Source organism: Drosophila persimilis, unplaced genomic scaffold, assembly GCF_003286085.1.
Source record: "Drosophila persimilis strain 14011-0111.01,24,50 unplaced genomic scaffold, DperRS2 tig00003933-arrow-pilon, whole genome shotgun sequence".
Lineage (NCBI taxonomy): Eukaryota > Metazoa > Arthropoda > Insecta > Diptera > Drosophilidae > Drosophila > Drosophila persimilis.
Window position 1 is genome coordinate 1,263,823 of NW_020825706.1, and position 144,179 is coordinate 1,408,001.

Genomic DNA, 144,179 nt, shown 5'->3' on the forward strand with positions numbered 1-144,179 from the left:
TGTTTCTCTCTATTAAATAATACCCCCTTTTAACAGTCCCTAAACAGTTCTCTTTTGATATTTTAAAGGTATTTAAGGTTTAATCCTGATTCGCAGTAGCTTTAAAATATTTTTTCCCTTCCCAAAAAATACTACCCTTTACAGACCACAGATCTCCTAAATACGAAGCATATATCCTCGTCCTGTAAACAAAACTCGTCTTAAAACATCCATAAATCTACACTCCTTTTCTCGGCACTTTTTCAACATTTCTCCCCCCGAACTATGCCCCCCTTTTGCCTACACCACTGCCCTTACAGGGGGTAATCATCATCATCGTCGTTATTCCCATTTGGAGCACAAAGAGCTGGTCATTTATTTAAGTGGCGGCTTTTTGGCTTTATTGTTTAACAGCTCGCTTGATTCATCGATTTCTTGCCGCAGCCATAAATCAATTTATTTATATCCCTATTTCCTTTCTCTCTCTTTTTTGCAGGAGACAAATCGAACAAAAATCGAAGCCAACCAATTGGAACCGAAATCTTGAAATCAGCGTCCATTGCGGTTCCGCCAATTAATATTGATGGTGCGTTGATTTTTTTATGTACTTCATATTTTAACTTGAATTTTTCTACTTGAATTTTTTTTGTTTAATTTTTTTTCCAAATATCTCTGGCTGTTTTTTTCCGTAGTGGCTTTTAATGAACTTTCATTTCAATAAATTGAATTTTATTTGGTCATAAAATTCAATTATATTTTTATCAGGTTTAAAAAATGTCAATCCAATGAAAAATAAAGAATTCGTTTGTGGAAATTCTTTAAAAGAATTTCTGGATTTAAAACAAGTATTTAACTGCTCAATTTTAGAATTTTACTCAAAAAAACAGGGAGAAATAAAAGTGGCTTCCAATAAATATTTAAAGGAATGTGCAAGAATTTTTTTTTAGTTAAATAAAAGATAAATATGCATACATATCCCACATTTATTGCAGTATGGATATGGAAATGGATTTTGCTGTGTGCCGATAAAATCTAATAATTCATGATAATTCGATGAAATATTTGTGGGCCGCTTTATGGGGAGATTTGTGGCTATAACTCATTGGAAAGAGTCTGCCAATGAACATTATTAGAAAACTGTGGGCTTATGGGATATTTTGTCAATTTTTGTGGACCAAACCCATATTTCGAAAGTCTTTAATGCTACGAATATTAACAGAAATTAACAGAGTGCCCAACTGTTATGTGAACAGCTGTCAAAAACAGCTGTTAGCCAGCGAGAAGCGAGTGTTTTTATAACGAGAAGTTTTTCTGAAAGTGCTCAAAAAGTGTAAAATTTTTTCGAAAGTGCAGTGTTGAGAAACACAGTTCACTAGTATGAAACAGTGTTGGGAAAAACATCTGAAGGACGCTAATAGGACAATGTGTTGAGAAACCCAGTTAAAGGAGGCTAGTAGTAAGAAAAAGGGTTAGGAAACATAGCTGAAGTACTCTTGTAGAAAACAGTGTTGGGAAACACAGTTAAAGAACACTTGTAGGAAACAGAGTTAGGAAGCACAACTGAAGGACGCTAGGAGGAAACAGTGTTGGGAAACATAGTTAAAAGAGGCTAGTAGGAAACAATGTTGGAAAACACAGATAAAGAAGGCTAGTAGGAAACAGTGTGGGGAAAAACAGCTGAAGGACACTAATATGAAACAGTGTTGGGAAACACAGTTAAAGAACACTAGTAGGAAACAGTGTTAGCAAACACACTTAAAGCAGGAAACAGTGCTAGGAAACACAGTTAAAGATCACTAGTAGGAAACAGTGTTGGGCCACACCGTTAGGGAACACTGTTAAATTGTATCTGTAATTCCACTGTTAACCATCAATGATTTAAAGAACTTTTATCTTTTTTTCAAGCATTAAATATTTCATTGAAGTTTATCCAATTTTTTGTTTAAATATAAATATGAAATTAAATAATAAAAGCTTTATGCTTTTAATCTCCCACATTTTAAAGCCTTTTCTATGCTGCCATTGTGTCTCGCTTCTGGCAGAATTATTTCAAGCTTTAAGTCAACATTTTCCCTCAATTCTGAATCGATAAAAGAGCAATGCTTAAAAATGGCCAGTCCTGAGTGCCCCTTCCCTATACATATATGCACTGTAGTGTGCGTGTGTGTGTGTGTGTATTTGTTCCATTTTAAATGCAGTTTGTTGAACTTTCTTTCGATGTGCAATTTGTATTACTAATGCGGAGGGCAAACAAAGATGAGCCGGAGGGAAAAAAGGTTCTCTGGGAGAAACTAGAGAGAAAAATGGGAGAAAAAAAGAAGAAATTGGGAAAGCAGCAGCAGCAGCAGCAGAAAAAGAAGTAGGAAAATGGCAATGGCCAATGAGTCGAATGATTCGGGCAATTGGAATTCCAAAGGAGCAAACAGGACCCACACTCTCAGTCCTGCCACCCCCTCTCCCTCTCTCTGGGTGGGTGTGTGCTAGATTGCCTTTCGGTTTGAGGCAAGGAAACGAAAGATGCCCCGTAATAATTCACTTCTCTCTGGCCCTGGAAGGCGAAGCAGGAAAAAAGGATTAAATATTCAACACAAGTCGGAGACCAGGAAGACATTTCAAGAGTCATATGGCCTGGGGCGGGAGGAGGGCGGCAGGAAGGACCACTAGTGGCTGTGGGGCAGCAGCTGAAAAGTTTAGTTTAAGTGCAACACCAACAACATCGACGACGTTGGACGACGTCAGAACTTGCCTCAAATGCGCTCATGTGCAAAAATGCCATTGTTTTGGATTTGGTCGTAAACAAAGCGTTGAATGAAAGCAAAGCAAAGCAAAAAGAAAAACTAAAGGCAAGAATTTCCCTTTACCTTTTCCTAGGCGAAAAAGGTAGGATTACAAATACAAGTGAAAAGAAACAAAACGGAAGCCAGAGACTAGTACAGCAAATAAGTGAAAAAGGTTTCAACAAACACACAGAAAAAAATAGGGTACTAAATACGAGACAAGGGGTATACTGTAGATGGGATGATGGAAAGGTCTTGGCAAGAGTTTAAAGCCAGGAATTATTTTAAAAAACAACATAAAAATAGGGTACTAAAACATTACACAAGGGGTATACGGAAAGGCATTTGGTAGAGTTTAAAGCCAGGAATTATCTAGGAATTATCCAGGAATTATATAGGAATTATCTAGGAATTATATAGGAATTATCCAGCAATTATCTAGGAATTATCCAGGATTTATCCACGAATTATCTAGGAAATATCCAGGAATTATTCAAGAATTATCAAGGAATTATCCACGAATTTTCAGGAATTATCTAGGAATTGTCAGAAAGTCTCCTGAAATTTTCAGGAATTATCCTGGAATTATCCACGACTTTTCAGGAATTATCCAGTAACTATTCAGGAATTATCCACGAATTATTCACGAATTTTTAGAAATGATCCAGGAATTATTCAGGAACTATCCAGAAATTATAGAGGAATTATCCACGAATTTTGCGGAATTACCCAGGAGTTATCCAGAAATTATTTAAAAAAAAAAAATTGGGTGGAAAAATGTTATACAAAGGGTATACTTTATATGGATTGAAGGAAGATTTGGTAGAGTTTGAAACCAGGATTTTATACGATTTTTATATGAAGAAAGTTATTTCTGGAGGACCTTTTTTAAATAGCTTTTTCCCTTTATACTAGGCCTGAGAAATCATATTTCTTTGTAGCTTTTAACACCTCAGATCTATGCTTTTATGGCCTAAAGTATTGCTCAAGTATTTAAGAGCTTAAAGTGGAGTTTATTCTTTTTGCAGATGTAGACTTATATTTTTCAAAGACTTTTCCACCTACCTGTAGATTTTTTCGTCTTTCCTTAATAAATACTCTTCCAGCCTTGAAAGGAGGTCACCAAATTTCAAAGATTAAAGTCTTTCCCAAGGGAAAACCATGGCGTGTCTTATGTACAAGGACTGATGCATTTTTAAAGATTTTACAGGCGTAGAAACTGAAAAGTGGTGAACATTTATTTCATACCAAACATCCTTCATTTGTGCCTTTAAACGAGGTACATATATTCCATAAAAACTCCTGTGTTTCCAACAAGGAATTGTTAATCCCAACTCTTAAACAGTTTCTTGCCTCAAATTGTGGTGCTTTTCCCTTGACTTTCTTTGACCTACTACAAACTTTCATTTAAAACTTTGTTAGAAACAGTCCGAACTGCCACTAAGAACCTGCTTAAACACTGTCCTAACTCTCTGTAGGAATCTCAAGGCTTAATCCTAGTCTTAAACTTGTTTTAAGACTTAGATATGCCCCATTTTACAGGGTATGCATTCAGGCAACAATGGCAGCAGCAACAATGGCCGTTCAGTACTTGAGAAAACCTCCCACAGGCCCCTCTCTATCTCTTCTCCTACCTTCCATACACCCCTGTGTCTCTTCTCCCACCTTCCATACACCCCTTTCTGCCTCCTTTCTCCTGGCACTCCCCTCTCTGCCCAGAGAGATGGACTTTCAAAAGGGGGGAAAGGACTTTCGAATGTTGGAAAGGCGATGGGAGGTAGGATAGTGTGAGGTGCGTGGGCGGGGGCGGCAGGACTTTTGGTTGAGAATTCTACATCCTTTTTAGTTTTTCGCTCTCCTGCCGTCTCGTTCTCCTTGAGGATGTGCAAAAAAGAGTCCTCGTATTGGGTTTTTTGAGGGGGGGGCTGCTTGTGCGTGGAGCTTCTTCTGAGGGGGGGAAAAGGACTGTGTTGGACCATGCCACAAATGGCGTCACATGCTAAAAACCCAAATAGCAACAGCCACAACAACAACAACAACAACAACAGCAACAATGTTGAAAATGTGGGGCTTGCAATGCCGTTGCAAAACTTTTGAAATGCCAGCAACCAAGAGGGAGAGGGGGAGATGCTCCCTTCCTTCGGAAGGACCTACACAAGTCATAAAATACACAGAACCCAACAGGGCAAACACCAGAAAGGACAATACACGCAGCAGCAGCAGACACATTCAAGTCTTTTGCGGTACAGTTGAGTGCACACAATGTCCCTCTCTCACCCGCCTGCCCCCCACCCCCCGCCGAAAATTGAAAGGATGGTGTTTTGTTGTGGCTGTAGTTTTCTCGGCTGCTCGTTTCCGGTTTCATTGCAGTCACATTTTTTGGCATATGTCACCACACACCGCTCTCTCTCTGTCTCTCTCTCACTCTCTCTCGATGCAATTACAGGGCACACACACAAATTGTTACTTTGGAAAACATTTTAACCAGAATTGAATTTACTCGAAACTCTCGAATGAGGGGGGGACTGAATGGTGGAAGGGAGAACCCCAGAAGGGAGGTAGAAGCGAACCCCAGGAAGGAGGTACAGCTGAATCCCTGGAAGGAGGTAGCACCGAACCCCAGGAAGGAGATAGATCCAGGGCGGAGGTTGATCTCCCCCTGAGCTCAGCCTGAACTGAAGCACATAACCACCCAAAAATAGTGGGAACAATGCCCAGCCATTAAATATTTCTCAATTGTCCAGTGCCAACAAATTGACCATTCGATAAAGCCCTGCTACCATGTGTGGCAGGCAGGCAGGCACGAGAGAGAGAGCTGTGTGTGTGTGCAACAGTGCCGTAAAAATGGCTTATAAATTATTATATGCCACACAAAAGAAGTAAAAGTATTTTGTTCGCTCACTTTCGCAGAACAGAGTTTATAAATTGACCATAAAAACCAGAAGGAGACGTTGGCGTTGGACAAAAAAACTTTGCAACAAATTGGGAGGAAAAAAAGAATAGCGCATATAGAGGGGGTTTGATGGAATAAATGATGCCCTTGGAAATTTTGGCAGGCATTTAAGTGGAGACTAAATGGGGGGGACTATCTTAATGGATCGCTTGAAGTAGTCTGATGTTTGATGCATAGATAATCCTAATGTTTGTATGGAAAATCAATGATTCATTTTGTACACTATTTTTGGGAGATATGTTGTCTCACAAATGTATATCCATGTATTCCATTAGATTTTCATATTTATTATCTTAAATCTTTTTTTAGGGCTAAAACCAAAAAAAAAAATAGAAAGTATTAGAAAATACTCTAGAATACTAGATAAAAGAGTCAAAAATACTAGAAAAATAAAAAAAACAAAGAATACTACCCAAAAGAATTATAAATACTAAAATAATACGAGCAAATACATAGATAACAATATTATATAAACTAAAAAATTCTATAAAAATACTACTTAAAACAATTAGAAATATTAGAATAATACCGGAAAAAGATTCGAAAATGGTATAAAAATACTAGAAAATACTGAGAAAAAATTATAAAATACTAGTATATACTAAAACACACACGAAGAAGTCTATAAATAAAACTAGAAAAATTACCGAAAATGAATGAAAATAAATCAAAAATATTAGAAAATATAAAGATACTAGAAAATACAGCACAAAATACTAGAAAAATATTACAATATACTACTTTTGAAAACAACCCTTTAAATGATATTCGCTCTCGCCTAATCTACTTGTACTCTTCTATATCCTTATCAAGTCATTCTATTTCTACTATAATTGATTCCTAGTTAGATCAAAGGGTACTGAAACGATCATAGAAACTAGAAACTTTATACCACAACATTTCTAACAAATACTTATGCTTAAAGAAGGAGCTTCAAATGTCTTTAGCACTCTACTATAATTACCATTAAAACCCCCTTCCCTTTAGAAACAAACAAACCTCATAGCCCTATACACCCTATCGCCACGATTAAAACCAATGAGTACTCAATAATGTGGTAAAAGTTTATCCACCAATTGTTGGCGGTTGGCTCTGTTCCTCCACAATCCTCCAGTTTATTTGTTTGAAATAGATTTTGTCTAAATATTTATGCTTTTAGCTTTTGAAATTCACTTCCATGCAGGAATTTCACTCCATTGGGCTGCCTCCTTTATCGCGGAGGGGCTTTTGTTTGGCTTTCATTTTGGCAAATTGATTTGTCCATTTTGCCTACACAAAGACTGTATATTCTATATATATAAATATGTATCTGTGAGTGTCCTGGATGTGGAAGACGCTTTACAATGGCCATTTCCATTAGGTTGATTAATTGTCAATCAGAAACAATGTTGGCCGTGGAAACCCTTTTGGACTTTATTGACATTTTTGTCCATAAGCTAAAACGATGGTAGTTAGAATTTCGAAATATTTCTATTGTATATTGCGTTGATCTTTGCTTTCTGTATTTCTCTCTCCATTACTCTTGCTCCTATCTCTCTCTCGCTCTCTCTGACAGCTGGCATTCACGGCTGTGCCTTCACATTGGAAATAAATATTTGATGGCACATTTTGTAGGCTCCACATCTCTCTTTCTCGCTCTCGCCAAACACAATATGGTGGCTGCCGCCATTTTGGCATTTCACTAGTTTGCCATTTTTGCCATTCCGCCATATTTCATTTCCGTTTTCTCATGTATGTGTTGTTGCTGTATTTGCTCCTGGTTTCCTTTGTTTGTTTGCCATGTCGCTCGGGCACTGCCACTGCCACCGCCACTGCCACTGCCACTGCCACTGCTGCCATGGCGCATTTTCCGAAAAACTCAATTATTTATGCATGTCACGTTATTTTCTGGCAAAAGAGCAAAAAAAAAGAACGAAAAGAAAAGAAAACTGGCAAAGAATGAAAGAAAACCCCCCCAAAAAATCATGAGATGGGTTGAACAACACTCCGCGCAGAACCACAACAAAAAATTGAGAAATTTTCGCTAAAATGGCCAAAAATTCAAATGTCACCGTCTCACAAACCAGGGGGGGGAAGGAGGAGATGGAATCGCAGCTGCCTTTGCTCTTTGTGGTGTACTGTACTTGCTGTACGGCTCTCTGTTCTCTGTTCTCTTTGTCTTGTTACCTTTACTCTCTATCAATCGCTTTGCTCTAACTCTACCTTGGAATATGTCTTTTGGAATTCCGCTGACAGCAGGAAGGACATGAAGGAACAGTTGGTGTGGCATTTGTGCCTTTGTCTCGTTGGTATTTCTCCAGTCTTTCGATTCTACTACTTTTAATCTACTTCTAGTTCTTTGATCTCTTTCTGTTGTTTCTCTCTACGGGATCTTTCGTTACAGGTTTTCTATACTGACCACTACTCCTATATATGCTAGAGTTCCTCTATACTTGCTCTTATAACTCTCTCTGCTACGACTCTCGTTACTACCTTTGTCTAATCCCCATTTTCCGTATGCTGTACCCCTCGACTACTACCCTCGACTAAACATCTCGGTACTGTACCTCTACATACTACACTACTCGCTACTTTACCGTTGGGGAAAAGTTACACCTCTCGTTACATCAGCTATAAGCTTCAAGTAGTTTTTTTCCAGGTAGTACCCATAGTTTTTTTGTATTTGATTTCCCCTTTAGGTTTTTTTTTTACTTTTCCTCTCTCTACTACTCCTCTCGCACATCGTACACATCTCGTTATTATTCCTCTCGCTACTATTAATTTCGTTACTACTCCTCTCGCTATTACTTATTTCGTTACTACTACACTCGCTACAACAAATTTCGTTACTACTCTACTCGCTAATACTCTACTCGCTTCTACTCATTTCGTTACTACTCCATTCGCTACTGTTCCTCTCGCTACTACTCCTATCGCTACTACTCATTTCGTTACTATTACACTTCTCTCTACCACACCTTCCATTGTTACACGACTCCTTCTACTACACATCCACGTCACCCCCTCCCTCCCTGCTGCTCCTCGCTTTCTACTACACATTTCACACTTCCTACTTCTGCCATTCACAACTTAACATTCGTTAGGTGGCAAGCTGATTATTAGATTTGGCTACCATGTATATGTTTCTCTTTGTGAATGTCTTTCCTTTTACTCGTATTGTGTAACGCCTTTTGGGAGAACTTTCCTCCGAATCTGAGCGAGCAAACAAAGGCAAAGAGGGAGCTCTGTGGCACCCAGGACCAGAATACAACACATGCCGTTGAAGGCAATTGAATTGTAATTCGATTCAATGAAAAATTTCTGTATTTGCAGACGAAATAATTTTTCACTGCCAGCACAAACCCAAAGATACATACGAGTATATCCCATATTACATATATGTAGGTATATAAAACCGATTTCTTAATGAGAAATGAGCTCCAGAGGCAGGGCAGTGAGAATATTGACAGCCACTCAAGAATCAAAAGTCCGGCTCATTGATTTCACTCCCGGGTACATCCAACCATCCAACAATCGATCCATCAATCAATCAATTTCCACAGCCACTGCAGTGTCATATTAAAAATTGACGTGACGCCTGGCTGGGCATTATTTAATATATACGATATATACCTACCATATATGTACAATATATATTGGTTCAAGTTTTTCGCTCGAACTTTTGTGTTGAACAACAATTAAATCATATTTTTATGTGCGTGCTGCCTGTCAACAGCAACAGGCAGTCAGAAGTAAATTTAATCAATTGAATTAAGTTTAAAGAATCTCACAAAAAACACAGATACATTTTTAAAAAGAAAAAGTAGATCGAAATAAAGCCACAGAAAAAATAAAAATAAAAAACGGAAATACCCCCAATCGAGTTGGTGTGCATTGGGGCGATAAATTGAATTGTTGTCGCCACAATTTACAATGCCACGCCCCGATTGCGATGCTCTGTGGCGCCTCCTTTTGCCCCATTCATTGTGGGTTTTGTGTGTACTTTTTTCTTACTTTTCGGTTGGCTTTTCTCTATCTTATACAGGGTCACTGTCAGGTTTCAATATATGAAATATTTTAATATTTTTAATATTTAATTTACCAATTTATTTATTTAATTTATAATTTTTAAAAAATGTATTTGTTTATAATTTTTATTTATTTATATATAATTTTGGTACATATATATTTTTTTTATCTATAATTTTTGATTATTATACATTTTTGATATATTGTTTTATTTAATTCAATTGAAAAATTTTCTAAACTAATTTTATTTATTATTTTTACTGTCCATGGATTGTTAAATCTTTTCTCAATTTTTTGTTTTCATACATTTTCCATTTAAATTAGTTTCTAGAAAATTCTTTACCTTTAAATTGGTATTAATAATTTATTTATTTACTCCATGAAGGAATCTTCAACAAAATTGTATCCCTTATTCTTCCACCACTTTGCTATATATTTGTTGCTCTTCTATATTTTAAATATAAGCCACTCTTCTCTTAAATCTTTCCCTGATTTCCATATAATTTCCACTCTTCTTCCCTCTATTCATGCCCCCTCCAAGCCCCCCTAACGTTGTGATTGTTACATTATCGGCTCGGCTTTTCTTCTGCCATAATAAGACATTATTTGCCATTTGCCTTCAACCAAAACTTGTCCGCGCATTTCCTCTACTTTTCAGACTGGTTTCCTTGGCCCTCCCCTCCCCCCAGCGTCAACAGGGGGGCCTGTGTATGGGGATGCGTATTGTAATCAAGTCATAAATTTGCTCGAAATGCGAATTGGTCTAAAGCGTTGCCACGGCAGTCCGCCTAACGACACACATCCCCCTCCACCATTCGATACTGCCAACTCGTTTTCAGAGGCCGCACGTGCCGTCTCGCAAACACACACACGAGGGAGTGGAGGAAAGGGTTATAAGCATAAAGATTTATCTTTGGAGGAAGAAGGACAGGGCAGAATTCTGTTTTCAATAAGAAAGGATTAGGTTGAAGAAAAGAAAACTACATAAACGATGGGAAGAGAACGGAGGGGATGGGAATCTTTTCCTTTAAAGTCATCATCGTTTTCTTTTTGGTTTTCTCTTCTCCCTTTCTGTCTCTAGCTATTCCCTGTACTAGCTCTTTGACTGGTTTACTCCTTGGATTCCTTTCCTTCTGTTCCCCCACACACCCCATGAAAGCCAATAAAAAGCAAAGATCGCATATCTATAAACCCAACTTTTATACAGGCCCCCCCCACCCCTGCCCCATGTCCCATTTCTTGCCTCCTCGTGGCACCCTTTCAAGCCCCGTTTCTTGCCTCCGCCGGGCACCCTTTCTTGGCCCACTGCCACTCGCTTATGGGGCGATAAGTGTTATTTTCAACTGTCGGCTGTGATTCCAAAAAGAACGAAAAAAAAAACGAGTAGAAAGTTTCATGTTACCAAACGCTGGGCTGACGCCTCTTTTTCCTCTGCTGTGGCTCGGTTTCAAGAGAGTCTCTATGTGGCTGTGTCACTTATAAATTTCGCTTATCACTGGGATATCTGCCACATTAAATTTGTCTTGAAATCTCCAAGACTTGTGCCCAAAAAAAGTCTGCTCTAATAAACAGACAGAGCGCCAGAAAAGGGAAATTCAAAGGAAAGAAAAATTTTCAGATTCCGATTCAAATTCAGACCCCGAGGACAAGGAAAATATGTGCCTTCTCCTTTTTCTTTTTTTCGTTTGGGGAAAGGCAACAAATTATGAACAGCTTGCACCATATGAGAGAGAGAGAGAGTGCCCCCGTGCCCCGTGCCCCTGCCTCCTGCTGTTGAAACCAAAAACGTTTGCGCCACTTGACTTTTGGCACTTACCTCGAGAGAGAGGAAACGGGAGGGAGACGAAGATAAAGGAGCAGCATGGGCTCAGAGTTTACGGCTTTGGCTTCATTTAATTTTTCATAAGGCCAAATGGAAATGTTCATTCTTCATTTTTCAGTCTTCAGTCTTCAAGTGGCTTTCGACCTCCAGCGAAGCAAAACAGTTTGGTGCCTGCCTGATGAATCAAAGGGAATGCGAGTTTCCCTCAATTTGTGGGCTGCAGCTTGAGAGCGTACCATAAAAATTGATTAGGCCACTTTGGTCATTAAGCTTTTGCTCAGTACTGTAACACTGAGAGAAATTTTGGGTACAAGGTGTAGAAGAAGGCGTCGAAAAGGGGGGGAACAAATATTTGCAAGGGAAATAACTAAATTTTTGGAAAACTACAGAAACGTGGGGAAAAAGGTAGATTAAATTTTAGAATCAAGAAAATCTTTTTGGAATACATTTTGGAATTTAAAAATAATTACAATTTGTAGGAGGAAGAAATAGTTTTCGAATTTCTAAGAATTCTTAGAATTTTTCTGCATTTTTTCTTCAATAATGAATTTTTTATATAAAACCATTTGATGTTTTTTTTATTATATTATATTTATTATAAAAAAATTGATTTTTTTTTTTAACTTTACATAATATCCGTTTTTAGTAGTTTGAGTAGTTTTTATTTTAATGTCGAGCATATTTCCAATCAATTTTTTTTTTCATATTATTATTATTTTTTTTTTCTTATCTTCTTATTTTTATTTATTATTTTTTTAAAATTTTATTTGTGTTTCTTATTTTATTTTGATTGTTTCCTAGCGAATTAAAACCTTTTTTAAAGGACTTTTTACAAAATTCTATTCAACTTAAATCTAAATAATATTTAGGATTTATTAATCCAATAAATATAGCATGTTAGTTTTTTATATATGTAATTTTTTATAAATGCAATTTTTAATTTTTTATAAATGCAATTTTTAATTTTTTATGTCTTCCCAGTTATTTCTTCAAATTTATTAATAAATGTTTTTAAAATTTATTTGGTTCTAAGTTCTCATATGCAAATTCTATTAATTTTTTCTCTCTGTGTATCTCTCTTGAAGTGTATCTCTAAGCATATCCCAGATGAACATCTGGCCAATGCTAATAAGTATCTTGCATCTAAAAGTTACTCCAAACTTTTCAATTGAGATCTAGCTAAAGTTTTCTTCGTTCATGGAAAATATGCCAAGAATCACCAATAATTATGTGGAACGAACAAAAAATAAAAGATATTTATGTGCATTGGATTTATGAAGAATTTGTGCTGTTTGGGAAAAAAAACTTGTGCTTTCTATCTATCTTTTTTTTTCTTTCAATATATAATAATATGTAAAACTAATTTGAAGTTGCGGGAAGTTTTCCAGCCCCACCAAGCCCCTCCCACTGCCGCCCTACCGCTTATCCCATGCCTGAGTTTTGTGCAAATTCCTTTTAGAATTTCAATTAAACTTTGCGTCACTTTGTCGCAGCAGCGGCAGCGGCAGCTGTCAAGGCGCTGCCTCCCGCCTAATGGAGCTGCCCCATCAAAAGAAGGGTGCCGCGAGGGGCGGGTGGCTGCCACTGGAGGGGACTGCCGCGTTAGCTGTCAACATTTGTTCAACACAAAATTTCAGTTTAGCATTTTACGCTTGACGCTTTGACTAATGGCTGAAAGGAGGAGAGAAAGAGAAGGAGAGAGAGAGAGAGCTAGATGGGAGAGTGGATAAACCCAAAAGAGAGAGAGATAGCGAGGGGGGGGGGGGGGGGGGGGCGGGGGTAGGGTGTTCGCAGCCAGTAAATGAATAATGCATTGCATTTCTCTTTTTTCTATCCACAATTTAGCCAACTTTGATGGTGCACCTTTTCCTTTCCCCCTCCCTCCCCCACCCCCCTTTGGTGCAAAAAGTTGTATTTCCCCAGTCACTAACTAAGTCACCAACTAAATGGCATCTCCCCCCCGCCAACCCGCTTATCTCCCTCTTCTCCTTTAGTCTCCTGTTTCGTCCTTTCTTTCCCTCTTCTCATAACTTAATTGCATTCTGTGTTCTGCGACATTTTGCTCTTGCTTTGTTGTGATTGGTCTGGGGGATTGAGTTTCCTTCCTTAACTGCTACTCGATTTCAATGTAAATGGTCAATCGTTTAAGTTTTTTGCCCTTCGCTTTGGAGCTGTTCTTTCTGCTACGGCTCCTGGATGCTCCTGGTACTCTTCCTTCTTTCAGAGCAAAAAATCCCTAAGAATCGAATAGTTACACTGGGATGTAAATATTTACCAATATATCTTTGCACCTTTAGTGGAAATTGTCAAGAAAAGGGTTTTTTTCACTTATAATTTTTTAATTTTAATTTATTTTATTTTTTCTTTAAAAATGTTGGATCGTCGTCATATCAGCGTGAGCTTGCGAAGCGAGTGAGCCGGGGGGTTGGCGCACGAGGCACTGATTGGGCAGGGGTCTGGCCCTCTAGTATATTTTCATATTTTTACATAATTCTCTTATTTTTTATATTTATATTTTTATATATAAATATTTTTATATATATATTTTTGTGTTCTATGTTTATATTTATGTTTCTAATATATATTTTTTATATTTTTATTATTTTTATATATTTTTATATATATATTTTTTTTTTGCCCCATATTAAAAATAATTTTTAATTAATTTTCGTTTGGAACAAATTGAATTCTGTTTAATTTTGCAAAAGGTTTTGTTTAAAAACCGAAACTTAGTCTATAAATGGATGTGTTTCTTTTTACTCTGGCTTTTTTCTCTGAGTGTACAGCTTCCCCTTCCCCACTCGTGTTCATTGCACTGCTACTCTTAATTTTTCTACTGCTATTTCCCTCCGACTTTCTACTTTTATTCCCCCATTTTACAACTGCTATTCTTTACATTTTTTTCTAATATTTCCCTCCATTTTTCTACTGCTATTCCTTCATAGATTCTTCAATAAACTCCTCCCTTGCCAAGTCTTTTATCTCTCGTACTGCTATCCCCTTTTGGGCCCAGTTTAAATGCCAAACAACTTTGTTCATATGCATAAACTGCAATCAAAGGGAAAAGAAAAAACTTTGGAAAACTGCTCCTCCGCCTCCGCCTCCTCCTCCTGCCTTGGCAAATCCTTTGCTAGTAGAAAAATATTTTCAATTTTTAATAATCGTAGCTTATATGAACCTTATAGACTCTGTCAATGAAGGGTGGATGTGTCCTTTGCATCTTTATCTTCCTCGTACACACACACACACACACACACACACACACACACTCACACTGGTACACATGTGCGGCGGGGGGCTTAAAGCATCCTGGGAATAAATTTTTGTAATTCTGTTTGTTGTTGTCAGCAGTTTTTATGAGTTTTTTCTTCGTCAGGCATGAACTTCCACAATTTCCCCAATAAGTACCAGGGGACAGGACCCGCCTCTTATCCGGCTCTCTCCTCCGGCTGCTCTTCCTGTGGCATGTCGCAGTCGCCCCTGCTTCCGTGGCATGTTCACACAAGTTGATCAAGTTTTATGGTTGAATATTTTTGCAGAGAAATGGCATTGTAGTATTTTGGCTATGGATGGGATGCAAGTTGTAGATACTCTTGAGAGGGAGAGTCTTAAAGAAAAGACGCAGATGGATGGAAGATACTGAATGTGGATTGAAGATAGATGGATACAGGATAGTTGTATCAAAGATAGATAGAGAGATCAAAGATAGATAGATACAAAATGGATATATACAAGACGGATAGCTGCAAGATGGATAGATACAAGATAGATTGAGAGATAAAAGATAGATATACACAAGATAGATAAAGAGATACAAGATAGATATATACATGATGGATAGATACAAGATAGATAGATACAAGATAGGTAAATACAAGATAGATTGATGGATACAAGATAGATAGATTCATGATAGATAGATAGGTAAACGATAGATAGAGACAAGATAGATAGATACAAGATATATAGATGAAATATGGATAGATACAAGATAGGTAGATAAAAGATAGATAGACACAAAAGAGATAGATACAAGATAGACAGATACAATATAGATAGATACTTGATAGATTGAGAGGGTAAAAATGTAGATAGATAGATACAAGATATTTAGATACAAGATATATACAGAGTTAAAAGATAGATAGATACAAGATAGGGAGATAAAAGATAGATAGATAAAAGATGAACAGAGAGATAGATATATAGATCAAATAAAGATAGATGAAAGATATAGATAAAAGATAGACAGCGAGGAGATCGATAAAAAGAGATATAAAAGATGGATAGATGAAATATGGAAATTTAAGGTTTGGTTAATAAGGATAAATATATTCAAGATAAAAAGATACAAAGACAAAGAGAGACCTCATAAAAATATAAAGCATCAAAAGATACAAAACCTAAGATGGAAAAAAATGCACAGGATGAAAAGATAAAAGATTTAATTGTACCCCCAAAAAACATACAAAATCCAAAGCATCAGAAAAAGATACAGAATATAATCGTAGGTATTCTTCAATATTTTTGTATATACTCGAAAAAATCTTTAAGGACAATTCCTTGAGAATTCATGGCATCAATAAACTTTCTATCAGGAAATCCTCATAAGAGGGAAATGTCACAGAGAGAGAGAGAGAGAGAGGGGGAGAGAGCGAGGGAGAGAGACTGTTGCTGCATGTATTTCCGTTGAGCAATTTCCGCTTTTCTCACTTTACAAAGATTTCCATTTGGAAAATCGCATTTCAGATGCGATTGCAATGCCACATGGGCTGTGGCATGCCAGAGAGAGAGAGAGAGAGAGTGAGCGTGTAAGAGAGTGCATCAATGGTTCGTGATGTACCGCCAACAGAAGACGAGTGCAAGCCCATTTTTAATGTCCATGTTTGAGTTTGCTCTGGCATTTCTTTCCTTTCCTTTAATATTCCTCAAGCCAGTGATTGCTCCTTCTTACCAGTGATGGCTCCTTGCTCCTCCTCCTCCTTCAGCCAGTGGCTGCTGCCTGCACCTCCCTCCAGCTGCAGTTTTCATCCTTGCAGCGAGTTTTATGCAAATATGCGAAAATGTGTTCATTGCTTGAAAGTTTTTCCAACCTCAAAGCCCCCTCTCTCTTTCTCTCTCTCGCTCTCTCCGACTGCTTGTGGCATTCTCGTGTCATAATCTCTGACAACTATCGGCATTCATGTGGCAGGCTTGGTTGGCTTCTCCTACTGCCACTCCTAATCCTGCCCCAGAACGCACTCGGCATCTGGATTCCATTTGATTTGCTGACTTTAGGTTTTTCTTCCTTTAGAAGGAGGTGCCGTGGTGGGGCAGCAGCTGCCATTTGTGGCCTGCATTTTTATCCTTTTGTGTTGTCCCCCCCCGGCACATCCTCCTGCCTGTTGGCACAACAACTTTGTTGCCTTTTTGCCTTTTGAATTGTGACCAGTGACCAGTGACCAGTGACTTCTCCTGCCATTCAGTGGGGCATTCTCCCTCCAGTCCTGCAACCACATTCGACTCCTCGCAATCCTCAATCCTTGAGACTTCTCAGGCCACCAGCTCCTTTTTTTCCCCCTGTGGTTTTGATATTAAGTGAAATTGAAACCTTCTTCTTTCTCCTCGACTGATTGCTCTTTTGTTTCTGTCTCAATTTTTGCAGCCATGTGTGGCATGTGGCATGTGCAATTTTTAATAGCTTTCAAGCTTGAGGTCGATTCTGCTGCCACTTCTGGCTGGCTGGCTGCTGCTGCTACTTGATCCTTTATCGGCCTGCGGTTTTGTCCTTTAGTTTCTTCTTTCTGCCTCGAACAAAATACTTTCGTCTCACATTTCCCCCCCCGCAAAGATGGATTGATGCATTCCTCTCTGTTCTTTTCTCTCGAGAAATAATTGACAATGTCATATAAATAAATCCCGAAAACATTTTGCCATTGTTGGCTGTGGTTTTTTGGCCAAAAACACTTGAAATTGCTCTCAATTTATTGGATTTTATGGCTCTCTGACATCTGGCTGCAAAGTATTTCAGAAATGTAGCTGGTATCCTGTGCGGCTGGTTAATTTATTCAACAGCTTATTGATGGCTTTAGTGGAAATGCTTGTAGCAGATTTATCAATTTTCTTCTCACGCAAACACACAGAAAACAAAATCAATTAAAATACTTTTTGGCCCCGAAAGTCATGGCAGGACATTGATTTTCATTTGGAAAATGCAATCATTATGAAGCGCCAGGCAGCAGGCGGCAGGCGGCAGGCAGGACTCTCCCCCGTGTACTCCATTTTCCTTGTAGCTTTTCCCGGCGCATTGCTCTTTCTGTTTGTTTTCAACTCAAATGAAAAGCCCTGATGGCCCCATAGATCGGTCAGTCGGTTAGCCTCTGCTTTATTGCTGATGGCAACTAAAAAAAAAAGAGTCAATAGCAGAGAAACAGAAGAGAATGCCAGAGAAAACAGAGGGCTAGGACATAGTGATATAGAGTTCTACTTTTTCTTCAGACTTCGGACTTAATTAAAAAACCAATTTTCCTCGTTTGTATCTGCAACTGAAATTGAAAGGAAATTATTGTGAAGAAAGGGCCTGCAGGGACAAGCACAGACAGGCAGAGAGGCGGCCCACAAGGACTGAGGCCAATAGGGAGAGGCAGGCCACTGCTTAGAATCGAGCCCCGTTTGGGAATAGGGTCAAAGCAGGAGGGGGTTTTTTGTTTGGTCAAGAAATGGGCAAAGGCTACCCCAAAGTCTTGCTATAATCACAACCAAAATAAATATATACATATGTATACAAAAATATATACAAATAAAACGAAAGTAGAAAACAAAAAATGAATTGAATAAAGAAAATGTTTATTCAAGCAACGAATAATTAGATATCCTATGAGGATATCCTTAGCTGTATTTGATTTATATTTGTTAAAGTTTATTAATCTTTTAATCTAAAAGCGGCTTAAAATGTAAGCGTATATTTTATATAATTTATAATCAATTTACTTCAAGCTTAAAATAATAAATTAATTAATCATTTATAAAATGTTTAGCAATTTATTTACTCAACATTAACATTTGTCTTACAGTTTTAATAAAATATTACTAAAAAAGTTCTGTAATGTTCTTATGGTATTTATAATTTAACAGCATTGTACAAAATATTATATATATTTTTTAACTTACATTTTTTATAATTATAATTTTTTTTGTATGCTCATCATTATTTTTGTATATTTATATTTATATCTACATATATTGATTATTATTATTTTTTATATATTGCTATTATGATTTCTTCTTATATGTAATTATTATAAATGTTATATATGAATTTATTATTTTTTTTATAACTATTATATTATCTTATATTTCATACTATTTTTTTTTATATAATTTTATATTTGTATATATATTTTATATTTATATTTTATTATGTTTTATATTTATTTTGTGTTTTTTTAAATTTAATTACATTAGTTTTTATTTTTAAGATTATTATATTTTATATTTTTTTATCAATTTTTTTTATATTTTTGATTATTCTTTTTGTATATGTATTTATTATGTTTATTATAATTTTTTATTTATTTTTATTTATCAATTTTTGATGAATTCTCTTTAAGTCATGAAATTTATGAATATCTGTTACGTCTAGTACGTCATTATTTGTTTAATGATTCTAAAGAAGAGGGTTCTACTTATTTTCCGTCTCATTGTTCCCTTAAGGAATGTGTAAATGAAGTATAGATTTCTTACCAATTTTCTATATTACATAATTTCCCAATCGTTCCCCTAGTCGAGTATACCCTGTCCCGCACACATCTGAAAAAGTACGTAAGCCCTGTTAAATGTGTAGCTTTTCCCGCTGCTCAGCCTTTCGTGTGCATTTGATGAAAGCCGATGGTTTTTCTTTCGTCTACTGGTTTTCTGCCAAGTGCGCAGTTTCAACCTTTTTCCCTAGCCCCCGCCCCCTCCCCCAGTTTTCTTTCTCGCTTTCTGCGGGTATTTTCCCTTTTTTTCGTGCCCGCAAAAGTGGGCAACGCCGAACGACGAACGACTTGTTGGGGGCCTGGCTGGCTGCCTGCGGAAATGTCAAAACAAAATGCCGCTTAATGTGGCGTGTCCTGAACCATATACGAGAAATGGCGGTGCACCCTCCCGCGACCCCACCTGTACGTGTGGACCGTTAATGGAAGAGGGCAGGGAGGGCATGTTGTTGTTGAAGGATTCATCGATTTTCTTGAGCGGCAAAAAGTTGGTTTTTTTTTGTGCTTTGAATATTTTGTTTGAACCTGCCCAAAAACCACTCATGCAACAGCAACAAACAGCCACAATAACTACAACAGCAGCCGGCAAACGAGAATCGAACAACAGCAAACATAGAAAAATCAATTAATTAAGTAACGAAGCTTGGGATACCCTTTCCGACCACCAAAAGTGTTTCAAAGGGCCGGTTATGGCTCTTGATTGTGGCTTTAATCGATCTGAGTATTTAATTGCTTATATTTTATGGACTTATCTTCAAAAAGAAAGCTGTTTCTTCTGCTAAGAATGGTCTTTCGAGTGATTTTCCAAGAAAACTCTAAAGAATTGAATTAGATCGCCTTTGAAACGATGTATTTCATATTTGTCTCTATATAAGAGACCTTTTTGTATGCTAAAAACGTATAAGAGTGCCCAACTTTGATCCATATGCTATAGTAATCAGATCCAAACTTCAACTGAAAGAAGTTTCCTCAAGAATCATAGGATTTGCCACAAGGATTTTTATGGTTGACAAACCTCTCTTCAAAATAAATGATACCCTCTAGCAAGGGTATGCCCGCTGTGTTGTTTGTGTCGAGAGTAGAACTCTCGCCCCCTTCAAAAAAATCCACTCGAAAGCGATAAATTCCCCGGCATTTTTACGACCCGGAACACGTGAGGGGTTACAGGGCAAGCGGTTCAAATGCAGGCCTCTGAGGGGGTTGTTTCGACTGCATAGAGAGCCACCCCATACGCCTCCAGCTGTGGAGAAAGTAACGCAATTTAAGCGCTTTCCAAAAACATTGGTAACATCGCAGAAAGCGTTGGCATGCGGCTTGCCAACACCCCCCTGGGGCCTGCCAGTGTTGGTAAACCCACTCGATACGATAATTTATATGCAGACGCTGTGCGCTCCCCATTTTATGCGATTTTCATTCTAATTTCTATAGTTTATTATGTTTTATTTTAATTTTATTTGCCCGCTGGTCGCGCAATTTAATTGCCGTCATAAATTTTGTTATCCGGCCCTTTTATTATTGTTGGGATTTCTGGTTTGATTTTGGGGTTTACTGGCCCTGGTTGCCTGGTTTAGTAGCTTTCTGACCCAATTTTCCACTCGGCTTGCTCACTGGCATTAGTTTTTCCGCTTTTAATTATTTTTGTATATTTTCTTGGATTATAAATCAAAATAAATTGCCATTTTTTAGCCGGGGGATTATTTTGCGCCGCTGAAAAGTAGGCAACGTATTTTTTGCAGATGGCGCACGTTTTTTTCCACGCTTCGAAAGTTGAAATTGAAAAAAAATGTCACTGGATGGGGCAACACGTATTAACTCTGCACATGTGTAAATCCAATTCAAAACAAGCCACGTGCGACCTCGTGTAGACCCCCCTGCTCCCTCCAGCTCCCTCCTGGTACTTCCGCTGCTAAAACTTGCCCAAAAAAACTTTTTCCTGCCAGCCAATGCAGAAATAAATGCCTCTTCTCTGGTTGTACCCCTTAAATGGGGGGTATGACAGGCTAATGAGTCTTATGAGCGAAAAGTAGAGATGAAAACCTAGAACAGCGGATATCATTTCATCTTCGAAGCTCAAGGAGTTCTTTAAGAGATTTCAGCTATATCTGTAGTACCATAATTTTTGAGATATAGTTCGAAGCTTTGCGTCGATTTATGTCTTTAAATATGATCTAAAAATACTCTAAAATACCACAAGATTAGGAGAAACATTTTCCTGCAAGAGGCAGGACTTCACAAGCGCAGTTCTTCAAAAAAAAACCTTTCCAAAAGGACTTTTATGCCTGATATCTCTAGAATATGAACAACTTTCCCTTCCTAGAGCCTAGAGAAAAGCACAGAAGCTTTCAAAAAGCCTCTAAACCCAGCCAATACCCTCTACAGGATATCTCTGTGCCAAAACTCCCTCTCTATAAAGACTATAGCCCTCCCAGTTGCCATTTCTTGGTCTATTGTTGGGAACTTTTTGCTGAAAATACATTTAAAAAGTGAGTCACGATGCTGCAACAGAGGGTGGCGGGGAGGGGGGATGTTGTTGCACACATTTGTCACGCTCCCACTCCGAACAAAAGAAAGCAAAGAGCCAGCACAAATGGAAAACAAAATCAAAGAAAAGATGAAATCAAATGATGAAAATATGCAACATTTTGAGTCCTGCTGAATAAATATCTAAAGCATCTAAAATGAAAAGTGCATGCGGCATGCGTCATGCGGCATGGGGCAGCTGTGTTTGTGTTTGTGCAACTCTTTGCAAAAGCCTTTTGCTTTGGTCAGCACCAAATTTGAGAGAACGGAACCACAACAGGAATGTTTTTTTGTGGAAAACAAATGAAGTGGAAAGAAAGAAAGAAGCTGCCATATAAATTAGCTTGGAGTGTGGCAGCCACTTGAGCATGCCACAGGCATAATGTTAGAAAATGGGGGTCGCAGCAGGGTGCCAAGTGCCATTTAGCATATTTTGTCTTCTCTTTTCTTCTTTTTTCTTTTCTTTGTTTTTTTTTTGGGGGGCAATGTGGAGTGGCGTCTGCGAATGAGTCACAGAGAAGGTCGCCCCAGGATAGGGGCGTGTGGGGCGGGTGGCAGAACTATGTTAACCAAATAAATGCAGTTGAGTGAAGTTTTTAATTTGCATTAGCAGGCAGTGGGGCAGTGGGGGGAGTGGGGGGAGTGTGGGGAGAGCATTTTAATTTTACGCCATGACTCGCAAAAAGAAAATTCTAGGGAGACAACTGGATGCCATAAAGTGGCTGTTTCATTTGCGTAAAAGTCGTGCGAACGCGACAAATTGCCCCAAGGATATAAAGTCCTGGCTCTGAAAGACAAAGAAACAGCCAAAGGAGGGGAAAAAGAAATGTAAACATCTGCATTTATGACTTCTGCGGCCGGGCTAATCTGATGTTGAGTATGCGTCAAGGAAAAGGGAAGCAAATCCAGAAGGAAAGCCCATTAACCACCCTCCATTTCCCTTGGAGACACTGCCACATGGCCCTTGGATTCCAGGGGACTCGACTCTCGCACATGAAACAGAATGCCTCTGCAGGGGAGACAAACACAGTCTTGTGAAGATTGTAATTAACATAAAATTAATATCAACATGTGAGCCCCCAGCACGAGTACAGCAAACGGAACAGGTCTTAGCCGAATGTTCCCCCTCTGTGAGGGGGGCGGGGACTCCACTGATAGGATAAGGTCTTCCTGCTGTCTGGGGAAGTGCGTTCTACAATTCTGTTGATTGTTTCTGTGTCCCTGAATTTGGTAACAGTTTGTCGGCAGGACAAGTGTGTCTTGACAAGTGCCTGGCCTGTCGTCTTATGGCAGATGTCAGTGCACGAATTGACACCTCAACTGCTGGCAAAATTGTTCGCAATTTCCTTGCTGAAAGTTTTGGTGTGTAGAAAGCGACATGCACATCTACCAGTAATGCAATAAGACAAACGTTTTACTGCCTCGAAAGTATTTTTGGTCTTTAAAATGTTGAAAACTTATGAAAATTCGTCCCCAAAGCCACTCATTTTGCTTTGGAAGCGAATTGCATTGTGAGAAAGTATATATTCAGCTTTAATAAATCTTTGCAGAATTTATTGTGCAGAAATAACAGAGTTTTTCACTAATAATCGATTTGCAATGGATTTAACATCTTTCCAAGTGGTTTTAAAACATACAATATGTCTACAAATTTCAACTAAGTTTTCATAAGATTTTTAAATGATTCATTAATAAAGTATACAAAAGTGATCCGGCGGCTATAACCGATTCGTAACCGATTAATAACCGATTATTAATCGATTCTTGCTAGATTTACAGTGGAAACTGCAAAGTATATCGGGTTTAATCGCAACCATTTCGTAGCCGAGTCAGAATTGATTTAAACCCGAAACTACAAAGTATATCGGTTGCAGCCGATTCATAAACGATACGTAATCGATTAATGCCTGATTCCGAATTACTCGGAGCTCTTGGAGTATCTAAATAGAAAAATAGATGCTCCATAGGCTTAATTTTCTCCAAAACCATTACACCAATACACATTCATACCAAGCCCCATTATCCTCCCAAACTTCATATCACAATCATAAAAACCATCAGATATCCATGGCCTATCGATAAGTATCGTTTAAAGGATAAACCCTGTCCGATTCCGTGGCCATTTTGGCAAGTGCCGGGGGCCATTGACGTGGTATTTACATTCATTCCGTACAACAGCAATTATCAATTAAATCGTGTCAATTACTGGACCTAAAGGAGTACAAAGCGGCTGTAAAAAAGAGCATGGAGCATTGAGCATGGTTGCACATTTGTATAAAACTTTCTCCCTCTCCCTCTCTCTCTGGCTTTCTGTGTGCAACACTTTTTAATTACAAATACCGTAGAGGGACTCGAACAAATTGCAAACATTTTATTATTTTTGCATAACAAAAAGCAGAGAAGGAGGCGGAGGAGCGGCCGACCAAAGAGGCAAGAAAATTGCGTTTTCCCTTTGGGGCAACCTCCAACTCTCTCTCTCTCTCTCTTTCTCTCTCTCTTGCGGTGGTGTTGAACAAAACGCAACATTTTGTTGAAAGGCAGTCGCCGCTGCCGCTGCCGCATCAGTGTTAACGGTTCCGCTACACATGTTTTGTTGCAACACTGCAACACGCAAAGCTGCAAATAGTTTACCTGCCACACACTCACACGTACTCCTTTTCCGCTCTCTTTGTGTGCGTGTGTGTGTCTATGGCCTATAATTATGTTGCCTCCAATGTGGCAGAACTCGAGGCGAGTCGAGGCGAGGCGCAACGCATTAAACAAGGGCCCCAGACAAAGACCCACCTCCCTGGAGGCACCTCCTTTTCTGTCTGTCTGCCACTCCGCTCCCTCGAATCGCATTTGTGTCTGTCTGCCACTCGCGCGTTGCCTTAATTATGCGACAGCGCGGCAACACCCAAAAGCAACACTGCAACACCCCAGAGCCACCCAGCAACACCCCAAAGGCAACCCTGCAACAGCAACAGCAACAGTGACAACTCTGGCGACTCCTGTGTGCCAAATTGGTTTACAGACACCGCATGGCCGCCGTCCAGCTTCTACTTCCTGCACCACCCCCTGAGGATTGATTTATAGTTTTCATCCCCCCCATCGACAATCCCCAATCCTCTCATCCATTTGCCAGTTGTAATCTTGTTTAAATTGTTGCCAATTTGAGCGCGTCAATTTGGCCATTGGCCATTGGCCAGCCAGTCTCGGCCACAGTCTCTCTGCCACTCCATCGACTAATTAAAATACGGCTTGGATTTGCGCTCTTTCGCCATTTAAATAATTCATGTGTTTAAGTGTGTTGTTCAATTCTGATGAATTTTTAAAGCGCTTTACAAATTGATAATTGTCGTCTGCCTCCCTAAATATATAATCTAATATTTAACACAAACAGAGTGATATATTTATCGGTTTATAAGAGGATTTGTTTTAATTGTGCGATCTGATTATACCCTGTGATTGGTAGGTTCTGAAAGGGTGTATAGGGTCTATTAGGAGGTGTGGAATGAGTCACGATGAATGTGTGCCTAAGGAAGAGCCTGTAGTAGGCTGTTTAAGAATCCTCATTAAGGATGTTTCAAATAAAGAAAATTCGTTGCAAACACACAAAAATTACCCGGAAATTATCTCCATGCCTAATACGAATTTTTCTCATAAAAACCTCACCCTCACACTTGATGGGCTATGCTCTTTGCCTTGCAAGTCCATGCATGTCCATGACTTGGCAGCCGAAGGCGACGGCTGCGTTTCGGCTGCGCGTCGGCAGAGAAATATTCTTGTAGGCAGAATGCAGCTATTTAGTTGTTGTATTGCTCTCTCGTTCGCTCTGGCAGAACATTAAATAGCAGTGCAGTGACGTTCAGTGCGAGGGGAGGGGGAGATTGAAGGAATGGAAATAAAACTGAGATCGTGCGCTGCCCTAAAGAACGAAGAAGAGAGTTTACTCGGCTGTTATGTTTTTGAATGTTTCTATACATGCGTGTTGTTTCTATACACGTGGACTCCCTACTAAAAAAAACCCACTTTTTGCAACGAATCATAAAGGAAATATATTTGGATTACAGAATCGGTATATTCTGTGCCTTTGTGTTTGATGTGTGTAGTAGCTTTATCCCTTTTGCACCTGAAGTGAACATCGTTGGAGCGAGGCAGAGCGCACTAGTAGTGAGAGCACTTCTGCAAGTGAAAGGAGTACGAAGGGATAGTCCAAGTGTTGCGTGGTTTGCTGGGCCTCTGTTGCCTGGTACTGGTCTCTACAAGGATTATAAAGTTGAGAAGTTGCTGGACAGCTATTATGCGGAGATACTTACAGAAGGCCATGATGTTTCCAGAAATTTTGTCATTTATTGATAGCGTTGGCGAATTTACGTACTTACAGCTGTTTGTATGCCGGCTCAGCGCCTATCAAAAGAGATCTCAGCTATATGCTGAAGGGGAGCTGCGTTACCAGTTGCATTCTTCTGTACAATCAATGGAAGGCGGAGCTACTGGAAGTCCGGTGTACCAGCCTATACCATGCCTGGAACTGATACGTCTCCAGGCGAGCCGACTATCCAGAAACTATCCTTTCACTTCAGTTTTGAGCTCCGACTGACTATTTCCTAGTTAAATAATACTGACATGCCGAAAACACAATTCTCCAGGCCTACTTGATCTGCTCATTTGTTACAGTTCTGTCTCTCTCTTTATTTCATACAAATTTGACTCATATCGGCGCGTGCTAGTGAGCCGCTACGTGCTGTCGTTTCGGGTCTTTTTTTGCTTGGTACAAACCATGATGTAATTCTACATGTATAGTGTATGATTATGATGTATAATTACATCATGGTACAAACTTCGTTCTTCTCTCTCTCTCTCTCTCTCTCGTCAAAGCGTTCGCTCTCAATTGTGCTGAGCGTAAAATGAGAGCGGCAAGAGAGAAAGAGGAGCGGATAATATTTTATAATTTTAGCAGGCGGCTGCCACCCTATAGTCTTATCATGAAATAAATTGTTTCTTTATATTTGCCTTTCCTTACCAGTATAGGGTATCAATCTCTATTGTATGCTTATCCCACCTATCAATTGTTTTATTTGTTTGTGCGCCCACAACTAATTCTCTAATTCACACGTTTCCCCTGTTCTCTGTGTCGTTGCAGTCTTTGTCGTCGCATCATCAAATCAGCGACAATCAAGGCTAGAGGCGGCTGGAGGTGGAGTCTCCACAAATATGCGCCAGCAAACAGAATCGTCGGACGATGCTACTATAATGAGCCATATCAGCGAGCAAATATTATCCGCGACAACAGCCGACCGGGGAGTAGAAGTGGGAAAGGGGAAAAACAATGAGCAGCAGCTACAGCAGCAGCAGCAGCCGGGAAATCATCATCAGGGAAAGCAGCTCTTGAGTAAATAGAAAATCAACGAGCAAAATCAATACAAAATCAATACAAATACGAGAAGACCTCCTACCATAGAGGAGATAGACAGACAGTCAGCCAGAAATTGATTGTCAACATTATTTGTTGTCGCGTGGAAAGAGCCACAAAAACACAGCAACAACAACAACAACAACCGTAGGAATATACAACAAAAGAGTGTCATCGAAAGGAGTGAAAGACAAACAAAGGAAATCCTCTATAGAGCGAAAAAAAATGGGTGGAAAGCATCATCATGGTGCCGGCTCCGGGTCCAACGCTGGAGGAGGCAGCGGTGGAGGGGGCGGCGCTGGCAGCCTCAACTCGAGCATGTGCAACTCGGTGCTCACCAATGCCACCACAGCCACCAGCAGCAGCCTCACCCAGCAGCAGCAGCAGCTGCAGGCCAAGTACATCAAATCGAAGCGCCACCAGAGTCGCTACACCAATCTGCAGCATTCTGGTCACGACTCAGGCAGCTATCTGCATCTGAATTCGCTCTGGTCGATCTGGTACGGTGTCCTGCTCACCCTCTTCCAGGGATATCTGGCCATGCATGGAGCCTACAGGTTCTTGGGTGAGTAGTACACTAAATAAACTTTCCATCCTTTGTGTGGCAAGACACACGATTGCCACATTAGTTGCATCTGTGCATTTGTTATACAATAATAGTTTGTGGTTTAATATGTTTCTTCGTTGAAGATGGAATATTGTTTGATTTATTGGGGTTTTAATAGGAATTTAGGAGTTTAGGAGATCCTTGGATAGGGAATAATTTTATTGGGAACTTTAATTAATATTAAAATATTATTTGGAAAACTTTATTCAGTAAGATATCTGTTTTTCGTAGCCTTTAGTACAAGTTTCGAACTTTTGAAAGTACAAATTAGTTATATGAGAACATAAAGAGCCGCCAAACCATCTTAAGTCTATCGGAATGCTACCGAAACTAAGGATACCTTCATTGCAGGATTAAATATATGTTTTTCAGAACCTCTAGTATAGTTTTCGAACTTTTGAAAGTATAAATTAGTTATATTCGAACTTTAATAGGTTCCAAACCATCTTAAGTCTATCGGAATTCTGCACAAATGAAGGATACCTACATTTTATGTTATAACCTAGAAAACTTGAGGGAATTTTCTGAACTTTTCGGAGTTTTTAATGTTAAAATTATCCGATTATAATAATTTTGGGACTTTAGGTGTATTAACCCATTATATTTGATTTTAGAAAAAAAGGGCAGCCTATCTTTATAATTATAGGTGCTATGCAAAAAGTTTCCTTCTTTTCCGTTTTTTTTCTAACAATTTCCTCTCCTTTTTCCCTTAGGCTGCTCGTTGATACCCTGGAAAATTGAGCCCGTGGCGGAATTGAATCTACAGATAGTGCTCTCTGGCGTGGTATTCATACTGCTGCCAGTATTCTTCACTTCGGCGGTGTTTAAGGTGAGTTTTTTTTTTGTTTTGTTTGTTTCAAATGGTTTTAAACTGGGATCATGAGGCCCGACCCAGCAATAATTAACTCGGTACCCCTGTGGGGAGAGTCCTTTGTCCTTTGGCTGCATATTTGTGTGTGTGTGTGTGTGTGGCTGCACTCAATAATTAAATTTTTTTTGTTGTCTCTCCGGTGGTGCTCCATATTGCCGGTCCCCTAGCTCCTTTGTCTCTCTCTCGCTCTCTGTGAATTATTTTTAGTGGCATTATTCGTCGTTATTAAATTTATTTGCAAACAAAAACAGCATCAGCAGGAGCCAGAGGAGCCAGAGGAGCCGGAGGAGCAGCAGCATAGCATACGTTGCGGGTCCTTTGCATTGCAGCATTCACAAAATGGCTGACAGAGCACACAGCACACACACACACACAGACAGAGGACACACATGGACACTCGTAGTGTTGTCTGGCAACTGCGTTGGTTATCCTTTAGCCTGGCTGCACTCAGTGAGTGTCCTGTGTATGTCCTGTCCTGCCCCCTGCCCCCTGCCTCTCTCTCTCTCTCGCTCTCTCTTCTCTGCTCCGCTCCGCTCCGTTTGGCTGTTAGTGTCTCTGCTTTTATCAGCATAATAAATGCAATTATGGCTTTTTCTCTCTCATATCTACCCCTGCCCCCCCCTCTCGAACGTCTGATGACCAAACCTATACTTCCTGCAGATCCTTTCCTTTAACAATTTTATATATATGTATATGCATACATTTATCTGATGGCTGTGTTTGTGGTTTTTGTATAGTTTATTTATCATCCATCTATAAACTGTATGGCAGATGATGATGGGGCACAAAAGCTCGATAGAAAACAAACAAAAATACGATAGCCAACAAATGGCATTTACTCCTGTACATATGTACCGTACAGACACACACACACACACACGTCTTGTTGAAAGCCACTTAAAAAGAGGAAAAGATGGGACTCAGGACATGTCTCTCTCTCTCTCTCTCTCTCTCTGTGAAAGTTTTCACAAATAATTGGCTTGTTTTAAAAACAAGAGCCAAATGAAAGGAAAGACCACGTGTGTGTGCGTATGGGAGGATAAAGGATTGGGTCTGAGATTGGCTTTGGGTACCGCCATTGAATGTGACAGCCAACTACTGACCATAGACCATAGATCCTATCACAGGAAGAGTCTGGCAGGCCTCCCCCCTCCACCCCCTTCCTCTTGCCCAAATGCATAATTCCATTAAGTGTGTGTGTCCTGTACCGCCAAAAACAGTAGTTCATTATGGCTTTTAAGAGAGGGAGAGAGACACGGTTAGGGTATTTTTCGCATGTGCAAACAAGTTTTGAAGAGCCCTTGCCTGGAACATGTTTTGGTACAAAAAAGCAACAAGTTTTTAATGTGTGTCGACACGATCATTAATTTTGTGTGTTTTAACTCATTTAATAACGCTTAAAATGAAACCTATAGCAGACCATGAAATAGGCTTTTAAAAACCATTTTAGGGGTTGTTTTTGAACTAAAATGAGCCATATTTATAAGATATATCTCACTTACGACTCTAAATTCGAATGAATTATCATTTTTTAAAGGGGTTTCGGCTTTCTAATAAATTTCCAATAGAAAAAATGTGGCTATTCATTTGAAGATCTCAAAAACAACGTATTTTATGGCTCATATTTCCATTGGAAGAGGATTTAACACCTTTTAAAAGAAGGTTTCAACGTTTCCGAATAGTCTAACAAAAATCCATACCACAAAAGCCTCATTTATTCAACAATTTGCAATGGAAATGCACTTTCTGACGAGTTTACTCGTTTGACAGATCACGGAAATCTATTTGGCAAACTTTTTGAAACCACCAAAAAGGGTATACAAATTGTATGCAAATAGTGGCATGCAATTTTTCCCATTGGCCAAATAACCACAAAAGCGACAACGAACCAGGCAGGCAGGCAGCAGGCAGGAAGGACAAAAGTCGGTGAATAAACCGTCCAAAGGCTGGCGGCTATCAGTCAGCGACCAGACAGACCGCCACAGAGAAAGAGAGTGAGAGAGAGAGGGGGAAGGGGAATCCGCAGACCGCCAACGAGGGACAGAGATGGAGAGAGAGAGAGACGTTCATCACACGTCGGTGAACGTTTAATAAAAGACAGAAACAACATCATCGTCATCGTCATTTGCAATTGCAAAACTGAAATCCCAACATTGACCATTGAGGCGTGGCTATCGAGGCGAGACCAGACCAGACCAGACCAGACCAGACCCCCACGAAAGCCCCATGGAAACCCCAGACCCCAGACTCCAGACAAAAACAGCAGGAAACAGGAATGTATTGCATAGTTTTTGCTTAGTTTTTAGCAGTACAGACGCAATTACGTCCATGGTGTGGCAGTGGCAACCGATAAGGCAGAAACCATCACGGGGAGCCACAGAGGAGAAAGAGAATGGCTCCAATTGTCACACACAGCCCCCATGTACGAAAACTTTGCGACTTTTATATTTGCACAGCATTCGAAATTAAACGAATAAAGATAGAGAATAGGAATAGACTGGGGAAACGGTGAATGGGGAGTGCAGAGTGGAGAGTGGTGGGGTTGGGGGGGGGGGACATGTCTGGATAACCGCATTAAATGTCAGGGGAATAGACGTAACGAATCGGTTAACCCAACATTGGCTGGTGTGGTAGGTGCATCAAAGTGGAAAACTAGTATGTGGCACACAAGATATCATTTGCCACAGTGCGTTAGAGGAGGTTAGGAGAGAATTTGGGCGACTTTTGAAGAGAGTTTTTTAAAAGATGTTTTAATGTTCATAAAAGAAGGAGGTTCATCTTCAAGAAAAAGTGTATTTATAATCTTTTATTGCTTGCCATATAATTATTTGGATATTTGGGAATAATCTTCTGGATTATTTGTACAGTTTTGTATGTAGAAAAGATCCCAAATGCTGGAAAATTATATGCTTCAAGGGTTTATGAAAATTTGCATATAAAATATGACATTTTTTTTAAGTTTTAAAAATTTTTGGGACTTTTGAAAAGAGTTTTTTGTTCATGGTTCGAAAGAATATTTTATAGAAGATATTTTCATAAAAGAACGAATCTTTGAAAGGAATATCTTCAAGAAAATATTTATTTCTATTCTTTTTTTTCCACATACATTTTTGTAAATAAATAAATAATCTTTTATTGCATCATTTTTGTCACATAATTATTTTGATTTTTGGGAATAATCTTCTGGATTATTTCTACAGTTTTTTATGTAGAAGAACTCCCAAATGTTTAGGCTTAGAACTGTCTTTGAAAATTTGTATATAAAATTTGACATTTTTTTTAAATGTTTGTTGTATAAAAATATAAACTTTTGCCACATTTTTCTCCCTACAAAATATTCCCACAAATTCTCTAAGGTTTATAAATGTAGATGAATATTTGAAGCCGAATTTTATTTCGAAACAAAAGCTACCAGTAGTGTTTCTAGAATAAATATGCAAAATATTTTAGCATGTCGCTTAATTCCAGAATAAATGTTAGAAAAACTAAAGCCACCCTACCCCCCAAGGTGTACTGCCCTGAATAGGGGCTAATGAGGGGTTAGCCTCAGGCAGTCTCTGACATATGGAAAATGATGAGAGGGAGAGACAGATAGATAGGAGCTTCATTTGGGGGCCTGGTTGGAGGTTGAGTTCATTCGCCGTCAGTGAAAAAACCGCGAAATGCTCTGGCACATTTAAATGCATTATCTCGCTGGGTTTTTCCACTTACCCGCACTCCCTGCAGCTCCACCGCCCCCCTTTGTGCACCGCCACGCATGCACTTCAAATGCATTTTCCCTTTTTGCAAATTGCAATCATTGTTGCTGCACGAAACGAAGCGAAACCAAAAAAAGAAGAAGAAGAGAGCCAGAGCCATAGCCAGAGCCGGAGCCAAAAACCCGAGCAAGCCAAACAAAGTGAACCATTTGCAGCTGCCGATGCTCCTGGTCGGGGCTCCTGCTCCTCTGCTCCTCTACTCCTGGCACTCAACCGGCTCCGAATGTGGCTCCTTCATCATGCTGATGTCTGCTTGTTTTACCCGGTACTTGCTGGGATATTTAAAGGGTATATTCTATACGAAAGAAACTGGAAACATAAGGGGTACTTATGAGACGTCTAGATGAGCATCTCTCGGGCTAAGCACTCCTCGGGACACCTCTCTAAGCTCTTGGAAAATATTGGAAAAAATTACCAGCGTCCGTATGGGGTATTCCCATTGTCGATTCACTCGCCTGAGGCTTGGGTTCCCCCTTGTTTTTAATTTAAAAGCCCGACAGCTCGCATTTATTTATATATGTATGTTGCACGTGATTTTTATGTTCTATAGAGTGCGCAAGTGTATCCTCGACAGGATTTATATATGGGATATACGCTTGTATATATAAATATTTCATTTTGCCATTTGTCACGTGCAAAAGTATTCCCCGTTTTTGTGCTGTGTTGTTTATGCGCCAACGCGTCGTATGCGCAACGCCTTTGTGTGTCTTCCTCTATCAAATCGCGATGTGTTTGCCATTTTTTATGCTCATAAAAAATGCATTCAAAAAAACCACGTACTCTTTATATTTTTCAGGATTTTGTTGTTGTATAACTTTTATATTAATTGCCCCAGAGGCCAGAGGGGTCACCAACAAATCTGTGGTGTGGTCAGCCTCAATGGTTGAGAGATATCTCAACTCTTTGACAGGACTCTAGTGCTGTACTGCCTGTTGCTCATCTATGATTTATGCATTTTTGGGTGTAATTTATGCAACAAAATTCGAGTAGAACCTGCCATAAATGGCAGTAAAGGGGCAGTAATTTAAACCGATTGTATTGCCCAGAGAATGAAGATTGATTGGCTCACTAATTTACATTGATTCAAGCTGGAGGGTAAGATAATAATTATGCTAACAGTATTGATGAAAATCCTGTGTCTGTGCGATATCATTTGACTGCCCTGAAGTCGTTGGCAAACTAGGAATAATTGAGTAGTTTGTGGCTTTGGCTTTGGATTATTGATTCTTGGGAATAACCAAAGAGAGTTCCAGTTGGAGTAATCTACATATATTGCAGAATAAAGTAAAGCATTATTTTAATGTTGAGGATTGGCAACGAATGAGAATGTGTTTTCTTATCGAATATTGAATATTTGTTAGTTCTGCTGTTGATTTCATTCTGTTTTGTGGTCTTCCAAGTCTTTATAAAATTCTTATAGTTAAGGGCTTTCCAACTAAAGGTTGTCCCTATTTCTAGGGATGTTTTTCGTTCTTAAAATTTAAATTCTTCCAAGGAAGGGCAGTTCTTAGGTTTTTAAGGGATTCAAAATCTTTAAAGAGGCTCTCTAAACTTTCAAGGAATTCTTTTTTGTGTGGTATTCCAAGGCTTTTTACAATTCATATAGCTTAGAGGTTTCCAACTTAAGTTTGTCCCTATTTCTAGGGATGGTTTTCGTTCTTTAAATATAAATTCTTCTAAGGAAAGGCAGTTTTTGGTATTTTTAAGGGATTTAAAAGCTTAAAGGGGGAGGGAAAGTATTTTTTTTGTAACAAAATAGCCAGAAAAATATAGTCTCTTCGTCTCTCTATTAAAATATGCCCCTGGCCATGTCACCGCAAATGAAAATTGTGTCATTTCCGATTCACATGCAGCTTTGATTGTATTTCAAATACAATTTTTGTTAACTATTATTGAAAAAGTATTATTTATTCAATTAGAAAATTTTAAAAATAATTTATAAATTGAAACAAAAGCAACATATTCTGCATGTGCCAAAAGCATTCGGTAAAACCGCCAAAATAAATGAGAAAAATCCACCATTTAGTTGAAACAGAGAATAAATAATGAAAGCCCCATTGGATACCCACACACGTATTCAATAGGGCTTTCATGCCTAAAAGCGAAACTGTGATTAAAATCGAAAATTTCGGGAAAATAAATTGCATTGAAACTAAATTATTTGTTCATCTTTCCAACAACAAAATATACGGTTATTAAAGTCCCTCTGATAGAGCAATAAATAACATTTTTCCCGGAAGTAGAGCATACTCTTGAGAAAATTTCAATTTCCGCTCTTGGGGCTGGCCCAGCGATGGATCAAGGAAACGGCAGAGCAGGCTCCTTCCCCCCCCCTCCCCCCATGTGCATATCTTTTCCAGCTGGCAAATGAATATATGAACAGTTTTTTTGGCACACTCCAGTGAACAAACTATATTTTTCCATTTAATAATCCCCCAAAATTGTTTGGTTGACTTCTTGACAGGTTGGCAACTTGGCAAACGACGGCATTAAATTGGCCACTGGCGCCAGAGAGCGACGCTGCACTCTGGCCCCCCACGACGGACTCGAGGAGGAGTCACGCGGCGGCACGTTGCGTGCCCTGTGGACACACGGCGGACCGACGGCGGCCTTTGTCCATATCCTGATTGCTCTTTGTTTGCTGCTGCCGCGGCTGCTGCTCGAGGCACGCATCATCGAGAACGGACTGTTGCCGAAAGGTGAGTGAGCATAATTAATAGACCGACACCGAACCGAACCGAACCCGGCGCACAATACATTTGTTGTGTGGCAGCTCCTGGGGGGTATAAAGAAAAGTCACTCTCACAGAGGGGCATGCAACAGAAACGGAAATGTTTAAGTATGCAGCGAGAGGATGCCGCCACTGTTGTTGCATCTCCGGTACTTTTTTATGGCCGTCATTCCAAAAAGGACAAGAGGAAGTACTTATTGTATCTTTTTGGAGATGAGTATGACAGGCAGAGGGTTCTTTTTGTGGCACTGAAATTTGTAGAAGGAATAACCGAGGGAGCAGCATTATTTTAATGGTACTAATGAAAACCAACACGATCGGACATGCCTTGAATTTGCTGTGCACATTTATCTGTATTCTCCACTGTGCTAGCATTTTTGCATGTATTTTGCCTACAGTGCAGTCGAATTCGTCTTATCTCTTGATCTCTGCAGTGCTGCTAGCACGCAATAAAAACTCACTCTCTTGCAGTGGCTTCCATTCCATCGCTCTCTCGGCAACAACAGCTTTACAGTTTGTCAGCAATGAGGAAAAGAGAGACGCCTCGAAGCTTACATTGTTGCTTTATATTTATGCTTCTTCCTCGGACTGCATTGCGTCGCTGTTTCGTTATTGTTGCTGTTTCATTCTGTCACTGCTCTTTTTTGCGTCGATCCTCTCACGTTAGACACACTCCCTCGCAATTGCTTCCATTTCAGCACTCTCTCGGCAGCAAAAGTTCTGCTGTTTGTCGGTCACGAAAATTAGAGAGAGCTTCGCTGCTTGCATTGTTGTTGCTGTCTCACTGCACTGGTTCGATAATCGGCTGTCGATCTCGCAATTTCTGTATTATAATGCGCTCTCAGCAACAACAACAAAAACTCGCCATACACTCGGTTGAGTCTTCGTCTCTGTGGTTTACTCTCGCTCGCTCTGCGCATAAAAGAACGGCACCTTATTTTGCTGCCTACGGTTCTCTGTCTTTTTTTAACATCTATGAACACGTTTTATTTTGCAAACACAATCAGGCTCTATAAAACTACAAAAGACTTTAAATAAACCACAGCAGCAGGGTAACCCTATAGTCTCAATGCACGACTGCTTGCATTCTTGGTGAACTATTTTTATTGCATTTCGATTATGCACTTCCTGAGAGACAGAAAGAGGGAGCAGAAGAGCTCCACAGGGGATTGCAAGGAGGCGAATGGTAGATGGATGGAGCACAACTATAGGTAAAGTATTGTTGGGGAATGATGATTGCAGGTGGAGAGAGGGAGAGGGACAGAGGAGTGTTGGGTCGCATTGTTGCCTGGCGAGAGGATTGCAGTTATCCTCAGCTTCATTGTTGTGTCTGTCCTGCCATACGCCGCGTGGTACATTGTCATATTGATGATGGCGTTGATGGCCCCTCTCCCCCCCACCCCCACACACAATGACAATGATGACAACTATTAAACCGACCTACGACCCAACAACAGACTGCAGACTGCAGACTGCAGAATGATGCATGTGAAACAGAGGCCTGCCAGGGCCTGCAAAATCAATCATAATAATTTGCCTTTGTTGATGCAATCAATTTTGCTGTTACGTTTGCCATTCTGCATTTTAATTAAATTATTTGTGTGCCTGAAATGAACGAAAGCTTTGTGCTTTCAATTTAAATACATTTACTCTCCATATTCTCCATATGGCAGGGACACACGGCACTTACTGTTTAACCAAGATGTGTTTAGGATGCTCTGAAGGACGGTTAACAAAGTGAGCTTGTGGGAATATGTATGTGTGAGGGAGGGAGAAGAACAAAAAAAAAGTATATATAGCAGGTGGAGGAGGAGGAGCAGCAGCAGTAAGAGGCGCAGCAGAAGCAGCAGCAGAAGGCGGAGCACCAGCAGCAGCAGCACCAGCAGAAGGAGAAAGAGAAACAGCTTCAAAGGCAATCGCTGGGGAAATCTGCTAGCCAAACATCTACAATACATATTTGTGTGTGTGTGTGTGTGTGTGTGTGTGCGCAGTACGAGGTACTACGATATGGTATGCATGACCGCTCGACAAACAAAAACACAACCGAACGAGCGTGCACACAGGCTAACAACCGCAGGAGCAAACACCGAACGCAGAAGGACAAGGCAGAGGGCCAGAAACAGGACCAGCACCAGGACCAGGAACAGCAACCAGGTTGACAGGGAACGAGGTGCGGCCATTATGGCCAGCAATAAGCCATGTTATTAACAGAGGGCAAAGGCGGCAATATCCGTGGCAGCGGAAGGCACCCAAGCGACCCAAAACTCTATGCAAATGTTGGCCCGTAGGCAAGTGAGGCAGGACGCTACTCTACTGAGTCCTGTAACAGGAGGAGGCCTCTTTCGGTGCATACATATATCTCTGTCTGCCTCTGTGTGTGTGCTTTGTGTACACCCGGATCGACGTGTCTCACATGTGAGGCCAGAGGAGAGGGGAGTGACAGTAGCACAGTAAACTAATTCCACAGTTAATGGCAACCAGCAAACAGAACAGACTAGAAAAAAGAGAAACTAAACCAACTGGAAGGCAGCGGAAATTAGTTAAAATAACACGAATCCAGGGATGCCCTGCAAAAGCCAGCGAAAACCTAGAGAAAGAAGGGATCTTTAAGATATAAAATATAGAATTCCAAATGGTCTGCTAAGGGGAACATTCTATGGATCAGAAATCCCGAAAGCACCAAATATATTCCTTCAAGATAGTTTTTTCTCCAAAATAAAGAAGATAACTTCTTTTAGGACCTCTTTTAAGAATTCAGTAAATCAAATCTAAGAGGAATATTTTTCTTCTAAAAATTATTTGATTCATGGAAAGCTCTCAATGAGAAATCTCTATAAAATAATTCCCCCAGATACATTCTGAGTCCCACAAAAATACCAATCCCTTTCACAGTTTCTTTCAAAATCCTTTAGCTATAATGAAGAGTAAAAGAAGTCTTAAGATTTAATCCCAATTTCTGTTTAAATATTTCGGTATTTTGATTCAAGGGTTTTCCTCTTTCCATATGTTTTTCCTCCAAGTCGAATGCTTCCAGACGGCACCCAGTGTAAATGTTCTATGCTCTCCTCTGCAGCAAACATCCTTGGATACTACACATACCCCTAGAACCCTTTCGAACCCTTACGTATGCTAAATGCCCAGCGACTAGGGCACCAGTAGCTGTGGCAAGTGGCAACAACAAAACCAATGAAACAATGACGACCCACAGATGCAGGCAAACGGCAGCCAGAGGCAAATCAAAATTAACTACATTTAAAGTGAGTCAAAGTCCGGGCCCGGACCGGGATCCCGCAGTGCCAGGCCCAGATCCCAGATGTCGGGGGTTTATTGAACCAAAGAGAGGGATAGAGAGAGAGAGAGACAGCAGACAAAGGCAACATCGGTTCGCGGAGTAAATTAAAAATGTGGCCGAGAGACCAACATTGGAGTTGGACTCGACAGGACTCCCAAGCCCCACAGCCCGACAGGCTCCATCCGACATTCCACTTGCATTGGCATCATAAAAACCCATGACGAGATGAGTTGAAATCCTCGCTGAATCAATGATTGACTGGCTGACTGACTGACTGACCCCCGTCTGTGCCCCTCCCTCTGTCTGGGCTCTGTGATTTTTCAATTAATTTCGATGTTATTTTTGTTGTTTTGCCGCTGCTTTGGCCGCCTGCTGCCTGCCACAAAGTCAATCTCTTGTCGCTGCCAGACATTTCCACCCCCCCTCTCTCTCTCTCCCACCGAACTGGGGGAAATTGTTTTCGCACAACGTTTTGCAGCTGCAATCCCCATCGCTTTTCCCCTACTTAAATTAGAAAATCATTGGCACAAATAAAATCCTGCAGTCAAAGCCAAAGTTGCAGTTGATAGAAAAAAAAAGGGACAGAGAACCCAGCGAGAGATGTCCGAAGAAGTTAAAAGAGAAAGAGAGAGAGAGACACAGGGGGATGCCAAGGGGGGGGAGGGGAGCACAGCAGTTGGTCAAGCTAAGTGCAATGCCTTGTCGCGACTCGCGACTCCTTTGGCTCCATTTTCACGCTTGCCTGCACTCCCATCCGCTCTCCCCCTCCCCCCCCTCTCTGGGCAATTTGTCAACGAGGCTCTGACATCCTTAAAGACTTAAGCTCCTCCAAGATTGGCCTGTCAGACGGCCCTTCCTGATGCGCTTATGGCTGTAAGTTGCAGAATTATCATTTTCAGCAAGCAATTAGATGCATTTTCCACAACCCCTCCCCTCCCCTCCCCCTTTGATCGACAGGCCAATGATTAGTGTTTAGGCCAAGGCTAGGGTGGAGGTGGGGGGCTGGTCTATATTCCATAATTCACGCAACTTTTATATCAGCATAAAATCAGACTAAGAAGCGATGAAGAAATTAGGCGTCGCGGGCCAATCGTAAAACGAATGAAAGAAGAACGAGAAATGCTTTTAAAAACTTTCCACCAACTCGCATAAAAAGGACCCACCCAAAAAGGGGGCGTCGGAGGGGCACAACTGTAGCCACAAATGCATTTTATGATTATGTTGCATTAAATTCGCCAAATATTTGATGACTAAAAGGGATTTCCCTTGCCGAACAGGAAATGAGGGAGTGATAAATCAGTGGGCGAGGCAGAGGCGATAAGGAAATTAATGGATGCTCCTATAAAAGGAAGGAAAATTAAGGGAAAAACAGAGCACCTGCAAAAATGAGAAGGGGATAAAGAGCTTATTAAATTGGCAGCCGGTGTTTTTTTATATTTAAAAGCCAAAGTAGATATTTATACCCCTTTTTCCATCACCTCTAGGGTTTATAGTTAATGGATCTTTTGCTTAATAGAATAAACTTTAATGGATTACATTTTTTGATTCACTTTTTGTAGTTCCAATCCCTGAATACTCCACTCAAACCTTTTCTGTTTCCTAGCGAGAGTTCTCTAGAGTTTTCTCGAAACTCTGAGAGTTACAAAAAATAAATATATCCCCAAGGAAAAACTCAACTCCCCATCGAGCCATCAAATGCCGCTTTTATGCGCCTAACTTGAAAGTAAAAGAAAAACTTATTAAAATGCAAAAAAATCAACAAAAAGTAAGAGAAAACTTGGCAAAAGCCGGCAGCTGTTGTAAGACAATGAAAATGCGTTAAGAACGACGGAAGGATCCGCTGGAAGACCACAATTCCTTAATTAATTTCATTAATAGATGACACAAAAATCACTGTCCGAGACGGGATGGCAATTTTTATGAGGGGGAAAATCACTTATACGCCATGTTGCACTCATAAATAATTAATGCAGACATCTCTCTTCTTCAGTAGAAAAACAAATGAAAAATGTAATGGCCGTGGCAAGCGGGAGAAGGGGAAGGAAGGAAGGAGAGAGCCTGGACCTGCGCCATATTGAGCGCATAAAAGGCTGGCTAAACAGGCCCTCTCCGATTACGTTAAGGATGCTGGTCCTCCGGAAGTGGCTAAAGACGTTGAGCCCCGGCCTGTAGGTCGTCGGTTGTCGGTTGTCGGTCGCTGGTTCGTGGCTCGTCTCTGGCCCGAAGAAAACTTATCATTATTCATGCTAAAGACTTAACGAGCGCGCAGGCTTTGGGGTTGAAGGGAGAGAACAGCCCCCAGTCCCCCCTCCCCCACCCACAGTACGTTCGTCGTCTTATCGCAACTATTACCGCAGCGGGAAGTCCCTCCTTCACTGCCAGTGCCAGTGGGCGTTGCCCGACTTGGATTTGCGCATTTTCATTACTCTTATCCTTGGAGCTTCCTAGCTGTTCCTCCTTGTTCCTCCCTGTTTGGCCGCTCATTCTCGTTGGTGTTATTGTCATTGCCATAATCAAGGAGGTGGCAGAGTCAAGGCACCAAGAGGAGCAGAGCGTGGAGGCTGCCTCCGGGTTAATCTTGAGATTTTCGGTGTTGTCGGTTTTACGAGCCACTTGCCGCCGTCGCCGCCACCGCCGCCGCCCCTGCCAGGGAGACGACACCAACGGCAACGACATATTATTATGGCATCCATTGTTGTAATCCCGCTTCAGACTCAGTTTTCGTGTCTTTTGGGGGATCTTCCGGCATTGTCTTTAATATTTGTTCGGCAATTCCCATTTTGAGGACTTTCTTTTATTTCCCACGACCACCGACTGCCCGCTGGGCAAGAAACCCTCCCCCCGACCACCGACCCCCGACCGCACTAATAAATAATTTTATGAAAGTGTTAACTTGGCAAATTTCCCGCTGCTTTTGGTTGGTTCCTTTATTAACTAGGGCATCCTCCAAGTATCCTCGTAGGATAGGATATGCAATAACCGACATTATAAAGTAAACTAATTAGCGAGCTTTGGAAAGGACACACACCCCCCATCGAAGACAGCAGCCCAGGAGCTGCCAAAGACAAACAAATTGTGCGGCTCTGAAGTGGGGCTTTAATAAGGGATTAGACAAGAGCCAGGAGCCACAGCAGCGAAATGTCCAATTCCCAATATCCAGGGGCCGGGCAGCCTGTCAACAGGATTCCTTTATGCCCGATTGCCTTTCAATGAACAAAGTTGGGGCTTAAGAGCCTGTAAGCATTTCTGAATCTGTTCTTGGCTAATAGCTGACTAAAAGATTTTGTGTTTAGCATAAAATAGGGTTTCTAGGGGAAATTAATCAAGGTTTAGGGCAGAACTAGAAAGAGTTCCCTTTGGGTAGGGCATAAAACATGGATTTTAAAATGTGTGCAATCATTTTGTGGACAAAACTATGGCTTAGAAGAGGCTTGCTTAAAGAACTAACCAGAAACCAGTCGGAATGTTTGAGGGAGCTTCTGTGAAAACCCACCCTTAAGTGCTAAGCCACACTGGGAGAGAGCAAGACAAGCTTCCTATTGGTTATTTCGGTATCCCATAGAAATATGTTAATTGCTTAAGGAACAAACTAAAAACCAGTCGGAATTCTTGAGGAAAGCTCTGTGAAAGCGCACCCTTATGTGCTAAGCCACACTGGGAGAGAAGTATGGTAATAGTTTTACCTTTCATTGGTTGTAGACTTCTTTAACTGTCTCTAAAACTTAGTTTAAATTAAATAAAAAGAAAATCCATTTAAATTTTGCAACCGCTAATCCTCATTCCAAATGTTCCACCCAGAAAAACCAGATAATTTTCATATAAATCCCTTCAATATCTCCGAAATAAACCCAAGAAAATGTTCAGTTTAGTAGCCCCTAGAACTTAAACAATTTCCCCTGCGAGTAACTCAAGTATTTGCCAGAAAAGAAAACTAAATCTTCTCCTAATTGAAATACATAATTCCAGGCACTCGCTTGGATAGGATAACCGTTGATTCTGGCATGCATTACCGTAGATATTTGCAGATTTCAGCTTATCCTTCGTTTGCCTGATTGGATGCTCCAGGAAGCGCCAGGATGCCCCTCCCCCCCCAGAGCACACTCCTTGTCGAACGAATGCTTGACCGTAATAAACATCGATATTATTATGCTTATAGTTAAATGGAAGGAATCTGTAGATGGTGGTCGAACGATAGATGGATCCCAGAGACGGCTGCCACCATATGCTGCAAATGCGCGTTTAATTAGACCAGGGGGGCGGGGGCGTGGCTAATGGCTACAGCACAATCCTTGCTGTTGTTGGACCATTGTTTCGCTCCGGCATTCGAATGCGAACGGAAGTGGGATTTGTATGGGGAATAGTTTTCCACTCGCTTTCTCTCTTGGCTTTTCGTTTGGTTTTTTTTTGTGCTTGTTTTTGGCCTGGCCAAATCCTTTTGTGCGAACAATGGCTGCCACAATTTCTCCTTTGTGTTGTAGTCCAGGCAGCATACCATTTTGGGCAGTGCTGGCGAGATTTAGTCAACATTTAGGGCTCCGACCAGAGCAGAGCTCCACCAAAGGGATAGGTAGATACATTCAGGGGATTCGGAGATACATTTGCTGGGGCGATACATGTTTATTAATCAGTTGGGCGGGGACCAAGCCTCCCCAACGATGCCTCATTTAATTAACGATTGGTTTGGGGAGAGGGAAGGTGCTCCAGATCCTGGCGCAGGGGCTGTGGCTTGTGTTTATTTACTGCCCAGGCAGCATCCCTCTCTGTGTGTGTGTCCTTAACAGGTGCTTTACATGTAATCCTGCGTGATGTATTCCAATTAGAGATGCTCGAGCTCAAAGCAATTAATTCCATATACTTGAGCAGCCATCAATCAAGGCAGTGCCTTCTGGCTTCTCTCCAACACTCTCTCTCTCTCTCTCTCTCATCCTTTCCGGCTGTCTCTTCTTTGCAGAACAAATTTGGGCCACTGAAATGGACTTTGTTGTTATCAATCGACGCAATTTGATGGCCCTATCGGTGGTGGGACCTGCCACGGCCCTGCCAAAGCACTACCATCAACAGCTGCCGAACGAGCTGGATGAGGACCACTCACAGACTTTGAACATGACCGCAACCAGCAGCGGCAGTCAAGAGGAGGAGGACTACTACAACGACACCATGTTCACGGCCATTCGGGGACTGGGACCAGGACTGGGAGGCAATAACAACTTGTTCGACCTACGACCTCAACCAGATAAGGCAGCAAATGCTGGCGGCAGGAAGAAGTCTACGACGACGACGACGACGACGGCGGCGGCCAAGACAACGACAAAGACGGCGGCAAAGACGACACCCATATCCACAAAATTGAATGCGGGCAAATACTTTGAAGTGCCCGATTTAATTAATCAAGATATTGACGAGGAGGAGCGCCAGGAGCTGGAGGAGGCCATACACGACGACGAGGAGGACGTGGATCTCTCGGGGGAGGAGCAGGGCACGGTTATACTGCCAGACTTTGATGAGTTTGCTCCGAAAACCACAGGCAGGAGCAGCTCCACAGACGACAACGACGACAGCAGCAACAAGTTGAATATCGAGAATTGGCAGACATTGGGGACACTGGGGAAGGACTCGGGATCAACGACAACCGAGGCGCCAACAACAACAACCACAAGAAGAAGCACCACTACAACAACCACCACGACGACGACGACGACATCGACGACGACTCCTGCCACAACGACAAGGACAACCGCAGCGGCGGCAACAACCAAACAGCCACATCCTCATCACAGCAAAACCCGAAAGCATCACAAGCAGCACCACAAGAAACAGCAACAGCAACAGCAGCAGCAGCAGCAGCAGCCGCGTCGTCATCATGTGGCATCGCACGAGCAGGCAATGCTGGAGAGCTACCCTGGAGGGGAGCCGGAGGAGACCACCACGCGGGACAGCAACATCCACCGCGTGCGGCCCGAGGTCCTGCCAGAGATCATCATACCCTCGACGCCAGTGTCGAGCAACTCCAAGATCATAGCCATCAAGCCGAAGAACCAGAAGCGAAGGATCAGCAAGCGTTCGGCCAGCGCTGGCGTGGAGATCGAGCCGGAATATCAGCTGGGCGATGGCACTGGCAGCATCAGCTCGAGTGAATTTGTGGCCAAGTCCAACGAGGACGAGGTCGAAGAGAGCGAGGACTTTGATTTGGAGGAGGGAGACTTTCAGTCGGTGCCGGCCCTGACGCCAGCCACACCGGCACCGCCGACCACACCGCCCGGCAGCGACTACGTGCGGCTGGATGGCTTTGCCGGAATGCTGCAGCTGTTCTTTGGCATTGACAAGCCCATCGATGTGGCCATCTTTGCCCAGCCGCCGAGTGCCGAGTTCGTGAACCTCCTGTGCGCCCTGCTGGTGTGGACCGTGCGCTATCCGGCCGTGTTCTGGAACACCTCCAAGTCCTTTGCCTGTGTCTTCAGTCTGCAGATGATTGTGGCCGCGCTGGACATCGTGCTGGGCTACGTGGGCGTCTCGAATCTGTACAAGCTGCAGATCTATGCCGAGGCCATGCCCGTGCATCAGCCGGGACTCATACTGAACGGCGTCGTGACGCTGGCCCTGTATCTGCTGGCCACGGCCCTGGTGCTGGCCTCCTCGATGGTCATGTATCTGTACGGACATGGTCGCCTGGCCACCCGCATGCGGGATCGCTCGATCATCACTCTGAAGGCCAACGAGACCTGGATTTACTTTGCCCACTGCGCCTCGCTGTGCTTTGTCCTGGCCCTGGCAGTGGTCAAGGCACCGCTGCTCAACGATCTGAGTGCCACCTACAAGAACAATCTGCATTGCCCCACGTTTCTGGCAGGTGAGAATATGGCAAACCGATTAGTAATTGAATCGAGTGATTGTTTGGTTCAATTATTAATTGGACGGCACCAACAAGCAGGTCCAACCACGCCTTGAACCCCTTGTCTGTGGTCTGTGGCCCCTAATCCAATTAGCGGACATGGGGCTTGAAAACAAAAGACTATCGAGTGTCGCCTTTGTCCAATTAAACTGTCATTCGCTTGCCTTAATCTTAATATTGGATTTCCATTCTTTCTTCCTTTGTCTGTGGCCTGCCCTTGGATGCGGATTGGCAGCTCTCATTGGTGTCACGCATCTGTTGCTGTGGATTGTCGTCTGGCTCTGTCTGACGATCAAACGGCGCTGGCACTTCAAGCTGCCGCCGCTGGACAACACCTACGGGGGCCTGCTGAACAAGGCCAGTGCCCAGCCCCTGCTGATGTCCAGTGGCCAGCGGACGGGCAGCAACTCGAGCAGCGGCGGCAACTCCACCAGCACGACCATGAACGGCGGCAACGACTCCACCTCGAAGCCGGACATGATGAGCACGGCCACCAGCACGGAGCTGGGCATGGGCATGGGCATGGGCATGGGTCTGGCTGCCCAGGAGGATATCTACTGGCCGAAGCTGACGCCCAGCTCGCCCAAGCTGAAGGTCACCTTCAATGAAGTTACGAGTACGTCTGATGATGTCCTACTAATTGGTGACCAAGAACAAACTGATGGCAAGCGGTAAAAAATCGTTTTTTAGTTACAAAAACCAAAAAAAAAACCAACCAAAAGAGCAGATCGGCTCCCAATATTTGTCCGTTGTTTTTCTATTAACCTTTAGCATCTAGTTTCATTTAGTTTTTGTCCACACTGCACCTCCAAAAACACACCCACACCCACGCACACAGATAACCAAAACCATAATCCCGTACACACCCCAAGCTATTATCTGGAAAACCCATGCACAATTTTCAGGAATTTCCATTTTCTGTTTCATCTTCCATTCATTTATTTTTCGGCGTGTGCCAGTGTGTGTGTGTGTATCTGCACGTCTCATTAAAAACTAATTGCCCAACACTAGTTGTGATTTTGCAACACCAAATTTCGCTCACACATTTCCAAGCACTGTTTTGATTTGTATTTTTTCCTTTGTGTGATATTCGTGCGTGCATTTTGTCCTTTCTGTTGTTTGATTTGTCCATCAACCCCAAAACTAAAACTGATTGTTCATACTAAAACAGAATCATATATACGACATATATATGTAGATGTATTGTATGTCTAGAGGATGGAGGATGGAAGGAAGGAAGGCTGAAGGCTGAAGGATGTTTAATGATGAAGAGAAACTATTTTTGTTCCGCTTGTCGCCTGTTTTTTATATACTCGTCAAGAGATTCGTTTGTTGATTTTCATTTTTCGAATTGTTTAATAATTTCTAAACTAGAAACTTAATTACTACTAACTCTAGCTAATTGAGTGTGTGATGTGATGGCCGAAGTGTATTTCAATTAACAAAATACTAAAAACCAATCAATACTTTCGCACAATTTTGTATTGTGGTTGTTGCTGTTCGTTGTTGTTGTTGTTGCTATCGTTGTGTGTTTTGTAAATTGTTTAACTAACTGGAAAACGAAACCATTAAACTAACACAAAGCACAGGGAGAAGGGGGGTTTGTTCCGACCAAAACAGGGAGTCGAACTAATGGTTGGAGGAATTTGGAAAGGTATTTACACAGAAAAATAGTAGGGATTTCCAAACTGATAGTTTTTAAGGAATAAACAATCGAAACTACAGGGATTTCTATATATTTAAAGTGTAAATAAAGTAGAGAAATAGTTTGACAATTTTTAAGGAATAAACTACAGAGATCTACAGGGATTTTCATCTCTTTAAATCGTATATAAAGTAAAGAAATAGTCCGACCATTTTTAAAGAAGAAACACTAAAATCTAAAGAGATTTCCATCTCTTTAAAGTGTTTGTAAAGCAAAGAAATAGTCTGAAAATTTTTAAGGAATAAACACTCGAATCTACAGGGATTTCCATCTCTTTAAAGTGTTTGTGAAGTAAAGCAATAGTTACAAAATTTTTAAGGAACGAACTACAGGAATTTTAATCTTTTCAAAGTGTTTGTAAAGCACAGCAATATTTTATCTATTTTTAAGGAATAAACTACAGGCATCTACAGTGATTTCCATACTTTAAAGTATATACAAGGGAAAGAAATAGTCTGAAAATTGTTAAGGAACAAAATACAGGGATCTACCGGGATTTCCAGCTGTAAAAAAAGAGTCTGACAATTTTTAAACACAGGAATCGATAGGTTTGAATTAATTCCATCTATATAGTAATTGAGGTACTGAAATATTGGGATAATATTGTACAGGTAACCCAAACCGAAGCTTGTTACGCGGGGGCTAAGCAAAACCAACCGAGGGGTGCTGCTGCATCACCCGGAAACGTTTAATAGGAAAGGCAAGAGATCAGAGACTACTTAAAAGGGAGAATTTAGGACTAAAACGAATTAAATTAACTAAAACAAATAAGAATGAATAATTCAAGCTTAAATTCGGATAAGATTTCACCATAAAATTCCATTCCAGAGAGATTTATGAAAGATGTAGTAATTTTCTAAAGATTTAATCTTTAGTTCCATGCCCAAAAGTACAGAACAAGCCCTTGCGCTCCCCTCCTGCGATAACAACAACAACCAAACAATAGAGCAACAATACTCACCTTCTTGTACAACCTTTGGAACCCATCAATAACCCAACGATCGTTGATCTACTCCCCGATACAGCCATACGAGCCGTGGAGCCTCGATATGTTTTGCCAGTTCTGCGGGGGAAATTGACGACGGCGAGTACGCGACACTAAGGGCAGCCACTGCCGGCGCCGTTGTGGGCATCACCATGGGCAGCATGAAGAGTGGTCTGGGACTGGGTGCTGTCGGGGCTGGCACCGGGGCTGGAGGTGGAGGCAGCATTTCGTCATCGGTGGGCGTTAGTCTGCTCCACCTGTCGGAGTATGATGAGCTGCCACCGCCGCCGCCAACCACCAACCAGCACCATCAACAGCAGCAGCAGCAGCGACAACAGCAGCAGCAGCAGCACCACCACCAGCATCCACATCCTCAATTTGCCCATGGACATCCCCACGACTATGCGAACCTCAGCGGACTGGGCGGCATCAGCGACGACAACATCTCGGAGGAGGGCAAACTGTTGGCCTGCGTGCGAGACGATAGTATAACATATGCCTCGACCAGAGATCTTGAGCCGCCACAGCCAGCGGCAGCGGCACAGCCACCCCCACCGCCGCCGCCATTGCCCGTCAAGGGTGCACCCATGCCACAGCCACCGGCAGTGCTGCCCCATGCCCACGCCCACGCCCACGCCCACGCCCATGCCGGGCCGTACGGTCGTGCCCCCCAAGCCATGCCCGAGATAATGCAATTGTCGCCCGAGCACCATCACAAGTCGCATCTACAGCAGCATCTCCAGCAGCCGCTCCAGCCGCAGAAGCCGCCACATCATCCTCTCCAGCAACAGCAGCAGCAGCAGGGAAATCCAACGCATCAGCATCTAGTCAGCCCCTTGGCTCCCGTCACGGTTGCCGTACACACAAATGAGGCGCATGTAAGTGTGAAAGAAGAAGCGAGTGGAATGTGGAGAAATAATTCTTATAAACGATGGGGACAAGACAAATGTCCAAGGTAGGGGCTTCCAACAGCAGAAGAGCTACGAATTTCAGAGGAATAGGTGTTAGCTTAAGGTATTCTTATTGAAAATCCCAATTTAGGGTACAATTTATTAAAGATTTTGTCGATTGATTGATGCTAGTATCAAATTGATTGCCTCAAACGATAGTCCAAACATTCCAAGCACCCTTTTGGATGCCCTCTGCAAGAGGGTATTCCATTTTCGATGTAAAATCCAAGCACAGGATAATTTAATGTTTCGTGTAGGGGAGGCCAGGTCTGGGGACCACAGACGAGACGTGGCGAGGCGAGGCGCTGCGATGCGATGCGTGCCCCATGTTTTGGGGCGTGTACTATGTCACGCCCCTGGTGCAGAGGCAGAGTGCAGGCGAGCGTTGCAGGAGATTTATGTTTGCTGTTATGAGACAGCATAAATCAGTGCCAGGGCCACAGACAGAACAGGGGACATGGATCGGAGTGGGAATAGGGATTGGATAGAAGCCCGAATTAGTCTACGGGCCAGTGCACGGATTGATGGATGGCCCAGACTGCGGAAGGCTCCCGACAACGGACCCTGCCCGACTGACGCCTGATCTGATTTGATTTCATTTTCACTTGCAGACACGGCCCATCTGAAGCCACACCCACACCCCCAACCATCCTCATCAGTCATTACCCGATAGCCGATTCCTTAACCACTTTCACTGATTCCCGACTCTTTCTCTGTCTATCCCGCGTCCATCCAGATTGCCTCCAGTTCCACACCCCGTTGCCTGCGTCGCGCCGACTCGGGCGTACCCAACGAGGCCCTGACGCCACGCAGTGACACCACCTCGATCACGGAGAGCACCACCACCTCGCCGCCAGAGCGCGCCCCCTCCGAGTCCTCGAGCGGCGTGCACTCGGGCGAGGAGCGCGAGCTGGAAGTTATCATCAGGCCACGGACCAGCTGCAAGCCGCCGCCGCGTCCACCACAGCCGCCCATCCAGGAGGAGCCCTACGGCCGCTGCACCAACATGCGCATGTCCAGCTTCAATGCCGATCCTGCGGCCTCTCTCACCTCCTCCGCCGGAATGAACAGTGCCACCCTGCCGATGCAGCGCACCGCACCGGAGCAGAAGTTCGACTACACGGCCCACTGCAGCACGATGCCGTTGCCGGTGGGCTGCCACAGCCAGCAGCTTGCCGGCAACGCTGGCAACGGCGGCTATGCCTCCACCTCGGCCATGACCACCTCGATGGGTGGTGGGGCCATACCGCCGCCTCCCTCGCAGGTCACCAGCTTCAAGACGTCCGGCATTGGGATGCACTATGCCAACGCTGCAGTGGCCCTGGGCAACGGTCAGATGCAGGCGCCGCACACCACCCTACCGAACGGCGTCCGCTACTCGAATCCGCATTTCCTGCGCCGCCTGCCGCATGTGACCAAGGCAGCCGAGTCGCCGTACGGCCACTTGGGCTACGGGGCCGGACACCATGCCTTCGCCAAGCTGCCCCACGAGACGCATCCCACCATACCCGAGGACCGCGACTCGGCCAACTATTCGATGGCCTCCGATCAGGACTGCGGACTGTATGTGACGGCCCAGCTGCATTAGGCTTCAAGCTCAAGCTCAAGCTCATCCAACTATTTACTCAGTTTTTCGTAGTACTGTAGTACTGTAGCACCCTAATCGTATCCGTAACCCCGTACTCTTCTAAGTTAGCCTCTCGGTTTTTGTACAGCTCCGTGCCCAAGAGAAGCCACACCACTAATCCACTAATCTTCCAAAAACAATGCACTCGAGATCGGCTGGAGAACGAGTCCCAATTTGGGTATACATGAGTGTACGAGTATGTATTCATTAATTTTCGATTGCTTTGCCTAAAACAATGATCGACTACACACCTACACTCAAGCGAGTGCGATTATCAGTATGAATATGAGTATGTTGTAGCACAAACAACCCACACACACACAGACAGACACACACAGTCGTAGCTGATGATGACAAACGCCCACGCAAAGGAAACCTTAAAACTAACTATATCTTCATGCATCTAAATCTACATCCAAATCCAAATCTAAATCTATTTATATTTATATCTACATATATATATATATTTATACATGGCTATGCTCGTATACAATGTGTAAGATAATAAGCTAATCTAATGTGTTTAAGTAATCAATGTAAACTAAAGTTTATCATATCATATATGAATGGAATATCTATAGCTAACTGTAAGAGCCCTCCCCTCCCCAGCCCCCTATACTATCTACGCATTACTCGTAAACAGAAGGAAGAAATATCATAAACTTGATCATGTGCAAGCACTCAAAGTATTTTCCCCTAAGCAATTTTCACTAAACTAATTAACACACACCCGCGCACACTCGGAAGGAACAAAAGGCATACGAATTTAAGCAGCGATTGTATGGTTTTTATTGTAAGAATTAGTAATTGTAAAATGGTAACCAATTTAATGGCACTTAATAGCCGAAAACCATATGCTTCAGCTAGTCGGATATAGAGGATATAGACACCCCAGCAAGGCTTCTGCATACATACACCTATGTACGAGTATTTTCTATGGTCTCGCAGCGCTTAACGTTTAAGATGGATGTAAAATGTAATGTAACAAAGCGACAATATGAATACTATTATTTAATGTATGATACAAATGATATATGTACTATCCACGTCCCCCCCCGCATACATATCTCCACATAAACACACACTTAAGACTTTCCACTTTGGACTCCTGCACATTGCTTCAAAATGTCGTTTAGCCGCCGCATAGATTTTTTTATTTCTTGTCCATTTTCGATTGGCGATTGGTCTACTTTCACATTTTAAGGATTAGCGATAGCAGAACAATCATCCTATTTGGTTATCCTTGAACAGAGCTCGAGAACGATTGATCTTATAGAAAGTATGGCATATTTCAGGCTTCGCTGAGAATATAATGATCGAAATTTATGAAGTATCTTTTGTGTTTGGCTTTATTTATAAATTATGGCATCCTTCCAGGCTGTTTGGGGATATCGATGTCCTTTTTGCAGGTGCCAAAAGATTAGCAGGACCCTTCCTATCTCGAAAGGCCATTCCACGTCCAGATCGGCCGTGCTATAGCCGAGATATAGCGTAAAGAATCGATTAGTTAAATATCCTTGATAAAAATTCATCAAGGACTTTTTTTTGATCATTGTTAGCTATGGTATAACCACTAATAGCGTAGAAACAAAATATTCTTTGTTTGAGAAAATGTCCTTGATCCTTGAAAAGAACTTCATGAAATCAGGGACAGTTTTGTGATGATAGGAAGCCATCGCACGCCTAGATCGGGCCACAAATAGCCGAGAAAGCTGAATTTCTGTGGCTGGGGATGTTGGAGTCCTTGTGCAAGGATCAGGAATATTTTTCCGATCACAGGAAGCCATGGCACAACCTGATCGGCCTGCAAATAACCGAGAAAATAAAGTATGCCTAAGACTAGAGAAGATATCCTTTATCATTTATCCTTGATCCTTGGTAAGCACTCATTCAAATCAAGGATTTTATTCCGATTCCAAGAAGCCGTCGCACGCCCAGATCGGTTCACAAAAAACGGAGAAAACAACAAAAAATATCCGCCACCAGCGAAAATGTAGTTCAAAAAATCCCCGGCGACAAATGGGGGCGCCACTGCATAACAAAAAAAAAACAGCGACCTTCTGCTAATTTCTGTTCGCTTGGTATCCCAGATCTGAAATCGAAAAATCTCGGTTTTGCGAGCAAATTGAAAAAGGTTGAAAGTGGTTGAAAGTACTTGAAAGTGGCTGATAGTAAATTCAGCCGCTCAAATCAGAAATTTCGGTCTGGGATACAAGGCAAACATAAATCAGCAGAAGGTCGCTGGGTTTTAGCCCCCAAAAGTATGCTACAAGATCTGAAATCGAAAAATTTTGGTTTTGCGAGCAAATTGAAAGAGGTTGAAAGTGGTTGAAAGTAATTTATTGTTTATGTCATAACTCCGCTATTTCTTGTCCGATCGGCACATGCTGATGGAGTCCTTACCAAGTATCAAGGATAAAGGATAAAGGAAATTTTCTCTAATCATAAGCATCCTTTATTTTCTTCGGTATTTGAAGGCCGATCAAGTTGTGTCATGGCTTCCTGTGATCGGAAAACTATTCTTGATCCTTGGACAAGGATTCCAACATCGCCAGCCAAACAAATTCAGTTTTCTCGGCTATTTGTGGCCCGATCCAGGCGAGCGATGGCTTCCTACGATCGCAAAAATGTCCCCGATTTGATGAAGTCCTTTGCAAGGATCAAGGATATTTTCCCCAGTCTTACATATTTAGACTTCTCTGATTTCAGGGGTCCGAGGGGTTCCTGAGATCAAGGTAACATCGCCGATAGAGTCCTTGACAAGGATTAAGGGTATTTTTCCCAGTCCTACATACTTACTTTTCTCTGCCATTTATGATCCAATCTGGGCTTGCCCAGGCTTCTCGAGATCGCGAAAATACCTCCCAGCGTTTGCAGGGCAATAAGGATATTGCCTTTTTAACGTTATTTTAATAATTAAATCGCTATAGCTCCACTATTTCTCTACCGATTTGGGCATGCCACACCTTATTGTAATCGGGAGATTATTCCCAATCGCTTGGCATCAAGGACAATAAGGATATTGCCTTTTGAACGTTTAATCGCTATAACTCCGCCATTTCTCCTCATATCGAGACCATTCTGCTTGGTCCGCATGTTTTCGAGCAGATATACAAACATCCGATGTCCTTTGTCCTGACCAAGGACCTTTACTCGGCACCTTTGATCAACTACTTTCTTTTTGGCATTCAAACTTCGAGTGGTTATTAGTATAACGACATTCCTGGAAATCTTTTCAGGGAGGAGAGCTCGATTGTTCACAATTGTTAGAAAACAAGCGCGCACCATCGCTGTGGAGGATTCGAAAGACCAATCGTATTTATTTTCGTTATAAAGACTGATTAGTGTTATAAAACAATTTGAAATGCACTTACATACACCAGAACCTATACAAGAGACCCCCGAAAAAACTCTTTAGAAATCCTATGCATTGATACGATAGAGGATAGGCCGTAAAGATAGTTTAGTATGTCGTCTTTAACTTTGGTTCCTTTGAGAAACGCACTAAAATAAACGGGTTATCAACGTTTAAGCAAATGAGAAACTTTTGTAACATAATTTCATAATTCAATTAAAAATTAATTCAAATGAAATACCCAAATAAAAGTCAAAGTAAAAGTAAAAGTACTAAGTATGCCTACAGAAAAATTACACCAATTTAATTATTGCGTATATCATGGGTTAGATTTTTTGTATAAGCGAGCGAAACTTGTAAATGATAGTAAGGTTAAACCCAATCCAATACCCGTTATGGCACGGATAAACGCATCTAAATATATTTAATATGGTAAATCAATAAATGCATAAATGTTTAAATTATTTATACATTCTATACGTATATGGATTAAATGGTTTATCAATGGTAAATAAAGAAATACCACCGCTTTATGTGAAACCCCAAAAATCTTTGAGTTTTCCTGGGCGGAATGGGGGGTCCTGGGGAAATCAAAGGCCATTTTCTGCTTTATTAGAAAACAATTTTTAATGAATTTTCCTTTGTTTTGTTATTTAAATGTTGCTTTTCATTAAAGTTTCTCTTTAGTTTTTAGTTTTACACAATTCAAGTTTCTGTGTTCTTCAATATTAATAATGCCTTCTCTGCAAATCTTGTTAATAATATAATTTTAGTTTTTGTTTTTGTTTTGCTTTTGGTTTTGTTTTTGTTTTTTACATATTCTTTTCACAGTTTATTGTCGTTTCTCGACCTTCGATTGTTGTCGAGATATTAAAATACAATACAAGGTATCCAGAGCGCCCAGCGAGCGCTGGCCCCTGCCTCTTAATCAATTTTGTGTTCAACATTCGCAATAAATGATATATTCTTCTGTTGTTCTTGTGGTTGTTGTGTAGATAGCATTTTTGTTTTGTTTTTGTTTTTGTTTCTTGTTTCTTGGTTTTCGGCTGCCCTTGAAATAACTTGCCGTAATATATCATTTGTTTCTGTAACATTTTCTATATGCTTTGTCATTTGTGTGACTTAAATGTAACGAATTCTAGAGGAATTCTAATAAGAATCATCTTCTATGTCTCAACGGTGGAAATGCCCTTTCCGAAACTGTACTCGTTTCGCAGGAGGCGTCAAGTAATTCCATTCCAATGGTATGTAAACGGAAAGAGCACTTCAACTTCGGCCCTTGCCGCCGTTTGTTTCACATCCTGTCCATATTCTTTGCTGGTTTGCTGATTAATTAAAGCATTTTCGAATGTTTGCTGACGGAGAGCAGTGGAAACAATACAAAGATAGAGATAGAGAGAGAGAGAGTTTTATCATAGAAAAGTTCGTATGAAGTTCGTGGCTATCGGAGTGGAGTGTACAAATCGGATTAACTATCTATAATGTCTGTATGCTTTTATGTTGTATGTATCTCTGATTTATATATCGTATAATTAGTTGCTGGAAACCTCGCTGGTAGTTTTTTCTTTTCTCAAATATTTGAAGCGCCTTTTCTTCATCCTCATATCCTGACTTTTCTTCTAATGTGTGTTCTTGTTGTTGTGCTTTTCTTGTGGCAACATTTTGAATGCATTCTGCCTGTCGTGATTTGGCAATTCTTTACGTATCTCTGTAGTGGTCGTAGTTCTGATATAGGAAGCTGCAGCTTGGATGGATATGCACCTGTCAATATATATTTAACTTTATCTTGCGTTGTTGTGTGTTGAAAGCTGAATGAATGGACGGAAAGGTTCAAATCAATATCCGTAGCCATGAGTGAAAGCAAAATGAACTAACATTAAATAACTGGATAGGAACAATAGCTACGTTTCTCGTATATATCTGAATGTACATATTTCATTGCCCTATAGTCCTAATACGAGTATACTATTTATAAAAGTTAACTGCTCCCATCCATCACTGTATCTGTCTGTCCGACTGTCTGTCCCAGGCCTGTGATATGTTTCCTTAAAGTGAACCAATTGGGGAGTCCTCCTCCCTTCGGGAATGCATTGCAAAATGTTGCCCAAAAGAACGCCAATAGAATGTCTCTCAAACTAAAATGTAATGTCATTTGCAAACTATCTTTGGTTTTCCTCCTCCTTTCAGTTTTCCTATATTTCCATTTATGCTAATGTGTTACGACGCTATGTGTGTTTTAATGTAATGTATGTGTCTTTGGCAAGCAGGTAACGATTTTTACAGCTCACACTATTAACTTGAAGGTACTTGATGCGTTTGTTTTTCGAGGCAAGTTGATTGGAACCGAGCAAACGGCGCAAACGGATTCTATAGCGATTCTCTAGAAGCGTGAGAATGTGAAGCGCGGGTTAGCTACAACAAAATCGCGTTATACGTAGTATATAGTATGTGTCTATATATATAGAGAGATAGAGAGAGATAGAGTGTGTGTTCTCATTGCTCTAGTTTAAATTATATGATACATAGCTGTCGCTGTAGCTGTAGCTGTATACTGTGCCCATCGCTAGCCGGCAAAAACTCGCACATTTTGGGGTTGCTGTGGAGTTTTTGACGGAGCGCAGAGCAAAACAAATTTGTATAAAGCCTAAGATCTGGTAATCGGTAGACGACGACAATCGATAGTCCGGCTGTGGTGTGTGTGTGTGTGTGTGTGTGTGTGTGTGTGTATGTGTGATCCTATTTACAGCTTAAGTTGAGAATTTGTATTAAGTTAAACTTGCTCATCTCGCGCTTGGTAAATATTTGTTGTGGTTGTTGTTCGATTAATACGTACATATCTCATATATCTCTAGAAATAATCTCCCGTTTTGTAGTTACCCAAACCTTAAACCTAAACATTAACTTTAAGTTTAGGTTTAATCGTAAGTTAGGCTTATTTAAGTGTTAGTGGTTCTTTGCTTGCTTAGACTGTAAATATATTTATATATAGATTTATATTAATTTATATATGTATATATACTTAAATAACTGCCATCGCATCATCTGAAAATCTATAACTTTCATGTACAGATTTTCGATTTAGATTTAGCTAATTATTTTATTAAACATTTTATATCCCCTTTCCGCACGCTGCTCAAGCTTAGGCGTTGGCTTAGGCAAGACTGTCAGCACTTGAACTTTCTTCTTTCCTTAGATGTACTTTCTTTCTTTGGTTTTCGGTTATTGGATTTTTTTTCTCCTTCTTCTTCTTTTATCTCGTTTATCAATAATAGTTTTTAGTAATAATAATCGTAGTAATCGTATTACGAAAATAATAGTGATCTTAGGTGTGTAGTAAAAATTAATTTAAATATGCATAATTTACAAGTATCCTTTTGTCAAATGTTATCCATTATATATGTGTATATGTATTGTATGTACTCGTATATATATATATCTATCTTGTATCTGTTTTCGATAGTTACGTTTAATCTGTTTACTGCTCTGCTCTTGTGTTCTCGGTTCTCTCGGTTCGTTAAATGCATTTGTTTTCATGACTTACAAAAATTAGATATTTTCTCTCTTTTTTCATTTTTGTTAATTTTTTTCATTTTCATTACTTTTTGTTGCTGGAAATCTTCCTCTCCTTTCGGTTGTAGAATAGAAAAAATTACGGATCTGGACTTAGCTTAGGCCAGCAACATGCCGAATGGGGATCACAGGCCGGCGGATGCCACGTTGCTTCCGCTTCCGCTGCTGCTGCTGCTGCTGATGCTGCTGCAGGCTGACCTTGGTCCTTTGCTATTTGGCTGCCTGGCTGGCAGCTCTCTGCAAGGGTTACTGTAAGAATTGATGTGAAAATTCGTAAATATATTAGTCACACATGCATTACATAAAGGGAAATGTCTGTTGGCTGTTAATCGTTTTTTTTTTATACGGATTAACTGTGTTTTTTTGATTTTGTTTTCGGTTTTAACCGGGTTATTTCAAATATGTGTATTCTTTTTTTTGGTTTTTGGTTTTGTTGTAAAATGGCAAAGGTGGCAGAATGTGTATTGACTAGCGCGCTAGAGAGAGTAAAAAGCAGGAGACGCCAGTATTGTATTGGGTTTGGATTATTCACTTACTGAATTCAGTTCAGTTTTGAGTTCGCTTTGAATTGGAATTGTGCTTGGGTGCTTAAAGTGTTTTCGTTGTAGTGGTTGTTGTAGTTGTTGTTGTTATTTTTCTTGTTGTTGTTGTTGTTGGTTGTGGTGTTGTTAGTGTTGGAAAGTGTTATTCACCCGGCTCCTCCATTATAACTGATTCACCGGCCCAAACAATCGGACGACCCTGGGTTGTGGTGGTTTCAAAATTGATTTATATTGTAAAACTTTGTTTCTTAGGAGAAGATTAATTGTTAGATAGCGCTAGCCTAAGCGTAAGCTATTTTATAGTATAGATTGTGTATTGTATTTATGCTATTTATCATTAGCCAGGTGTTTGCCATTTTAGAAATGTAAGAGTATTGGAGTAGTATTGTGTGTAGTGTTATTCGTTATTGTGCGTGTGAGCAATATATGATATGCACCACTTGACTGACGATTCAGTTGTGGCTATCAAATGATAATAATCGAGAACTTATTTTTTATATGTATTTTCTTGGTTAATCATCTACGGCATGCACTAGAAAAATGCTTAAAAAAATGTGAGTGAGAATGTGAGTTGGTTTCTACGAGTATTTGATTAGTTTTTGGTTTTTGGTTGGGTAGTTCGGGGATAGAGAAACATACCTATATGAGTATTGAACGAGTCTATGTGAAAGCTACGTTGTAGTAACGGTAGATTTATGGTGACTTAGCGAGAGAGGATATATATTCATTTTTGTTTTCGATTTTGATTTGGTTGCGATTACGATCAACCTTTTTGTGGTTCATTTGACTTTTCATCATACAATGTCAATAGCTGTTGTTGTTGTTGTTGTTTTGGTGGTTGTTGGCCTCATGGTTGTGGTGGTTGTGGGTGTTTCGGTGTCTGTGTGTGTGAATATAACAAGCGTTTCATTTACAGGAGTGCGTGTGTCTGTGTCATTATTTTATATGTAAATAATTCTAGCTAAAAACAAATGCATTTGAGATGTTCACTATTTTATCAATATTATTTTAGGTTTTTGTTTTTTTTTTTGTTTGTTTTTGGTCGCTTTGTTAAGCGTATCGAACCAATCATCAAATTACAAATTGTTTACTTTAGTTGCTGGTTGGTTAATGGTCAATTCTTTTACTTGGTTTGCACATTACGGTCAATACGGAACTAAATGTCGAGACATACGTATGCAAATGTATATTTTAATTATATATATTGTGTGATTGTGTGTGTGTCTGGGTTTATACATAAATATATAGATAGTGCAAGTGTTTTTTAGCCACTTGCTAGTGCCAGTTCTAGCTAAGTTTCAATTTGTATTTGTACGTTTCGAATTTAGTTCGCAGATGTATCGCTAAATCCTAGAGTTTGAGTGAATCGAGTGATGCTAACGATGAGCGCCTAGAGCCTAAACCTATAGAAGAGCAACTGACCAGTGAGGTGGTGCCAAAGAGCTTATACCAGCCGATCACGATATTTGACAGATTCAGATCGTCGAGCATTATCTGAGCGACGCCCATAAACACTTTCTTCTCGATGCGCCCGTAGTCGCCCCAAACGGTTATCTGTAAGAGAGGTCAAACGATTAGTTAGATGTCAATTGATTGGAATATAAATTTCAAAGAGTCTCGCCTGGAGTATGCAACCAGCGTAGGAGTGCTTGAACACCAACTGCTGCTGGTAGAGCGGGTCCAGGGTGCGACGCGCCGTCGAAGTCTTCATCTTGTCCACGCAGTTCTTTCCCGACACCAGATACACCTTCACATATGGAGCGGGCAGCATCTTCGATGAGGGTTTTTGCTACAGAGAGATTATCATTTATTGTGGGTGCTTTTTTCATTGAGATGAATATGCAGAACGTACCGTCAACCCTCTGGCTCGAATGACCTCCACCTCTAGAAAGCCCTTCTGATGGCACATCGACAGCTGGATGTCGCCCAGTGAGGGAGCACCAAGCACCTGGCGACCCACCAGTTGTCCTGGTCCCAGGCCCTCGACAAACTCATTGAGGGCTCCATCATTGCGCAACGAGGGAGAGAATCTGTATGTTTCATTGGGGATATGACGCAGGATGGGAGTTGTGTAAAGAGTATAGTATTAGTATAGTCTCTTGATAGCGATTTCTTTTGGCTTTAATTTTAAGATCATTTAAATAAGAGAGATCATAAGAATTCACAACAAATTTTTCAAGAAAAAGAAATAACTCTTATACACAGGGAGTTGTAGAAAGACAGTTAAATGTAGTTGTAGTTTGTTGGTGGTTGGTAGTTGGTGATTGGTGGTTTGGTGGTTGCGACTGCGTCTGTTGTGGTCCGAAATGGTTGAGTGTTGGGTGGTTGGGTGACAGGTGGTTGTGGCAGTGCAAAAGGAGAGAGACAGAGAAAGACAGACAAGTAGAGGAGTCACAGATCGCAATACGATGGTGTCATGCAAGCGTTCGGAGCGTTCTCAGGAGCAAAAGTGCAGAGAAGCTACTTGAACTAGCTGGGGATCGGAGTCGTTTATATGATCAGTCTATATCCCAAGAGATGGTAGACTTATTGGTCTATTCTTTGGATGGTAGGGGAGGGAGGGGTGGGCAAGTACCCTATAAAGAGCCACAGTGCTGGAAAGGTCTAGGTGCCTAGGTCTAGGTCGTACTCTAAGTACTCGACAGTTGTCTTATTTACGAACGCACATCGAGAGGTGAGAATAACTTTCTTATATACATATACATATATGTAGATATTGCTGGAAATCAAAAGGATTAAATCAAGACTGAAATCAATACAAATTGTACTTTTTCACGTGGTTACAGAAAAATACACAAAGAAGTGGTAGAATCGAAACGAAACAGAAGGAAACGGAAGGAAAATTACGTGGAAAACATTTAAGAGAAAATATATTTGAGGTATACAGAAATGCAGGCTCGCTCTCAACGGTTTCAAGGCTCACATAGACAACAATTAAGATGACGGCAAAGAAAGGACACAAAGAGTTATAGGAAAAGAGAGAGACATAGAGGAAGAGAGAGATATAGACAGCGTGTAAGAGTTAGAGTAAAATTATAGTTAGGAACGCGACATAGATTACCATATACAAAAGCCAATCGAAAATAGATTTTTATTTAAAAGTTGGACAGTGTAAAGGAGAGTCACACAGAAAGAGAGAAGAGGCACAGGCAAAGTTGAGAGAGAGAGAGAGATGGAGAGGAGAGTTTTCAATTTCATAATAGATATTTTTTGTTGATGGAATTTTAATTTAATTGCTATTGCTATCGTTATCGTTATCGCTAACGGCAGATTGCCGAACGATCGAACGGGGTAAACTTACGATGAACCCTCGGAGCTAGAGATCGAGTGTATACTGCCGGCACTGTAACGGGTCACCGATAGCACCGGCGGCACCTCCACCGATCGCTGGATGCTGCCCGCCGAGCCGCGCGACTGCCGTTGGTAATATGGATGTGGTGGTGGTAGTGTGATATGATGGTGGTGACTAGCGGAGCTAGTCGAGCTGCCTGAATACTGTGCCTGATACTGCTCTTGTTCTGTCGGAAACAACGATATTTATACATATTGATTGAATATCTATATATATATTGGTATATATTGATATATACTACTCGTATGTGGCATGTGGTGGCATATGGTACAGATACATATATATATATACAAAAAGGGTGTGTTACGTTATCGTTATCGTATCGTTATCGAAAATCAAAAGCGAAAAAACAGCAACAATGCAGAGTGAAATGAGATTGCGACGCTGGACCAGTAGGTCACTGCCTATGGAACTATCATCGACGTTGGGCTCTTGGAAAACGGAACCTAATCTATATCGAAATCGTTATCGTTATCGTAATCGTAATCGTAATCGAAGCTGGCAGCACCCGAAGAAGTAGCGAAAAAAACTGTACAGAAATCAAAGCCACAGAGAAGAGTCGTAAACGTAAATTGTACAACAAACAAAATAGTAAAAATTATAATGCGAGAACACCAACTGAATATCGATAAGAACATAGAACATTATAGACTAATTATACACATTATCCTATATGTATATATATATTTATGTATTGGCGAAATCATCAAAAATCAGTGGCGCAACTTAAAACATTTACTCATTTGGCAATTCAATGGCTACTAATTTTGCAGGGTGATTATTTTTGATTGCAATTGAAAGAACTGGCATCGATTCCCACATTGGACCTCCGCCAGGTGGACTCCACTAGACAGTTGTACATACATACATATGTGTTCTTCTAGTTGTTTTTTAGAGTATTATTATATATCTGTTGTTGATGCACTTTCTAGTATCGCTTGTTCGAATGCTTGTTGAATGCGAATTTGGTTGCTGTATTTGGTTTGGCCAATTCTCAGATGATTCTTTTTTTGGTGGATGCTGCATTAGTATTTGTTGTTGTAGTTGTGGTTCTTGTTCTTGTTGTTGTGAGCTTTTAATGTGTATTGGTTGTTGTTTTGTTGAATGGCATGGCTGTTGACTTTCTGTGACAGAGCTCCCTGTATATATGTTTTTTTTTAAATAGATAAATATCCAAATTGATTTCGCAAAACATAATGAAACTGAAGAAAAATCTTGTAGGAAACAGATGATAAACATTAGTTCGTTGATCAAGATCCTCGGGCATGCCGACACCGATCTGTTCAGTGTTGGTTAATGTTGGACAATGTTGGGCAAATGTGTATGGTGTGTGGTGTGTGGGGACGGGGACCCTTACGAGTACATATTTCTTCTCCGGCGAGTATGAATAATGTTTTGGATAGACTCTTACCGCACACGACACGACACAAGCTACATAGTAAATGGGAATTGATTGGATCGTATCTTTAAGCTTAAGCTAAAGCTTTACGAGTAGTTATATTATCATTATGCAATACAGAGATACAGAGATAAGGAGGCTGCAAGAGATTGGTAGTAGCTGGTATGTCGACTACGAGTGGGGCTGGTAATGAGTATATAAGGCATAGGTATGGATATAGGTATTGGTATTGGTATAACTCAATGCATGCAAATCGAACAGAACTCTAGAATAAAATGTTGGATATGTGTTGGATATAGAAATCAATATATAGAAATAGTATTATCGATAAATGGCATTAACAATTGTAACGGGGGTTAGTTAGTAATTAAGTATTATTCTTGATAAACAAATCTCGCTACGAAATGAAAATGGAAATGCACACACACACACCCTGATAAACCGCCCCCACATACAGTGAGCGTGAAGAGTGTGTTGCCGCACAGCCAAAAGCTTTGCGTTGTGCCGCATTTGCCCAACAGTAACTGCGGCCAGGCAAAGCTTTTGGTGTGCCTCGCATCATCGCCTTGGGAATTCAATCGAGTATTCCCTGTTAAGCCTAAAAATACGTATCGACTTTGGATTGTTTGTTGGTTTTTTTTGGTTTTTGGTTGGGTTTGTTCTGGTTTTTTGGTTTTTAGTTTTGTTTTTTGGTTGTGCTTGCTGCGCCAGCGTTTCAAGGTGGAACGGAAATCATAAATCAAGTAAATCATCACGAGGAGAGGCTGGCTGGGTACAGTTACAGGTACAGTTTGTCATGCCTGCAGAGCGTCAGAGCGAGAGCGAGAGCTTTTGCTTTTGGTTGAATTCAAGCTTTTTGCAGAAAAGCATTTAAGAGCGAAAGAGCGAGAGACACGGAAAAAGAGAGAATGAAAAGCTCTTACAGCTACGAGTAGAAGGACATGACATCCTGTGTGCTTAAGGGGATGTTTTTTTTGTTGTTTTTTTGTTGGATTGGAGGCTTACTTGGAGAGTGTTTCTTGTTTTTACTGTTACTGGTTTTTGTTACAGGTACTGTTACTGTTAATAGTACTGTTACTGTTACTGTTTCTGGGCTAACTAATGTTTATCATCTTTTAATCGTTAGTTTTTAGTTGTTCATTGATTTTCCTTCCATTTTCTTGTTCTTCTTTTCCTCTTTACAAAAAAAGGCAACTCAAAACCATAAGAAAGTCACCAAAAATTAAAAGTGAACCGAAAATAGAACTGATAGTTGTATAGTAGTATAGAATCAGAAAGAGTTAGAAGGTAGATAGAGTAGAGATAGAGTAAATTGGACTTGTGCGCACCTTTCCCCACCGGCGCCATCGCCGAAAAACTGCTCAATGGGGTCCGCCTCCGAGGACGAGCCACGCGAGAGGCCACCGCCAACGCCTCCGGCCGTACCGCTGGCACCACCAGCGGCACCACCGACGCCAACGCCACCGCCACCGCGCAGCTCGCGCGTGATATCACCGGGCAGCACCTCTTCGCTGCGATGCACCGTGAACGAGTTCTTACCCTTCTTTCCAAAGCCCATACGTCTTTTACGACCTTCGAGTACGGCATATACATACATATATTTCATATGTTATTTAATTGTTTTTTGTTTTTCAGTATTTTTTAGTAGTTACGATATTGGTTAGTATAGCAATGGGTTAGCTTCAATGGTTATATATGTTTATACGGTTAGTAAGGAAAGCAAAAAGACAAATAAATGGATCTAAGAATGTGTGTAAAACCAAAGATACGGCGATGGAATGCAGCATCAGCCGGATACAAACTCCGGTTTGAGCCTACAATGCATTGACTACCGAATAACTGATTGATTGACTGACTGACTGTCTGACAGATTGATTGTCTGTCTGATTGTCTGAATATCGATTACGAAACACAAGGCAACAGAACGAGAGAACTGTAAACGAGCGCAAACACGAAAAAATGGATTCAAAATTGTCCTACCTGTTGCGGACAGCTGGGAGGTGGAATTGGATTTCTTGCCCATGCCGCTGCCGCCCTTTGGCGAGCGTTCCTGGTCCACGGTGCCGCCTTTCTTCCGATCATTAGCGGTATCCGATTGGCTTCCATCTGCAGAGAGAGAAATGGCCCATTAGCTATGGGATATTTCATTTCTTAGAATGGTTAAAAAATTCTACCAGCTTTATCTTCTCCCCCGGTGCCACCTTCTGTGGATTTGGCACCGCCCTCAGGGCCGTTCTTGTCCTTGTCGTACTCGCTGAAGTCGTCATCCAACATGGCATCGATAGCATCCCAGTCGATGGCATCGAGCGGAGCATCCGCGTCCGCATCCGCATCGGCATTTGCGTTCGTTGTTGTTGCGTTTGTATCGTTCGTATTATTTGTATTTGTATTCGTTGTTGGATTTGTGGCAGTTGTTGTAGCATTTGTTGCAGTTGTTGTTGTTGAAGTTGTTGTCGTTGTCGTCGTTGTTGTCGCCGCATTCGTTGCATTCGACGATGTGTTTGTTGTTGTTGTTGAAGTTGTGATTGTTGTTGTTGTATTGTTGATGAGATTTGTGCATGTATTTTGTTGTTGTTGTTGTGTGGGATTTGTTGCGTCATGAGTCAAGTTGTTAACGTCATTCGTTGTTGTGTTCATTGGTGTTGTTGAATTGGTGTTTTGTTGTTGTTGGTGTGGTGTTGTTGATGATGATTGGGCACGGTTGTTGTTGTTGTTGTTATTGTTCATGTAATTGTTATAGTTGTTAATGTTGGTGTTCGTATTGGTGTTGGTGTTGGGTGATGCATTTGTTGTAATTGGTTGATTGGCGACACCATGATGTTGTTGTGGGGGATTTGCAAAAGAGGAAGAAGAAGCATTATTAGCATTATTACCACCGAGGACGACATTGCCAGCAGCGGCGGCAGCAGATGTTGCACCACCGCTCCCACTACTAGATTTCGTCTGTTGCTCCGATGATGCCATCGTTCCGCCGATAGCGTTGATGCCTTCTTTCCCTTTTTTGTTGTGACTTTGACTAACACTAACACTACTCGCTTGTTGTTGTTGGCTATTGTGGTGGTTGGTGATTGTGGTGTGATTCTGGTGGTGTGATTGGTTGAGTGTGGTACTGTTACTGTAACTGTTAATATTGTTGGTGTTGTGTGGACCACCGCCCCCGCCCCCGCTACCGTTTCCGACTCCGATTCCGATGTTACCGCTGCCCCGCTGCTCGCCACCATGCTGCGGCAGTGTATAGTCCATCCCCGTCGATCCACCGTCCCGTGCCTCCATGGGCGAGAAGTTGTGCGCATTCTGTGCACTAGGCGGATGTGGCAAATTCCGCCGACGCTTCAGATACGGCGCTGCCGGGCCGTAGAGCTTCTGCTGATTGGTCCGCTGCAGATCCAGCGACATGGCTCCTCTCTGCTGCCGGTGCGGCCCGCGAAAGAGTGATGGGGCAACGCCGCGCCGGGTCCAGCCCACGTCCGAGTCGTAGGTGATGGTCACGATCTTGTCGTCGGTGACGAGGAAATGCGAGTGACTCAGCGGATTGTGGACATCCACATTGGCGCCCATGTACGACTGCCGGATGTTCGTCTCGGACCCGTAGCGCCGCGACATGGGCAGCTGTCCCTCCGCCGGAGACGACGAGGAATGGGGATAGGGGTAGGAATGGGGATAGGGATAGGCGGCCGCCTCGTGTTGGGCCACCTCATCCTCGTAGCGAATGCGCCGGCGGCCCCAGCTCTTGTTGTGCAGGTCGTCGTAGTCCAGGGACCGCGACTGGCCCTCGTGGAACATGCGCCGGCGCTCGAGCTTAGGCTTTTTCAGGATCGAGGTGGGCTGTGCCTTGGCCGTCGACTCAGAGATGGGCATGGAGGAGACCAGGGCGTCCTCGCTCAGCTGGCGCGACAGACGCAGCACGGACTGGGTGGGCAGCGACGGAGGCGCCGCCAGCTGCGCCTTGGCCCGCCGATGGGCGGTCGGGGTGGGCGTGTGCACGTGATAGGTGGGCACGGCGCCGAGGTTCACCTGGGGGCCGGTGAGGCCGCCCAGGAAGTGCTGGTCGACGCACTCGCCGCACATTGCCGGGTCCATGGTGGGCAGCGAGGGCTCCGAGCTGCTCGGCTGGTACATGGAGGCGGAGAGCGAGGGGCGGCGAAGCAGTTGCTCCGCACTGTACGGGTACGCGATCGGTTGGTGCTGCGGATGCGGATGCGCGTCCACCACGCAGCAAGGATCCGTACAGGCTCCGATTGTCAGTCCGGGCATTGCCAGGGCCGTATTCGTGGAGAGCACCACCGGCTGGCTGCCGTTCTGGCAGTGGCTGCAGCTCTTGTCCAGATGGTCCCGCACATAGCCCACGTACGAGCTGGGCGAGGAGGATACCGTGTGGGCGTGGTCATGGGCGTGGGCGTGGACATTGGGAATGGGCGAGGAGCTGCGGAAGAGATTCATGACGGGCGTGGTAATGCGCTTGAATTGCTCAAAGCTGGGCAGCGGCAGCGGCAGCGGATAGGCATGAGCAAAGGCTGTGGCGGAGGGGGAGGCGGTTGGTGTCTGTCCGTTGGGCCGTCGTTGAAACATGTCGTTGGGCGTCAGAAATGACGGGTGGTTGGTGGACAAATGAGGCGAATAGTAGACAGAATGCGGATGCAGATGCACATGAGGATCGAGTGGTTCGAGTGGATCGAGCGGATCGATGACCGATGACTCCTCAGCGGCTGTCGCAGGCTCCACAAAGAACTGCTCCACCAGTTCGCCGCTATTCGCGTCTGTCACCAGGACACGTTGCGGTGCTCCCATCCCCATCCCACATCCCATTCCAACTCCGTGGCCGAGTCCCGCCGAAATGGGTGGGGAATCGGCGGCCGCCATGGCCGCCAAATGTTGCAGTTGCTCGAGCTGCTCCAGCAGCAGGAGCTGCTGTTGTGTGCCGCCACCTGCCATGTGCGACAGATAGTCGCAGTCGTCCACCTCGATGGTGTTGGCACGTTGGCTGGCTGCATCCAAGGGATGCATCATCCGGAGTCCAGTTACGGGGCCAGCAGTGCCTGTGGCACCTCCCAAGAAGCTGTTGCGTACGCCAAAGAGATTGCGCCAGTTGCGGGGGAAGCTATCGGTTATTTATCGTGTAACGGTAACGGGTGGTATCGGTAACGGGTGGTGTTTTTATCGGGTGTGGTTTATATCGGGGTGGTGTCATGCAAAGAGTGTTTTACATTTCATTTTGCCATTTGAAATGACCAAATGGTGAGTGGGGGTAGGTGGTGGTTAGTGGGTGGAATACAGCACTCGGCGTGTGGTGGATAACATTGGTTGGTGGTGGGTTCGATGGAATGTTTTATTTGTTGTTATTTGATGATCAAATTACATGGAATACAATTGGAACGATCGACGTCCGTGGTCAGAGTGTGTTATGTGGTGTGTGAGTGTGTGTGTGGTGTATTTTGTGGTGTTTTGTGGTGAGTGTTGGTGAGTGGTTGGTGGCGTGTATAAGCGTGTGTTGAGAAGCATTTCAAACACAAAAGAGAGTGGCGAGAGCGCGCGAGAGAGAGCGGCGAGAGCGTTGAGAACGAGTTGCATTTTATTCGATATTTTTTTTGGATTTGTCGGTTTGGTTTTTTTTTTTTTTTTGGTAAACGCAAAAAGTAAATGCAGAAAAGAAACTTTATGTTTTTTTTGTTGCCTTGCTTTTGTTTCAGTGTTTTTCAGTTTTGTTTGTTGTTTTTGTGTATCTGTGTGGTTTTTGTGTGTCTACAGATTCGAAATCGGTTTCGGGCGGTAAGCGCGCTGTTTCTAATCGACTAATTCAGAGCCTAATTGAGGGGAAATTTTGGATTTTGCATGTAGCTTCTTCTACTCCACAAAATGAATAAACAGAAACAGAGAGAATCGGCCAATTCGTGGATGTGTGGCCCGGAGCGGAATTTCAGCATAATTTTGGCAGCGTTGCTTAGGCTTGGCTTAAGCTGTTTTTTTTTATTGTTTGTTGGCTACAACGACGCGGACGCTATGCTGGTGCCACTCACCTGAGTCCCCGCGAGGTGCGCGGCCGCTCCGACTGCGTGGAGAAGGCGCTGGACGTCACACTGACCACCGACTCCATATCGGAGTCACCGAACTCGCCCATAAAGTCCTTGTCCGGCGACAGCGAGTGCCGCGGCCGCATCCTCGCGTCCATGGAGTGCAGGTCGCTGTCGGACAGCCCTGTGTAGTGGCGCTCCCAGCCGCCCATCCCGGTGCTCCGGTAGGTGGCCTGATGATGCGGCTGTCGTGTACGATGCCTCCCAAAGCGGCTGCCCGAGGCCAGACGCTCGTCAAAGTCCTGGCCGAGCCTGTCCCGCAGCATGGCGCTACGCGATGTCTGAGGCACCTAAAGGGAAAGTCGATATTCAGATGAGGAATTCGATAAAAGCGCATGTGTGTCTGGTGGTCTTACCTGTGGCAGTTGCCTCTTCTTTGGCGATCCTGTGGGCGTGGCTGTGGCCGAGCGCGACTGGAATCTCTGCTGCTGTGTGGCCGATGTGGCTGCAACGCCCGAACTCGGACCCGAACCCGGATAGATGGAGGGCGCGTTGGGTGAGCCGTGTACTGGAAGCACTGGATAGTCTATGTACCGATCGTCCGGTGGCGACAGTGAGCCTCTGCGTGGACTGGTGCTCCTATAGCCGTAGCCTGGACCACCCGAGGGAACTCCTCCCACTCCGCCGCCGCCTCCGCTGTGGTAGCTGTCGTTGGGTGCCGCCGAATGACTGCGATGACTGAGGCTCATGCCACCGGGTCCAATGCAGGAACCGCCGACACCATTACCTCCGCCGACTCCAACGCCGCCGCCGCCGCGTCGATAATAGCCCGTGGCAGATGCCTAGAGTCAAGTAGAGTCAAGTTTAGTGCGGCTCCAATGAAGGTAGCCCCCAGAAAGAATGCCATGCCCCCAAAGGGACACATCATATCATATCATATCCCTGCCACGATTCCCCTTACATACTAGGCATGTGAGTGGTTCGGTGGTGGAGTGGTTTAGTGGGGTGTCCGAGTGGTATACAGTGTATGGTGGATAGTGTATTTGTTGGTTACTGCAACTTCTACTGGAACATTGATATTGGATATACATAATGGATATACGTAGATACTGAATTACGATTAGAGAGCGATAGAGAGATAGGCACAAAAGTTGATCAATCAAAATACATTGAGAGAGAAAGAAGCCGCACCTCTTCAATCTTCAACAATAGAATGGCTGATCTGATTGATGAAGGTGCAGAATGGTTGTTAGATATTTGATTAGTTGGTTGATTAGTAAATTAGTTTCGAGTTAAAGATTAGCAAAAGTTCGTTATTGAAAAGTGCAGCTATTGTTGACGGTGTGGTTCTGGCTCTATAGATAGCTACTACTGTTATATAGATATATATGTTTGATGATTCGACTGATCTGATCTGATCTGATCTGTTCTATTCTGATCGCTTGGTGTGCAGCGTAGGGTATGCGCTGTGAATCCTCTTCTAGCTTGAAGTGTTTTGTTGTCTGTTCTGTTTTCTGTGGTTTTTCGTTAATTTAGCTTAGGAGGTGCAAACCTGATTATGATAACTTTGTCCAATGCCAGATACAGTGCGATAATCACGGGCCACCATTCCGGCCACCCGTTTGCGGCCCTGCGGTGACATGTCGCGTCTGGATCGACGCTCGTTTAGATCGAGCTGGATCGGATCATGGTTGAACGGATACGGAAACGGATACGGAAACGGATACGGATGGGTTTGGATGGGGACGAAAGGTTGTAGTTCGGGTGATTGGTTGGGTTATGGGTTATCGTGAGATATATAGAGAGATCGAGAGAGAAAAAAGAAGGAGTAGAATAATAAAGAAATTTACATATGGATCAAAATGGAATAGCAATGGTATCCGTGTGGGGTATACATATATGTGTGTGTGTGTGAGTGGCAGGACCATATATTACATTGTGTTTGTGTGGGTGTCATCTGGGAGTGTGTCTCTGGGTTTAATCTCTGGTGGTTTTTGCTGGATCAAATCAACACATATCAACGCTACACACTTAAAGCTACAAAAGGTGAAAGCCACAAGGAAGGCCATAAGGAAATACTCGTATGTGGGTTTGTTTTCGATTGGGTGACAAGTGATGGATAGGCAAAAGCGGTACTCTACATGGGCATGCAATAGCGGCAGTTTGGAGTTCGATTGGAGAAATAGTATATAGAGTCTTTATAGAGAGAGAGAGAGAGATATCGCTCTGGGCAGTATGTGTTCTCAAGTTTGGAAGTTTACACGGCATTAACTTAGCTTAAAACATTCTTAGACTAGACTTAGACTTTCATCATCTTAAATGAAACATTTATGTATTATCGTTTATCGTTTAGCTGAAAAGACGCGTGGTCAAAACTTGTTTTCGTTTTAGTATAGGTGTTAGTTAGAGCTTAGAATAGTAGAGAGAGAGAGAGATAGAGAGAAAAATTTAACACACGCACACAACCAAACGAACGACACCAATTAGTTTGAATAAAACTCGGAACGAACTGAAACCAAATCAAAACAAACATACAATAAAACCAAAAAACATTACTTTGTACAATCGTTGGATAGTGTATGCCATAAACACGGTCTGTCTCTGGTTTGCTTTTTTTGTCTGTTTCTGTTTCTGTTTCTGATTCTCTGTCCCTGACCATGAACCAGTTATGTATGTATGTATGTGTCTTTGAGTCTGTATTTGTGTCTGTGTAGCATTGCAGTGGCAGTGGCATGCGAAACTGATAACTGACAGGAACAGGAACTGGAACAGCAATGGAGCATGGTATCCTTTGATAGAGCAGTTGCCTCTGTCTCCTTTGTGTCTTTTGGCATTTTGCTGTGCGTTTCCCGGCCTCACTCAAGAGTCTGAGGCTGAGTGTCTGAATCTGATGCTCTGAATGCTGCTGCTGCTCGTGGCATGTGTGATATGTGAGATACAGTTAGGAAAAAAAGCGGCACACACACACATAGAGAGAGATAATAATAAACTAGCGAAACTTAACTAAAGCACACAATTGAAAACACAAAAAGTTTACGCACACCACACTCGATATTTGGATACTCTTCTGCTTGGAGTTTGTTGTTGAAGACTCAATGAATTCTTTATGAATTTATTGCATTACTTTTCGTTATGGGAAAGAGTAATCTGCTTAAACCCTATCTCAAATTCTATTATACGTGTTTTTTAATAACGAAGTTTGATCATTTCTGGTCAGACTTATAACAGATTAGAATTATTACTATATTAGACCCTGAAGCCACATTCAAAATCCAACCCTGAAAAATTCGTGTACCAAACACATCTATGGCCGTTACTCATCTACATATTTATATTATCTGTAATGATAGTTTATAGGAGCTAATATTTGAAGCCCAAATGATCACGATATTTATCTAAAATTCCTACATTCTCTACAGAATCTGTGGATTTCAAGCCTTGCTTGGAATTCCATTAAATCTTATCCAAAGATATATCTTTCTTCTATGAATGTATACCCTCCAGCAAGAGTAAATAAGAGTATCCAAAATTGTTCTACTTGGTCGCTATTTTTTTTTTGGCTGTCGCAGAACGAAATACAGAACAAAAACAGAGCCAACTGTCTCGAATGCGTGTGTGAGTGAGAGGAAGTTCGTATATCTGTGTGGCAGCAGGGTGGTCAAGTGCCACTAAAAGTGGTAGCTGCTGCCATTGACTGTGTGTGTGTGTGTGTGTGAGAATAGTGTATTTGTTGTATCCGTGAGAGATGTCCTCACTCTGGTTCTGCTGTCATTGCTGCTCTTGTTGTTGTTGCTGTTATTGTTGTTGGCTGTTCCTCATCTTCTTTTTTTTCATTCTTTCTTCTTTTTTCGCGTGTATGTGTGTGTGTGTGTACTATATACATACATTTATGAAATAATAAATTTGATTTAATTTTTTGGTTTTTCAGTGTATTGTTGTAGCTGTTTGTTGTTGTTGTTATTGCTGTTTGTTGTTGTTGTTGTTGGCTGTTACCTCTAACATGGGCGGCGGACTGGCCGAGCTTCCCATCGAGGAGATGCTGGCCACCGGCGTCATTCCATCGATGTCACAGTCGGACGTCGTGTCCGAGTCGCTCAGACGCGACATGGTGCTCGGCGGTGATAAATGATCTGTCGGTGTCAGTATCAGGCCGTCCACATCGCTGCCCTCGTCACGTAACTGTACATCGTACATCGTACATCGGTGGTTGTGGGTGGTGGGAGGTACAATATGTGGGTGGTTGGGCAGTTGTTGGTCGTTGTCATACATTTTGCGTCGAAATGTTCGTTCGGTTCAAAATGGAACGACGGAACGAAACGAGAGAGAGAGAGCGCACGTGTGGTGGTTGTTGTTGTTGTAGTTGTAGTTTTAGTGTAGGTACGTTGTTGTTGTTTTTTTGTTGGTGATTTTTTGATGGTTGTTTTCAGGGGGCAGTGGTGTAGGCGGTAGGGTGCACAACAAAAGAAAAGATAATGGCAAATGCTGAGAGTTAATAATTTAGTTCAAACCGGGTACACAGCTGCTGCAGAGCGGGGTTTTCGGGCGGGGGCGGGAAGGACATTTACATCTAGTTTAACGAAAATCAAAAAATTGTTCAACAAAACTAAAGTCAAAAAACATTTCTCTTTTGTGTTAAGTTTTTCACTCGCATCAAACTTTCATCTCAGGCCTGAAGCCTAAAAAACTATTATTTCCCTTGGTGCAGGGGGCTGGGGGTTTAGTTTTCTTTTTTTTTTGTTACGTTTACCAACACCACACTCAAGAACGTAACGGAATGGAACCGAAAAACGAACGGAAAATGAGAAAAACGAAACGTAAGCACGGAAACCTGGCCTGGCCAAGACATACGAGATAGGAGGTGTCCTGATGCGGCTGCAGTTGATACCATTCGGCCTCGTCGTCCAGTATGTGATGGGCCAGATCGATGACCACCTCGCCGATGAAATCGTTGGCCCCATAGCGCACATAGTCCCACAGCGTCACCTTTAGGGTAGAGGAGGTATACCAAAGATCAATACGAATCCATGGGGACCCCCATCTAGTACCTACCTCAAGCAGCCGTCCATTAAGATCACAGCGTCGCAGACCCGAATAGAGAAAGGTCTGCGCCCAGCGCGGTTCGCAGGTGGTGCCCACTGTCTTTGTCCGCCGCTTGGACTTGTGGCTGCGATCGGGCAGAAGGAACACCTGAAAACGAGGACGACACCATAAGATCACACCTCTAGGATCTCTAATCTTTTACTCACTTTTGCATAGGGATTGCGGCCTGCTCCGCTCTGGCGCAGGGACAGGCCTGTGGCACACACCAATGTCACGATCAGCTGGAGTGTGTTCTGATCGTAGCCGAGCTTCAGCTGCAGCCGCCCCTCGATCGGTATCGGTTGCGTCGTCGTTCCCGCCCCACTGCCCATCCCCAGGCCCCCGTGGGTGCCATGCAAATGTACGGACGGCAATGGCTGGTGGCAATGATGGTGGTGATGGTGGCCCGCCGTCGTTGTGCCGTGCAGACCTCCGCCCGGGGCGGAGGAAGAATTCGTCGACGCGGCGGCGGGAACGGAGGCGCCCTGAAGACTGCCGGACGCTGCGTGGACGCTGCTGGTGGTGCTGCTGCCGCTGACGCTGCCACTCCCACTGCTGCTGTGGCTGTGAGTGCTGTGGCTTGGTCCCAGGCGCTGTATATGCTGCGAGGCGCCGCCACGTTGACTCCGTGCCCCGTTGCCCGCTCCCGATGCAGCTGTTACGTGGATATCCGGCGAACCGGGTGAGGTTATCAAAACACTGGGCTTATCACGATGGATTTCAATGGCCTCAACCGCTGGGGCTACACATCGAAGAGGAAATAGAGGTAGAAAGATGGTTAGGCTGGTGTGTTGAATATTGGTTTAGATTCGATCAAAAACTGTTGCGGTTACTGTTTCAGTCGGGTGCTTGTATCGTTAGTCTGGTATTTATTTGAGGCTAAAGACAATCAATGCCGCTTTATATGTATTTTCCTGACTGTAGTAGGTGTTAATGAAATGTATATTTGTATACCCTCAAAAGGAGACCCAAACCCAAGGGTCTAGTGTATGCTAATCAAAGACTTTCTCTTTTTCAGACACACCCAAACACACACACACACACACACACACACACAATAGAGAACAGCTCTCCTTATAGACTATATAGTACCTTTGCGCTGTAGATATCGTCCGCCGCTGCTGACCACCGCACTGCCAGCCATGCTAGTGGCCAGGCCGCTGTGCGGAAAATTGGCCGTAGAGCGGCGCGGCGGAAGGCTGCTGCTGTTGGTGTTGGTGGAGCAGGCACTGCTGGGACTGACGTTCTGGCTGCTGCCGCCACTACCACTGATCGGACGACTGACAATCAGTTCCACCTGGGCATCCAGGCGGCTCTCGTCGATAATGTCGTAGACCTCATCTGCGCTCTTGTTGTGCAGATTCCGGCCATTCCACTCGATGATCTCGTCGCCTGCATCGATGACATTCGATTGTTGATGTGTGTGATGGTGATGTGTATGATCGATGAACGCATACAGAGACAGAGAGAGATACAGAGAGAGAGAGAGAGAGAACAGAGAGAGAGAGAGAATGTTCAATGAGTGAGTAGAATGGCTAGGATGTTGGATGGCAAATGTTACCTGGTCGTATACGGCCTTCTAGATCGGCCACCGATCCGCGTTTCACCTTCTCCACAATAGCACCGCATGGACCTCCTCCTACTCCTACTCCCAATGGTCCACCTCCTATTCCTCTTCCTACTCCTCCGATGGGCTGGCCGCCGTTGACCTTTAAGCCTAATATATCTTCCCCATCATAGTATTTACGTAATATCATGTGCCCAATCAAGCGAGTATTATCCGCGGATGTTTGCCAATTCACCGGATTCTATATATCGATTGATACATGTGGATACAGTGGGTGGTTGGGTGGTGGTTTGGTGGTTTGGTGGATGGTGGTTGGTGGTTGGTTGGACAGTGATTATATTTGGTTACGGATGATAGATCGTGCAATGGCAATTTTGCATAGATTTTGGTTGTTGTTGTTGTTGTTGTAATCGATAGATCGTGTGTAATCGGTGGATATCGTGGATGGGGTGTTGGTTTTTTGTGGACGCCATCGTATGCAGGAATAGTAGTAGTATATAAATGATTATTGATTTAGTTATTGATTATTGCACCATACACAGAGTTCTTAGAGAGACAGAGAGAGAGAGAGATATATAGAGACTTACACTCTAGAGGTTAATGGTTAATCTTACACATAGAATTTGACAAACGCAAGAAAACGAATAACAGCAATTAGAAAGCAACATTTTGTACAGGTTTCTTTGTTTGTAGTTGTTTTTTTGGTTTTCGTTTTACATACATTCCCGTTTTTTGTTGTTGTTTTGTTCTTAAATTCTAGAAACATTTTCTACTTTTGAATTACGGATAGTTTGGCATAGCTCATAGATGTAGGATAGATTGTATAGATATAGATAGATAGATTCGGTTGGACATTTACGAGTATCATTCATGTTTTGTTTGGTTTTGTTCCTAAGTATACTTTTTTTTCGGTTGAGAACACACACGTTTCAAGAGTTTCGGGGGAGTGTTGTGTAGCGATAGAGTAAAAAACAGTGTTGGTCAACAGGTACAACATTTAGAGGATCATGCAAAAAGAGTTACGTGCAAGATAGGATTCTGGCTTTTGCTGTGTGATTGAGTTCCATGCAAGAAATACACAAAATATACATGCAAGAATTGTTGTATTTTGTTGTTGGATCTTTTTTCTGTTTCTGTGGATATTGGAATGGCTGAAAATTGTCAAGAGTAGTAGAACAGAGACGAGCGCAGAGAGAGAGAGAGAGAGAGATTACAAACCAAAAATGGGTTTTGGGGGGCTAGGGTGTTGGTCTAAGGCGTGTTCTCTACAATGCGATGGGGACATGACAAGAACAACAAACAGAGAGAGAGAGAAAGTTAACGAGAAAGTTGCTGGATCGTTCGGTTCGGTTCATCGGTGGGCCACACACAGACTGACAGAAGGAGATTCGGGAAGAGAGAGAGTACACCACTCAGAGAGACTCTACACAGACACAATGCAATTCGGAGAGGGGGTTCAGGTTGTGGTTCTGGTTCTTCCCCCTTTTGGAGCTTCGTCTTCGTTCGGGCTGTACCTTGGGGCCGTCGCCGCGGTTCGAGTCCTCGCTGCTGGTGAAGGTGCTGCTCGTATCGATACCCGAGTCCTTCGTGGCCGAGTCCTGGCTGCCCTGTCGTTCGGCCTCCCATCGAGCCCAGTCCCCAGCACTGGCCCCTTCCATGGGCGGTGGTCCCTGTCCCTGGCCCATTCCCATCTTTCCGCTGGTCAGTAGCGTGGCCGAACCCACATCCACCGCTGTCGATGGCAGGATCGTGGTCACCGGCGGCAGCGATCCGCTGCCCATCATCCCAGTTCCGGCCATGATGGAGGCCTCATCCTCGTGGGCATCGAAGCGCACTGTCTTCTTTATTCTGCGCTCGGTGAAGCGGCGCGAGTCCTGGGCCGCCGATGAGGAGGAGGTGCTGCCCCCGGCAGGCTCATCCCAGTAGGCCGCCTCCGTGGAGCTCACGGAGCTGCTGCCACCGCCACCGCCTAAGCCTTTGGCTCCCAACAGGGCACGCTCCCTGCTCAGGCTGCCCCTCGAGCTGCCGCCGCCCTGGTCAGCCGACATGTTGCCACCTCGATCATAGGCTCCCGAACCGATCACAATCTGTGGCTTGGACTGGCCCTGGCCCTGGCCCTGGCTGTGGTTGTGGTTGTGGGGGGGATAGTAGCTGCTGCTGGTGCTACTGCTGCTGCTGCCACCGCCACCGGTTGCGGCCAAGGGCGGGGCACGTCGGTAGGCGCCAGCACCACCAGTGGCTACCCCAACAGCTGGACCGCTGCCACTGGCCCCGAACTGTCGCTCGTGATTGGTGCGATTCAACGAGTTGCGCTGCTGCACGTCCAGTCGTGCCGTTCTGGTCAACGGATACTGCTCCAGGCGTTCGCGATGCTGCAGCTGCAGCTCGTAGCGATCCCGCTGGTCCGCCGACGCGTACAGCCGCTGGCTGGTGTGCGCCAACAGGCGGTAGTCACTGGATGTGCCGCCGGCACTGACGCTCAGTAGATCGCGCTCGTTGAGGCTCCGCTGCTGGCGCCAGGGATCCACTGAGGTGCGCACCTGTAGACGGCCGCCTGTAGAATGGTAGTAGATGATGATGTAGAGATGTACAAGGGGGTGGTGGGGGTGGGTTGGATTGATTTGATTTGATTTGATTGCTCTAAGGGAGGGGGAGATACGGATTCGGGGACTCGATTTCGAGGGGGTGGGTACTTCGCTGCTTGCCTGCTTATTAGTTTGTTGTCCTTTTCGAATTGTTTAACAAATGTTTAAAAATAATGATTGTTAATTGATTGATTGCTGATTGATAAAGCAAAAATAAAAAATACGTAAACGGTGGAAACGGGGGAAGCGTAGACTTAGACCCCCCGGGGGGCATGTTCTCAGTGTATTCAGATAGAGAGATATGTAGATGTATGAGTAAGCTAAGTATATGGATATCATAAGTAGACCTACGATTAAGAGCTACGAGAGTGCCAAGGGTTTTGCTTGGTCTGGGGTGTGCTCAAAGTTACTCAGGGGTGCCGTGCCTGGCTTTTGGGGTTCAAATACTTATCTGTGATGGCTAAAAGTTGCAAGAGCATTAAGAGTTATTCAAAGGGGGATCGGATCTCAAGGGGGCAGGCCTAGTATGACTTGTTTGGACAGTGTTATGTGTGTGTGTGTGTGAAGCAGTGTCATTTCTGGTTGTATTTTGTTGAAGTAAGGAGGAAACAGGAAACAGCGTTACGATATCCATGCAAATTATTCACCAAGTATTTCTTTTTGTTTTGTTTTTTTTTTTTCGAAATTTCATATTTTTGAATAAAGTCACATTTACAGAATAAGTAAAAGGAAAAAAGAAAACGTAACGAATACAAATAGTGTGGTGGAATTGAGAGAGAACGTGTTCACAGCCAAAAGATTGTGTGTGTGGAGAGTAATCGAGAGAAAGTGATGATTGAGAGAGCAGAGCAGAGTACAGTCTGAAGCAAAATCATCCTCGTTATATTTGTATAATTATAATCAGGGAAAACAAATGTTTTGCAAGTTCAACAAAATTCTAGGGTGTGTATCGAGGGGGTGAGAAAGTGTGTGGGTACGACAGTGCTTGAAGAAAGTAAACAACGTATACGGAAACAAACATTGTACATTCCTTGAATTTCGGTTTTGTGGACATTGAAACAACTTATAAGAAAATTAAATACAAGAGACACACACACACACATTCAAATTTCATTTGTATTTTTTTTTGTTTTTTATTTTTGCTTACATTTGCATGAATCTGTAGATCGCCGGGCGAGAGAACTTTTTGGACACCTTGAACGCCGCCAAAATTACCTGCTATGTATTTGGTTTTGAGTGGTTTTTAGTATAATTTTTTTTTTCGTTTTTGATTTCAAATTTTTTTACATTTAGAAGGGGAGGGTGGTTTTTTTTTTGGCATAGTAAAATAGTATAGTAGTTTTTGTGGCGGGCAAGATTTTTGTTGGTTGTGGGACAGTTCAGAGAGAGATAAGGGAGAGAGAGAGAGAGAGAGATAAGGGAGAGAGAGAAAGAGTGGAGAAACACACATATGAAAATAATAGCAAAAATGTGACGATACGAGAGGGTAAAAGTGACTTTAGTAGACTTAAACTTATGTTTTAATACTTATATGAACTAGTTCTTGATTTGAACTAATAGAAGTACAGATAAATGAACTAGTTCTAAATTTAGCCTAATTTTGAGCTTAATAATATATATTTATAGTACAAATACTACGACGACAAGGAGTTGGTTTTGGTGTACGGAACTAGTTCACTAAGGGACTGCTTCCGGCGGAACTATTTTACTAAATGATTGTCTTCGGAGTGCCCGAGAAAGCAGCTAAAAGCTTTTTCTTATATTTATATAAAAATTCAATACAATTTTCAAATTCAACAAAAATTTGTATTAATTTTTGTCTGCCCCTGAAAGCAGGCAACGCATTTTCCAGCATTTCTTTAAAAACAAATGCTCTCACTTTTGCACACACTCACGCAAGAGAAACCTCCACTCAGACAATCGCCTTGGGTGGGAAAAAGAACTAGTTTTTCCGACACACTCTCACACACACACACACACACACAGAGAGAGAGATACCCTTGTGTTTGTGGGCCATACCCCTGGCATACTTTCATTTGACTTTGGTCACGATACAAAACGTTTATTGTGCGCATAATGGCCAACAACAACAAAACAGCAAACAAAACAAAATACAAAAAAGAAACTACACAAAAATTACATACATATATAAACATAACAACAGCAACAACAACAAAAGCAAAACAGCAATGTAAACAAAAGAAGGTAAGAAAATAAAACAAAGAACACAAAGAAAAAAGTAAAGTAAATTATTTGGGAAGCGAGTGGCAGCAAACCACACGCACAATTGCAGGCGGGACTCTACAGAGGAGAGGCGCTGGGCAGAAAGAGGCGACAATGTGTTGGAAGTGTCGAGAGGGGGGGTGGGGGCTGGGGGCTGGGCGCAGACTAAGAAAAGGAGAAAGCAAAAATCAATAAAGTATACAAAAACACGGTCATTTCTGTCCCTTGGCGACCTTTTCTATTGTTGTTGTTGTTGCTGTTGTTGTTGTTGTTGTACCGACGCCTATGCTTCGTGTTGGTGTTGGTGTTGTTGTAATTGGTGTTGGTGTAGGTTTAGTCATTGCTGTTGTTAGATGTTTTAAATGTTGTTTTGTTTGCTACTTGCTTAATTGGTGTTTCTGTTGTTGATTTTGTTGGCATCGCTGTTGTTGTTGGTGTTTCCTTTCCTGTTGAGTTTGTGCAAACTTTCTGCACAATCATCGTGCATTGTGCAATCGCAAAACACAATTACAACAAACACCAACACAAAACGCAGACGAAAAATCAAACAAAGTTTACACTGGTGTGGGTGTGTGTGTGTGTGTGTGTGTGCTTGCTTCCTGCTTTATATTTTTGGCCATAAATTCAAGCCAGTTCGGCTGACACCCAAAGGGAGGGGGGTGGGCAGAGGGCGTAGGAGAGTGGGTGGGCGGATGGGAATGTAGGTGTAATGGGCGTTGGGCTGGCAAAAGGACACTAAAATCATCATCATCATCAGCAGCAGCCGTAGCCGCAGCAGCAGCAGCAGAAGGATCGGCAGTGGGAGTAGGAACAAGGAGCAAAAGGGGAGCAGGGAGTCGGGAGCTGGGAGCAGCAGTAGCTTGTGCTATTTTTAAACCAACGCACACTCACACACTCATGCACACCCACCCACACAGACAGACGCAGGCGCATAAATAGCACACAAACAACCACAAAAACAAACATAGAGTCACACGCACACAGCAGCAGACACACACACACATACTAGAGAGGGACACACAAACAAACACCTAAAGAGACAGAGAAGGGACCCCTCACGAGAGAGAGAGTGCGAGCGAGAGAGGGGCCCTCGCACACGCACAACATGCGTTGGCGTCCTTTGCCTTTGCCTCCTACCAGGCCTCAATGTTCGCATTAATGTCACTCATACGCACAGTTGCACATGCAAACGAACAACAACAGCAGCAGCAACAGCAACAGGGAAACACAAGAACACACACACACCACATCAACGTCAATGTCAACTGGTGTTGGTCAACGTTTTAATTAAATTCATCCTCCCATTCCCCCCTACCCTTACCCATTCCCAATTCCCTCACGCCTCGCCTTGCCTACAGTTGGTCACATTTTAAAATAGTCAAACACTCACTCACTCACTCACAGACATACACATACTGTTACTTCCGTATAGCCAAACCGTACGATATGTCCGTAAGCACCCACAAATGCGGTCTATATTTACTTATTCACAGCCTGGTCACAGCGCCCATATGCGACACATTTCGCGTTGATGTTGTGGTTGCCATTCCGTAGGGTTCTTTTTTTTTTGGGGTTTTTTATTGCTCTTTATACCACACCACACCCCACCCGGGGGTCTATTGATTTGCTGTGTTTAATCGAAAATGTAATTAATTTCCAAATAATTTGTAGCTAATCGTATGGGATTTCGACTGGAAGAGACAGAGAGGGAGTTGGATAGACTGCATTTGAGGTTCGCATTGAAGGCTGGTTTGAAAGAGGGATTCTAAATAATTCACCTCTAAATCTAGTGGAGCGAACTAGTGCAATTAATCTACATTCTAGTTCAAAGCATAGGACCTATAACCAAGGTGCGCCTCTTCTATAAGTGGAAAGCCATAAGAGGTTCCTTTCAGGCCACTTTTAGTACCTTTTTCAACCCTACAATTAGATGATTACTCTTTCCTCTTATCATACCTCTCCCTTTTGGATTAATACACTGCAGATTACAATATACAGAATGCTACAACCTCTCCCCAATTCCCTTCGATGAAAACCTCCCTAAAGGTTTAAAGATTCCTATTCCCGATCTTATGGCTGCTGCTGCTGTGCCGTTGTTCTGATTGTTTTTGCTGGGATTTAGGCTGGGATTTTTTTGGCATGGACATGGCATACAATACCATTTTTTGTTTGTACGCTATAAGCTTTTTTTTCTGTGCGCTAATCTATTTGCATTTTGCATTTAAAATATTCCGCTTTTTTGGCTGTCTAAGCGTTTTTCGTGTGGGTGTTTGGGTGGCTGGTGTATGGACTGTGTGGCAGTTGTTGTTGTAGTTGTTTTTGTTGTTGTTGTTGTGGGTGCAATCTGGAGAAGCGTTCACTAAACTGCAACCGACAGACACTCACCTTAAAGACGGCTTTTTGCTTTGATTTAGCTCAAATTTTGGTTGATTTTTGAGTTGGGCTTTAGTCTTTTTTTGATTGAATATCTCTCGGGGTTTATTTCTGCGAATTTTCTTTTCTTTTCCTCGCTTTTCTTCCTCTTTTTGTTCACATTTGGCTCTTGGCTGGAGTGTTGCCTAATTTGCTGTACAAATTGCGAGACATGTAAGCAGCAGGCCTACACCTACACACACACCCACACTCAGACACACAAGCTCAGGTGGAAACCCTGGGAAAACAGACCCTCGAGTGAGAGAAGATTGCGTGGCAGTACAGTAAACAAATCGAGCATTTCATCCTCTAGGAAAATAAAACAATAATAATATTCCGTTTCCTCGGGCTCTTCTGTGTGTGCCTTCGAGTCTTCGAGTCTTGGAGTCTTCGAGTGTGTGTGTCTGCGTGTAGGTGTGTTTGTGCAGGAAGGCCCTGCATGTGGGTGGCTTTTCCGAGGTTCTCTCTGAGTGGCTTGGCCATATGCTAAAGCGTCCAATGGGCGCCACAATTTGCGCAGTGTATTGCCAGACGATTGACTGATTTGACAGCAAATTTGCTTGCCAATTCTTTCGCTCAATTAAACAGATTTAAAGCGGCCCCGAGGTTGCGTTTACCTGAACTTGGATTTACACTTTTGATTTAAATTAGTAACACTTTTTCATTGGATTATCATGTATGTAGACAGATTTGTTTTTGTTGTTGTTGTATTTCATTTGTTGTTGCAGCCAATTAGCCTTGTCTGCGGCTCAATGCCAAGAGCTCTCAATTATTCACGGACCTGGCCTCATGGCCAATTAAGTGCAATTTGTTAAACAGATTTCTCCCGGGGCCCAACGCCACGACACTCGAACGGAGCAACTCCTTTTCCCGCTTCGAATCCAGCCAGCAGCCAGGAGGACATTTCAGGCTGAATTTGCTGCTGCTTGTACAAGAAAATTCCACACCAAGGTTATTTTTAGCACGACTTTCACAATTTCACAAAAATAGCAAAGGAAAGGTATTCCCTTTTTCACTTTTTCACATTTTCACTTTCTCTTCTTGCTTTTGCTTTCGCTTTCGATTTCTTTCACTCACTTTTTGCACACTTTTATTCCATTTTATTTAATTGAATTTTATTTTGCTGGAGATTTATTTGCATTTTTGTGCCATTTATTCTGTTGTAATTTTGTAGTATTTTGGTTTTTGATTTGCTGTGTGTGAGTGTGTGTGTGTGCTGCCACACGTGCCACATGCGTGAGCGCGTCCGATGCGGCCTGTGTGTTTTGCTCGCCTTTAAAGTTCATCGAAAACTAATTTCGTTTCGATTTCATACAAAAATCTCAATGGAATTTTTGCTTTTACGCTGCTTTTCCTACAGCCAGCTTTCAGCTTTCCCTTGCTTGCGCCTACTCTCGGTCTTTCAGTCAGCCGTTCCTTCGTTTCGTTTCGGTTCGTTTGTTGTTGTTGTTGTTGTTGTTGTTGCCGCTGGATGGAGCCTACAACACATTTTCCAATAACAATGTTACAACGCTGTTTGGCTGTTGTTGCCGCCGTTAGGGGCACTTTCCCATGGCGCTTCCAGTCCCGAACTAAAAATAAAGTTAAGCGCGTGGCCACGCTGCTGCTGCTGCCGCTGCTGCTGCTGCCACAGCCAGCGCCGACTGCAGCGGCCACTGCGACGCCAGCAGCGATAACATTGACAGCTGCTGCCCCACGTTGGGGTCAGCGGGTTGGTGGCGGGGGTGGGCCAAAGACTGGACCTGGACTCCATTTGTGTTTGTGTTTGGCTTTGGCGCTGCCTTTCCCTTCCACCTTCAAGGCAAAACAGGCCCAAAAGCAACGTGTTTGTCTTTGCTTTCCAGTAAAGGGGGTGGTGCTCCAGCCCCTGCTGTGTGGTGCAGTGTAGGCGCGCGCGTGTCGGTTCCATGGTGGGTTGCAACTTGCCCTCGTTGTTGTTGTTGTTTCGTAGTAAAGAGCATGACGCTGCACAGAGTACCCCCGAAATGCACTGAATGAAATGACGTCGTGCGGCAGGTGGCAACGCAGAAGGGGCAAACAGATAGCAAACTAAGGAGTGCAGTGTAAAAAGTGGAGAAATTCTACGGTCTAGAGTCCAGTTAGCCGACAGCCAAATGACAAATGTGACGCAAGTAATGGCAGCCTACAGAAACGTATAAACATAGGTAGAAGGTGTTTTATGTGACCTGCATAGCTATAAATTAAATATAACGGCCACTAGTAGGGAATTAGTTGAAGGCCCATGAGATCGCCAAGGAAAAGAGTTAAGAAATTGAAAAATTTCAAATAATCAACTAGTATTGGATCATGGCCTCACAAGGGAAATAACGAGAAATGGAAGTACAATTCAATGGAAATAAGAGACAGCATATTTTCGTAGATATAAACAATTATTTCAGCAAATAATGAGAGGCATTGTTGAGGGCAGGAGCTGTAACAGTATAACAGCGCTGCCAACAGCCTAGGTTAACAGACTGTTACCGCACGCCGTTGACAGTGCTCACGGTAACAGAGCACTGTAAAAGCTCTGGGAGTGGGCTCGCGCTTGCTCTCACGATCCACACGATCCACCCCGATCCACAAGGCTCTGGAGCGGTCTTAGCTTGTAAATCTAATGTGAGTGGCCGCTAATAAAGAGTGGATTCCACGATTATAGATCGATCATATCACTACCCCACTTTTCATTTGTACTACCACAACCTTTTCCCCCCATTATTTGTTATATTTTTCCTTATCTTTACAATTACTCGTCTAAATTTAAATTTTCTTTCCCCATAAAAGAACTAGTTCCGTTAGTAACAGCTCCAAAACGAACTAGTTCCTTGGCAGAACAATATACAACATATTGGCCCATGCAGAAAATCTCAAGTTCAACTAAAAATTTGTGGCTGGTTTTACGCGCGCTTCCCTACAGAACATCAGCTGCTGCTGCTGCTGCCGCTGCTGCTGCTGCCGCTGCTGCTGCTGTCGTTGGCTGCTGCTGCCACCCCAAACCATGGAATATGTAAGAGGTGTAAAGGAGAGAGACAGATAGAGTGAGAGGGAAGCAGCGCCTGCGCTTTGTTTAATGGAAATTTTGTGTGTGGGAATTTTCCAAGCTTTGGAAAGCGCATTCCAACGCATGACGTCTGGTGGCCACCGACCACCGCCACTGCCACTGCCACCGCCACCGCCACCGACCACCGCGCCGCGTGCATTGTGAATTGGCAACAAAGTGTTGGGTTTTTGCGGAGGCGCGTGTTGGCGGCGCGTGGTGGGTTTTCCGGGCTTGAGCTCTGAGTGCAGACGCACCGAGAAAACCACTCAACCCACGCACCCACTCCCACTCCCACTCAGACTGAGGTGCACCCACTCACCTCCCCCTGGGAGGGAAAGGCGCTGCCATGCACCCACTCAGACTGTGGCAACCAATGACATTCACACCCACACGCACACACACTCTCTGTACCCGCTCCCGTTTCCACTTTCTTGAAAAGATATTTACTTGTTCTTCCTTCTTCTTGTTTTTGTTTGTGGCATTATCATTCTGCAACACTGACTTTTGATTTACAACACTCAGGCGGACACAAGTTTTTGCAACACTGCCCCACAAACACACACACACACGCTGAGAAGACATAAGCTCTTGGCCCTCAACTTGCCACCAGGTGGGACCACCATGGACCGACCACCTTATCGGCCTGGTTGCACACCACAGATCAAGGAGAAGGGAGAGAGGAGAGAGGCAGTCGCAACTTTTGTGAGCGCGTAATTTCATGCCACACACTCTGTGGCACTGTGGCTGAGGCCAAAGTTGAAATCAATAATTATTATATGCTAGTTTGCTGGGAAATTGAAAATGACAGCAGCTGGAGAGGGGGAGGGGAGTGTTGGGGAAGTGCAACATGCTTGCCAGAAACTTGCGCGCTAATGTGCAGGCAATAAAAAATTTAAATCACCAAGCGCCGCATGTTGCATACTTGTAGGCGCTACAGAAAATACTCTTGTCGCAGCAGCAGCAGCAGCAACAGCAGGGGGAATGCCCCAAGTCTTGGGCCTGGGAGGCTGCAACAGCAGCGGCAAGTGCCAACAAGAAACTTTCTAATTAGGATAATAAATTTCGCCCCAGCATCTCGCACTTGACAACATCGTACCCGGCATCTTTCAAACACAAGAAGGGGGCGAAAAAAAAAACATGAAGAGCAGAAGAAGAGCGCAACCATGGAGACAGACCCTCCTTGGCCCCCGCAGTTATTGGCCAAGTGCAGGCTGCTTGGCCAACTTCTTGATGTTTTGTGGTGGCTGCCAAAAAGGAAAAGCTGCTTGTCGTTCATGCTGCCTCCTCCCTCAATCTACCTCTCTGCTTCTCCGCTGCTTGTTTGTTGGAAAATGTGTGTTTTCGGGTCAGCTGTGTGCAGCAGGCAGGCAACCTTCGTGTCCGCCCCCTGGCCCATATCTTTGGCTTTTTCTTTCATACCTTTCGGTAGTGCTCCACCACCACCCCCTCCCCGTCCTTCCTTCTGCTCCACGCTCTTGGTTCGCTTTCGGCCTGGTCTATAATTTATGCTGATTGCATTTAACGGTACGACAAAAGTGGCTCGCTCGCCTAAAAGTATGCAGCGTCCAAAAGTGCGCACTTGTCGCGCGGTCGCCGCCTCGCTTTCGGTTCCGTTCTGTTCCCTCTGTAAACAATTTATTTTTATTTTTCTTCTTACTCCTTTTCCTCTTCCGCCGTTACAGATTCACGGGTGCCTCTGTTGTCGAGTCAAGTGCCGTGCCCCCGTGCCACCGTGCCCCGTGCCCCTTCCCAAAAGATAAGCGCATCGAAATGTTTCCGCGCTACAAAACATTCTTCGTTCCACTTCCCATTCACCTCCTCCTCCTCCTCCTCCTCCTCTTTCTTCTTCTGCTTCCTTTACGTTCGCTCTTTCATTGCACGTGTGTGCAAATAACCGCGAATTTATACACTGAGCGAATAGAGAGTACAGACAAGTGTGTTCCGGTTTGAAACTTTCCCTTTTAAAAGCAGAATATTCGAAAAATCCCATATACGATGAGCATAAAAGTACACTGAGAGAGAAGGGGTGTAAGTTGTGGCTATACGTCTCGCTTTTGTTTAAATTTTCTTATGATTTACCTCTACAGATCGAGTTCTTTCGTGGTTTTCATGACTTTCCTGACTTTTTCTTACAGTGTACCGTATGCATGTGCGCTCTGCTCTCTATTTTTATAGCCCCCCGGCATTTTGCAGTCTGCATTTTGGCTTTTGCGGTGGCTTAAATTTCCATTTTCCCCACCAAATCGGGAACCGGAGAAGGAGATTCCATTAAGAGCTTAAAACTAACTTAAAAGATCTTAACTTAAGGTCTAACTTATAGACATTTTGAGAGATGTAAAGAAGACACAAAGATATGGCAAATGTATGTACAAAAGATCGTTTAAATATTTACACGAAATAAATGAAAAAGTGTGATGAAAACAAAAGATTAAAAGCATTGAAGAATTTGGATTTTTTTGTTTTTTTGTTTTTTTTTTTTTTGGTGGAAAAACGCACATCAATTACGGAGCCAAAGAAAAAGACAACGTACCAATAAGAGACAAGAGAGAGAGAGAGAGAGAGTGCTACTTTTTGTTTTAGTAAAGAAAATACTTTTTTGAAAGTTTTCTTTTTGGGTTTCTTTGGTTTGCGAGCGAGCGAGTCAAAGACAGTATTCATTTAGAGATAGTGAAATACTTTGGAGAGAAAACATCAATTGTTGCGGCTTGTTGCCACGTGGATGGTTGGGACATTAAGAGAGCTTTAAAATTGAAGCGATAGCGAGAGAAAGGGAGAGATCGCTCAGGCAATCCATAGAGAGAGAGAGAGAGAGAGTGAGGGGGATAGAGCAGACAGAGAGAGAGAGGGTGACGAAATTGGAGAAAACGTTTCAACTCACCATCGTAATCGGAGCCCGCACTGACAGTGGCTCCTGCCCCGGCCGCCTGGGCCTGGGCCTGCAGCAGCTGATTCTGGAACTCCTCCTCGGAGCTGCTGAAGGATCGCTGCTGCTGTGAGGCATACTGGGGCCTTCGATTTTGCTGCTGCTGGTGCTGCTGCTGCTGCTGAAGTTGCTGCTGACCGTACGAGCTGCTGTCCATGGCATGTCCCCCGCTGATGGTCAGGTTTCGGGTCAGTGGCGGCGCCTTCTGGTAGCCACCAGCCATCTGCTGGGACATGGACATCGACTGCTGGGAATGGGGATGGATCTGCTGCTGTTGTTGCCCCTGTTGCATGTGCGATTGCGGTGGAGTATGTATCTGTGCCTGGTACGTTTGCTGTCGCGCCGCAAATTGTTGCTGCTGTGGATGTTGCTGCTGCTGTTGTGGATGTTGCTGCTGCTGATGCTGATGCTGCTGCTGCTGGTGCTGCGAATGTTGTGGGTGTTGCTGCTGCTGCTGATGCTGTGGATGTTGCTGCTGCTGCTGTTGTGAATGCTGCGGCTGCACTTGGCTGGGATGCGCCAGATGGGGATGTTGTTTCATCAAGCCATCCAGTTCGCCCTTTTTGGAGGGAAAAAAGCATTAGTTATGGTCTAAAATAAGTCGTTTCTATACTCCACCTGATAGTAACGCGGATCATCTTCTGGATAGGCTCCACCCGATCTCTGCTGCTGCTGTTGCTGCTGCTGCTGCTGTTGTTGTTGCATGCTATAGCCCCCGTATCCCTGCTGCGACTGCTGCGGATTCATTGGCTGCATGCGGCCTCGCTGTTGCTGTGGATGCTGCTGCTGCTGTTGATGCGGATGCTGGCCCGGGCTCATCATGGGATCCATGCCACTGTCCGAGACGGACAGACGGCGATTCGTGGGCTGCTCCTGCTGCGAGTACTGCCTCCGTAGCATGCTGCCAGCCCGTTGCATGGGCAGGTTCTCCTTCTCGGCGGCACTGCGCGTACGTTCCAGCTTGGGCCGCTTGTCCGTCGTGTCGCGCGGATCCACAATGGCCTGCTGGGAGATATCCTAAGGGCAAGAAAGGATACAGGAAACACTATAGAGACCCGGTCATATGACGGCTGTACTCACGCTGCTGCCGTCGGGCTCGATGCGGCGGATAAAACCGTCCTGCTGGGCTCCCGTTTTGTTGATCCATTGGCCCGTCTTGGAGAGCAGCTCCTGCTTCTTGCGGCAGAGTATACACACCCAAATCACCTGAAAGACAGACACAGACACACCGTATATCATTGCCGCTTCAATCAATCGTTCACTCTCTAGAAAATCTATCTGTAGGATATAGTAATAAATTTATGAATATGGAAGAGGCAACACTGGACGATCTGTTTGTGAATGCCGATGAGGAAGAGTATGAGGAGGAGCCACAGGAGCCCCCGGTTAGGGGATCCCTGCTCTATTTCATGGCAAAAATGTGGGATTTCTGGAACTGGAACATCCGGATGGTCACCTACGTGGAGCGTTTACCTCTCGAGTACTTTGCCGGCTTCTGGCATTTCCATATCGTTCATGCCGGCGACTATTTGGATCCAGAATTAAATTTGCGGCGCTTTCAATGGTACCACATATCGGTGGTATTTCGTGGCACAAGCTTATGGACACACCAAAGAAATAGTCCTCGTCATGGTGCCATTGGAATGCCACTTGAAATTCGATGAAAACACCCCCCCTCCTGCTCCACGCTGATGTTTGCCCCCCCACCCCTTCCATCCTTCCCCCTCGGAGAGGACCCCGTCAACATCTGGTATCGTATCTTCGTCGTGTCTGAGGTTGTGTGACATTTTGGCAGCAATTCAACGATGGAAAAACGTTTGGCAGCACGGCCAGCAGATGATAAGCTCGCGGGGAGTAACCGGAACCCCCTCCACCTCCCTCCCACCCTCCCAACGATACGGTTCACTGAGTTAAATAAAAAATTGAAAAAAAAAAAATGTAATTGAAATGCGATGCACTGCACTGTACAGGGGGGAGGGCGGAGGGGGAGTGCAGGGATATGCACTGCGGGGCAAGAAGTCCGTAGACCGTTGAAAAGTATTCCAATGCCAACAATTTGGAGAAAGAGAGAAAGCTCAAGGAAATGCTCATCGATTGGGGAGGAAGAGTTCTCTGGTGAATGGTTCTCTCATTCAATAACTGGTTGGAATGCTGCCAGTCACGTGTAAACGTTGAATGATTGAATTCTCAGGGGAAACGGAATTATTCAAGAATTATTAAAGGTATTGGGGACGCTCTTAATCCTTTCCTCTAGGTACGCTATTGTTTTACGCGTCATGCAGCAGTTCCCCTCAGTCAGTTATGTGCGTTTTCATCTGGAAAAGGGGCGTACAAGTGGTAGCCTCCTAACATCACCAACATGTGCCATTATTCATGCCCTGAATATCGCATATCTTTTCTTTTTTCTCTCTTGGGACCGACTTTTGCTAGTCGCCAAAAGCTCTGTACTATTTTTCTAGGTTCTGCAGACCAAAGAGTAATTATTTTCGGCGCCTCGCCAAAGAATATGTACATTGTTGTTGGATTTTGGGGACCAACTCAGCTGCAAAAGGCATTCACGGCGCTCAGAGGCCAAGCATTATTCCAGTTCCCCAAAAAGCATCGAAATTTTATTGAAATGGGATTTGCTCCCGAGGCAATATCCTTTTATTTTATAGTCCTTGATTAGGAGGCAGTTTTCCCAACTACATTTGCTTCATTCCTTTACAGATCCCTCGCAAAGTTCCCTCTCATCTCCTGGCCTTTAGAAAGAACACTCTCAAAGGCCTATCTTCCTACCCAGAAACCACTTATTTTTTTTAAATAATGAGTGTCAAATTGTGAGGCGCCAGACTGGACCCCAGAGCTCATGGACACCCACTCGGTTGGCCGCCGACTCTCGCCAATTATCTATCCCCCATACGACGGGTGGGGGAGGGGCGGCGACGACGACTGTGGCGTTTATTTATGCACACTACGCGTCACTGGGGACAGTTGGCAACAAGGCGACAAGCACTGCCAATGGGGCGTATGAGTGATGGCTGCTTAGGGGTCGCCAGCCGCCTGGCGTCAGAGTTTTGGCAACGTCGTCGACCTATTTATCAATGAGCGGAAAATTAAGCTGTCCCCGAGTCCAAGCCCAAAAGTCAGCATTTACGCGCTGCCACGCGCTGCCCCTCTCCCAAAGGCCTGAAGGCAGGGGTCTGAAGGCAGCTCCAGTCGAGAGTGAGATTCGATTCGATTCGATTTGATTCAGTCTGCTGTCAGTCAAATGGCGGATGGCGGATGGCGGCTTACTGCACTCACCTTGTTGCTGCGAAGTGTCACCTTGCCGCCGCAACGGGCACAGCAGCGTATGTTGCAGTAATGGCAAATGTGTCCGACGCCATCGGCAAACTTGGTCTTAAGGCATATGTGACAGGTGGCATCCAGCTCGACGCCGGCCTTCTTTTGCTGCTCGGAGCGTTGTCTGATTTGCATTTCCAAAGTGACAACCTCGTCCTGTTTGCGACTGCACGGCGGAGAGAGGGAGAGAAAACCATTAAGAACAATGCAATCACTGAATAGAGTAGAGGATGTATCCATCCATCTATCCATCCATCTATCTATAGCTTACCGCATTATCTCGTTCTGTGCCTCCTCCTCCTGCTTCTGCCGCATGAGCACATTCTCGATCTGCATGCGCTCGTGGGGGGTCAAATGCGAGAGATCGGGCATGTCGTCCATGGCTGCTGATTGGCTGATTGGCTGGTCTATGGGTGGGTCTGTTGATGGTCTCTTCCACGTCTCACAGTTGCGCCGTTTTAAACTAACTTTAGTTGCACTAATTAGCTTTAGTATCAATAAACTTTTCTTCTTGTTAAATATTTATAGAAATTTTTTTAGTTGGATTTAAAGCTTGTTTTCTTTTTTTTGGAATGCACTTTAGCAATATGTATTTATAAATATTTAAATATTATTATTTAAATTTAATATGTGGATTATTTGTTAAACCATTCTGATAGAAAATCACAGAGCAAATTTCAAAATTTCTTATGGTCTTTTGTTCTTTCTTTTTTGTTTTGTTTGGTTTTTGTTTTGGTTTTTTGTTTTTGTTGTTAGATTTTTTTTGTAGACATTTGGAAATTCGTTGAAAAATTTTTGTTCACAATGCACTCGTTTCTCTGTCTCTGTGTCTGTGTCTCTGTGTGTGTGTGTGTGTGGTGTGTCTCTTGTGTGTGTGCGTGTTTGTGTATGTGTGCCATGCCCTCTGACCCGTTTTTTGTTTTTGGTTTTTGTTTTATTTTGCGGATGGATGGCGCACAACTTCCTTCTTTGTGTGTGTTTGGCTTCCTTTTTCCTCCTTTGTTTTTAGACTTTTGTATTTCTTTGGTTGAATGCAAATTTGTGTGGAAAATTCTTCGTTTCTTCTTCTTCGTCTTCTGGTTTTTGCCTCATTTTTCCTCTACAGCTGCCACTTCGACTGCCTCTACTGCCGCTCTATATCGTTGCCGGCCCTTTGTAGCTGTTGCCTCTAATTGCAGTTTTTGTTCTTGTTTATGTTGTTGTATATTTTGTTGCTGTTGTTGCTGCTGCTGTTGTTGTTGTTGTTGCCGCTGTGGATGTTGCCTTGTGCGTGGCTGCGTCATTTTTGCTTTCCAAATTACAGGCACCAACACTCCACTCCTCCTCGGTACACAGGGATTTGTAAATTTCTAGTTTTTTAGCACTAGAAAAAGCAAAACAGACAAGAAAAAGGTTTAAAGTGTTTGTATGTTTTATGTGGGCTTAAAATTGCTTAAATTCTGACTGAAAATAGAGCAGAGCTGGCATAAATTATGCCTTTAATCTATGCATAAATCGTCTTTGAAGTCCAACAAAAAGCGGCATACAATACAATAATTATTTTCATTTTTAATCTATAGAGTATTTCCCCCTTAAAGTGCACAAAGGAAGGGGAAAAAAGGAAGATTTGAAGTATTTTTTAGAGCAATCTATTATTAATGGATTTTTTCCCAATGGGATATAAATTATAGTCAAAAAGTAATAAAATATTGGTTTCAAACTCCAACAAAAGGGACACCATAAATTCCTGAAACAAAAATAAACCAAAAGACATATAAATTTCATCATAAAGAAAGTGAAAAATACTGCTTTTAATCCACATAGAAATTTTTCCTTAGAAAACGAATCTCGAAACCGGAAAAGCGTAGGTAAAAGCGGATAATAATTGCATTCCTCTGAGAATTGCTGCTGGTATTTATTCTGGTTTATAAAATCATTCCTGGAAAAGCAGCTCAATTGCATAGAGAAGAAAAATAGCCACAGATTCCCTGCCACTTCGGGGGAAATGGAACAAAAACAGCCCGAGAGTTTTCTCGAGTAAATTCCAATAACTGCATAGATATGGAAAAATTGCTTAAATTTCATTTAATTTCTCTTGCCAATAATCTGTTGAGCATGAAAAAAGGGGAGAATACCGCAACACGTTTAAAAAATATTTCATATTGCAGCCCAAAAGCAGGCAGCACTTTTTATGCAGGACCCGAGAAACATTTTTAGTTTGTCTCCCAAAAGCAGGCAATACCTTTTACTTCCCCTGAGCACTTCCTTCAATCGCATCCCAAAAGCAGGCAGCATTTTTTCTAATGGATGCAAACTAAATTGTAACTCGCATCCCAAAAGCAGGCAACACTTTTTTCTTCTCCCCATTTAATTAAAATCCGTAAAAACATAAAATGCCATGTGAAAGAAATTTTAAAATATAAACTAAAATGAGAACAAAACAAGTATATATAGAAAAAAAAAAACTAACGGAAATGAGAAATTTTAACGAGATGAGGTCCAGGCAAGGGCCCTCCCAGGGTGGGTGGAGGGTGGAGTTTCTGGCCGCAATGCAAACATATGTAACTGTATTTATGGCCATCAACGTGCCAGGGCAAACAAGCAACCAACCAGCCGCAAAACGGGGCAAGTAGTCGTAGTCGTGGGTCGGTCCCTTCACAGCGAGAGAGAGAGAGCGAGCGAGAGAGAGGGAGAGACAGGGGGGACAGTGGGGACATTGCGGTTGACACGGTGACGCACGTACAAAATGCGAAAATATATACGAGGCCATCTGTACAACCCCTCCACCCCCACCCCCCCTCCCCAACCGATATACTAGATATAGCTGCCACGCATAAAGAGGAGATTGCCTGCCCAGACGGAAGAGACATTGAGGGGCGGAGGGTGGCGTTCGGGGGGTGCTATTTATGTTGACAAATCCCCCTACTACCCACCTGATTGGGGGCGGGGAAGGGTGGTGCAGCAAAAATATGCAACCGGATGCAAACACTTTACGGAACTTAGGAAACGGCAGCAAGTAGCTTTCAATGTGCCTCATTTCCTTATGCCACAGGAAGCAATCGACGTCCCTAAACGTAATTAAATGCCCTCATCGTAGAGGAGCAGGAAGGGTATCGACCTCTAATCTGTGCGGCCAGGAGCAGCTGTTGCCACAGGATTTGCAGCAGCTTTGATTGCATAAATATTGCAGCAGGTGCGCCAGGTCGGAGGACATTTGTCTTTGAATTAAATTTGATTCATGGAGCATCAAAACTCCGAGCACAACGAAACTCCAATTGATTTGCTCATCTGAATGGATATTTATTGCGGGTTTATGGCTGCTGGTGTCTTATCCTTAGGGCATACACACACCCACACACACACACACACACACACATGCCCCCTCTTGGCCTATAACTTATGTAGTTCAAGCGAGATAAAATCCAGCTTCCAGTGGTGTTTATGGGCCTCTGCTTTATGCCCTGTGCCTCGGTCCCAGTGTCTGTCTGTGACAGGCTCCCGGCTATGGATTCAACGTCAGAGCATCAGCTCCCTGTGGCTCATGAATTGATAATGCAGCAAATGCAGCATGAGGCGCCTGCAACAACAGCGACAACATCCATGCAAAATTGATGACTGCGTTGGGGTTGGGGTTGGGCCTGGGCCTGGGCCTGGGGTTGGGCTTTCGGTTTGGGGGCCAGCTGTGTGAGACTTAAGTGGCTGCTTTATGCCACCAGATGCCATACCGAGCGTGAAATCAGGACACCAGGACACACACACACACACACACACACACATAGTCGCTGAATGGGAAACGAGGGAATGGTTTGCTACAGGAACACGAAACATTAAGACAGCATTAAGTGTTAAGGCATGGAGGTCGTATTTGTATTAACTGGAAATTTATATATTTGAAATTTTAAAATTTCTGTAAAAATTAGGAAAATATAATCCAAGTAATGCCTTTTTTTACCTAACAAAAACCTTGTTTTTTTCTGTATTTGTATTTAATGGAAATTTAAATGGAAATTTTAAAAATTTCCAATTTCTCATTTTCTGTAGAAAATACGAAAATATAACCCAAAGAATACCTATTTTTTTTTTTACCTAAACTATGCAAATAATTCTAAAAAAATTAACTTAATGCTTTTATGGGTGGTTTTTTTTCTGTAGAAATTTAAAAAATTTCCAGTCTCTAATCTTCTGTAGAAAATATGAAAACATAAACCAAGGAATAGCTATTTTTTGTACCTAAACTATGCAATAATTAAAAAAAAAATAAATACCTTAATGCTTTTACAAAAGGTTTTTTCTGTAGAACATTTCTCTAATTTTCTGTAGAAAATATAAAAATATAACCCAAGGAATGCCTTCTTTCTAGTAAAAGTTGGTGTTTTCCTGCCTGAATTGTTTTTCCTTGATTTTTATGATTTTCTCTTCTGCACACATAAATCATGCAAATGGAATATTCATTCTCTGGTATTCAAAACTTTATTTAATTAGTTGAATAAACAAATAAATAAAGTAAATTGTGAAAAGACAGGCAGGCAGGCAGGCAGGAGAGACAGAGAGGGAGAGGGGGCAGGAGGCAGGAGGCAGGAGAGCGGAAGAGCATTAACTATTCACCACGAAACCTCCTCTCGAATGCGCGCGCTTGCGTTGGCCAGCGAGAGAAATTCCCCCATAAATTTCCCTATGTATTCCCTGTATTGAAAATTTCCCGCTGTAATTATATCCCCCCCCCCCCACCGCCTGTCGTTTACTTCGTGGCAGATAAAAACACATTCCCGCTGACCGTACAACCCGAAGAACAGATGATGGAAAACCCCCAAAGCGCAAAGGAAAAACTTATCAGGCACAAGGATAAATTATAATAATAATGAAAAATCCAATGAAGGGAGGAGGGAGGGGGAATGCAAGCAGGAGGAGGAGGTCAGTTCTTTGGCCCTGTGTGTGTGGCGCCGCCTGGCCATTAGCCAAGGTTATGCCACATTACGCATACGCCCCCGCACCAAACGAGTGAAGGGAATAGCTCACATACGTGGCAGTAGCCAGCCGCCCGTCGCCCGCCGCCCGCCTCCCCCACACACACTGTCCGCCATGTGAAATGTGAAAGTTCACTGCCAAACTCTGCCACGGCTCCTGCTGTTGTTGCTGCCTCTTGCCTTTTTCCCCAGCTGATAATTGACGCTTTCAATTAGCCATCGCAATCAGCAGCAGAAGAGCCAAACAGCAAGAAACCGCATTGAAAATGCATTTGAAAATGTCCAACAGAAACGCCCCCTCCCCTCCCCGCCCCTCCTCTGTTTCAGAGGGCAAGGGGTAACACATTGCAACACAAGAAAACCATAAAGCAAAAGGTCAACATGCAAAATGCTTGCAATCGAAAGCCGAGAATAATGTAAATTGTGGAAAATAAGAAGGAAACAAATAGAAGAGCAAACGATGGTCCGTGGATCCGTGGATCCGTGGGGCGCGTGGGTTCGGCACTCTTCTCGGTATTAAAGATTAGCTGCTATTTTCAGAACAGTTTTCCAAACATTCAAGGGTACTACAAATACATATTTAATGAGAATTTGAGTAAAATGCCACCAGCGAAGGGAAATTCTACTAAAATATTTCTTGGAAGAGTGGGTGGAGCCCTGCATTGAACCAAAAATATGTTCCAGCAATAACCTTATAACCTTTAGATTATGGTAGACAAGGTGCAACACCAGTAGTGAGTGGGGGGGGAGTGGCGCATGCAATTAACAAAACACAAATCCTTTAGCTAGGAAATATGGTATTCTCAGGAATACTATTTATATTTCCACCTTCCACCAACGAAGCAATCTGTTTACCAGAATTCTGCATTAATTATTAAATTAAGAACTTTCTGGAATCCCTAGAGCCATCACTTTGCTGTCGTTCATTCCGTAGAAAGAAGAATTTTTTTCTTTGAGAAAGAAATCGCCTTCCCCTTTCATCGATTTCATTGCTTTTATTCTGTGGAAAGAAAAACATCTTTCCTTTCATCGCTTTTAAGCGGAAACAGAAGAAAGTTCTTCGCACTTTCAACGCTTTCATTCTGAAGAAAGAAACGTCTTCCTCTTGGAAGGGAGGGCATTCCATAAAAAGACACATCTTCTTTTTTACTTCCTTTAATTCGGAAAGAAACCCTTTTCGTTTTCATTTATTTTGTTCTTTAGAAAGGAACATCTTCACCTTTACATCCCTTTCTTTCTTTAGAAAGATAGACCTTCCGCTTTTTATCCCTTTTACTCTATAGAAAAACACATCCCCTGTTCATCCCTTCATCCCCTGTTCTTCCTTCGAAAGAAAGATCCTCTCTTTCCAGAAATTTCTATCCATTTCATTAATTTTGTTCTTTATAAAGAAAGATAGATCCACTCTTTCATGGCTTTCATTCCGAAGATAGAAAAACATTCTTCTGCTTTCATTCCCTTCCATTCTTTGAAAAGAAAGAGCCACTCTTTCATCCCTTCCATTCTTTAAGAACAATGATCCTCTTTCATCCCTGCCATTCCTTGGGAAGAAAGATCCTCTCTTTCATCCCTTTAATTCTGAAAGAAAGATCTTTCCTTTCCCCTGCCGTTATTCTTTAGCAAGGAAGATCCTCTCTTTCATGGCTTTTATTTCTTAGAAGGAAACATCTTCACCTTTTCATTCCTCCGTTCTTTAGAAAGAAACATCTTCCCCTGTTCATCCCTTCCATTTTGTAGAAAGACATATATCTTCCCTTTTTCCTCCATTCCATTCTTTAGATCCAGTCTTTTATGGCTTTCATTCCGAAGAAAGAAGACTCTTCTACTTTAAACATCTTCCCCTTCAGAAGGCTTACACACTTTCAAAAGAAAGACCTCCTCTTTCATCCCTTTCATTCTGTTCAAACAATCACTAATTTATCCCCGAATTCCCAATGCCCTGGATTCCCAATTTTCCACTCATGAGTACCCTTACCCATCCTACACTCATTTTATATCAATCTTAATCTATTTTGTATCATTTTCTATCTAGTTTTCTCAAAAAACGCCCATTTTTCTTCCCTACAGCTAGTCCTTCGCTTATTATTCATATAAATTTACCATTTTCCCTTCTACTCTTCGTATTTTTCTTTTATTTCTCTCATATTTATCCCAAAAATCTCTTTAAAAATTTCCCAGCAACAGGTTTTTCTCTTTTCTTTAATTAGAAAAACCCTCCCTCTTGCAAATTCCTCCCCTCTCCGCTAAAGCCCTTTTCAAATATAGAACTCCTGGCCTTAAAAACTTTCTCCTTTCCGTTTTTGTTGGCCCTTTTTCTTTGCCCTATTTTTGTCCACTTAAAATTCCCCTATTTTCAGTTTTTGTAGTTTTCCATTTTCCATTTTTGGCGGCCAAAAGGGCAACTAGTGAGAGAGAGGGAGAGGGGAGAACGAGGGTAGAACACACACCTGTCAACACGGTGGGGGGGGGGTTCTGTTTCTTCGTTTGTTTTTCTTATCTTGAATGTAGTTTTTCACTGTGACGTCACCTGGTGGCGCCACACCTCCCCCCCTCCCGCTATGTGTGAGATCGCTGTGAAATTTATGCAAAAAAGGAAAAACTTAAACCGTCATGCCGTCCCGTCAATGGGTGCAATGGACTTTGGGGAAACGACTTGACGGGGGGCACAAACACTCGTGAAAGAAAAGAAAACGTGGCCAAAGCCAAAGCCAAAAACTATAAACGAGGCAATGACTTGGCGACTCTTGTGGCCGTTGCCGTTGCTGTTGCTGTTATTTTCTGCCGTTTTGGCTGCCAAAAAGAGGTCTCCGCCCCCCTCCTTCCTCCTAATGACCATTTTGCATTCAGTGGCACTCTCGGACACACACATGCCACATGCCACATGAGCATATAATTATATTTATTCATTTATTCATTCATGGAGCAGTCACAAAAGTCACTGCACTCCGTACTCGGCACTCGGACACGGTTTGTGGCAAAGGAAAAACTCTGAAACAAATGAATATCCTGTTCCCTGTTTTCTGTGCCCGTCCTGTTTCCTGTTCAACTTTTTCAATTGCTCTCACAATTTCCATGCAATTAACAAACAACAAAGAAAAAGGCTGTCACCCCCTTTCGGGGGCACAGCGGATGCTGCAAGTTGGGCCAACAAGAGGCATTTGTTTTACCCCCCGCCCGCTGCTGCACTCGAGAAGAGAATGTCAGAAGAGGCAATGACATCGAAGCATAAAAAGCAATTTTATGCACACATTGACCCTCAAAAGGGGGGCAGCGGCAGCGGCAGCGGCAGCCCGAGAGGGGCACAAATGCTGTGTCAATGGATAGTTGTTCCACCCACACCCACACCCACACAAAGAGGGAGGGCGGAGTGCACCCATTTGCCATTACTCATACGCCTCGTGTGCATTGTCAAACATTTATGACGTCCATTTAGGTCTCTTAGTCTCTCTGTCTGTCCCTCTCTGTCTCTGTGTGTGTGTGTGTGTGTGTCGTCATTATAATCATTTGTCTAAAAACCTCCCCCTGCCACCCTCTGCTGTGTTGCCTAGTGACGTTTGCCATTTGGCATCGGACAAGTCGAAAAGAAAATCGATTCCTGCTGGTTGCCTGCCTGCCTGCCCGCACGCCCGCCTGTTGCTGCCTCATTGCCTCTCGTGTTACTGTTCTGCTGTGTTCTATAACTAGTTTACCTTTTAATTAAATTTAACGCCCATCGATGGGGCCCAACCCCCTGTTCATTATTGCCCAGTAAACAGAGAAGCAGAGCAGCAAAGCAGCAGAACAGCAGAACAGCAGCAACAAAAGCCAGCAAAAAGGTGGCAATCTCTTGGCCATTGTTTTAGTTGTTTTTTGCTGTAGGACTGGCAATTGTTGTTGCACGTTGGCGGCTTGTGTTGCACTGATTTTGTGGCAAAATGAGAGCTAGATGGTGGGGCCATCCTTATTAAGATAATAGTAGACTCATTAATCGTTAGCAAGTGCTTATGCAAGGGGCTACAAAAGTGCTCCAAAATGGCAAGAAAAATGCTGATATGAAAATACAAATAAATTAATAAAGAAAAATTTTAAAAATATTAAGTACAAATTTAATCGATTAAATAATAGATTAAAATAATTAAATTAATTAAATTAAATTAAATAATTAAAAATAAATAATAATTATAATTAATAATAAATATAAAAAAGAAATAACACCAATATTAAATTAATACAAAATATAAAAAAACAAATTACACAAAAATTGAATTAATAAAAAATATTGAAAACTAATAGCACAAAAATTAAATGAATAATAATAATAAGTCATTAAAAGTATTTACGCTTTACATTAAATCATTATTAAAAAAATCTAAAACGACGAAATTTGCAATTAATATTTAATAAATACTGAATAATAAATAATACTAATAATAGATTAATAAATACCCTCAAAAGTTCATCAATTAATTAAATACATATTTAAATAAATAATTACTTATATTTAAGAACTCTATTAAAGAATTAAAAAATTAATTGGGAACATATTTTTAAAAAATATTATAATAATAAATCTTAAAAAAAATACTAATAAAGCGACTAGTTAGTGGAAGGAACTCTAATAAGTAGAACTAAAAACACCTTCGCATTAAATCATTTTCCTTTTCTTTCTTTCTCCCATTTCTCTCCCCTTCCTCCCATTTTGAGGCACACGAAATTCTGTTTATTGCCCAAGAGAAAAAAGAATCCTTTGATTGCATGCACAAAATTCATAGAACCTCAAATTTGAGCTTCAATTCTTCAGCAACTTGACCAATTTCGACCACAGAAAATGTTCATTAAATATTTCTCCGAAATGCAATCACAAATTTCCCTTCAATTTCATCAACTTACATGCATTTCTCTATCAAGTTGTTTTTTGTTTTTGGTTTTTAGAGTTGTGTAAACGGCGTTGTCTGTTCATTCGTTGTTTGTTTTTTTAAAGATTTTTGTTTCGGTTTTGTTTTTTTTTTTATAAATTAGAAAAGTTGTTGCTTGTTTTTTTTTGTTCGAGACACTTGTTATATATTTTGTTGAGTTTGGAATTTAATTGTAGTAAAAGCAATGCTGTATATAAGAAATTTCAGTTGGATTTCGTTTGTTTTTTGTTTGCTATTTACAAGGCCTTTTTATGACTTGGGGGTTTCAATATTTGTGGTATATTTTGCTGTTGTTTATGTCACTGTAAAATAATATACATATTTAATTATTTATGAAGCACACACACACTACAATGGATCTCTCGCTGGGAATCTTGTTGTTGCCTTCGCCAGCTTCGATGGCCGTCTAAGAGGAGACTTTGAAGTTGAGTAGTAATTATGTTGCATGCTGCCAGTGCCTCCTGGTGTCTGCTCTGTGTCTTCAATTATTGTAACAGAGAGACAGTGAGAGACAGAGAGACAGAGAGAGAGAGAGACAGCTGCGCCAATGCAGCTGACAGGAAATACTGGGATGTTTATTGTGGGGCCACTCTGTGTGTGGATTTCCTTTTGCTGGCAAGTCATCACGGGCTTAGCGCATATCAATCATACGCACTGTGATTTCACAAATACTTTTATTTTTTAATAAATTTTATTTGCTATTTTTTATGTTATTTTTCATATTTAATTTTGTTTTATTTTGTATTAATCTTTATTTTTTGTTACTTTTTTTTCGTGTGTGGTGAACTTTAACAAAACGAGTGAGTGACTTCTCTCTCTCTCTCTCTTTTCCTGCCCTCTTTCTCTCTCTCTCTTTATCTCTCCTTTTCTTTGTTTTTTACACACAAACATTTGATTCATTTCCTTGGGACTTGACTTCTTTTTTTTTCAAAATTATAGTGCAAAAAATGTACATTTTCTTAATGAAATTTTCCCTTAAGAAAAGTGCCTTTTCTTGCCTTTCTCAAGGATTTAGCATTTAACCGTTACGTGTATGTATGTGGCTGTGTGTGTGTGTGTGTGTGTGCGTTTTGCTTTATTTTTCTGCATATTAAATGCGCTCATTCGCACTGGACGATGAGTGCAAGAGCAAGACAAGAGACGAGATCATGGCCAACACACACTCACACACAACAACAAAGGAGAGAGGAGAGAGCGGAGGAGCGTGGAGGAGCATGGGCTAGGGAAAAGAGAGTGGAGGACCATGGGGGAGGGCACAGAGCGGAGGAGCATGGGCTAGGGAAGAGAGTGGCGGACCATAGGGGAGATAAGAGAGGAGTGCTGCAGAGAGAGCGGAGTGCTTGCTGCTCTCCTCTTTTTTTTCTTCCTTTTGGGTGGGATTGCGTGGCTGTGTGTGTACAGAAAAGAAAAACCCAAGAAAAAACCCTACACAAAAAAAAATAAAATTAAAATTTTAATTTTGTTGTTGTTGTTGTTGCCTTACTTATTAAACACTCTTTTTGGTTGTTGGTTGTTGTTTGTTGGTATTTGTTGCTGTTGTTGTTGCTGCTGCTGCTGTTGTTGTTTTTAGCTATTTATTTAGTTGCTGTCATTAGCTTAAATCACAATTGGTTTGCACTTAGATTTTCTATATAGATTTGTGTGTGTATAACATAGGCAAATATATATATATATATACTATATATGTACGATGTATATAGTATATGTATTTCTATAAGGCCGTATTTTGCCTCGTATGTGCATTCCATATGCGCATACAATTTTTATTCTGATTTCAAGATTTTTTTCATTGTTGAATATTTTTAAATATTTTTTTTTTGTTTTGGGTTATTTGTTGTTGTAACTGCTGCTACTGTTGTTGTAGTTGTTGTTGTTGTTGATGTGGCTGTTGTTGTAGTTGCTGCTGTTTGTTGGTTGTTGAATGAAGCTTGAAGCCCTGCCTTGCCCCCCCGCCAGCTGCCTGCCTGCCTGCTGCCTTCTGCCTTCTGCTCCTGCCTCTGCTGCTGCTGTTGCTGCTGCTATGGATTACAACAACAACTGCCACTGCGACGACAACGACGACGACGACGACAACGACAACGACTGCGACGACGGCAACGACGACATCACGACGACACGACAACGACTGAAAGCAAAACCTGAAGCTGAAGCTGAAGCTGAGGGCAGCGCCGATACGCCACACGACGGACGATTCCCACCTACGTTGACGCCGACGCTTGGATTTTGATTGTCGTCAGCAGTTCAGGAATTACTCTCTTACTCTCACACGCACAGAGTGTGCTCCGCTCTCTCTGGTTAATGCTCGCTCGCTCGCTCTCTCTCTCTCTCTCTCCCTTTGTGGTGCTGGTTAACGCTGTGGTGAAATCTGACTGCGGGAGTTGTTAACCCACGAAAGAAGGGAGCCACTCTCTCTGCAGATGTGCGTGAGTGTACGTGCGTGTGTGTGAGAGGGAGCCCTCTGCCTCTGTGTGCGTGTGTGAAAACAGGGAGCACATGCCACAGTATGTGGCAGCACACATCTCTCTTCTAATGCGGGAAACAGGGAGCACATGTCCCTCTTGTATTAAAGTGGGAGCACATCTCTCTCTCTCTCTCTTTCACTCTCTCCCTGTCACTGCATGCGTGTGTGTGTGTGTGTGAATACAGTTATGAGTGGCTTTTCATATTTCATGTGCAATTTTAACACCTACTACAAACTAACTGCTGGAATAAATGTTCGCTTCTGTGTGTGGCAACCCACTCCCCCACTCCCTGCCCTCCCCAAAGGATCCCTCTCTGCCGCAACTACTTTTGGAAGGGGCCATCCTTTGGGGGCGCATTACATGTCTCATCTACAGATGTATGTTGCTGTTTTGGGGCACGGGGCAAGCAACATCATGTTGCATATTCATAAAAATTACGAAACTGTTTAGTGAGGCTTGGTTGTAGGTTATTGTTGCTGTTGTTTGGGGGCTAATTCCATCCTTTAATACTTTCAACTTCAATGCATTTTTTCATTGCCTACTTTTGAGCGCTAATCAGGGAGTAAGGAAGGTCTTTTGTGTAAGAGATTTAATTTTTAATTGAGAATCAAAAGGATAAAAAATGTAATTTGTATTGAACTAAATTTGTCTTCAATGCAGTAATTTACTTGGACAATGGACAAGTCTGTGAACACTGATCTAGTTAGCATTAATTGTTAAGACCTTAAAAGAAAAGTCTAGACATTTGCGAGTTGAGTTGTAAATTCAAACTAAATTTTATTCTTAAAATCAGAGCCTTATATGTGATTTGACAATGAGGTAGGAGGTACAATTTGGTAGTCTATAATTATCGTTAGTCCTACGCAGAGGATACACTTTACTGAGGGTGTCTATTTGAGTACATGCATACACTAGTTTTATTTAAGGACCGCATTTGTTAAGTGTTTTCTCCACTTGAGTTTTGTTGTCGTATTAATGGGTTACAGATCTCTGTTTACACCCGTGCAGTCATAACTTGTCTTTCTTTCTTTAGAGATCGGTGTTGTTACATGAGTTTATGTGTACAATAATCTATTTATGTTTAAACATTCTGCAAGGGGCCGAAAGTGGCATTGTATTGACGATAATATGTTCATGTTTGAACATTAATAATAGTAGTTTTCCTATCAAGAATGATTATTATGGGTGGTTATATATTGTTTCAATTACAATGCCGGACTTAAGAGTTGGCACTGCCATATCTTTTCGTTTTAATATATATCTGCTAATACATATCTGCTGTTTTAAGAACTATTCTGTCGTAATTTTTAAATAAGAAATAATTGTATACGATAAAGAAATCAATTTTTTATAAGATTGGCTAAGCGTAACTACATTACATAATTTACATGTATATTACATTATTTTTTATAATTTTTAAAACAAGCAAAGGTCTAAAATTTTTAGTAAAAAAGAATATATGTATTTATATACTAGAACTATTAGATTTAATTTTTAAATTCAAGTTATTTCTTTGAATTGTTGTTGTTAATATAATTATAATAAATATGTTCGTCATTTCTTTGCTTAAAAAATTCTCATAAATAGAGTAAAAAAAATGTATTTAAATTTAAATATTATATAAATTAATAAATAACAAAATAATAATATAAATAAAATATACAAAAATATTATTAAATTTATTTAAAAATAATTAAATTCTTCCCATTTTTCTATAAAAAAAATAGACAATTTTAATATTAGTACAAAAATTAAATACATTCACACTTTTTTTTGACATGATTTAAAACATTAAATTAAATGTTTAATAAATAAATAATAATTTTTCCATCATACTTTTTTAATTTACTCTGAAATTACCATTCATATTAGATCCCCTTTAAAAAACCTCCTCTCATTGATGCTTCATATTCGTGGACCTCTTAGAAACAAAAGAAAACGAGGGGGAACGTTGTGAGTTGCTGCGGACACCGCAACTCTAAGGTTATACCCGATACTAAGTCAGTATGGCCACTAACCATACAGCATACTGTATACTGTATACTGTATGGTTAGTGGTATGGCTCTCCTCCGGCAGACGCCGCTAATATTTAACGACACGACAAAGAGTGCGTGCGAGAGAGACAGAAAATCAGTCTGAGCGTGACGTCGGGCGCTGCGTAGCCACTGCAAATTGATTTGTTCCTTTTGGCTAAAAAAATGGTCTGATCTGATCCAGATTCAACAATCTAATAGATATGGTCATTATCTATGATTCTGCGTTTTTAGTTTTCTCAAATCTGCAATATTGTGGATGCAACAGATTTTCGTCCTTTGTGGGGGCGGATGGGGGTGGGGCGAAATTCTGAGATATACGTTTTATAGTGACATCTTAAAGGAGTGTGTGTACCAAATTTGGTTACTCTAGCCTTAATAGTCTCTGAGATTTGTGGTTGCCTCAGATTTTCGTCCTTTGCGGGGGCGGAAGGGGGTGTGGCGAAATTTGGACAGGAAACGGTCAAGGTCCGATATCACAGGAGTGTGGATACCAAATTTGGTTGCTCTGGCTTTTATAGGTTCTGAGATCCTTGAACTCATATTTTGCAATTGGCAAAACCGACCATGAAACCTGTGTGTTAGAGTGAGACAGAGCGAGAAAGAGTGAAATTGTTTTCGTGATTCTGGCTGTAATAATTATACGATCTGGTTCAGATTTTGCACTCTAGAAGATATAGTCATCTTCTACGATTCTGCGTTTTTAGTTTTCTCGTATCGTCGAAATTGTGGATGCCACAGATTTTCGCCCTTTGTGGGGGCGGAAGTGGGCGGGGCAAAGTTTTGAAATATTTTTGGAGCAGTGACATATCACAGAAGTCTGGATCCAAAACATCGTTGCTCTAGCTCTTATAGTCTTTGAGCATTAGGCGCTGAAGGGGACGGACAGACGGACAGACGGACAGACGGACGGACGGACAGACGGACAGACAGACATGGCTCAATCGACTCGGCTATTGATGCTGATCAAGAATATATATACTTTATGGGGTCGGAAACGATTCCTTCTGGACGTTACACACATCCACTTTTACCACAAATCTAATATACCCCAATACTCATTTTGAGTATCGGGTATAAAAATCACGTGATAGCCCAAAAAATATCTTTAAAAAAATCCTCTACCCCCCACAAAATGTGACCCCGTCTTGTGTTGAATTTCAGTTGTCGTTTGCTGCTTTTCGGTTATATCTGGCAGCTTATCGCAGCCCATCATAAGATTTAGCGTAAATTGGCACCCCATGACCCAAGCCCACCCCCCAACCCCTAACCCCGAGTCCCATTCGTAAACCCATCTGAGAGCCAGTTGCTTATCTAAGGCAACAAAACAGCAGAAAAACAGAAACAGAAAGATACTTTTTGAGGATTCCTGATAGCCTGTTCATTTGCCATGTCTTCGGCTCCAACACGAGAGGGAGCCAGGCGAGAGAGAGAGAGGGGGGAGAGAGCGCGATTTGATTTCCTGCGGAAATTTTGCGGGCGGGGGAAGTGGAGAGCGGAAGTGGGAGTCTGTGGGAGCCTGCGGCATAGCCGTGCGTTCCTTCTCTTACATTGTATCTGTATCTGTGTGTGCGACTGACGTCATTGAGCTTTTTATTGATTTCCATTTTAACTAGAAAAAAACAACCCAAGAAAAGTCACAGCAGAAGCAGAAGAAAGACTTGGGCTAGGACGCCCAGACGAAGGGCAATCCCACGACCCCCAACAGATGCCCCGACGAGAGGCGCAATTAAAGAGGGGGAAAAGCTTCAGTGGGGCAGGGAAGGGTAGAGGTTAATGGTAAACAGCAGAAGGCAGCAGGAGGATGCCCACAAAAGGAACTGCCATTGTCCCTCGAGGGCGCTAGAGGGGCGGATGGAGGGTAAATAAAATCGCATCAAAGTGTATACCAATCGTATAATCGTAGTATAATTTAATTTTGTTATTTGCCTTTACCTCGGACTCAACTCCGACTCCGTCTCCGATTCCCGTAATCAGCTGCACAGCTGCCGCTCTTGTGTCTATTTATTGGTTCTATTTATACGCCTAGTAGTACTCGCATGAGCGTATAAACATTCCGATTTATTTGAATATTTCTCTTGTGGCTCTATTGTTGTTTAACCAACAAACCAAGTTATGGTTTGGGTTTGGGTTTGGGTTCGGGGTAAAAATTAAGTCTATTCGAGTGTTGTTTTGCGGTAATGTAGGAATATTTGAGCTAAAGGAAGGAAGAAAGGGATAGACTTGATAGAGGGAGGATTATAGATGATAGATGGTTATTCTATGGAAGATTAGAGTTAATTGATCTATTCTAGATCTTAGATATTTTATAGTCAACTTTAGAACTTTAGAACATAAAATTCGCCTGATTTTTTTTATTAAACCCAGAGCAAAAATCCTCAAAAAATTTTGAAAATGATGACAAACTTTAAATAAATATATTTTATATTTAATTGATATATATTTATATATTTAAATTAAATATTGGAATTTCCTTGGTCCACCGAGACCAGAACAAATTAAGAGCTTTAATAAACCCTTTTTTGGTGCCGATATTATTTTCTTTATTGCATGAAACTAACTTAATTTAACCAATTGACATAAGACCTCATTAACTTTGCTCTGATAACCTAGTAAAAAAGGCAAAAATTGGTTTTTTTCGGTATATTTTGGTACTTTTATAGTCAACTTTTCTTTTATTTTTTTCCTTTATAAGACAAAAGAATTTCGATAAAAGTTTTTCCTCAAAGTCTCTCTTAAAAGCCAGCAAAGTTTTTTTTTTCAACGATATAAGCAGTGTTTTATGGGAAAATGTGGGGTGATAAGGTAAGCAAAAGACATGGAAGAAGCGTATGTATACGCTATGTAATTTAATACATATGTAATATATATATATAGGAATATATGTAATTTAATATATTTAACCGAATATTTTATCTAAATGCGGTTGTTTGTCATTTTTCTCTGAGTGTAAAACCTTCCGCAGGCACTCCAAATACGCTCCATCGCGGCGAATTCAAGAATGGTTACCAATAGCCAAGACCACAACCATCGTGATTGTATTCCCGAAAGCTTAGCCAATACCACAACCACAAACGCGAAAGAAGCAGCAGCCAAAGTTTCTGTCTCTTGGCAGAGCGAACTTTTGGCTTTCCTGCTCTCTTTCTCACTCTCTCCAGCTGAGTGAAATGTCAAAGTGACAAGCTAAGGCCTGACAATAGAAAAGCTGTTTGAGAAGAGCGGAAAAATAAACAGATAAAGCCACCACCACCGCCCTCATACCAAACCAAACACCCACCCACCCACACAAACCGCCCACTCAGCAGCAGCAGCAGCAGCAAAACAACCCCCCAAAAACCAGCACAGAAAAGAAATAAAATGCTCACAAAAAAATAAATACAAAGAAAATGCGAGAGAATAAAGATTCTAGGAAAACCAAAAAATGTCTTCCAAGGGAACGTTCAAAAAAATGCGCCACACGCCAAGCCACCCACATAAACAATTGCAATGTGAAATAAACCTCCCCAAAAAAGCGCGTACTCTCTTTTTGATTTTGCTCTTGCTCTCTCTCTCTCTCTGTCTCTCTATTTGGGATGCTTTCTGGCTGTGTGTACGTGTGTGCTCTGCCTCTGCGCGGAGGAGCAATCTCAACAGAGATGGGGCGAAAATCTCTAATAAGGATGCATGAAAAATTCATGGCCTGGCATCGCACACAGCCTGCCTTGGCTCGGGAGTAAACGACAACACTTTGACTCTGTCACACGCAGCGAGAGAACCACAGAAAAAAAAAACACACCAGACACAAAATAAAAAGAAATAGAAACACACACACACACACAGAAGCAATCGAATTTCTGAACGAATCTTTCTATCAATTGTGCAATAAATAAATCGCTGCATACACTGCAGGGCGCAGTCGAAATCCCCGAAATCCCCGAAAATCCCGTTTATCGCGAGTGCTACGCAAATTTTTGGCAGGCAGGCAGCATAGCATCCTTCCAACGCGGCGGCGGTTGTATAATTTCCTTCCTACATTACCGATTTGTGCGGGTAACCGGGGGGCAGACCGGGGTAACGGCAGCGGCCAAAGAGTGGGGAAAGAGGAGACGAGAGGAGAGGAGAGCAGCAGAGAAGGCCCGGAAAAAGTTCTCATACAATAGCTAAAAATATATAAGCCAGCAATGAAAACCTAATTGAATAAATGATTCGGAGTGCCTCTAAACAGGATAATTGCGTGCGTCTTGTTGTTGTTGTTGTTGGCCCGTGCTCGGTTTTTTTCGGCGAACGTGGACCCAAAGCGGAATCGGTAAAAGTTACTGAAAATACCAACAACAAAATAAAATAAAATACAAAAAAGTAAAAAAAAAAGGAATACATAGAGAGACGGAGAATAGTAGCCGCTGCCGTTGCCGCCTGAAAACCAGGAAGGGAAGAGAGAGAGTGGGTAGAAGGAGAGGGGGAGAGAGTGCGGTAGAACGAGAAGGAGCAGCAGAGGGAGCGACGAAGAGAGAGAACGCGGAGTTGGGAGAGAAACATCAACATCCCATCCATCCATTACTGCGTCGTCGGAAATAAAAGAGAGTAACCAAGAGAGAGCTTCAGTGGAAGAGAGAGAGAGAGTGGACATTGTGGAACCCATTCCAAGTGGAAGCTAAGTTTATAAACAAAACGTTAATTACTCCAAAAGAAAGCAAAGAAATTAAACAACAGAATAAATTGGAAATTAACAAAATTAAATTAAATCCGAAAATGGAAAAAAAACGTAATTATTAAAATCAATTGATTAAAACCGAAAAATAATTTTTTACAAAAACAAATAGAAAACGGATTAAAACCATCAAAAACGAGCCAAAAATAAGAAATTCAAAGAATTAAAACCAAAAATAAAAAGAAAATTACAAATTGTTGGATTAAAACCCAAAAAGAGCGCGAAAATTGAAAGGATTACGAAAGAAAACAAAAGGAAATGTAAAATCAACTGATCAAAACCATAAATACCAAAAAAGAGGCCTAAAACCCCAAAAAAGGCAAATGTTATACATTTACATCAAATGATTTAAACCAAAACCAAGCAACTTCGAAGAAAACTTAAGAAACCCTTCATGAGAAGGAAAACAAAAAACGAAATAATATTTCTGAAAGGTTTATAACAAAAAGCCACAAGGAGATGTAACAAACAATTGATTAAAACCCAAAGCGAAACCCACACATATCATGTAAAACGCTCGAAAAAGCTTGCTGAAAACCCCAAAAAACCAAGCTCCATTATCTCAAAGAAAAACCCAAAACCAAATGAATTAGTCTAAGGAAGAAAACGTTGTGCAAATTATCGCATACATATCAAACGCTCTTTCAAAGAGCAAAACCCTAGCATAAATATCGCATACACTACACCTAAGAGATAGAGTATCTACAAATTATACATAAAGGAATAAATGAATTCTTAAGCTAAAAAGCAGAAACAGAAGCGAAAGCGGAAGCAGATTTTTGTTAGAAATTTTACATCAGTTAACGAATGGAGTAAAAGAAGGAAGAGTTATACAAAATATCAGAAAACATATCATTGAGGTTGCCTCAATAGCAGCAGCATCAGCAGCAGCTACAAAACATATCAATTATATATATAGAGACTAAGGATATTAAGGATTCAGGAGAAGGATCATTGTTTACTTTATCAAAAACGAGGACCAATTTCTTATGAGAGGACGAACCACTCAAAAGGAATTAATGCTAAAAAGGTAAGCATTTCTTTAAGTACAATATTTACAATAGATTTGACAAATGTAGCCAGGGATTCTATGAATAAATTTCTTAGAAAATCAATGAATGCAGCCAACCAGAAGAGTCCATCAGGAATCTATTTCTTTTTTAACACAACTCTCAGTCTTTTAAAGAAACTTGTCTAAAGTTTTTTTTTCGTTACAAAAAATGTCAAAATTTTGATAGTTTTTTCTATTGAAAACCAAAGCAGCTTGAACATTTGTGATTTTCTTCGTTATACTCAGGACAGCAGATGTTTTACTTATCACGTATGTACATTTCTGGGTGACTGTATCCAGGAGCACAAGACTGACAACCAAAGGCCTTCCTTTAAAGATCATGTAGTATTAAAAACCACTCGGGGAGTGCATATATATATCTGGAAGAATGATATTGGTCTATGGAAACTGCGGTCCTTATTTGACCAAATCCTGCCGCATGACCTTCTCCATCGTCTTCTATCACAAGGGTATGCCCAATTCCGCCAACAGTCAGCTCGACAGACTCAACGGTGGACTAAAATCTTTATCAAGATGTTCACAATTAAAATTGTAATGGAATTTAATAAAAAAGAAGGAAGTTCCGGCAGTCATAAAATATATATATTCGACTTGTAGATCTACCAGATGTGAAAGCTCAAGAAGCCAATCTTTAGGCCAAAAAGAACAGAATTTCATATAAACCTTTTTATTCTTTTTTTTAAATGTTCGCCTCAAAAACAACCTTTGTTGTACTTTAAAGACCAATTGCTTCAATCTCACTCAGTTGATGGGAAATTTGAGATTAAATTGGATCGAAATTCAATGAAGAACTATATATTTTGTACCTACATATTTTTTTGTAATACCTTTTCTTTTGCTAGATATTATATATCTGAGTTTATTTACTTTCTATATAATATTATTATTTCATAGTAATAAATAATAATAATAATTATTTTATAACTTTATTAATAATAATATAATAATAATAGTTATTATTTATAATTATTAAGATAATAGTTATTATTTATAATTATTATTATAGTTATTTATTTATAAATATATATTATTTTCTAGTTTTTTATTTTATTTTATTATATTACTTTATTTCTTTCTACTATAATTGTACTCCCAATTCTTATTCTTACACCTTTACACCTTTCCTCTTCCACCAAATGTTCCAGGAACTCCAGGAATGTTCCCAGAACACCCTTTGGTTTCTTTAAAAAGCAATTCCTTCAATTCCATTCCTTGTTTCCCCGTCAGTTCTAGGCTCTTCCTCCTCAAGTGAATAAATATCTGTATTCGAAAGTAAAAAATATTTCTTTGAATCCAAAAATCGTACATTCAAAAGTCAAAAAATAAACGTTTTAACAATTGTACTCGTAAAAATCGCCCGGCCCCAAAAGCAATCATAAACCATGGTTGGAGGGGGGGTAGGGGCCCATGCATAGGTGGGATAATCCATAAAACAGACCAAAAAATAAACACAACAGAGGCCGAGAGGCCAAGAGGCTCGTCCGCCAGTTCACATGCGTATGGGCTCTACAGGGGATACGCTTTCGCCCCCCCCCCCCACTCCCCTCCCCTCTCTTGCCATCTAGCTATCTCCCTTTTGGCGTTAAACCGTAATGAGCCTGTCGAAGTAAAATTTGTTGCTGCAGCCACAAAACAAACTTGCGACCAAAATCAATATGAGTGTGTGTGTGTGTGTAAACAGCTAGAAAAATCCACCAACACACAAGCAGGGCAGGAGGGGGGCCACAGGGCGTCACCAGCGTCGCCACGCGCGCTATTAAAATTTTCATTTTTATGATTATCGCCTGCGAAAATCCGCAACAATTGTTGGAGTTCACACGGCACACGAGGGGAGGGTTAAAGGGGTGAAGGGGGGAGGGGTGGAGTCTAAGGACACCTACGATGACGAAGCCAAACAGAAAGGCTTCTAACCCCATGCATGCCCCATGCGTTTGTGTGTGTTTTTCTGCTGGCAAATGTTTAACTTTGGCCATAAAATTAAATTTAATTTTCAATTACTGCGGTTTTCCACCTCCCCCCCTTCCCCACCCACAACATGGCAACATTTTCCACGCTTCAACAATAATAACTGAACGATTGAATAATTCCTTGGCGACAAAAAAGACAGAGAGAGAGAGTGTGCCCCTGGCTCTACCTCTGGACAAATTGTGTGGCTTACATTTTGTCCATTAAAACCGTGTAGGAGGAGCCTTAGCCTGTGGCCACTTTAAGGCTTCGCTCGTTGCAGCTGCCACAATTTGCAGGCAGCATCAAAAATGTATGCGGCCCCTTCGCACTGGCCAGCAGCAGCTGCTTCGACTTTCCGACTTTTCCACGTCCCTTCATTATTCAGCCATGGGGCAGCGGCAGCGGCAGCCAGTCTTTGGGGCTGCATACTTTCAGGCGTCATCGTCTAATGACTGCAAAAATGAGCTTCAGGGAACGTGGCCGCTGCTTTTGCCGCTTTTCCCGCTGCTGCGAAACTTTCCCACCAAAGTGGGTGAAGGTAATTTTCCACGTGGTCCTCCACGTCGTGTCGACATTTCATGCAAATTGTTTCTGCTACTTTTTATACCGGGTTTTTTGTGTTTCTTGTGGCACCGCCTCCCCCCCTCCTCGTGCCACTATTCCTCGGTTCTTATTGCGTGAGAGAGAGGTGGTTTTTCTCTTTTTTTTAGCCAAGTGTTGCTTTGTAGTGCTGCCCTTTTTTAAGGGGTATTCCTGTAGTCGTCTACTAAGTGGCGTAATTCAACATTAGAGTGCATATTTTATGGCACACGCAGGTTGATTGGCCAAAGGCAGATGATGTCATCACTTTCGAGTGAGGGCGAGAGCCCAGAGGCGGCTATCGAAGGGGCTACAGGAGAGAGAGACAGCTATCGAAGGAGCTACAAGGAGGTTGGAAGCTATGGATGGAGCTACAGAAGAGGGACAGCTATCGTAGGAGCTATAGGAGGGGTTGGAAGCTATGGATGGAGCTACAGGAAAGCGCAAGCCATCGAAGGAGCTACAGGAGTGGTTGGAAGCCATCGAAGGAGCTACAGAAGAGGGGCAACAATCAAGGAGGACTGCAGATCGAAGCTCTTGTAGAAGTAATTCCTTATTGCCCCTAAAAGGTGTCAAAAGTCAATCTTTCTCTTTCGCTTAAACACTTCTGCGCTTCTCTTCACTTCCCTACGCATCAAAAATTAATCAAAATTCATGTAGCATACTTCCCAGGGTGCTCCCCCCCCTCTGCCAACCTGCCACAACAAATGCAATTAGGCTGCGTCTCCTGTGTGTGTGTGTGTGCTTGTGTATCTGTGTGAAGCAATCATTTAAATAGCTTACGTTTTGGGGCACCTCAGACCTGTCATATGACAGGGCCTACAGCCCACATACCATCATACATCATACAGAGAGAGGAAAACCATGGAAAACCCAAGGAACCTTCGTGGCATACACAATTTTTGTGCCTCCCTCCGAAAAGGCCAAGGACCCCCCTTTGTCTCTTTTTGTGTGTCTGTCTCTTTTCGGTTCATTACATTAGATGACACGCCCTCCCCCCCCCCCCCTCTCTAGCTGTATCCCTTTGTACCCCTCTGTACGTCAATGTGTGACAATGACGTAGTAGAACATTTCATTTTTTCGGCGCAACTTTCGGATGACTAACAACAGCCCCCAAAGCCTGGAAAAGCCACGCACTTTTTTGTCCTTCCTTTACCTTTACAACCACCCACCCACCCTCTCTCCATGGCTTTGCCTGTGTGTGTGTGCCTCATTTTTAATTCATGAAATGTTTGCCACTAACAAAAAATTACACTTAATGCTAACCTCCGACAGAGAAGAGAGAAAGATAGAGAGAGAGAGAGGAGTGGGCCAGGGGTTTCAGGGGGTTTCGGGGAGCCATTGGATAATTGTCACTTACGGGCAGGTCCTGTTTCTATATATCCTATCCTATATACCATAGCCTCGAGGCGGAGGCGGCAGCGCAGGTGGCGGCATATACATATACATTTATTAAATATTTATGAAAATTACACGGGGACTGGCAAGACGGTCACAATCTACCAGTATATATCCCGGAAAATATACGTATGCATGTCAGTGGGAAATTGATTGACTGACTGACTGACTGACTGCTGATTGACAGCTGCTTTCAGTTGCGAGGGGGCCGGCCGGGAGTTGGGAAACTTGTGTGGTTTTTCCCAGAGTTTTTTCCAGTTGTTGTTGTGTTATAATTGTCCCATTAGGCTTAATTTTTAATGGGTCAGTGGGAGCAAACTTTTCGGAAGTCCACATATGAACAGATGCGTTCAACCCCGTCCCCAACCCCCTCCCCAACCCCCCATTCAACCCTTAACGATGACCAGTTCTAATCACATTCGACAGCTGTCTCGGGGCTATAAAAACCTGTTTTAAATTGGGCCAATTTATTAGACATGCAAATGATGTTAATAATGGGGGTTCCTATGCCCCAAAGGAGTGCCTTCTCCTACCCCAAGAAGGGGCCATCTCCTGCCCCAAGGAGGGGCCCTTCTCCTGCCCCAAGAAGGGACCTTCTCCTGCCCCAAGAACGGGCCTTCTCCTGCCCCAAGAAGGGGCCTTCTCCTGCCCCAAGAAAGGGCCTTCTCCTGCCCCAAGAAGGGGCCCTTCTCTGCCCCAAGAAGTGCCCTTTCCTGCCCCAAGGAATACCCCTTTTTTCCTGCAAAGAAAATTCAAATTTCAAGAAGTAAAAGCCACCGAAACTGATTTCCACAGCATCAAGTGGATTCCAATTGCTGCTCCTTGGATGCAGCTTCCTTTTGGGGCAGAAATGCACCTTCCTTTATGCAGGGGGTTTTCCCTTCTCTCTCTCTGTCTGTCTCTCTCTCTCTGTTTGCTTTCAATTTGATATTGACTGATTTGTAATTTAAGATAAGCAAATGGAGCAGCAGCAGCAGCAGGAGCATTCAGCAAAGAAGGAGCCGGCAAAGCCATGTCACTGGAGAAGCGTAAACGCAAAGGAAAACGCAAATGTTTTGTCAATATTTGTCCCGAGTAGTGGAAGATTCGCAATCGGAGACGTACTCTCAGGTGAACGTTTAGTGGAGGAATGCTTTAAGGACACAGCCACTGATTGATTCCACAGATAGAGAAAGATAGAGAGAGATATTCCACACAAATAGATAGAGATAGAGAGAACAATGATGGTCTCCCCAAATGAGTTTATTTGCTCCGACATCCAATGACCCAGAGTCAGAACCGGAGCCAGTAGGCCAGGCCGGGAGTAGTTCAGGCCAAGAAGTTAATTGAAAGACTTAAGCCAGCCTTTAAGGCATGGCAGAAGAGGCAGCAACAGCAGCAGCAGCAGCAGCAGCAGGCAGTTTCTTGGCATCTTAGCCGCAAGAACCGCTTTTCCATTGCTGCTGCTGCTGTGCCCAAAGAATCTGTGTCAAGTTGACATTTTGACTAATTTAAAATGGTAGCCTCGGGGGCGGACAAAACGAGGGGGGATGGAAAACACACACACACACACACAGGCAGAGAAATATATACACTCTTACACGCTGTCCTTCCCATACATAATAAAATCTTTTGGAAGAGGCAGAAAACGCACAAAAGTATGCTACACTTCTTGTACGACACAATCACGACCGTACACACACACGAAGCACACACACTAATGAACACATATACTATGGCACATTTATACAGTCCCACACACACACACACACACCCGTGCATGTACACGGACACATACTAAGGCAGAAACATGATTTTTCTTGTGGCATATTGTGCAGCAATTTTCTGTAGCATACTTTTGAGCGGCACCGGGCAGCCACCAGATGAAAGTTTGCTCTCTTCCCACTCCACCCATCGCGCTCCCCTCACCCATTTGGCATTTGTTTAACTGCGCCACATTTTACGGCATTAACCCAAATTAGCTCTTAACATAAAACTCATTTGCCATTGGGTTTGGGGTCCACATCCACATCCACATCCCTCCCGTCCCCTCTCTCTCACTCTCTCTCTCATCCTCCTCTCACTCTTTAAATGGGGGAAAAAAGAGCGTATTTTGTTAGCAAACATCAGTTTGTTTGCTCTGCGTAAGCTTTTTCCAGGCGGTTTGGGGCGGAGGGTATGGCAAGGCATTAATCAAATGATTTTTTGATTATCATGCAAGTGAATTAATTATGATGGTCTTTTGCCTACTGCCACCCTCTTCACCCACCAAAAATTATTGGTACTCCCCCCACCACCGCCCCCCCTTCTCCCAATCCATCGTTTCGTTTCCGTTATTGATGAATATTTTTGTCCTTGGACAGGGAATAGAATATTTATTGTAGGTTACACAAAAACAACACTAATCTCCATTTTCCAGGGAAAGAGCGTGGGCCCTGACCACGCCCCATTTACGCCCGGCAGGCATTTGTCGCTCTGTTGTGTAATGATTATTGGGTTTCGTTTTTATTATCAGGAGTATAGAATGCCACCCTACCTGCTCCTTCGTAGAGTGAGAATTAAGTGGCTAAGTGTTTGAATAGAGATATAGGGGTATAGGGTTTTCGGACGGTTCGATATACGATTGGTTGACTGAAGAAAATTGTGAAGGGAAGGGAAATTGGTTTAATTCGTATAGATTTAATGGAATAAAGATATAATGGAAAATAATGGAATGGATAATGGAAAAGAAGATTTATGGAAAATATAACACACTAAAAAGAGGAATAAAATTATGCTAGATGGGTTAGTATGGATTTTAGTGGGGTTTTAGGTGAGTTCTATTAAAAGACAATGAGGAAAATACCTGTTGTAGTCCTTCCAATGGTTTACGGAATGGATTTACTCAGAAATGCAAATCTACAGTCGTAAACGTTTTTGTCGAGACACAACAAGAACAATAAACAAAAATTAATGAAAATTTGATATCTATTAAATAGATATAGGACAAAATGGATTCCAAGGATGGTTAAAGAAACTGTAGGATAGGTAATACAAATAGTAAGGAAGAAAGTTGGGCCATGGCTCTGAAAGGAATCCTTCGGAAAGGTAGCTAAAGAATTTAACAGGATAAGAGAAATATTAGATGTAAGAAAAAAGAGAGAAATAATACAAGAACACGAAGGCAGAGTCCCTACTCTGATTGGATTCGAAATGTAAATAAAAATAAATGTTCAAAATATAGCTTACAAAATATTATTTCTAAACCATCAGATGGAAAAACATATGAAAGCCATAGGTGAGAAAAAAACGTAAAGAATAACAGAATAACGGTATAACAGCATTAGATCTGAAGAAGATTTCATTGGAATGGAATGGAATTGGAATCGGAATGGGATTTGAAATCTGTGTGTTTTCGGCTTTGCGAACTTTTTTCTATCGATAGTTCTTTATATGGTCCTATTTTACTTGATGAAAAAAAGCTCAACGACATCTGTAATCGATATTTCATCTGTCAATTTTTGGTTGTTTTGGTTCAGGTAAAATTTGAGATACGATTAGAAATATATTTGTTAAATATATCAAGACGTATGAAAATAAATTTCCGATTATAGAAATGTGGACTTGAAACATCAGCAAAAATCCGTAAATATTTTTACCGCTCATAAATTTGTTTTCTATTTAATTTTAGATCTATTTTCGAAATCGCAATCTTTTTTGGATAAGATTCTTGCGATTTCCGATAACCGCATCATGGCTTTAAGTCGTAGATTAATAAGAGCCTAAAATATAGTTCTCTCTTGCAATTGCATTTATCATTCGTCTCATTCTCAGTGGTCGGGGCTGATTCCTTGCCTATCCGTCTATGAAAATGTCCTCTCAAAAGTGATTGCCTGTGGTGGCTGTCAGAGGAGGAGGAGGAGGAGAACCAGGAGGAGAACCAGGAGGAGGACTCTCTCGAGCGCTCTCGAGTGCCAGAGACCTTTACCTGATGAAATATTATTTCATTTTCATTTACGTTGTCTTTCTTTCTGTGTGTCTGTGTGTGTGTGTGTGTGTGAGTGCTGGTTTTTTTTATGTAAATTATCGACCGCATTTCATGCGGCGCGCGCCATTGCAGGGACGTCGTCGGCCCAGCCACACGAGGCACAGACCATACTCTGGCTGTGCCCAGTTCCTGCTGCTGGCTACTGGCTACTGGCTACTGGCTCCTGGGGCCTGGGCTCTCTGTCACGCAGAGACGACGGTCCGTAGTGGTGCCTGCCCTGCCCTGCCCTGCCTTTTGGGGCGGTAAGTGGTTAATGCCACATGCCCGCTGGCCATTTGTGGGGGTGGCAGGGAGGGGTGGTGATAGTGCCTCCAAGGCTGGGTTACATTACACACACACACACACACCCATCCTCATGCGTGCCATTACCTAGCAGGAACTGCTCTGGCTGTCTCTTTCTTTTGCGGTCACGTATTCATTATCATTATCTTAATGAAGCGTTATGTAAGGTGCATTATAATTATGGATTTTTTTGGGCTCAGGATTGTCGGCTAATGAAGGACACTTTCGGGTCCTTGCCCTTGCCCTGAGACTGCACAAAAAAAGTCAATAAAATGGAAGTCATTAAGTGGCCGACGGGCCTGGCTTTATGGGGTATCCCCCCTCAGGCCCCCCCACCCCTTCCTCGAGGCTGGGGGTTTGGAAAATCTGGTCTGCAGCAGTCAAAGGCTTTTCATTTCAGCCATTAAAATGTCAGTCACATAAAAAGAAGGGGCGGGGGGCAGGGCAGGCAGTAAATCTATATTGAATTGTACACTCGACCGAAAACAAGTGTCCTTTCAGGCTATATCCTTTACAGCTACGCGCACGTGTGTGCGTGTGTGTGTGTGTGAACAATTAAAATTAAAATTTCATATGCAGGGGGGGGCAGGGAATATTTGACATGCCTCTGACAACGCACACAACTCATTCTGATGGACAGGACATTCACGTGGCATTCCTGTGTATAGTGGTAGTGTCCTGTTTGTGTGTTTGTGTGTGTGTGTGTGGAGTGCACTTCAAGTATTTTGGTATTCAATTTAAATTTTTAATAATTTTTCAAAAATTGATGAGTGGCAGAGAGACAGCCAGCAGGCAGCAGGCAGCAGGACCAAACAATGGCCCACCCCCCCAGTCCCTAGTTTTGTGCTCTAGAAAGCATTTGATTTGATTTATAGCCAGAGAGGGAGGACCTTTCGTCCTGAGTGTAGTATATACAATAAATTTCCTTTGCTGCTTGGCTGCCAAGGACGGGCTCCCCAAGGATGAGTGCTAGATGAGATGTCCTTTGGCCGTTGACGTTTTCCTAAATAATTAAAATTATTTGTGACATACTTGTGACCACACAAGATGAAGGCCTTTCCACTGCCATTCCTTTACGATTTTTCAATTTCCCCCCCCCAACCCCAGGAGACTGTCAGCAGCAGGAGCAGGGCAGGTCCTGGCATCTGACAGGCGGCAAAGACGTCAATCAAAATCTCCTTCCCCCACGCCCACTCTCTAACCCCTTTTTTGTCCCACGCACTTTTCCACTCTCCATTCACTTGGAAAAACAAAACAAAACTTCAACTTGAGATCCCGACAGATCCTTTAAGTGCCAGCAAAAGGGCCAACGGGTTGGGGCTGGTCCACGGATTTATGGAAATTCAATCGCCATTCGTTGTGTCCTGGCAACGCCCGCCCCCCGCCCTCTCCTTTCCCCTGCGCATTTCCTGCTGTGCTGTTGTCTAATGAAAATTCAATTCAATTCGAAATTGCTTAAAGTGAAATTGATTTTCACTTTGAAGTTTTTCCGCCGACGCCGCGAAAGCCTCTGTGCCTCTGTGTTGCCATTGGAGATGTGTGCTGTGTGTGTGTGTGTGTGCCTCTGACAGCGGCAAAAGAGGGACAAGGAGTAGGCGAGAAAGAGAGGCAGAGATGTGTAGGCTTAAAATCAAAAATAATTTTGGTTTGCCTAAAAAAGAACAACACATTCCTTTGCATAATTGGAAATTTCCTCGAAAGAAATTCTTTAAGATACTGCGGCCTACACGACAGGTTTTTCACCGACACTTTTTGCAGAAGAAACTCAAGGCTCACTAGAGAAATTCCTCCCATAAATATCCTTTGTTAAAGCCTCAAAAAACACACTTAAACGACCTTTTTTGTTCCTTTTTTATTGGCATTCGAAAATGTTTTCCGTGTGAATGAAATAAAAATTCTGTTACCAATTTTTTGGTTAAACTTTTTCTCTAGTCAAATGTTGGTCACATTTTGTTGTTCAACTGTTGGAAAATTTTTGTGTGTGATGCCTGGGATGTCCTGGTATGTCCTTGCTGCCTGTCAGGGCGTTTGCGTGCCCATTATCCATTATAATTTATGCAATTAGCTCGATTAACAGGTTTCTCTTGTTGTTTATGCCAGGCTGAGGGGCAGAGGCCGGCAAATGAGCCAGTGCCCAAGTGAGAGAGAGAGAGAGATACAGTGGGGTGGGGAGAGAGAGAGAGACAAAGCGTTGTATATATGCCAAGTAAATTTGCATAGTCTGACCCGAGCCCACAGAACCACTGAAACAATGAGCCAAATACCACCAGACAACCCCCCCACCCCCACCCACACATCCATGCAATCATCCGCCCACCCACTTATCCTTGTAGCCACTACCAGTACCACCGCCACTTTAAAACCCTCCTGTTCTTTGCTTCCTTCCGGCCTCCTTTTCCCATCGCTCGAAAATTAGATCGATATGCGTAGGTCCTCGTTTCTGTCACTCTGTGATTGCTCTTCTAATTACCGCAATTGCGGCCCACTTGAAGGCGTTTACATTAATTGAAATCTTTGGGCCAAAGAAAAAAACTCAAATTTTTTAGAAAATTAAGTAAGCACACTGAGAGAAATCAGGTCAATGAGAGAGCAAACAGAGAAGAGAATGTAGGCAGAGCTGGCATTTGCTGAAATTAAACTTTTCTGTTTTTTCAAACATTTCTAATTGCTTTTGTCAGTAATGATCAATTTTTTAGCTATCTATTCAACGATTTTCGATCAAAAATCGATAAGCAAGGTTTATACGGATTTTTGTACAGATTTTTTAACATTTTTGGATTGCAAAATCGTTGTCTGAGAAATGTTATGCTTCTTTTTGTTTAATCTATAATTTGTTGGGGCAGAAATGATCAATTTTTGGGATATCAAAATATTTCTTGTCTACGATTTTCTAGAAAAAAAAATATTTTTAAAATTTTTTAACATTTTTTGAAATCAAAATCATTATAAATTCAATGGAATATTAATATTAAGTCCAAGAAGGATTTTATTTATTGAAATATTATATTTCTGAACGATTCTCGATAAAATATCGATAAACAAACGATTTCTTCATATTTTGCAGATTTTTTTTAACATTATTTTTTTCAAATTATTTTAAAATCATTTAAATATTTATATTAAGCCTAATACTAGGTTTTATTTTCGATTACGTTTATCAATATTCTGCAGATTTCTTAACATTTTCTTGACTGCCAAATCATTCTAAATTCAATGGAATATTAATATTAAGCCCAATGAAGGTTTTATTCATCGAAATATAATTTTTTCAACGATTTTCGATCAAATATCGATACAAAAATAATGCTTATTAATTTACAGATTTTTAACAATTTTTTTTTAAATGCCAAATCGTTCAAAATTTATCAGAATATTAATAATAAATCCAATTTGGGGAATATTCATCAAGGTATCATGTTTTCGATAAAATATCGATAAACAGAAAGTTGCTCAATATTTTATAAATTTGTTAAAATTTTTGTTGACCGCCAAATCATTTAAAATTCAGTAGAATATTAATATCCAACCCAATGATGGGATCCTTCGACCTGTTTCTAGATTGTCATTCCCAAATTCCCTTTGCAATTAGTTGGCATAACATATTTAAGGATTCATATGCATATTTCTCAGTGTACATATTTCCGCACAGTACCCAGGAGCTCCCAGAGGGGGGGTTGGGGTTGGGTTTGGGGTTGCCCTGGCAACAGCCTAACGATTTCTTGTTGGTACTACCCAAACAAGAAGGCAGCTCTCTTTCGTTCTGTCTCTGTTTTCGTACTGCCTTCTCTCTTTGGCTGTGAACGAGGGCTAGCGAGGAGCGAGCAAGGACATGCACAGGATGTACATATGTATGCTAGGACTTAGCCAGGCCAACACTACCATCATGCCAAGGACCTACCTCCGCTAGCCAGGCCAGCACGCAAAAAATTCCAACACATTGCCATGGGAAACGGAACGAAAGCCGCGCGAGAACTGGAGAAGGCCATAACAAAAAAAAAAAAACACCACGCACCGTCCTGGCATGCCAGTTGGCAGTTGGACTCTGTGGCAAGTGGCAGCACCATCAGTAGTGGCACACACAAATAATACCAAAACAATACCAACCCAAAAAAGAGAAATATGTACAATTTGTGAATCCAAAGAAAGAGAATCCAATAAATACTGCAAAATGGTGACATAAGTAGAGTTCAAAAAAACAAAAAATAAAACAAAAAAACCAAAAGATCTTGAAGAAAAATGTCGCTGGGTCAGAAGATCTATAAAATCAAGAGTTATACGCAGAAATTTTGCCAGAAATTTGCGGTTAAATTGCGCAAGGACTCGACGATTGCAGGTCTAGAAAGGTGAGAGAAATGAGTAGAATCCTTAAGGAAATGCAAAGGAAAACTTTAAAGAAAAACTTGTGGTGTGTGTGTGCGTGTGGAAAAAAGGAAAAATTAAGTAAATATTATTTTGAATTTCCTTATACTATTGAGTATGTGTGTGTGTGTGTGTGTGTGTATTGACGCGTAGCCACGGCAACGCACTGTGGCCCCAACAAACAGAGGCGTCGTCGCCTGGGCCAAAAAGGGGGCCATAGCCTGAGCCATATAATTATAGTACCACCCTATCCATTTACCTATATATATAGATATATATATATACAGATGTATGTATGTGTGTGTTTGTGCGTCTGTGTCTGTGTATTCCATATACTGTTTATATGGCGTGCCTGGCAGGCACTGGCAACACTTTACTCGATTTGTTTAATCGATTTTTCTGCCAGTATCCAAGCTCTGATGTGGCGCTCATGAAACGAGTGTAGAATGGCTGGGTGTGGGTGTACGGTGAATGGCATGGCATGGGTCGGGGGTGGCGGGGGAAATGGCTCAAAATTGCCTTTATTATAGATAAATATGAACGATTTAGTGCCGCACGCAACTTGGCTTGACCAAGGGGCATGTGGGGGTGAGGCGAGGGAAGTAGAAGAAAGAGGAGAGCCAGCCAGCCAGCCAACCAAGCGTCATAAAAGTATGCGCCGCTGGCCGTCAGATTTATAGACGCCATACCCCGCCCCCTCCTCTCTTTCTTCGACTATTAATAATAAAACTATAACAAAAACAAAAATTGCAAGAGCAACACAGCAACAACAAATTACCATAATTGCCTAGCATCATTTTCCCATTCATCTGCTCTGCTGCAGTGCCTCTCTGCTCTGCCTCTGCCGCTATTCCTCTCTGCTCTGCTTCTGCCGCTGCTCAATGCATTGAACGACTTAACGGTACGCCAGTGCGAATAATTCAACCAAAAACTTTAAGAAGCTTGTAAAGTCACAAAAGAGAGCCACAGCAGGAGAGAGAGAACGTAAAAACAAAACGAAGTTTGCATACGCTCCAAGTAAAGACTGCAGACCGACATGAATAGACGCCGCAGTCACCGCTGACGCCGCCGCTGCTGCTGCGCTCAGCGAAAAACGAGAGATAAACGACCGCCCACCCCTTCGCCTGACGCATTTCGCTAGATTTTAGTTCCACGATTTGCTTGCTTATCTTTTGTAACGATCTAGAGATCGTCGCTGAGAGAGAGTCACAAATAGAGAGAGCTAATTCTGAAAGCACAGGCAGCCGACAGGCAGGGCAGGCAAGGTATAAGGTAAGGTCTTCCCACTAGAGTGGCCTATTTTAGTTTCCAGGAAAATAAGCTATGGGGGGGAATGCTTAACCTTACCATATTTTCCTCTGAATAGCACTGGGGTATATCACTAACTTAAGGGAAACTTTCCTACCCCTGGGGGTGTTTTCCAAGCAATAGAAAAGTTGCCAACTTTTAAAACAATTTAAACGACTTAATTTTGATTCAAAACCATTAACATTTACAACTTTCACACTCACCCGAACATATTTTTGAGCTTTAAATTTATAAGCCTTTCATCTGGTACAACGGCACCCTTTGGAAACTATTTTCTCACTTGATTGCTTTGCTTTACAAATTGAATAACCAAATCGTTGTACTCCAATTCAACAAAGCTTAAAAGTATGCAACAAAAAAATAGACGAACCGCATAACTTAATGCATTCTGGTCGCACCGCACTGCCCGGCTTTTCTGCTTCTTTCTCTCTCTCTCTCTCTCTCTCTCTCTCTCTCTCTGGTCTACCTGTACCTCCCCCGTCATTCATTTAGTTGGTCATTTTGCAGCTCAGCACGAGAGCAGCTTGAATGATATTCCTCTCCCGCTCACTCTCCATAGCCATTGTTGTTTCTAGAGCTTTTGTTGTGCGACGGGAGGAAGCGAGGGGACAGAGAGAACGAGAAAAGTGCAAAAATATTTTTCCTTCTTCATGGTCTGTCAATTAACACGCCTTTTACATTTATTCAATATAAATCGAGTGCCACAAAACTGGGGATAGAGAAACAGAGACGTAAATGGAGAGAGAGAGAGGGAGGGTTGAGGGGGGCCATGCTTCACCTGTAAATAAAATTAGTTTTAAAGAATGACCAAGCCTCTCGATGCCCTCCCTCTTGAAGCGGAGAGGCTGAAGCCGTTGGAAAAATATTGCTGTTAAATTATATGTTTTTTACCGATGGATTTTTGGATGTGGCAGCATATAATACAATTTTTAATGAGGAAAAATCCAGCTGAAAGTGTTCGAGCTACAATGTATTTCAGCTATGAAAAAATAGATAAAATCGATCCAATTTCAACTTTTTATCCATCGATTAAATAAGACCATTCTCATTTATGCTAAAAAGCTCTGTTCTTTGAGGTGTTTCTGTAGAAATTGCAGTCCAGGACGTCATCGTAAGGAAGGGTTTTGCCGTCGATGAAAAACGAATCGTCTAGCACCAGCTGGAGGCAGAAATTGCAGAAAACCGAAGCCTGAGACTGAGGCAAAGGCAGACTGGCCCAAAGCATATGCTAAGACTTAAGTATAGGCATTTGCCCGAAGCAGAGGACCCCCCAGCCACAGCCCCAGGACCAGGCCCAGGACCAGCTCTCTCTCAGGACCTCGTACAGTACAGTTCATTACACATTGGCGCAATCCTTAAAAAACACTCGGCCAGAACACATGGAAGCAATTTTCATAAAAGTAAACGAAATGCAAAAGGAAACGAAACGAAAGGTGCAGACCGACCGACCGCCCGCCCCTCTCACCCATCAGACAAGCTCAAAAGCAGAGATCTTTGTATTTAAACGGATTGCATGCGGGACAGAGATAGAGAGAGAGAGAGAGAGAGAGGCTTACACACAGTGCCTGCAAAGAGTGTGTTCCCAGGCGAAATTGCTTGGCACACACAAATGGCACGTAACCGTCGTAGTCGTCGTCGTCTCCATCTGTGTCCGTGTCTGCGCCTCTGTCCGTCTGGGGTATCCATCTGTTTCTGTGTGTGTGTGTGAAATTGTTATAGAGTTGCATATAAAAATCGACTCTGCAGCAGGGACAAGTCTCTCTCGCTATCCCTCTCACACTCTCCGACTCTGAGTGAAAAGCTAGAGAAGGCTTAAACAAGCTGCCGGCTATTAGCACTGTCACTACACTGAAAGAAAAGCTTCAAACCAAACTAAAACTAGGGAAAATTCCCAAGATAATCTGGGATAATGATATGAATACCCTGAAAACCCTCTGATGTCCATAGAAACTGAGTATCGGGGGGTATCTTGATGTCGCGACACGTGGGCGTCGATCAAAAACATTTCTACTGATAACTTCTGTATAAATAGGCCGATTTTAATGAAATTGTATACCGGTAGCTAAAAGCTTTCCCCAGTTTCAGCAAAATATCTTTGAAAAATTATCTATATCTTATGAAATTTGAGATCTAGGAATATTTTTACTCTACAGACATTGGATTGTTGGAAGACACATATAAGTTTAAAGTTTATATGTACGATGCCACAAGCTTCCTTTTTCGCCGCCAAGCTTTGCCATAATATCCCTCAGTGTATAGACCATTGAGGAGGAGGCTCTCTAGATCCCTGGGACTAGGAGGCACTAGGCACATCACACAATTTCCTTTCAACAAACGCAAAGGGAAAACGAAATGCGAAAATGTGAAATACGAAATATAATACACGTGCAACGGTTGAAACGTTCCACCAGTGTGGCAGCAGCGATGGGTGGAGGAACATGGAACGTTCCACATATTCAGAGACTACTACTCTAGATTTCGTGACTCGTTGCTGAAGACTTCAATTTGTAGAACACTCTACTATATAGTATATATCTCTATCTCTATCTCTCTCTCTCTGTGTGTGTGTGTGTGTGTGTGTGCCACGTGCAATCAGCGGGCTCTGTGGCACACAAGGAGTTGGTTTCGACTTGGAGTGTTGTGCAGCAGCAAGCGACGACTGAGGCAATCCTGGATGACGACAGGAGGAGCCTGCCTGCCTGCCTGCAGCCGGGAGCGAACAACAAATTGGGTCAAAGTTCAACTGTGATACAAAAAAAAAGCAGCATGAAAAATCAACATTGCAGGGAAGAACTTGCCGCTTTCTGGATGAATGAACGAGCCAAACCGCCAGCCCAGACAGGCAGCCCGTCCTGCCAGTAAGTCCTCCGCCTTCGTTTCAGCCAGGAGCCAAGGAGCTTCCTCCACAGCCAGCCTTTTTCTTTTTATACGAGTATCGCAAGCGAAACTTAAACATTTCCATTTTAATTGACAGCCTGTCGATGCTGTCCGGGCTTCGAACCGCCCCGAAATCCGCCCCAAAACCCGAGCAAGAGCTCCTCTTGAGTTTGTTGTGACTCGCTCCTCCGCAGACATCTTCGACGCGTCTTGGCTTCAAATTATGGCCCGCAGCTAGCAGCCGTAGGAGGAGAAGAAGGAGTGCTGGGAATGGATTGAAGAGCCATGCAAATGCGATTGGGAATCAAGTGAAAAAATTGTATAAAAGGATATAGATCTCAAGAGAGCAATCAATGGCCATCTTTAAGATACCACAATCCAGCCATAAGTTGAAGATTTTCCACAGAAAGTACATCTGTAAAATGAGGAAAGATTCGACGCACACGTGACTCGACATCAAGATATCCCCCGATATCTCCTTCGACCAAGGAGGCAACTTAATTTTTAAGCCCTTAAAAGTTACTTGTCTCAAAAAACTCCACAACTTCCCATCAAAAATCGACCATTAAATGGCACTCTTGACAGCATACTGGCCCATAGCCCACAACATTATGTTGCCACCTTATCTGGCCGTACACTGGGGGATTATCTTTAGTTGGCCTTTAAGTCCCCGGCCATAACCATAACAATCTATTGGCATTGACAGGCAGCCGGGCAGATGGGCGGCCAGGCGGCCAGGCGGGCCTGCAGCACTTTGGCCAACAAAAACTTTTGACTATTCTATTAGATTCACTTTGGATGCAGTGTGGCACACAGTGCAGCATCCACAAATCCCCCACTTCTCTTGCCAGTAGTGGAATTTTAGAGCCACATTTTTGTCGGTCGCTTGTGCTGTGGGCTGTACGACAAAATTGGCTTAGAAAATTGAGCCTCCCTGCTCACCCAAAAAAAAAACAACCGGTGAGGGTATGGGGCCTTTGCAACTCTGTGTACGGCACTATGGCGGATTTCATTAAATATTTAAACAACATATGCTAAATTTTCCAACGTGTATACGTACAACAATACACAGATAAATAAAAGAGGCAGAGGTGGCAGAGGCAGAGGTGGCAGAGGCAGAGGCAGAGTGGCAGGAGCCTGGTCTAAAAAGCGAAAATGACCAAGTGTAAAACTGACATTGTTTTCCCAGGACCGGGCCGGGCCGGGCCGTACCGTGCCGTGCCTCCCTTCCTGTGGGGGCTCTTTGGCTGTGGCGTTGTAATAAAATTAGTTTGGTAGCCGGCCCGTGCCGTACCTTTGTTTTTTCGTGTTGATTTTTGTTGTTGTTGTGTGGCCTTTTGTCAGCTGCAATTTTTCGGCAGGAGCCTTGCTGCTGCATAAATGCAGTTGGCAGCACCAAAGGACGATTTACGATGGGACTATACACAAAATTTACAGCAGAGGAGCCAAGGAGGGAGCTGATGAGGAGAAGAGCAGCAGGGGGAGGTCTGAGGAACAGCTAAAGGGCGGCCTGGGGAGCCGCCAAAGCGCGGTCTGGGGAGCACAAGGAGCACGATTTTAGGTCCAGCAACAAGCGAAAGAGTTTAGGGAGAAGGCAAATTGATTTCGGTGGTCGCTAATTGCAAATGTAATTTACTAAAAAGCAAATGGACAATGAACAATGGACCGTGGACCATGGACCATGGACAAAGTAAGCTCTTAGTCACCAGCCTGGCAGTAGTCCTGGCAAAAACTGTAATTAGTTTGGGGGCTTTCCTTTCGCAAACGGCAACCCCAGTAAAAGATGCTCCCGCGTTCCACTCGGACGGACTCAAAAAACATACAAAATTAATCAAACTGAAAGGTGGGGTGGAGGTGCTTCGTGGGAGGTGGATGCTCGTGGAGAAGAGTGCTGCTGCCGTGAAAATCAAAGATAAATTGAATTGAACTGCAAGCGAGAGCATTTTGCAATTGCAATGCAATAAAAACCGAATGCTTGGGGAATGGGGAATGGGGAACGGGCATGGGGGCGAAAGTATGTTCGACAAAAGGTGCCAGGAGATTGGGGTATCCATCAATGGTTGGAGGAGGAGATTGCTGCTACCCGAAGGGAGGGGGCACACGCTGTTGATGGTGATGCCTGGGAGTTGGTGGATGCATTCATACAGTGCGTTTCCATAGTGTAGGGGCAGGAAAAAAATAGAAAGAGTTAATTGAATTGAAACCTTAAATAATGAAGCGCTTTAATGGAGTTTTTATCGACTTTAGCCGTCAGGCAGCCATTAGTTATCGATGGGTGTTAGTTATCGATTAAAATGAGAGGTGGATTTGATCAAAATTATAGCTCTGCTTCGAGTACCATAATCGTATATCAAATAATAATAAAAGTCGCAGATATTGTAGAATTTAGTGCAACGTTTTTGGGGTATAATCTTTTGTTATCGGCAAAGATATCGATTCTGTTTACTAATCGAATAAAACAATAAAAAGAAATCTAGTATAATAGTATCTACTAAACTAGTATCTGTCTAATAAAATAGTACATCGATTAGTTCCATAATCGATAATGATATAGGTATATCGATTAATTTTGCGTTTATGCTACATTTATAAACCAGTTTAGAATCCATTATCGATAATCGCACAATTATTGATTAATTTATTTGATAAATATACCTACATATCAACTTAGCTGTGTATGCCAATCGGTATCGATTTGCTCCATAATCGATAACGATATAGTATTTTGATCAATTTAGTTAAACCAGAATCTGTTATCGATAATCGCACAATTATTGATTAATTTATCGATAAATATACAATTATCAACATATCGGTGAATTCAAATCGGTATCGATTTGATTCATAATCGATAGCGATACATGTACATCGATGAATTTATCTGTTATCGATTAATTTCTCGACAAATATACCTATAAGTAAATATAATTATAAACAATGGGATAAATCTGTCAATTATTTTATCGATAAATTTATCGAGTCCATATATAAAACTGGAAATATACAAATAGGGAACCGGACTTCGGGCAATTATTAATCTTTAAATTTATCGGAAATTGCATTGCTCCAACCTTACACTCCTGAAACGCACTGCCCCCTTGCATGGCGCCAATCAAGTGTTAAATACCCTTACCTACCTCACCACCCCCTCGAAACCCTTAATCAACGATGCAAGCTGTGAAAAACTAAAGTTTAAACATTTTCTCTCTCTCTCTTTCTCTCTCAATTTTCTTTGCAGACTTTAATTGGTGGGAAAAAAAAACGGCAGGAAGCCCCGTGAAATTTGCATGAAAATTTCCGATTGGCAAAAGGTGAGTGTGCTCGATAAACGTTCGATAATCGGGGCGGGTATTAGAAAGTCAATCAATTGATTGCTAAATTATGTTCAGGCAATCAAAAGCAAAAGCAATCAATTAATTGAAGCCCCCGTTTTGGCGGCAAAACAATTGGTTATTCATTTGCATTGAATGCGCAGGTAATTAGAGGCCAAAACGATGGCTCTTTGGCTCTTTTGATGGCCTAATCTCGTATGCAAATGTGCGGCATCATAAATTATATAGATAATAATAGCAGGCATTTCGATATAAAGTTGGTTGGCCGCAAACTCAAAGACAAACGCTTTAATTATTAAGATTCTCGACCATTCCTTAAAGGCTTATACCGTTTGGCCATCAGCTCTGGGGGATAGATCTGAAACGAAATGAACCGCTTACACTGATTGGAGAGTCCCAGTTGCCGAATTCAATTCCCCCCCGAAAAAACCCAGAAAAGCAAGCTGCCTTCCTGCGGCGTGAGTGCCACAAATTGTTGCACAATTGGCTCCTCGGCTCCGACCTGGTCCAAGACAGTCAGGCCGGCCCCCTGCAGGCGTTGGTCCAGTTTTTGTCCCGCTATTTTCTGGCCTTTAACTCGATCGAAAGAGTTTCCACATTTCAGAACGCACTTTTCTAATTGAAAATGTTCTCGGCCAGGCAGCGGGAGGCATTAATGAGTCAGAAAAGTGTCGGCCCGGCCAACACAAGACCCAACATAGTATTTGCTTGCCTTTCCTCGGAAAAAGGTGGTGGTGGTTCGCCTTTTAATGAACTTTTGCTGTGTATCTTTTATATACAGACAGGTATATGGTATAATTATTTGTCACACCTGAGTTGGCGAGAGACACAGAGAGAGAGAGGGAGAGAGGCACAGACAGTGGCAGTGGCAGACAGTCAGTGGATACAACAAAATGCGCGGCTGGCGTCTCACCTGGCTGAGCATTTGCAAACGCAACCAAGCAACAAAGCAGCTCAAGCCACCACTTTTTTTCCATATACATAATACCATCCTACCATCTACCATCTGACATATCTGTCTCTCTTGCCATACGCGATACATACTCGTAAGTAGTAGCATTCCCTGTTTTATGTACTCCACTGCAATCGTAGCACACACACGAGTTTTGGTGCTTTAAGACACAGGGTTTTTTTTCGGTTTTTTCGGGGTTTTTTTGTATGATATTCCCCTTGTTTTTTTTATGGGGTGACGTAAGTGAGAGTCAGTCTTTGACCAGTGGTTGGTGTGGTGGGGGGTGTTGCTTGATTGACGGCCTGTTTACACCCCCTACCACCCCCTTCCCTATAAGCTTTGGAACAACCCCATATCTCTGGCGAGAAAAAAACAAAAAGGGTTGTATAGCTTTCACTCACCCAGTGGCCTTTAAAAGTTCTGCATGTTTTCAGCCTTGAAATGTCAGTCATTCTCTAAATGGGTTACAGCTGAAAAAAAGGGTTATGCTTTTGGTTGATTTTATGGATTTAAAGAAAGGCCAAAGGGATCTTTAAAGATCATTTGGGGAGCCACTTCTCAATGGGAAAATTGTGCAAATAAATCTCTTGAATGTTGAAATATCTGTAATGCAGTCACTGAATAGATTTGGAGAGATATTCTTCATGGATTTTGATATTTACTTCAATATCAATTGATTATTTGAATGATCTCTCAATGGGTCTTCGTCGGACGTCTCATATTTGCACTTGTCTTCGTTGTATGACATATTTTATTATCGATAACGACAACTACATGGATTAATCAATCGTTCTAAATGGATTTTGATATTTTCTTCAATATCAATTGACTAGAATCAATAGTAGGATATTTGACTCATACTTGCGCTTGCAAAGCGAGTGAGCTGGGTGTGTGAAGCTTGTATCCGTCGTATTTTATTAGCAATAAACCTTCAATATCAGTTGAATATTTGGGTGATAGACGTCGTCCTATATTTTACTCATATTTGCGTGAGCAAAGCGAGTGAGCTGGAGTAGGACTTAGTAGGCTTACTTCCCAGTAATTACATATTTTCCTATCGATAACGACAGCTAAATTGGTTAATTTATCGATTAGGTTCCAGTTTGATTTACAAAATCGATAACAGCATCATTATCGATTAATTTAGCGATAAATCTAAGCAAAGCCTGCTCAGTAAACTTGTGGATAAATATTTATATATATTTATAGTATACAATAAATTAGTTTATAAATTAATCGAACATTTTATCGATTCCATATATTCTGCTCTATCCAAATCCCCCAAAAACCTTCAAGTTTAAACCCTTAATTCCTATTTTTATGTGAAATCCTTGCTTATTTGATATATTTTAAATATTCTCAAGCGTAAAAGCCTATCTTCCCCACATTTAACAGTCACAACACACCCTTCTCCCTCTCCTTCTCTCTGTGGACTATCCCCATCACCTGTCTCATTAAAGTTTTTCTTTTTTGTTTCCCCCGTTTAAATTTCTTGCTTCCTTTTTTTTTTGGGTTGGGTTTAACATTTTATTTCGTATCTGTCTCCCGTTCGCTCCCTCAATTGTTCTCAATCATTGATTGTTGTTTTTATCAGTTATCGCTGCTGCCTTTTTTAGCGCTGTTGTAATTCCGTTGATTGCTTTTGCTGCTGTCTCTTCTCTGCTGCTGCTGCCGCTGCTGCCGTTGTTTGCTGTTGAGTAAATCACAATAAAGCTATTAAGAACGGAAACGGAAGCATTCGCCGTTGCGCACGCATTGAAGCATGGCCGTCAACATTTGTCTCCTCCCCTCCTCCCGCCCAGCTGTGGACATCCCACCCACAGATCTCCTACTGGTACTCGTACTGGTACTGGTACTCGTACCGCCCCTCTACCCATCCGAAACTATTCAAATTATTGCTCTTTTGGCTCTCTGCTTCGTGCGAGGGGTTCGGCTTTAAGGCACATGCCGCCGCTTTCATAACTCTCTCAATTGTTTCGGTTTTGTCAAAACTTTCATGTGGAAATCCTCTCAAACATCAGTCAAAAACCAGCCGGAAAGGGTGCCATCTCTATGGAAATCTATTTGAATGTAGCTTCCACTTTAATTAAATGATCAAAGTGCATTGAATGTTGCATTTTTCCATCGCTAAATGAAGAGAAATGTTGGATTGGTTTGTACAGACCATAGAAATGGTGGACATATGGTTAAGTTGGAAGATTTCCTGTGTTTTCTTTGACTTTTCCTATGCTTTATGGCTTTACAAATTAAAGAAATTGTTCTACAAGCAATAGATATAGATAGATAGATATAATAGATATAGGATTATTTTTTTGGCTTTTAAGAAAGATTTACTAACTTTTGAGGCATTGTAGAGGTTCTATTGAAGACATTCAGCTTATTCTGTATTAATATAATAGATAAAAATAAAATAAATATAAATAACAAAATTTTATTAATTTTGGTAGAAATACTAAATATTTATTATAATATAAATAATTTATTATAAGTTTTAAATTTAATTGTTTTTAAATTAAATATAATTTCAACACATTATTAAAAGAAGAACTAAAGTTTCTACACCTTAGAAAATTCTTTTTAAGGACATTTTTTGATAATTTTGTTAGAAATAAAGAACTAATCTTGAAAAAATAATTTAATATTATCTCATAGTTTTTCCAAATTTTTTTGTAGTATTTTTCTTGCTTAAAATTGTTTACCTATAAAAGATACAATATATAATATACAGATAATTACCCCGATTCCCAATCGACCATAAAAAGTTTCCTCTACTAAATCCACTAAAAAATGGCACTATAAATATATCACCATAAATATGGTTTTCCTTAAGTTCCAACTCTTACAAAAAGATATTTCCAAGATTAGCTTCAGATGACTATGACCATATGACCCCTCAGTCTCCACTAATATAATTTCCCTGAGAAATTAGCTTAGAAAAACCCCTACCCTCTTGTAACTAAAGTTAGAGAACCGCTAGCCCTGACGACTATATGGAGACTATGAAAATTCATCAAGTTGCGAGCATGCGGCTAATAATTTCTTAATCTGACATGCATTATGCATTTCTATGATTGTTTATTGCATTATGTGTCCGACATGGCCCCGTCCGTCGCTTGTGGTGGTCATTGCCATTGTCCGAGTCTGCTGCGACTCCGACTCCGACTCCGACTCTGCAACTCTTTGAGACTCTCCGTTCCACAGAGTGGAAGACAAAAAACGAAAAAAAAAAAAAAAAACACAAAAAAGAAGAGGAAAAGTGGCAAACTCATGGCAAGTAAGTGCCCCGCAATGACTCGACTGACTGGTAGGAATTTTCAGTGTCTACACTGGAAAGAAAACTGAAAACTTAAGGGTAGAAAATTGTGTTTAAAGTAAACAAGTCGCTGAAGGTTTTTGTGGAGTGTTCAGAAGAATTCGTTTGTAAAAAAATATATAAATATCTAAAAATATTTAGATTTGCATTTTTAAAGTACTAAATCCTTCAGAGATAATTCCTTGCAATTTGGCTTCAATTTTCTTCTACCATATCTTCAGATATCACCTTTCGGAGGGTAAAATTAATAGATTATTGGCTTACTTTTCTGTTAAGACAATTTTGAAAGGTAATACAAATGTTTTAAGGCGCTTTTCCATTATATATTCTATGGTGGAGCCGATTTTTAATAATGTATATAATATATAAAATATCAAAGACCCTTTTTGTTCTGCACAAAGACTATATTTCTGCCAATAAGAGCTTTTTAGATAGAAAATATTGCGGGCAGCGCCCATCGGTCGTTTGAGCAGGATGTAGGCTGCCCTTATTGACAATCCTCTATCTCATTTTTTGTACAATTTAAGCCATGCTATTTAAGGCTACATCTTCTGGGCTTGCAAAACCTTATTTCTAGATCAAGAGGTTTTCCCTCAGTGTAAACACCGTCTGGGGGTCTGACTGTTTGGCGGCTCTGGTTCCTGTACCCCACAGACCAGACCAGGCCAGACCAGACCAGACCAGGCCAGGCCAGACCATTGTCATTGTCTTCTGGCAATTGCATTTGCAGTGCAAGGCAGTACTTAGACTGGACTCTGACTCTGACTGTGGACTGGTTTCCGAATACGAATATATCTATACCAGCGTGAGGGAGTGCATTCACCTTGCCCCGAAAGTAACCCCCGAAAAAATAAACGAGAAAACCATCAAAAATATGGGCATGTATTGTACACACACCTGAATGGCATGTGGCATGTGGCAAGTGGCATGTGTTTCAAGTCGAAGCCGCCTGCACCTGTCGTCTTGTGCGAGCCAAAAGGACCGGCTGTTGGCCCTTCTACCTGATAGACCATTAGATCTATCATGTGTTTGAACGGGCCCACGAAAAGTACTTGTACCCTTCGCCCATAAGAAATTCAATTTGAGAATATTGTTTTCCCTGAATAAACAAGATTAAAGGACTTCCCTTCGGAAAAGGCAATAAATAACCAAAAAACTTATGACTAAAAATCACGTCAGAGCCAGAGACGACAATTTTCAATTTGTGTACGCAAATCGCAAAGGAAATCGTGGCCTGACATGAAACCTCAGTCTAAGAAAAAAATCCCCTTCCCCCCCGTAGTACCCAAAAAAGGGGGAGAAAAAACTATAACTAAAACTCCTGGAAAACATTGTGGATGCAAAGTTAATTCTACTTTGGTGAGTTATGAATAAATAAATATTGTAAATGGTTTATCGTGACTGCCTGTCGTTGTACCTGGAACCCAACCCCCCCGCCCCCCTCGATGAGCCGCACACATGCAATATGCCTTCAAGGATATGCCCCATGGATATGGTGGGATGGGCGGCGGCGGAGGGCAGGGTTTATTTCCTTTCCTTCATGACATGCAAATTGCATTTTGTCATTATTCTCAGGCTTGTTTGATCAATTTTTATGACAAATTATCGGGTGGCTAAAAAAAAAAAGGAAGGGAAGGAAAGGACCTGCAATTACAGTTATAGTTTTTTTTTAGTTTGAGGTTAGTTTTCCCATGGAGTATGGGATATGGGAATTATGTATCGACGTAAGGGGTGGGGGGGATATGAATTATTGATGAGTGGTATTGATAGGGCTATAGGTTGCTCCTTTCGAAAAATTGCTCCATCTTTTTCCACTCTAAAGAGCTTTTATTGTATTCCCCATATCGATGGGATATTCGGTCATGCATGTAGCCTTAAGTGGCCTTTCATTTCATTTCATTTCCCTCCTGTGCCACCACCACACTCTTCTTTAATAGCTAATGAACTCTGGGGCGGAGTGCCACTCAAAACCTATCACTAAAAACGTCTTTCTCCCCCTCCCACCCACGAGAATCCCTTACTCTGCGTTCCTTTCCCGAAAAAAATATTCCACAGTTCCCTATCGCTGCACCGTGCTAATACACCTCTGGTCTCCTCAATCCCCTACACTCTCTCTCTCTCTCTAACCTCTCAATCCACTTCATCTGCACTCTCCCCGGGACACTGCTCCATCTGATCCCGTTGTTACGCTGCGTCTGCATCTATCCCAATCCTCTTTTTACACATTACACTCCTTCCCGCCCTCCCACACACACTCAAATGCCATGGAAAAAAGTGCAAGTTTCAAAGTTCCACACCGCCGGAAAAAAAAAATAGAAGAAATCGTTGCGAAAAAGAAGAAGGAGGCAAAATAAACCCGAAACTCAGCCAATCAGGGGGGGAAAGACAGAGAGAGAGGGGTATAGTTAGTAAAAAAAAGAAACAGAGAGGGAGGGGAAAAGGGGGAGAGCGAGAGGGGCACACCGAATGAAGTTTTAGGTGTTGTTTTTTGGCAATTTTCGTACATACCACAGTCCTCCTCCTCCTCCTCCGCCGCTGTCTCTGGGGACACTCCTAGGTCTAGTCACCCCACTCCCCACGCCCCGGGTCGTCGCGGAACCAGTCCTCAATAGATTTCGATCCACGTCTCCTTGCACTTTTCCTTGGTACACTCTCTCTGTCTCTTCAATACGTTACGATCCACTCCTCTCAGTCCCCCGCTCTTTAATAGATCCCGATCTCACGTCAAAGTCCACTCCACATCCACTTCGTTGGCATCCACAGATCGCATTGCAGTTCCCCTCCCCTCCCCCACCAGTCATCTTCCAATCAAAGTCCACTCCTCAGAGATCCCGTTCCAGTTTCCCACATGCCTCCTGCCACAGCGACGGGGGTTTTTAAAGTTAGTTAGTGACAGAGTTACATAACTCCACAGACCCCCTCCCTCCCCCCTCCCCCTCTCACACCCTGTGTAGTACAAGTCAAGTAGATTTCTAAAAATGGCAAATGATTTGTTAACCATTTCTATGACATCCCACTGTGCCCCGACCCCTTTGCACTTTTCCTTTTTGATTGGAAAAATAGCTGACGCACACACCTGACAGCGGAGTGCGGGTGGAGGCGAGTGGGGAGTGGGGAGGAGTGTATATGTACGTACCGCACGTGATTTATTGTTAGTGTGCCCATTTTTCTTTCTGTTTTTGTGGAGTGCGTCTTCAGGACATTTTCGCTTTCATGTTTTCAAGTGCTTGCAACGGTAAATTCCACTCGAAAAAAGGGTACGTACGGGTACCCAAAAATAGCACAAAGCTACGCTATACTCTACTACCTGTTTCTCTTAGCTCTAGATGGCATCCACATTCCGGGTAGGGGAGCCTCTCTTAGCATCCACACGCCGGCGGCGCTGGCTCTCTTTTTTTCATGGCGAACTGCGAAAGCAAAACAAATGTGAGAAAAATGCCGAATGGAAACAGTTTTTACCGCTACACTTCGGGCGGCTGAAAGAGAACCGAAGTTGGCCGAGAGAGAAAAAGAGACACGAATAGATGGTTCGGGCTCTTTCGGCTCTGGGTTCGGCCACAAAATGTTGCTAGCGAAGCGTTCGAATGTTGCAGGGTGTGTTGCCACGACAAGGTTGATCTTAGCAACATGCCATCAACATATCCGTCGCATGTCCAGTGACGTAGCCGCTCTCTTCCTCTCCCAAAACTCATTACCGATACGCAAAACTGAGAATTATTTTCAAAACACCAATCCAGGGTATGTCGAGGGAAAACGATACAAGGTGAGCTTCGTACCCAGACGTTGCTTGATTGCTGCGTGTTTTTCCGTGTGTTCCATACCTTTTTGCCACCTACCCTTCGCAGCCAGTGACGCCAGCAGCGACGCGTCGGCTTTTGGACGGTGGGAAAAACGTACGGGCACTATGAAAATGCGAGCCACTGTCGATTTTGTTGCCTCAATCTTTTTCGGGCCGCGGACAAGGAAACGCAGTTGGCGCTCAAGTCTCTAGTGCGGAACTTTTAAGCAACAAAAAACTACAGCAAAAAACCAACAAATATAATAATTATTAATCACAACTACAACAACAACAAATTGCAATAACTGTAACTATCACGGGAAAAAATACAACAAGCGGTTAATACTTGAGAAAATTGTAAATCAAAAAATAAACAACAAAAAACTTACAGTTAAAACGCGCGATAAAGTTGCAACAAATACAATACACACAGTCATAGACAAACGAATAGAAACAATAGGAAAACAATTAGAGAGAATGAAAGTTAACTTCGGTACCAAAGATCCCTTCGTACAATCCATGATATCTATAGGATATAGTGGTACGATTGTAATGAAATTTGGCAGAAACATGAATGAATGTATTTAACTTCAGTTTTTAAAGTTTGGTTGGAATATCTATGTGTTTATGGGTGTTACAAGCAATGTTTCGTATTGTATATTTATACAAAATTTCATCCAATTGTAATGAAACTCTATGGAGTTGTGTATCGGCATATGGAACTATAGTTTCCTTGTTTAATGATTGATTCTTCTAACATAAAGAATGTGATATAGTAATCCCCACTTAGAGGTTCCTAAGAAAGATCTATGCAAATTTCTAAACAGATTTCTGTCAAAACTGAAGACATAGTTCTCCTACAAATAGATGGACCCCAAAACCTACTGGATGCCTGGGAACAAATCCACTTTTTGGCTTCAAATACACTCCCTTCTCTCAGGAAAACAAAAACTAAATCGGAAATCATTTAAAGGCCGGAAACGCATTCGCAATTATATTCGTTATTCGTTTGTGAACCATGATTATTCGTGATTTGTGTGCTTCGTGTTGTTTGAATGCTCCAAAGTCTAAGCTCTATTTCACAAGACCCCAAAGACCCCAAGACCGAATCTGAAACCGAAACAAAACTCTAATTCAACAATTTAATTGCATACATAAACAATTAAAGAGAACTGTAATTGTTTATTAACAAATTGCAGGGAGTGCTTGGGTGTGCAATTTTCACAGATACGACTATGCTCGTGTATCCGAAACACAGATACTCCGCTCTGAAAAAAAAGATACAAAAATATGAGTCACCTAAAAGAGTTCTCCAAAACAAAAGTTACACCAACAACAACCATACAAAAAAAGAGTTAAATGGGTTAAATGCAAAGCAGAGATAAAAACGAATATTAAATAAAACCAACAATTCATTAAGCAGAAAATAAAAACTAAATAAATATTTAAATACATAATTTAGCTATGCAAAAACCGAAAAAAAACGTGGAAGAGAAAAAGTGGAATAAATTGAGAGAGGGAGAACCACCGGAATGAAAGATTGGATTGGATTGGATTGGATTGGATTACCATAAGATGGAAATTCCCTATGGATTGAGTTGCTTTTTTGGCTGTTAATCGATGGTCTTTGGGGCATTCATTTCAAAGCCAATAAATGTGTTAATAGGAGTACAACATCATATTAGAAACATCTCTATAAAGGAAGATATCATATATTTCTACACACCAATAAAATTCCTTAAAATTCTATACACACTTTTATTTACTTTGTGTGCAATTTAGTGATCCAGAAATCAAGATTCTATATGGAGTTTATAGTAAAATAAACTTCAAGAGTAATTCTCTTCACAATTTGTATATTTCTCTATCAATCTTCAATTTTTTTCGATATTTCAAATGGAAGATATTATTTCTAATCCAGAAATTAAACAAAATTCCCAAAAAATATTCTTGAAATATTTACATTTGTTCCTTTATTTTTTCGCTCTTCTAAATGGATCCGGCGGACCTTTCTAATCCATAAATTATGGAAAATTCTAAAAATATTCTGGCAATATTTACACCTATTTTTCATGCTCTAAAACTTGGATTTCTCGACCTATAAGATCTCTAGACGAATTCTAGATATTCTCAAGATATTTTCTAGATTTTTAAAAAGTTTCTTAAAAAAACATTCAAATTTAGATGAGATTTCAATTTGAATTTTCCTAAAAAAAATACTGTATTTACTTTCAAAAACTTGCAAAGTTTTGCTCTACCATTCATCCAATCATTCGGCTGCAGTTGTGTGTTCGATTTATGAGGGTTCCTCTGGGGACTGTTTACTTAGTGACTTGGGGGGGATGGGGGGGTGCAGGGACTGACAGCAATCTTATGCAAGAATCTTACACGTGAACCGCAAATATTTTCCTCATTTAGGAGTGGAGCTGGCAAGGGCAAGGCGGCAGACAGGCAGACAGGCAGCTGCAACCGCAAATTGAAATCCAAAGCCCCCATGGCAACTGAGAAACTTCCTTTTGACTGTGTGCCACATTGCGTGCTGCAATGTGCTGCAAGTAGACACACACACACACACACAGGAAACCCCATAACACCCCACCCCACACCGCCCCGCCAATTAATTGAAGCGCTCTTTTTCTCTTGATTAAAAGCCTCGGATCAATTAGCAGTTAAAATAAAATTATGAGTCCAAAAGCCAATAAATCAACCACAAAAAAATACTAAATATATATACATATGTATATCTATAATGCATCTGTATCCCTAGAAAGAAAAACTATTTCATTTTCATTTGGGGGGTGCCAAATGTTAACAAAACTTTTGCCGACACCCCAGAGGGGCAGTGGCAGCGGCAGTGGCCGGGGCAGAGAGGTCTGAAGTTTCTTCTCCCCAGTTGTTGGGTTGTCGGTTATATGGCTTTATTTATTTTAGCCAAGTTCAAACAACAGTCGAGGGGAGTCAGAGTCGTCTAGTTCTTGGCCAGAGCCAGAGCCAGAGACCCACAGCCATTCATTTCAATTCCGTTTTGTGCTAAACTTTTATTTCATGCTCATTGCTCTGGCTCTGGCTTTGGCTTCTCTTCTCTTCTCACTTCTTTCTGTCTCACCCATGGTCTTTCTTCCACCATTGGTCTTCTTTCTTTTTGAAAGCCAGGGCCAGAAATCATGGTTTTTGTTTTGTACCTTACTTTACGATTATTTCCGCTAAGGCAAGACATGGGATCCGATCCGATCCCCACAATTCTCTGCAACGAAACCCCACCATGTCTCTCATGTCCCATGTCTGTGACCTTTTCAACTCTTGGTACGTCAATGCCGGCTGCCTTTCCCCTCATTAGGTTCGCTGTGTCTTTGGGCCTCTCTTCCCTCTTCCTCTTGGAGATCTCTGCCTTTGTGGCTCTCCTCCCTTTGCCCCTTGGAGGTCTCTGTCTTTGGGCCTCTCTTCCCCTTGGAGGTCTCTGTCTTTGGGCCTCTCTTCCCCTTGGAGGTCTCTGCCTCTGGGCCTCTCTTCCCTCTTCCCTTTGGAGGGGTCCCTGCCTTTGGGCGTGTGAAAGTCGTTGACTTCTACCTTTTTCTGGACTGTAGTATTCTGGGATTGTGGCTTACTGCAGTCGTCATTACATTATGCAAGTGAGGTCCGGTTGGCTTTCCCACACACCCAGTACCGACCAAACACCCGCTAAAAGCCAAGAAAATACCGCAAATTGTATCAATTGTTGTCCAAGTCCAAGGAACGAACCGGTTCTCCGGAGGGGGGCAAAAGGCACAAAAATATACAAACTACCGAGTATAGAAGATATATGTGTAGGTATATTCTCTTGGAAACATAAATCAGCTGCGGTGTTAGCTAACAGGTTTTTATTTTATTTTTGTGAGAATGCAAAAGAACTTTCGGTCTTTAAGCCCCAAAAAGAGTTTCGTGTGTGTTGTGTGTCGTGTGTTTGTTGCAACAACAAAAAGTACTCGACAAAGTGCTTA

The 144,179-nt window shown here is 42.3% G+C and overlaps 3 protein-coding genes across 11 annotated transcripts; 2 read left to right on the forward strand and 1 right to left on the reverse strand.

Moving 5' to 3' along the window:
* Nucleotides 1–478: 478 nt before the first annotated feature.
* On the forward strand, nt 479–51,106 carry LOC6594248 (protein tincar). Its single transcript, XM_026994558.1, has 8 exons — nt 479–565; nt 26,918–27,752; nt 28,508–28,623; nt 34,888–35,122; nt 43,398–45,293; nt 45,571–46,006; nt 48,066–48,903; nt 49,712–51,106. Exons 2-8 carry the CDS (start codon nt 27,413–27,415, stop codon nt 50,561–50,563), a joined length of 4,713 nt encoding a protein of 1,570 aa, XP_026850359.1. The 5' UTR covers nt 479–565; nt 26,918–27,412; the 3' UTR covers nt 50,564–51,106.
* Nucleotides 51,107–54,579: 3,473 nt separating this feature from the next.
* On the reverse strand, nt 54,580–92,459 carry LOC6594251 (regulating synaptic membrane exocytosis protein 2). Of its 9 annotated transcripts, XM_026994477.1 has the most exons (24): nt 92,250–92,459; nt 91,940–92,144; nt 89,735–89,860; nt 89,273–89,671; nt 88,610–89,213; nt 76,989–78,028; nt 75,469–75,715; nt 75,000–75,299; nt 74,075–74,649; nt 73,878–74,015; nt 73,677–73,811; nt 72,822–73,007; nt 70,381–70,503; nt 69,245–69,670; nt 68,835–69,178; nt 65,617–67,918; nt 64,995–65,541; nt 64,801–64,926; nt 64,149–64,392; nt 59,922–60,099; nt 59,691–59,858; nt 59,492–59,623; nt 58,064–58,268; nt 54,580–57,776 (listed from the first exon to the last, which is right to left on the reverse strand). In XM_026994477.1, the coding sequence occupies exons 1-23, from the start codon at nt 92,357–92,359 to the stop codon at nt 58,212–58,214; spliced, it is 8,712 nt and encodes a 2,903-aa protein (XP_026850278.1). In that variant the 5' UTR covers nt 92,360–92,459; the 3' UTR covers nt 54,580–57,776; nt 58,064–58,211. The 9 variants fall into 9 exon arrangements, with proteins under 9 accessions (XP_026850278.1, XP_026850279.1, XP_026850271.1 ...); XM_026994478.1 differs by lacking the exons at nt 54,580–57,776; nt 58,064–58,268; nt 64,149–64,392 and adding an exon at nt 61,371–61,587 and having other exon boundaries at nt 59,092–59,623; nt 65,617–67,243; XM_026994476.1 differs by lacking the exons at nt 54,580–57,776; nt 58,064–58,268 and having other exon boundaries at nt 59,094–59,623.
* On the forward strand, nt 89,961–90,555 carry LOC6594253. Its single transcript, XM_002019747.2, has one exon. The coding sequence runs from the start codon at nt 89,962–89,964 to the stop codon at nt 90,316–90,318; it is 357 nt and encodes a 118-aa protein (XP_002019783.1). The 5' UTR covers nt 89,961; the 3' UTR covers nt 90,319–90,555.
* Nucleotides 92,460–144,179: the final 51,720 nt, after the last annotated feature.

What these genes read in the sequence shown, in the direction of transcription:
- LOC6594248 (XM_026994558.1), top strand. Translation starts at nt 27,413, where the DNA reads ATGGGTGGAAAGCATCATCATGGTGCCGGCTCCGGGTCCAACGCTGGA. An exon ending in TCACTTCGGCGGTGTTTAAG is followed by an intron (nt 28,624 to 34,887) that starts GTGAGTTTTTTT and finishes ACTTCTTGACAG; the next exon opens with GTTGGCAACTTGGCAAACGA. An exon ending in GAACGGACTGTTGCCGAAAG is followed by an intron (nt 35,123 to 43,397) that starts GTGAGTGAGCAT and finishes TCTTCTTTGCAG; the next exon opens with AACAAATTTGGGCCACTGAA.
- LOC6594253 (XM_002019747.2), top strand. Translation starts at nt 89,962, where the DNA reads ATGGAAGAGGCAACACTGGACGATCTGTTTGTGAATGCCGATGAGGAA.
- LOC6594251 (XM_026994476.1), bottom strand. Translation starts at nt 92,359, where the DNA reads ATGGACGACATGCCCGATCTCTCGCATTTGACCCCCCACGAGCGCATG. An exon ending in GCACAGAACGAGATAATGCG is followed by an intron (nt 92,145 to 92,249) that starts GTAAGCTATAGA and finishes TCCGCCGTGCAG; the next exon opens with TCGCAAACAGGACGAGGTTG. An exon ending in CGGGGGAGAAGATAAAGCTG is followed by an intron (nt 64,927 to 64,994) that starts GTAGAATTTTTT and finishes CTCTCTCTGCAG; the next exon opens with ATGGAAGCCAATCGGATACC.